At 30.6% G+C, this 134745-nt stretch overlaps 11 protein-coding genes and 1 pseudogene across 16 annotated transcripts; 8 read left to right on the top strand and 4 right to left on the bottom strand.

Moving 5' to 3' along the window:
- The first annotated feature begins 2997 nt into the window (after nt 1-2997).
- Nucleotides 2998-6857, top strand: LOC114387039 (annotated as a pseudogene). The gene is made up of 12 exons (XR_003661219.1): nt 2998-3085; nt 3212-3463; nt 3878-4073; nt 4207-4381; nt 4471-4588; nt 4680-4792; nt 4911-5033; nt 5204-5308; nt 5452-5538; nt 5961-6068; nt 6182-6254; nt 6395-6857. The product of XR_003661219.1 is annotated as a serine hydroxymethyltransferase 3, chloroplastic-like (transcript).
- A 2086-nt stretch (nt 6858-8943) lies between these two features.
- Nucleotides 8944-11022, top strand: LOC114388748 (eukaryotic translation initiation factor 4E-1-like). The gene is made up of 5 exons (XM_028349402.1): nt 8944-9339; nt 9465-9630; nt 10119-10244; nt 10581-10646; nt 10752-11022. The coding sequence occupies exons 1-5, from the start codon at nt 9047-9049 to the stop codon at nt 10800-10802; spliced, it is 702 nt and encodes a 233-aa protein (XP_028205203.1). The 5' UTR covers nt 8944-9046; the 3' UTR covers nt 10803-11022.
- Nucleotides 11023-11835: 813 nt separating this feature from the next.
- On the bottom strand, nt 11836-15657 carry LOC114388746 (transcription factor GTE12-like). Its single transcript, XM_028349401.1, has 11 exons — nt 15504-15657; nt 14147-14999; nt 13888-13948; nt 13671-13817; nt 13528-13592; nt 13388-13445; nt 13213-13296; nt 12994-13115; nt 12837-12903; nt 12485-12606; nt 11836-12404 (listed from the first exon to the last, which is right to left on the bottom strand). The coding sequence occupies exons 2-11, from the start codon at nt 14864-14866 to the stop codon at nt 12153-12155; spliced, it is 1698 nt and encodes a 565-aa protein (XP_028205202.1). The 5' UTR covers nt 14867-14999; nt 15504-15657; the 3' UTR covers nt 11836-12152.
- A 10233-nt stretch (nt 15658-25890) lies between these two features.
- On the bottom strand, nt 25891-26539 carry LOC114387391. Its single transcript, XM_028347573.1, has one exon. The coding sequence runs from the start codon at nt 26465-26467 to the stop codon at nt 26114-26116; it is 354 nt and encodes a 117-aa protein (XP_028203374.1). The 5' UTR covers nt 26468-26539; the 3' UTR covers nt 25891-26113.
- Nucleotides 26540-35491: 8952 nt separating this feature from the next.
- On the top strand, nt 35492-39417 carry LOC114385773 (pentatricopeptide repeat-containing protein At4g18975, chloroplastic-like). Of its 3 annotated transcripts, none has more exons than XM_028345840.1 (8): nt 35492-35732; nt 36415-36539; nt 36630-36704; nt 36790-36857; nt 36936-37032; nt 37594-37737; nt 38475-38687; nt 38794-38959. In XM_028345840.1, exons 2-8 carry the CDS (start codon nt 36477-36479, stop codon nt 38827-38829), a joined length of 696 nt encoding a protein of 231 aa, XP_028201641.1. In that variant the 5' UTR covers nt 35492-35732; nt 36415-36476; the 3' UTR covers nt 38830-38959. The 3 variants fall into 3 exon arrangements, with proteins under 3 accessions (XP_028201641.1, XP_028201639.1, XP_028201638.1); XM_028345838.1 differs by having other exon boundaries at nt 35497-35732; nt 36410-36539; nt 38799-39417; XM_028345837.1 differs by having other exon boundaries at nt 35498-35732; nt 38799-39417.
- Nucleotides 39418-49740: 10323 nt separating this feature from the next.
- Nucleotides 49741-52786, top strand: LOC114386588 (GDSL esterase/lipase At1g29670-like). The gene is made up of 5 exons (XM_028346609.1): nt 49741-50057; nt 51287-51411; nt 51524-51769; nt 51961-52216; nt 52321-52786. The coding sequence occupies exons 1-5, from the start codon at nt 49814-49816 to the stop codon at nt 52542-52544; spliced, it is 1095 nt and encodes a 364-aa protein (XP_028202410.1). The 5' UTR covers nt 49741-49813; the 3' UTR covers nt 52545-52786.
- Nucleotides 52787-59563: 6777 nt separating this feature from the next.
- Nucleotides 59564-63127, top strand: LOC114386587 (GDSL esterase/lipase At1g29670-like). The gene is made up of 5 exons (XM_028346608.1): nt 59564-59826; nt 59997-60121; nt 60250-60498; nt 62110-62353; nt 62623-63127. Exons 1-5 carry the CDS (start codon nt 59568-59570, stop codon nt 62859-62861), a joined length of 1116 nt encoding a protein of 371 aa, XP_028202409.1. The 5' UTR covers nt 59564-59567; the 3' UTR covers nt 62862-63127.
- A 4075-nt stretch (nt 63128-67202) lies between these two features.
- On the top strand, nt 67203-71072 carry LOC114387560 (GDSL esterase/lipase At1g29660-like). Its single transcript, XM_028347759.1, has 5 exons — nt 67203-67541; nt 67704-67828; nt 68080-68325; nt 70315-70555; nt 70684-71072. Exons 1-5 carry the CDS (start codon nt 67292-67294, stop codon nt 70866-70868), a joined length of 1047 nt encoding a protein of 348 aa, XP_028203560.1. The 5' UTR covers nt 67203-67291; the 3' UTR covers nt 70869-71072.
- A 6703-nt stretch (nt 71073-77775) lies between these two features.
- Nucleotides 77776-80062, top strand: LOC114385718 (GDSL esterase/lipase At1g29670-like). Its single transcript, XM_028345763.1, has 5 exons — nt 77776-78069; nt 78332-78456; nt 78566-78811; nt 79180-79429; nt 79628-80062. Exons 1-5 carry the CDS (start codon nt 77820-77822, stop codon nt 79903-79905), a joined length of 1149 nt encoding a protein of 382 aa, XP_028201564.1. The 5' UTR covers nt 77776-77819; the 3' UTR covers nt 79906-80062.
- Nucleotides 80063-80858: 796 nt separating this feature from the next.
- On the top strand, nt 80859-84025 carry LOC114385717 (GDSL esterase/lipase At1g29670-like). 2 transcript variants are annotated; one of them, XM_028345762.1, is made up of 6 exons: nt 80859-80968; nt 81937-82061; nt 82334-82579; nt 82989-83229; nt 83373-83744; nt 83836-84025. In XM_028345762.1, the coding sequence occupies exons 1-5, from the start codon at nt 80935-80937 to the stop codon at nt 83636-83638; spliced, it is 912 nt and encodes a 303-aa protein (XP_028201563.1). In that variant the 5' UTR covers nt 80859-80934; the 3' UTR covers nt 83639-83744; nt 83836-84025. The 2 variants fall into 2 exon arrangements, with proteins under 2 accessions (XP_028201563.1, XP_028201562.1); XM_028345761.1 differs by lacking the exon at nt 80859-80968 and adding an exon at nt 80998-81650.
- Nucleotides 84026-88843: 4818 nt separating this feature from the next.
- On the bottom strand, nt 88844-99044 carry LOC114386904 (floral homeotic protein AGAMOUS-like). Of its 2 annotated transcripts, XM_028346972.1 has the most exons (9): nt 98781-99044; nt 98129-98364; nt 93792-93873; nt 93552-93613; nt 93304-93403; nt 93114-93155; nt 90450-90491; nt 90156-90328; nt 88844-89197 (listed from the first exon to the last, which is right to left on the bottom strand). In XM_028346972.1, the coding sequence occupies exons 2-9, from the start codon at nt 98353-98355 to the stop codon at nt 89194-89196; spliced, it is 732 nt and encodes a 243-aa protein (XP_028202773.1). In that variant the 5' UTR covers nt 98356-98364; nt 98781-99044; the 3' UTR covers nt 88844-89193. The 2 variants fall into 2 exon arrangements, with proteins under 2 accessions (XP_028202773.1, XP_028202774.1); XM_028346973.1 differs by lacking the exon at nt 88844-89197 and having other exon boundaries at nt 90152-90328.
- A 19770-nt stretch (nt 99045-118814) lies between these two features.
- Nucleotides 118815-124786, bottom strand: LOC114388301 (integrin-linked protein kinase 1-like). The gene is made up of 12 exons (XM_028348719.1): nt 124275-124786; nt 123264-123338; nt 123045-123140; nt 122030-122115; nt 121825-121945; nt 121615-121694; nt 121407-121469; nt 121167-121273; nt 120886-120971; nt 120326-120447; nt 119919-120030; nt 118815-119238 (listed from the first exon to the last, which is right to left on the bottom strand). The coding sequence occupies exons 1-12, from the start codon at nt 124587-124589 to the stop codon at nt 119131-119133; spliced, it is 1371 nt and encodes a 456-aa protein (XP_028204520.1). The 5' UTR covers nt 124590-124786; the 3' UTR covers nt 118815-119130.
- Between the last annotated feature and the right edge of the window lie 9959 nt (nt 124787-134745).

Genomic DNA, 134745 nt, shown 5'->3' with positions numbered 1-134745 from the left:
ATAAAATATTATGTTATTATTTGATTTTCAGGAAACTTACTTTGTTCATAATCATAACGCTCAGAATTTATAATTTTCGAATATGAAAAAACTTTTCTTGTACTAAACACCTCCATAAGAAAAGCGCTGTTCATTTTACCTTTTTAACATAGAAAGAAAAATAAAGGATAAAATGAATGGAATATCTTCCGAGTTAAAAGTAACTTATGCACATCAGCTTTGGAGAAAATTAGAAAGGAGAACTTTTATAAAAAAAAAAAATTAAATGCATTAGTTTATTTAACTTATTATTAGAGAGAAATTTGATTTATTTTATTTTCTTCTTTGGTAAAGATTCGGAGAGAAATTTATCTAATGGTAAATGTTAATTAGTGATAGGAAAAAAAGTATTAGGATGTAAAAATGTATTTTTCTATGGTTTTTAAATATGTTCTTACATAATTAAAAAAAAAATTAATTTTTAATCAGTGTCCTAATGACACTATTTAGCAAGACTCTTATCTAAATATAGGGCCACAATTTCTTTTCTTATAAACACGTATTAAAAGTAATTATTAAAAAGTTTATCCAAACAACAAATTAAATTAAAAAAAAAAACATTGAACATAGTTTCAATATTTGAAGAATTACATGCAAACAAAATAGTTATTATATTTAATGAATTCGTTTAATTAAACTAAAAGAAGAACACATTATATCTAGTAGTGGTTGTGTGTAATTAAAAAAAGCTCAAAGTGTGCAAGCATAATTTTCTCTTAAAAGAATTTATATATTGTTCAGAAAATTTTAGACAAACTAATTTTCTTTTGTTGTTAATATAATTTTAAATTTCATATTAAAATAGGGCAAGATGGTGTCTAATCATTTGCAAAATTTGACCTTATTTAATTTAGTCATTTGCATGGCCTCGGCAACCCATTCTATGGAAGCACTAACATTTATTTTACATCCTATGATTCACTAATATGGAGAGCTACCAATGAAGCATAAACTCCACCATCAATCTTCATCAACTTCACACTCACTCTATCTAGAGCCTCTTGAACCACACACTCTGATTCTGCATCAAGTGCAATGGTTGCAATGGTTATGCGCTGCTTTTGTCCTCCTGACAATTGTGTGCCTCGTTCTCCAACAGAGGTGTCATAACCATGTGGAAGAGAACTTATGAACTTGTGTCCATTGGCTGCTTGTGCTGCTGCAATAATTATCTCTTCCTCTGTGGCACCTCCCTCTTTACTATAAGCTATGTTGACACGAATGCTATCATTGAAGAGAATAGGCTCTTGAAACAACTACAAAAGTCTTATCCTAATTTATTTAAAGTCTAAACTAGACTTCATGCAAAGCTAAATCATAGATCTTTATCGAAGAACTTGGCATATTCTCATATCCATTAAATTGGAGATTTAGGAAGAAACTTTTTTAAAAAAAAACTTAAGCTTTTAGATAACTATAATTTTAACTGTTGCATTTGCATATATAGGATAAATCATTTTTATATATAATTATTTAACTATATAAATTAAATTTAATTTATTATATTCTTTTAATGAATCAAATTAATTAATATGAAAATATAAAAAAATATATTTAGTTTGATTAGAAATTAAAACGATAACATTTTTAAGACAACAGGATTTTTTAAAACAAAATAAAATATGGTGTCAATTAAATTTGAATTTGAAGCTAATAACATACATACTCGTATTATAATAACAACCATTTTAAATTTTAAGAAAGTTGCAAAAAAAAAAAAAAGAAACAATGTCACTCTCACAAGTTGTGTTTAGTTAATTGAGACAGTAGAAATAGTGAAAGTTTCATTCTCCAAAACAAGTACTTAAATTTACAGTATAGGAGTTACTTTTGTATGTTAAATTATAATTTGTTTGGATAATTATAAAACATGCATTATATTATTTATATTTTATGTTCTAATTTTAAGAAATTATTAAATAATAATTATAGTGAGTTAAATAATTTCTCTTTTCGTTTTCCTAATCTCACTATAATTATAAAAAAAATCTTATATTGTTTTAACTTTGTTCTATCTTTTTAAAATTTTATGCAAAAAAATACTAAAAACAACAAATGTACAATTCTTGGTGAAAACGTATAACTAAATGAAAACATGAAACAAACTAAACAAGGTTTCTAGTTTTACCCATTATCTCTTCTTAAAACAAACCTGTGAACTGTGATGGTTCTCCATGCAAAATTTCCTTATAAGTTGTAATTAAATTTCTCCTTTATTATATATTTGGTTTGCCGTTGAAAATACTCTGTAGTACACATTCCAATATAAATCCAACAGATTAAAAATAAAATAAACATAAAGAAGTCCAGTGGAATTACACTGAAACACACACCCCAACAATTTTAACAATAAATCAAACATGTCCTTAGATGTTGTAATCTATACATAAAGACCCGTGTTGGTGTGTTAAACCAAATCGAAGAGAATCGAGTGATTTTGATTTGCGTTGTTGTTGCGAGTGAGTGAAGATGGCGTGCTTGCACGACCACAGTTGCGAAGACCATGACTGTTCCTCTAACTGGCCTCTCTACAAGCACATCGACCTCTCCAAGGTTTCTCTCTCGTCATTCACATCAATTCATACCAAAACCACGTTTAATTGCATCATGGTTGAATATGAACCTGCCTCTATGAGTTTGATTACTTATCAAATGCAGTTTCTGTATTCTATAGAATTTTTAATTAAAAAGGAAAAAAATAATTATAAAAATTATAGATTTTTAAGAATGTATAGATAATTTTTAAAATCTATAGGTAGTTTTTAAAGAATGTATAGATTTTAAAAATTATAGATTTTTTAAGAATTTAAAATCTATACATTCTTATAATTTTTTAAAAAATTATCTTTAAAGAATGTATAGATTTTAAAGATAATTTTTTTTGTTTATTTTATTTTGTTTCCGCCTTTTAAGCTCAGTCATCTCAAACTTTGAAATTATTAAAACTCCTTACTGGTCTGAGTCAAGGAACTGGTCTGAGTCAAGGAGCCACCTTGCAATTGTTCTCCCTCACCTTCTCTCCCGGTTTTGGTTTCAGCTTTATTTGGTACTGTGCCAATATCTATTCAAAACAACATGTATCCATGTTTTTATCATATTTATTCTCTCAATTCTTATTTGGCACTAATATCAATCTGTCACTCTTTTTTGTTCTTACTGTGCTATTATGCAGGGCGGGGCTGTGACGCTGACGTGTAAGTTCTGAAGACAAAGATGCAGGCTTGTACAATGATGAGTTCTTTGCAACAACAACCTATTTGGACCAAAGGGTTGAATTTCCCTGCAAAAGGGTATGGCAGCAATAACGGCTTTGTAACTCAGTTGAGGTTCTGCAATATTAAGCCATCCAAAGCTTCTCATGTTGAAGCAAGTTTGGTCGCTGGGAAGCCATCATCTGTGTCTTTCTCTGTGCCTGAAATTGGAGGTAATTGTAATCGTCAGCCATCTGCTTTAGAAATTGTCTTGTGTGAATGACCAGTATGTTTTTCCCCTTTTGAAAGATTAAGGGTGATTCCGAGCTAGATAGATTCCTTTTCTTTTTATCTGTGATTGCGAGTGTTTTATCTTCTGTGTCCTTTGTTCTTCCTTCTGTCTTTATTGTAGATATTTGGCAGTGTTTTAAAAATGGCACTCAGTTTGGTGTGAACATCAAGTAATATACGTATGAAAATATTAACATCTGTGTATGATGTATTTGATTTGTGGTTGGCAATAACAAAGTAGCTTTGGAGTTATTGATTTTTCTGTTTTGCTGTTTAGTATTTTTATCTGTTATTTGAATTTATGACTAAGAATGATCTATTTTGTCCATGGAATCACATGCAATTGCAAATACTAGGTGATGGAAGTAGCTTCCTGGACTATGGCTTGAGTGAAGCTGATCCTGAGGTTCGTGCAATTATTGACAAGGAAAAGGATCGGCAATTTAAAAGTCTTGAGCTTATTGCTTCTGAGAATTTTACATCCAGAGCAGTGATGGAAGCAGTTGGTTCGTGTCTCACAAACAAGTACTCAGAAGGATTGCCGGGTAGAAGGTAAAGGTCTCTTTGATTTAAGAAAATGTTTTTCATTTTCATTTTTTCAAGATTTAGAAAACATGTTTTTCATATTAAAAATGTTTTTGATTTATTCATTTTCAAAGAATTAAAATTTCATTGTACATGTAAGGTACTATGGTGGCAATGAGTACATTGATGAGCTTGAAACCCTATGTCAACAAAGGGCTTTGGCTGCATTTCATGTAGATGGAAACAAGTGGGGTGTTAATGTTCAAACTTTATCTGGTTCCCCAGCTAATTTTGCAGTATTCACTGCTGTTCTTAAACCACATGACCGAATAATGTTAAGTTATTTTGGCCGCACTTGATTTTGACTATTCCAATTGGCAGCCCATTATTGCAACTGTTCTAATATACAATGGAATGTTACCAGGGTTTGGACTTGCCTCACGGAGGACATTTGTCTCATGGATTCATGACACCTAAAAAACGTGTATTGGCCACATCAATTTATTTTGAACCTATGCCTTATTGACTTGATGAATCAACAGGTGTTTTTTGTTTTCTCTTTAAAATTATTACAAATATATTGGCTCCTTTGTGAGATAAATTATTCTTTAACCCACATCCGAATCACAATAGGTCTTATTGATTATGATATGCTGGAGAAAACTGCTACTCTCTTTCGACCAAAACTCATTATTGCTGGTGCTAGTGCTTATCCTCGAGACATTGACTACCCTCGCATGAGAAAAGTATGTTTTGTACTTATGCATTTTCTGGAATTATAAATTGCTCTTGATCTAATATGTCTCTGCATTATATGGTTTTATTCTTGGCAAAAAGTTAATTACATCTTATACGCATGGAAAGATTGCAGATGAAGTAGGTGCTTTTCTTATGATGGATATGGCTCATATAAGTGGGCTTGTTGCTGCATCTGTACTTGCTAATCCCTTTGAGTATTGTGATATTGTGACCACCACAACCCACAAGGTTTGCCTTGAGATATATGTCACACTTTGTACTTTTGCATTCAGAGTGAAAGAGAGGAGAAATCAGATTTATTTGTTACAAACTTCAGGCTATATTTACTTGAAACTCTGAAGTAAATACTTTTGCTTGCTATACTTAACACCCCCGTGACTTAGTCTGTTTTCTTCCAGTCTTTAAGAGGTCCAAGAGGTGGTATGATATTCTTCAAGAAAGATACCGTGCATGGGGTTGATCTGGAGCCTGCCATTAACAATGCTGTTTTTCCCGGTCTACAGGTAAATTGGGAATGCCCCTCTATTAGTTCTCTTGTAACTATTCTAATTGAGGTGCATGGATCCTATGCACCCATGGATTTAATATGCATATGTCTTCTTTACCTTCCTACTTTTGTGATTTTGATAGTGTTAGAATTGTCCAGGGAGGTCCTCATAACCACACAATTGGAGGACTAGCAGTTTGCTTGAAGTATGCCCAGTCTCCAGAATTTAAAAATTACCAAAATCAGGTATTCCAGTAGCCCTTTTTTCATCATTGGAGGTAGGGATAGTAAATAGTATATGAATGCAACCAATGCACAGTTTGTATTGACATTCTTTTAGAAACTAATTTGAGTTTAACAGGCATTGTGAATGCTTCTTAATTTGTGCACATGGTGTACATTTTATGAGGAGACCCTCTTGAATCAGAGGGTATTGAAGCTAGTTTACTTTATCACTGAACTTGAAGTGGGCAAAGATACATTTTGAAAAACCACATTTGGAAACAACTGGTTTAAAAACAGTTTGAAACTGGTTCAGTTTTCAGAACTGGTTCATTCAAGTGATTCGATTTGGTTCAATTTTTTTTAAAAAGACTAAACCATGTGTAGCGCTAGTTAGAGTCTGGCATAAGGCACTTACTTACACTCATTAAACTACCATCCTGCAGGTGGTTGCTAACTGTAAAGCTCTTGCTCAGCAGTTAATTGAGCACGGATATAAACTAGTTTCTGGTGGTAGTGACAATCACCTGGTTCTTGTTGATCTAAGGCCATCTGTAAGCTTATTGCTCCTTTTTTTTTGTCACAAAAAATATTTTCCCTCTTTTCTTCCCCTCATTTTGTATGATCCTTGGATGTGTTTCATATTAATTAACACCACATCCTTTAGGGTCTTGATGGTGCTCGGGTGGAGAAAATTCTTGACATGGCCTCCATAACCCTCAACAAAAATTCAGTGCCTGGTGAGATCCTATTGTTTTTTTTTTTTGGTTAGCAGTGAGATCCTATTGTTTTTCTGTTTGTGTGCTTCAGTTTGACATTTATACTTATTCACCGTGATATTTTTTGCCCCATTGTTACTGACATGTGCTAATTATAAAAGGTGATAAGAGTGCCCTAGTTCCGGGAGGCATTCGAATTGGGACACCGGCAATGACAACAAGAGGACTTGGTGAGAAAGAGTTTTCACTAATTGCAGATTTCATTCATGAGGGTGTGCAAATATGTCTTGAAGCCAAAAGTTTGGTCTCAGGAACGAAGCTCCAAGATTTTTTGAAGTTTGTATCATCTTTTGAATTTCCTTTGGGAGAGAAGATATCAGAGTTGCGTAGGAAAGTTGAAGCTCTTACTACTCAATATCCAATACCCGGAGTCTAAGTGTACCTGCTTAATGAGCACTTTAAACTAAGACGCTGTCGAAAAATTTTGTATAATTAGCATGCTTCGATGTGTGTTGCTAATAATATGTCGTAACATTTTCTGGCAAAATGTGTCTGCTGCTAAAGCAGCAGCTTTATGGTTATCCCATTTCTAATCGGATGAAAACCTATCCTTGATTCTTCAAATATTCTTTATGGTCATGGATTGTTTAAAAACAAACCTTTACTAGGCGTAGCTGGATTTTGCTTTAGTAGTAATTAATGTTTTGGATAAATGGAAAGTAAATTGGTAAGGAGTAGGCCAACTTCGTGTCTTGTGGTTCAAAAACTTTGTATTTGTATTACAATACCACTTCTAGACTTTAGATCCTTCAAAGATTTGCTATCAATTTTTTTTTTTAAAAAAAGTGTAAAATGTTATAGCATTTTTCATTATGAAGAATTAAAGTAGTTACATAAGGCGTATTCACTTGTAATTTTGAAATTTTAATTTAGTCATAAAAAATTTCAAAATATTAACATGGTGATATGAAAACTTTTAAAGGATGAATTTGAATGTTACTATTGAAACTTTCATTATAATCTTCCATCGGAAAGGGCAAAAGGGAATTCCAAACAAATCTAAGGATATAAAATAGAGAAAGTAAGAAAACGGAGATTTTAGCTTCTATCCTGAGATCGGTCATTGATGATGGCTTTGTTAGTTTGTTTAGAAGATAATACCATAAAAATATAATTTGTTCTTTTGAAAGAGTCTTACTGTAACTTAAAAAAAAAAGGATTTTGACTAATTTAGAGTGAAGAGCTTTATACTATGGTTGATTTAAGGTGTATCTCTAGTTGATTTAACTAAAATAATGGAAAGTAAACTCTTACTAACACTTTCTCTGTTTACTCAATCAATTCTATAAAATATATTAAAATGCCATTCTTCATCTTTCTTTTAAAAACAAAATAGTTTACACAATTTAAATATAAATACAAATATTAAACTACGTGCTTATACTTAAATTAAGATTGCATACAAATCTAATTGTTAAGTTTCGAATAAATTCATTTGTTATATTCTATAAAATTATATGTATAATTTATTTATTTAATTAAAATTTTACCACTTTTGTTAAAAAGTTTTTTAGTATATTTCATTTAAAAATTCAGTTTAAACATATGTATCAAATATTTAATAAATGTATTTAAAACCTTAATATATAAAGCTTAAACTAGCTTGTAATCAATTAAAAGAACCCTATTATTAGCTTAGAAATGCTAACAATAATTTTTTATAACATAAATGCTAGCAATACTGTACTCTGACAATTTTTGTTAAAATTTTTTATTATTGACTAATTTACTTTGCTTATAAATTCCAATCCATATTAAAGTAGGTCAGAAAGTGTGTGTTAGTGATTTCCTGGTTGGTATTGCTATTAGCACTATTACTTTTACTAATGACACAACCTATGTGAGTGCATTTTGCTCATATTTCAAAACTATATCCTGAAAAATTGCACAATAGAATCATATTTTCATGTTTTCATTTGGGGGTGAAAAAAATACACCACAAAAGTATGTTTCCATTGCACAAGTGCATAAGAAATTGTGTTTCCATTGTGTATTTTTCACCCCCCCCCCCCCTCCCCCTACATGGTTTAATTTTTCATCATCCCCAGATAACACAACAGAATTATGATTTTGTTGTGAATTTTACTTTCTCCTCCACTGTACAATAAAATCATAATTTTATTTTGTTAATCAATGAAATAAAAGTATGATTTCATTATGTTATTCATCTGATAACACAATAAAAATGCACTTTTGTTGTGTTGTTTTTCAAAACAACAAAATAACACAACGAAAGTATAATTTTGTTGTGTTTTAGGATGAAAACTACAACAAAATCATAATTCTATTATGGTGTTTTCCAAAAAAAAATGTCAATGGAATTACGATTTCATTGTGATTCTTAATCCAAAATACAACAAAATCGTACTTTCATTATGTATTAAAAAATGAAAATAAAAATGCAAGGGAAGGAGGTGGTGAGAAGAACGGGGGAAGAGGGAAGGAGAAGGGGTGAGAAAAATGTGTAGAGGGACACTTTTGTCTATTCCCACTACTCTTCAAAAAGTGGCTATAGAAATATCAACTCTCGTGATTCCCTCAACCTCAATTACAAAGATGGGCCTGAACCCAATCCTTGTGAGTGACAGCCCAGCCCACGAGTGTCTTTTCTTCTCTCTTATTTGTTTGTTTGTGTTTAAAAACGCCGTATCAGTGAAATACTAACCAACGCGTCTATACTATTTGCATCTCATAAAACACAGAGCTGAGAAAGGAAGAAAAAAAGCGTTTGTGAGTGTGAGAGAGTCATAACAATGGTTGTGGAAGATGCCCAAAAATCAGCCATCACGGAGGACCAAAACCCTAGCAGGGTCGCCAACGACAACAACGACGACGAAGATCTCGAAGAGGGGGAGATCCTCGACGACGGTGACGACGGCGCCTCCGCCACATCAAAGCCTCCGTCCGCCCTCGTCCGCAACCCCCACCCTCTCGAGAATTCCTGGACCTTCTGGTTCGACAACCCTTCCGCCAAGTCCAAACAAGCCGCATGGGGCAGCTCCATCCGACCCATCTACACTTTCGCCACCGTCGAAGAGTTTTGGAGGTCAAGCTTCGATCTTTTCCCTTCCTTTTCCCCCAATTTTCCCTCTTCTGGGTCTTAACCTAATTGCTTCTTTCTTGATTCTTGGAAGTTCTGACCCTTGTTTTTTTGTTTTAAAATTTGTTCAGCATTTACAATAACATTCACCACCCGAGCAAGTTGGGTGTGGGGGCGGACTTTCATTGCTTCAAGCACAAGATTGAGCCCAAGTGGGAGGATCCTATCTGCGCTAATGGGGGAAAGTGGACTATGACCTTCCAAAGGGGAAAATCTGATACCAGTTGGTTATATACGGTATCGTTTTACATTAACACCTGCTTTTGATGCAAAAGAATTCAATTATCTGTGGAGTTTTATTTATCAATTTAATTAGAATGCACTAATGTTGTCACATATTGTTGATTTTTAATGATTACTTTTAAAGTCATGTCTGAATTTGTTGATAGTGTATAAAAAATTATAGTAATAGGGCATGGAAGTTGGACTCTGTTAGTTAATTGGAAGATTTAGTAAGATGATAAATCCTATAGGATGTTTGTGTGAGTGCATATAGATACTCATTTCTTTGTCTAGTTTAACTTATGAATGCAAGGTTTTAAAAATTGATCCGTTTTTTTAGTGTCTGAAACTGCAATTGTGGCCACTAGTGAATTGGATTGTGTAGGAAAGTTATCATATCCTATATGATGTTTGTGTGAGAAAAATTTACACAAGTGCATATGATTAAATTCATTCTATCAAGCTAATAATACTATTTTTTTTCTCTTTTTTGTCCCTTCAAGTTGTTGGCAATGATTGGAGAACAGTTTGATCACGGAGATGAAATATGCGGAGCTGTTGTGAATGTCAGAAGTAGGCAGGAAAAAATTGCTATTTGGACTAAGAACGCTTCAAATGAAGCTGCTCAGGTAACATTCCTATTTATTCAGTTAGTTTTGGTTTGTTTCTTTTTTTCCCTTTGTTTACTATTGTGCTGCAGGTGGGAGGGAGTGAGGGAGATTTATCTAGCCTCTTCAATAATGTTGTGAGAAATATTGAGGAATGTGTACTAGGCATACCCCATCTAGTTTGCTCTTAAACCTGCCAAAATTGTCTTTCTGTGGTTACACTGAATAATAACATTAAGACAACTCCATTATATGTTATATTTTGTACTCAACTCATGATAAATCTTGCTGTAGTTGTACTCTAAAGATGTGTTTGGGTGATCAACATGAGGAATATCTAAACTATTCTTCTCGCAGGTGAGCATTGGAAAGCAGTGGAAGGAGTTTCTTGATTACAATGACACAATTGGCTTTATATTTCATGTGAGCAGAATTACTATCTGTGTGCTTATGCATTTGTATAATAATGGTTTATCTTGAGTCGGGCTAACTTTTGGTTTGTTTTTGTGTGTTGCTATATATCTTCAGGAGGATGCAAAGAAGCTTGACAGAGGTGCTAAAAATAAATACGTTGTATGAAGTTTATAGCGTTCTTAACTGGAAGCAAATGAAGGAATGCAGTACATTCCTTGAATGAAGTCGCATTTTGATGCCTGGTCTTTCCTCTCCTACATGTAGCTGAGCTTCTTAGCCCTTTTGACCTCATCTTATTAGTACTTTCATATTCGATGTGGACGGAGAATATTTCATACTGAGATGTTTCATCAATAATATAGAGTGATTTAGCTAATTGCTTCTACCATTCGATTGAAAAAAAAAACTTTCGTCGTATCATCTGATATTGCTAATCCAATATTTCACCGTTAAATCCAATGACTGCAAAGTACCGGGTTGTGATCATGGCAAAGTTGCTGAGTCAAATTAAACAAGCTAACACAGCCACCTCTCGTGTACAAAGACTGGAGTACCAAAAAAACATAGCACTTGATAACTGACCGCCTCTCGATAATAAAAAAAGTCATCATAATTTGTTGCCAACACTGCCACATCAGTTACTGAAATCTTTGTCAAATCATAATTTTTGTATCAAGTAGTACACTAGAAAAAAGGGGACCAAGATAGGGATGTTATGATAATTTATTGCATGTGAACGCGTACACGATGTATGCCTTGCGCTGGACATCAGTTTCATCTGGACTGCCATGCCATACTCTCATAAGGCTATTGACTGAATTGGATATAGAGAGTCCTCGATCATAAGTTTCTTATTCTTATACGCAAATGAGATCGAAAAGATGTTTATTGTTTTCCATTTGAAGGTGAACATTTGTGTCAATCATGATATTTCACAGGCTTCTCCCTCTCCATACTAAAGTCAAGTTCTATCTTATGTGTGAAGCATGTAGTCATAAAATATATAAATTATCACTAATTTTAATCCATGTAGGAGTTTGTATGTTCCACCACATGTGGCATGTCTATAATATACAAATAAATAAATACAAGTTAAAAGTACACGGAACCTCTAACGTTGATTCTCTTTCTGAACTCTCCCTACAATAGTTCACTGCTCGAAGCACTCGCTTGTACCTACTCAAGTAACACTAACATGTGGTATAAACAAAATATTTTGGTAACTAAATAAAAAAAATTCCTGTTTTTTGAGACATTTATCTTAACCTATTTACATCGAGACAAAGACACATCACGTCTATTAAAGAGTTTTCTACGTTTGCTCGAAGGAATGCTATAATATTGTAAAACAAAATTGCAAGCGTGTAGTTACCTAATTCCCAGACAAGAGGTAATTAAGGCAGATATAGTCAAAAGACTAGATTCCAAACAATATGTGCATTTACAATAATTGTCTGTTTCCCTGTCTAAAAGGATATAAACAGTTAGCGCTGGCAGAACTGCATGAAGGTGTATTCAGTTAAAAATTTCCCCTTCTTCAAAGCCTCCGTTCAAAACCTCCTCATCTTCATCTGCGGTAAAGTCTTCCTTGATAAATAAACCAAGCCGCTCCAATGGGTTCTCAAACTGAGGTTTATCCAATGTCTCCAATGCAACTTTGTAGCCATTTCTACAGCCCACGGCTTTATAAGATAGCGTGCATCCACTCAAACTTTCAAGTTCTTTAATAATCTCCACATTATGTTCTATATCAACGGTTCTTTTCATCTACAAAAGACATCAAATTAAAAACTCATTTTAATAACTATACAAAAAGTTACAGAAAACACATGACTTAGGAATCAAACCTTTTCTATAGCTGCTCGAGCAGCTTCTCTTTCCTTTTCTCTCCGCTGCCTTGACTCTTCCTCGGCCCTCATTCTAGCAGCAGCTTCAGCAATTTTAATTTGGGCTTCGATCCTAGCTCTTTCTGTAAAGCAAGCAGCATATCATGAACAAGGGTTGCCAATCAATAAATTACACAAAGCACCTTTGTATTTAGAAATTAATAAGTTACACATAGAGAACATTCGGAAAACAGAACAGAGACAAATAAAGTTACTGATGAGCATTCAAAATTCAAAACAAGTACATAAATATGCTTCTACCAAAGAGTTTCTACAAAGTCCCAAGTAATAAATACTAATATACTATATTCACCTTCACGCTGAATCCTTTCCAACCTCTCCTTTTCCTGCTGCATTTTTTGAGGATTACCTTTATCACCCTAATAAACAGAGCAATGATAATTAGGAAACCACAATGCATTCAAAAGTACCCTTAATGCAAATCAAGACACCCTTCAAATAAGGCTTACATGATCAAGAAGGGTCTTTTGCTGTGCTTTCAAAATGGTATCTGCAAAGCGGCTTTTAAGCATAGCAGCACGAAGAGCCTTTTTAGGAGAAAGCTGGACAGGCAAAACAGGTGTGCTCCATACTAAAACAACAAACAACATAGAAATTAAAGTCATTAAAATCCACATACAAGAGGTACCAGCAGCTAACTGAAGCATAATAGGCAGAGAGAAGCTGACCTTCCCCAGAAGAGGCATCAGTAGTAGGAGTTACATGCTGAGAACTAGGACAAACATGTTCACTGTCCAAAGAACTTACAGCCCCTTTGCATAATATCAACATCAAATATACAAAATCAGCATGAGAGCCAGAGGTAGAACAAAACTTATCATCACAAGTCTAAACTCTTCTCACCATCAGAATCAGGATCAGATTTCTTCTCAATAGGTGAAGTACATTTAGTCGGGCAATTCTGGAAGTAGACATATAGTTTCTTAGATTTGTAGGCTACAGCTAATTTGGCTAGTGACATTTGATAATACTATGGTTAATACCTGTCTCAAAGAATCAGCACCACGTGTAATTACATCCCCTCCTTCAGATCCTTCAGATGATATATCTAAATCAGGGCACAGATACAAGTCAATAAAGAAACAAATGGCACATCAGACAAGCAACCATAAGATTGTCTAACTACCTGATGACACCTGTATTGAATTGCTAGGAATTACACAATGGCATGTGGTATCCCCACAAATTCTACACTTGGATGTGACAAAGCATACTGAAGAACATGCCTTTAGAGAGCCAGCAGGCTGTTCCACATCATGATTACCTTTGCTGCCTATAGAATACACAGTTATTAGCTCCTTTAAGAGCCAAAAACCTGCACAGTACTCTTAATGCATTCATACCTTTGTGCATGTCTTTCTCAATCAACTTGCAAGGAATCTGTGATAATTTAGATGGCTCCACCTACAAGTGAAACATTGCCAATATAATGACATTTTTTTAAAAAATACACCAGAAAACAAAATAAACATGTGGCCATACTATGGTGCAACAGAGAAGAAAGTAGGTAGATACCAATTTTATTTCATCAATTCCAGTAATTATATTGTATTCTTTAGTATTACAATAAGACTTTTCTCCCTCACATACAACAACACTTACTCTAGCATCTTTTGTTGCCAATGATCTAATCTTGGGCATTCCTTTGTGTTCAGATACTTGTGTCTTTTTGGGCAAGGAATCTCTATGCCGGGACAGCATGTCAAGACTTTTTCTCCCAGTTTCCTTAATTGTTTCAGATTCGCTTTTATCATGCTCATCTTCACACTTCCATTTCCTACCTAAGTCTTTCCATTTTCTGTCAAATATTTTGCTGAGTTCCTTTGCCATCAAATGAACATCATTACTGGGAGGATTATATTTCATAGCATTTGAGAAGGTCAGTCTGACATCAGCTGCAAACTCCTCAGTGCCAGAATAAATATTTTTCTCCAGCTTAGATTTAATTGTGCCCAAATCCATTGGATGAGATATGATTGTAAAATAATCTGGAATACTCAACGCTATAGGGTCCACTGGCTTACTAAACACCCAACTATATGTGTGAGACATTAGACTCTTAAGTATTGTAGCACACTGCATCGACCCTTTCCGATCAATCCTCTGCCTTTTCTCCTTTTGGCCCTCAATACTTGTGGGTGGTCCCCTCTTGTTGGAATTCAGTGCAGAGGATTTTCCATTCAAATTAAAGCTCCTGTTTTCGTCAGTGTGAGACACTTTCTGTCCAAATTCATATTTTGGCCCAGACTCAACCTCCATTCTTTTGGTTGAAAACTTGATCTTCAATTTTGTACTCGGCACTATAGTTTCAGTGGCAATCATGGTGATGAAATAAAACAGGGAGTGCAGGGGCACTCTCTAAATCTCCAATCCCACAAAAACCCAGAAAACTCCAACTCCTTTGAGACAAAGGAGTCCCTCAAGCAAGCAATGTTTCCATGTGAAGACAAATCACCTGGATACCACAACAAAAATAAATAAATAAAAGTTGCCTGCAATCTCAGCACAAATAACATACGTATTTCGATACCATCAGGAAAAAAAAACACTGCATACAAATATAAGATAAAAATTCCTTACCATTGAAATTAAAGTCTGTTAATTGATAAACTACAAATACAAATAGATCATGCACACTATACGATATTGAAAGTGAAAAAACTGTCACGGTAAATTAAACATTCCCCCAAAACCAGAATTTAATAGAATTGCACCCAGACTACTGTAATTCACCAAAAAGAGAAGAGAAAACCAACAAAGAAATCCCAACGCGAATAATAACCGACGCCATTCACATCGAACAGTTATCATACAAATATAACGAGCTGCGAAACACGAAACATACTATCCGGCTCTTCAAATCAACACAGAGAGCAAAAGACTTCGCCGCAAAAACAACACAAAGCAAAGCGTGGAATTTCAGCATTAAAATCGAGTTAGGGTTTGGAAACGAACGAACCTGAATTGCAGCAGAGAGAGAGAGGGAGGGCTAGGAAGCCCCTCTCGCAGATCGAGCCGAGTCTAAGGAACGAAGACGAGTTGCGCTGCCAAAGCCACAATGTGTGTGAGAGTATCAGTGTGGTTTCTAGGGTTTTTACTTATCGACGCGTCATCTTGACTTTTTGTTTTTATTTTTTTATAGATACGGCTTTTTTTGTTTTATTTCTTGGGCTCTACTTCACGTTTATTTATTTAAGGGCGAAAATATAGTTATTGTTGTGATTGTGATATGATGAATGAGAGTCCAAATATCTAGGTCTGATATGATTTAATGAGATTAGATTAGATTACCCTAAAAAATTATATTAGATGTGTAAAATATCTGATAATAATTAATGATTAATGAGATCTGGAATTACGGCTACTTGGGCTTGCTGCGGCCCGTTTGAAATTCTTGCTGCCAGCCTGGCAAATTGCCAACTGAATAAGATATGCGCTATCTTTATAGGCTTTTTGCATTTATGGCCATGTTACGAAATTGAAATGTTATTCACCACTGGGTCTCGGGTTAATCACGTAAAATCCAATATAGATTTTTAATAAATTGGACATTTACTCCTCATTGATTCTCATTTTGCGTAAAAATTCTTTAAATCAGCACTAATTATATGTATTTCAAGCGGAATTAACCTTCAGTGACTTAAAAAACACTTATAATCTCTAATTCAAAACAAAAAAATATTCTTATATACAAAAAATAACAAAAGCATTTTCGAAGAATTATTCTTTATGTTGTGAAGGATTTGATACCTAATCATATGAACGTAAATGAGTTGTAGAGGATCCCAGATGTCTGTATATCTAAGAATTTATCTAATATTTTAGTAGATACCAACATGTATTTATTTGATATTTTAGAGGCACCTACATGTATTTATAAAAGTGTAATAGAAACTAAGTTCTGCCAATTGACTGATTCAAGTACCACAACTTCTACCAATCTTCTTCGAGTTGTTGGTGATCGTTAAAATCACCATTAACAACTTAAAAAACAATTTTACTCACTAAAACAATGGTTCATTTAAATCATTTGAAATTGAAACAAATGGCAATGAGATGTAAATACAAATGCTTGTGACAATCATCCCATTTAGTTTTTGCTTTCTAAGCTCAACCTTCCACTAGGTTTTCCATCAGTCATCTTTGTTATGTGGTCTTTATCTTTTTCAATAGTTAACCTACTTGTGTTTGTATTGCAATGCATCAAGATGTTCTTGAATAACTTTAAATGGAGACAAATTGAACATGTGTTCCTGTAACTAGATTGAATCTAGGGTTTAGCATGCCTAGTCCATAACGATTCAACTAAGACACATGTAATATGCGTTCTCAACTTTCTCTTAGGGGTTCTTATTCACAGGTCTCCCCCTAATGCCTAGTAACAATTATCCTCGCCTTTAACTCTCCCATGGGCATCATGTAACAATATACCCCTGGATAATCATTACGACTTCAAAGGGAAGTGGGAGGTTACACAAATGGTGTAACACTAATTGGAGTGACAATGATCGACATCCAATAGATAATGGAATTAAAGGTAGAAGTCACTGGCCGGTTTGGAAGGATACATAATCCTCCAATCTTAAGTGTGTGAGCATGACGAGTCTTAAGGCCTAATCGGTTGGCGGAAAGCTAGGAAGGGTACAAAACCACAAAGAATTGTGTTATATGAATTAGAAAATAGAATAAGCAAAATGATTGAGTAATAGCATTGTTGCTTAGTACTTTTGTTTTGTAATACCACACATCATAAAAACTCAAAGAACATGAAAAGGAGTGACATAGAAACACTTCATTTTATTGATTAATAAAGATGATTATACAAGAGAGTTACATGTCTTTACAATAGTGTATTAAAAGTTATTTATATTCAATTGACCAACTAACTAATAATATGGATGTTCATAAACCAATCCAAAAAATCAATAACCAAATAAATTAAAAAAACAAAACATATCAAAAATTGAAAAATCAATTTTTTTTATTGGATTGGATCAAATTCCTAATTTGAATTTAAAAATCAATTTAATCCTATTTGCGAACACCCCTAACATATAACATGATATTTCTGCATGAGTTATACCTTTATTATATATATACTTCCTTCGATCTTGATTATCAACAAAAAAAAAGACATACTTTACACTTATTAAGAAAAATAGTCAATTAAATTCATTACATCATACCATTTCCAATTAAAAATAATAAATTCTTCCTAAATTATCATTCACTGCAACTTGATATCAAATATAAAAAAGTTATTGAACTTAATAAATAAAGATTATTTTAAAGTTAATCTAAATAAATATATAATTGAGATTTGTTTATATTTGAGAAAAAAATAAAGAAATTTTTATCACTTATATTCGGAAAAATTACTTACATTTAATGAGGTTGCTAAATCATTTAATGAATCTCTCATTTATATCACATATTAATTATAATTATCTTTTGAGAATATTTATTTGATGTTGAAAGAAGAATTAATACTCACTCAAAAACTGAAGTAGGCAGTCATACCTTAAACCATCATTATCTAAACTCTAAGCAAATAATATTAACCATGAAAACAACATTAGAATGCATGTTTGTCACAAACATTTTTAAAAATAAGCCAACGGTTGGGTTAAGTTCATTCCCAATATTAATTTAGATTTATAGTACGTAGGAGTATAAAGACAAAAAATATAGAGGCTGGCTGGCAATCTTTTCTGCGAGGTAAATTTAAATTTAAGTTTTAGTTATCTTCTAATGATCTAGTAATAAGATAGTAGTATTACAATATCAAAATATATAACGTATATATTTCCTCTAAATATGCTTGAATTCAACATCAAAAAAGAATGATGACTTGATTCCTAAGAGTCCATGTCTAACATGCAAGGTAACAAATAACTAGAAAGAGTCACCCCTGCCCCTACACGAGACAAATACAAGCCTCCAACTCCAAGTATGACAAAATGAAACAATGTGGTGGACTATCACTGGCCATTGAAAGTATATAAACCATATCACAATGTAAAGGCCCGAAAGCCAAATCCATTGACTCTAATGACTTTATATATGTGTAATGTGTCACAATCATTTTCTTCCCTAACTTTTTAAAATGACTTTTACACTACTTTCCAATCTACCTTCCCAATAATACCAAGTAGCCCGAGCCATTAGTACACTTTTTCCCGCACGAAACTTCCTCTCTTTCTATCTATATAGCGTCTTAATTTGCTGCTATCGTGTTATGCATGTGTTTTAATTGCTGTGAAGAGGGAAGGAATAGTCCAAATGGATAATGCCAAAGAATTATTCCAATGATTTTTAGGCGTTCGTTGATGGGTCTTTTTCTGCACTTTCTATATTAGAGATTCACAAAATTAGTGTAAGCTGTGGAGAGTATTGAACTTGTCTTTTATTGGAAGGATAATGACATTATATTTTTTATAAAGCCAGAGCAATCCGCAATTCCTATTTTCCACATAGTTCAGAATCTAATTTCACTCTTAGGATACCTTTGTGACACTTTGAATGACTTAAATTAATAGATTGTTACTGATAGAGAATGGAAGTTTTGTATGACTCGTTCACGTTTATTAAAAGAAAAACAAATTTAAATTTCGTTCATTTTTTAAACTTTTGTAAAATAAGTTTCATTTATTAATTTTTTTATTTAATATCATGATATGATATTGATACAAAATATTCATTAATTTTACTAAAGACTAATCTTCAATAAAAAACTTAACCTAGTGCTTTTGCTTGGATTTTTTCTAAGAATCACGTTTTTACATACAACTCGAATCTAAAATCTTATTTAAGAAGATAAATCTATAATTACTTGAATCAATTTGTGTTTTAATTAGATTAACTTTTTGAATTCTGATACTTATTAAAACGTCCGTTTAAATATAAGAATAATGTTTTTTTTTACTGCAAATATAAGAATAATGTTAGTAATATGTAAATTTAAGCAAATGTATCATCCATGTATTATCTATATAAGCTAAATATATAGAATCACTGCTAATTAATGCTGAATTATTTATTTGCCAACATTTGCCCCCAAAATATCCAACAAGTAAAATTATCAATCATATATAAACGTAATAATAATCAATGATTTAAAGAAAATATCTGAAAAATGATTTATCAACATGAAGAAACGTTGTCTTCGTTGCAATATTGGCTACCTAATTATTATGTGGTAAATATTGCTTGAACCGTGACCCACGTCATCGTCTTCGATTCAAACTCTGGAATTGTACGTCAATCACAATTTTAGCAAAAGAAAAATTCAAGGGGGAAAAAGTCTGAATCACATTTATTTCAGTGCCAAAAATCAATGTGTCAAACCACGTCGTAATAGCAAGAAAACAAATAAATAAGGGAATGACAGTCGGATCGTACAGTATATGCATGCCAAGTAAATATGCCTGCACTCATGAATAGAAATTAAAAACTAGTTATGAAGTTAGGAGAAATTTTATTTATATAATTTTTTACTAAATAGAAAATTATAAAATATAGTGAGAAATGAAAAAAAAATCACCAAAAAAAATGTATATTTACCTTTAAAATTACAAATGTAATATATTTTTTGAAATTACTTGTAGAGGATAAGCCAATTTCGTGAAAGTCTATTTTGATTTTGTGTAATTAGAATCTGATACTTGTAAACTCAAGAGTGAGGAATTGGTTTCTGAATTATTTGATTAAAAAATATAAATTGTTATCATTTGTACTAATTATTGTCAATAGAAGGTGTTATTTTTAAACTGTTGTAAAAGTATAAAAAACGTAGTTTGATTCTATAAAACCACAATAAACTTTTAATCCTAGGTTAATTTTTTATTTAAAAATATATTACCTTGGTCATGTTAAAAGCAAAATGTACCATCTTTGTAAAAAGCCCATAATTTAAAATGAAATAGAAAAAATATATTTATATATTATTTGTGAAGTTTTTTTATATTATTATTCAATCAAATAATTAACACTTTAAATATAACTTTGGAAGTATTTATCGAAAAAGTTAATAGTTTTTAATGATATATGATAATTTAAAATCGGTTGACAATATTTTTTTTACTATTAATATAAATTATTTTTGCACTATCAATATATAATAATCTGAATATAACGTTTTTTTTTCATTATTGTATTAATAACTACAACCAATCGAATATGGCAAATCGGTCCATCAGTACGTTCAGACATAATCATACATTGAATGATGAAGTGCTAATATAAGTCCATCATAATTTGATGAGAATCCACAAGTATGTGATTTGCTATGATAGATAAACTGGTTTAGTACGTAGTCGTAATAATTAATACATATAAGCAATCCAGTTGTTTGGTGCAATCAACCAAACTTATCAATATTATAAGAGTTAAGAATGCACAACACGGGGAAAAACTATTTTCGATGCCGGCTAGTTTACACATGTGACGACGGTTATTAATTGTGGTGGTAAACAACACAATAAAAAAAATTATTTTTTATGATAGTTTCATAAAAAATCGTTTTATAAATAAGATGATTTTTAGTTAAAAATCATCTTAAAATGATAAACTTTTTAAGACAGTTTTTCAAAAAATCATCTTAAAATATCTTTTTTTAAAATAAAAAAATTAAAAATTCTAAGACAATTTTTTCAAATGAAAGACATCATATGATTACAAACATGAATTATTATTTTTTATTTGAGGTGATCTAATTTTTGAGCTACTTGAGAATTTTTTATTTGAATATCTCATTAGAATGATAAAATAATAGAATAATTTATTCACTGTCAAATTTTTACTTGCCAATTGAATTACCCTCCATGTGTACATAGATATTGAATATTGATTAATTATAGTTGAATCATTAATATATGGGGAGACAACAAAATTGGCTATTTTTTCTTCTTGTATTTTTTCACAAGGACAATTGAGAGAGGTCAAACCTATATTACAATTAAGACAAATTCTACCGTGCGAAAGTGAAATAACTTTTCCACGGTACGAAAGTTATCTTACTCTATTGAAATTTTTTAATTTTAAATCTAATGTTTCAAATTTTTTTTTCCTTTTTTATTTTTTCTCTTCTGTCCGGATTTTGTCCCTTGAAAACCTTTCTCTTTATCAATCTAACTTCCCCTCAAAGGCCCACCCACGTCAACAACACTGCGTCATTACCACTGCCACTGTCACCAAGAGCCTACCACAGTGGCCACCGATGAAACCACCATCTTCACCACAAGTTGCCACCACTGCTAATCACACTCTTTCACCGCAATCACCTGGTAACAACAACACAATCTCTGCGAACAACAAACCCTCCACTACAAAACTACAACAAACTAGACAAATAATAACCATTGTTTGTTGCGATATTCAAATTAGAATTTCTTCAACATAGTGAAAGAGAGCCTTGAGTTTTTGAAGTTGAATATCACACATTTCTCAAGTCTCGATCAGGGACAAAAACTAAGATCCATAACATGTCTGCACACCATAATGATTCATGCGTTTTTTATCCGACTTGTGGCTCTTTGTGTTGTTGGGTTTTTTATCCTGCTCCAAAATTTTGTATATTTTAATTTTTTTCTTTGGCGATAAACTAATGAAGAGCTTGGTGAAGAGTGTGATTCCAATGGCGACGAAGTACATGGGGATGGTGGCGATGTCGAGGAAGGAGAGGGATTAGAGAACCGTGACGATGAACCAGTCCTTGGTCTTCGAGTGTCTTTCTCTTCTCCAATTCCAACGCTCTTCTCTTCAGTGTTTCCGACGAGCAAAATGGCGGGATAGCGGAGGAGGTAAGGGGTTTGAGGTAGATGAAAGAAAAGACAGAAAATAAGGGGCAAAATAGGGGACAAAATCGGTAAAGAGAAGAAAATAAATAAAATAAAATATGAAAAAAGTAAGAACCCTTAATTTTAAAATAAGTTATCTAATTATTTAAATTTTCACTTTTCCACAAGTAGAATCCATCTATAATGAATACCTCATGTTTTAGCAAATTTAATTGAAAATACTCACTCACACCCCTTACCTTTAATTTGTGAAGCTATATAGTGCTTTAAAATAATGAAGGATTCACTTGACGATAGACCAGACTCATCATATGCATCAATAAAACAAAAAGAATATGCACATTAGTTATATATTTTTACACTAGTTAAAAAAAAATTAAAAAAATTATTAGAAATCATATGAAGTGCATCTAAAAATTATAAGAAGGTATATTTTTTCACATCTAAATAAAATACTCCTTTTTTTTTTCTTTCTGAAATCATGGGCTAAACACTTAGAGGAAAAATAAATACTCCTTCTCTTGCTTCTTTAATTAGTGACTTTAAGACAATTGTTTGCATTTATATGTTTCATAATATATATTTTTAATTATATTACCAATACGGAATATTTATCACTTAATTTCGTTTTTGGTATATCTCTTCCACTCAATTTTAATGTTTATTTTATGTAAACACATTATAAAATGATATATAAATCTATAAGATAAAAAAAATTATACTTACCATATATTCCTTCTGTTAGGAGGAGATGCCTCATAGATGACACTCAAAAATTAATTAAGGGTAAATAATTACTTTTGTTTCTCAATATGTAATTCATTGACAAATGCGTTCCTAAAAGATGAAAATATCAAAAATTTAGTCCTTAAGAGTGTAAAAAGTACGACAAACATGTCTTGTTGTTAACTTCTATCCGTCACCGTTAGTAAAATAGCTTACGTGACACAAAAAGACAAATTTGTTACTGAAATTATTGTTGTCAATGTGGATTGTCAGTATATAGATATATTTGTCATAATATTCTTTTTTTGACTTTTCGTCTTCCTACCCCGCTAACAAATGCGTCCCTGAAAGATGAAAATGCAAATTTTAGTCATTAAAAGTATAAAAAGTGCGACAAATATATTATAGACATTAATAATAGATTGTGACTTATTATTATTATTATTACTATTATTATTATGTGTTTATAATTTACTGTTCCTGTTCGTTTAGTACTTATGCAATATATTTTTAAATTTTCTTTTAATATATATATTTTTATTATTTTTTATTTCCTTATCAAACCTTAATCTTTACTGTTAAAAAAACTTTATCTTATATCTTATAATTTTATCAAATTTCTACTAAATTTTTCAATTTTAATCTTTAAAATTATTTCATATCACAATTCCAACTTAAGTGCCATCATATTTAAATTGAAAATAATATGTCGAGAGTTTTGAATAGAAAAAACGCAATCAGCTACGAGACAAAATTTATTTATTTTAAAAAAAGAATTTAATCAACTATTTTTTTTAAAAAAAATCTCACAAAATTTAAACTAGATAAGGCTAAAGTGAAATTAAAAATCTTTTTCCCTAATCAATAATATATATATATATATATATATATATATACCTCTAATATAAAACTCTTACGTGTTTCCATTCGAAACAATACTTATTATACATAATATGAAAAACAGTTACTAACAAATAAAAAATCCAAGTAAATTTAAATAAAAAATATAATAATGCTTAAATTAATACAGAGGTTAATTTTAAAACAAAAAAAAATTAATATAGAGATTTATTCTTTGTCTTTGGTAGGTAGAGTTGTATCTCTCATTGATTATTTTTGTCCTCTAATTATAAGTGTTTTTCCTTAATCAATAATATATATATATATATATATATATATATATATATATATATATATATATATATATATATATATATATATATATATATACTTTTGGATATATTTGTTAGCGGAGTGGGCAGACAAAAAATTAAAAAAATATTATGACAAATATACTCATATGTTGACAATCATTTCAGTGATAAATTTGTCCCTCCGTGTCATGTAAGATATTTTATTAATAGACGAAAGTTAACGAGAAGATATATTTATCATACTTTTTATATTTTTAGAAACTAAATTTTATATTTTTATCTTTCAATAATATATTTATCAGTAAATTATATATTGGAGGACAAAAATAATTGAGGCTGTACTTGGAATGCCAGATTCCGTCCCCAATCTTTCTATTTTCTCCTCACATTATTATTCTATTAAGACTCTAATATTGTCATGATAGGGAATAGGCGACAACTAATTATTATTTATGCCTGTCCTTTTCCTGCCTATCTACTCATACTTTAAACCCATGTTACCACATTGATTCCCCTTTCAAGAGCCTAGCCAACATAATGTATTTATTATAAATCCAAAGTTTATATTTTTAAAAAAATAAATGTTAACAAGTATCTCAACACACTCGTTAAAGAAGTAGCATAGAAATATTTTTTTTAATGCGATTAATACAAATGCATTTATTTTGTAATTTTTAAATACATTCTTAAATGATTTTCAATAAAATATTTTATCTTTTAATCCTTTAACTAATATTCTAAGTCACTGATTAATAAAATCCTTTAAATAAAATAAACTCATTTCAATTCTTCATTTTTTTAATTTAATCCATTGTCAAAAATAGTTGAGAAACAAGTTAAATGAGAATAGAAAAATAGAGTGACAAAAATAGGTAAAAAGATAAAAAATAGAAGAGAGAATGTATTGAAATATAAAAAAAATAAAAAATGCCGGATAAGTAAAATGATTTTTTTAGCCCCGAAGTTTAAGAAGTGTATTCTTTAATTGACGTTTAAAAAAAGATATTTTAAGAATTAAAATATAAATTTCAACAATTAAGTTTAACAATAAACTGAGTAATTAATTTTTTTATCACTTGTTTTTAATTAAGTAAGATGTTGAAGACTTACCCAAAAACAAATCTAGCTACCAATTGAATAAACTTTTATTACTTCTTCTCTCATTTCAATATAACAATCACATTCACTTTTTATCTTCATCCATTCCTCTTCTGTTCCACCTATTTCTCTACTAAATTATCTGAACCAAAAATAAAAACAAAAGCAACCGATAAAATTTATTACGATAAAAATTACTACTATAAACAAACTTTTTTCCTTTTTCTATTATTCCCTCTCCCGTCCTGCCCCCTTTTTTTCACTAGCCGTCTTTCCATCAGATTGTTCAAACATTTCATTTTAATGACAAAACATGCAGACTATATGACAGTTGAAGTTTAAACTTCAAAACAATCAAAATTCAAAACCCTCTCTTGAATTGAAGAAATGGACATTGCGCACCAGAATATGGTACACTGCGCACACCTTTGGACATTGCACGCACAAGCAAAGCAAACCTTCATGAATAGCCCAACTTGAAAGCTGCTTGCTCCAGCACAAGAAATCAAAGAGAACTATATATATATATACATACATAACCAACATTAAATTTATAAATTAAGCGTATATATATGAAAATCAATAAATTAATTTAATTTTATTTCATTTCATTCCATCTCTAATATTCAAATGTTCCCTTTTACAATGAACGAGACTCCAAAAACGATCTCAATAGCTAGCCCAATTAACCAATCAATTAAATAACAAAGCAAGAAAAATGAAGAAATGGAGACAATTTTTCTTTTTCTTTTTAAATTTTCCATTTTCCCATCTTCCATTGTACGAAACTATTGTCATGCTTCCAGAAACCCAGTTAACCTGAGAATCGAATTCCTGACCTGACTCAAATCACGTCCCTTCAATGTCCTCCCATTCCCCGTGCACACCGAAAACGCCATTTTTGCAGCCACCCTCCTCTTCACGATCTCGTGCGGCGGCGTCATCTCCTCCTCTTCCGCCTCCTCCTCGGCGGAGCCAAAGTGCCGCCGGCCCGTCCTCTCCGGTATACTCACCGGCATCGAATTCGCCGCCCTCCGTCGACAATTCTCCCTCTCCCTCCGCGGCGGGGGCGCCAGCTCCACTACCCAGTCGTGGGCGGCGCGGTGGTCGGGAAAGACAACCTCGGATTCGACGAACTCCTCAGCCATTCGGTTAGGTTAAGGTTTCTATTATTATTGTCGTTGGGGTTAAGGTTTGGGAATGAAACAGTGGAGGGTTGGGGTTTTATTTATAAAAGAACAGGAAAGGGATCGTGAGAAGCGTAGAGAGTAACACTTGGATTGGTTTTGTGTTGTCAGATGACGTCATCGTTGATTGAGTTTGAGTGCGGTCCCTACCCTCTTCTTCTTCTTCTTCATGAGTCGGCTCATTTTGTGAAACAAAACCAGCTCCTAAGTGGGTCCCACTTTTTTGCATTTCCTTTTCTTGTAATTAACTTGTAGCTTCTCTCTCTAGTTAATCACAATTTTAAATTCATGCCACTGGCCTTATCTTAATTACACATGGCTTGTTGCTGCTGAATTGAATTTGAGTTTTGTGTCTCTACGTCTTCTTCTTCTTCACCCTATTCTTACCTTCCTCCTCCATTCGGTGTTTCCGAATCTAATCAAATTAATTCTTTATATTATTGAGGTTCAATGTTTGTCCATTAAAAAACATCAAGGTGAACACATCTTATTGGTCAACCAATTAATTAACCTTCCTGGATTAAGTAAAGACTTCTTTGTTTTTAAATGTTATGCACATGATTTTAATGATTGAATTAATGTAGATAATTCTTTGTTTACGCTACTTTTCTAAAGATAATGAATTCTCCTCTTTAACTATGGTTATTAGTGGTAGTAGTAGTATGGATACATGGTAACAAATTCGTGAATCGTGAACGGTACTACTTACACATCATCTCGTTTACGTAGTGCCATCATTATTAATTATTAATTAACTAATGAATGAAGATCAATGCATGAAAGGGTGATTCACTTAGGTGATTGTTGCAGTTGTACTGGTTCATCGTTATCTAACCGGCGGAGAGTTAAGAATTTTAACGTACCGTGTCAAACGATACTAGATAATATTCTTAAAAGGTGCTGCTGCGAGACAAAGAAGATGAAGCTTTGCCTATATACTAATAAATTGTTCAAACATGTATACGTACGAGCATTTGATATATAACACTTATAACAAGAAATTTATAACACTACGACGTTGTACAAAAAAAAAAAACTCCAAGAAAATATTGACATTAGAGAAGCCGCTTGTTTGTGTTCTGATCAATGTGTTTATTTTTGGTAAATTATTTTAAAATATCTTTCTTCTTTTTAAATCTTTTCTATTTATTTAAATACCAAGAAGGCATTAGTATGAATGATATTGAGTTTGATCCTTTAAGCAATATTTGTATTTTGATCCTTATAAATGAAAAAAATATAGTTGAAAAAAGAGATTCCATCAATGGTGATCAATATTTTTTTCATCAAAAATTAATCAAACAAAACTAATAAATACTTCATATCAATATTATGATAAAAAAAATTCAATTATCATAAAAAATTTGGAAAGATAAAAAAAAAATCCTTTAACCAAATCTCTTAATATTAAACTAAGAAACTGTTAATACATTTATTTTTTTTTAGCATCAATTAATATTTTATTTTATAATTGAAAAGGAGTTTAATAAATCATCGTCATCTCTTATGTATTATATGTTTGCAATTACCTAAAATAATAAATATGATTTTTTTATAATTATAAGATAATAAATATTTTTTAATTTATTTTCTATATGTATTAAATGTTTTTTTATTGTAATGATATATTATAATATTTTACTTTTCATTTTTTGTTTCTTAATTTTATTTTTTAATCACGTCAAACTCGCATAAAAAAGTGTTCTACATAATTTATGAAGTTTAATTTTAGTGTAAAAACAAAATAATACGGTTAACCAATTAAAAAGATGTTTTATATGATTTTTAAAGTAATTATTAAAAAATCAATAAAACTATAAAAAAAATTGTTAGTTTGTTCTAATTAAATTCATTTTTATATGCTAAAATATTTTTCCAATAAGTTTAATTTCGAGTATTGTTGCTAAAGTAATTAGTTTACATTATTTCAAAAGCATCAAGGATAACTATTATGAATAATTATACATATTTCCACACTATTCTGATATATAATTTCGCAATATGAAATGTTCTCATAAATTTCTTTACTCGTTACTTGTTGAAATTAATATAGTTACAGATAATATATAAATGAAAACTTTGACTGTAAATGGTCCATAACGAATTAACAATCTTAAGAAAACAGTGCAGATGTGGTCCCTAATATTCATTAATTGAATTATTTCGGTCCTCTTTTATTTTATAAAAATTGTCAGTCACTTCCCTCCATCAGAAAGAAGAAAAATAAACATCGCATTTACTCACCATGTTTTGAATGTCCATTCATTTACGTTTTGTATAAGTAAAAATGAGTTAATTGGTCCCAAGATCTCTTCTCTCTTTTTTTTTTCCTATTAAAATATTGACAATTCTTTTGATCCTTTCTCCCCGTTTCCTGAAAGTGTATTTGCTTTGGAGTATCTGGTTTTTGTAAATATAATGATGTCATTTTTGTTTGAGTAAAATGACTTTCGATCTGTTCTTGAATTAATGAAACCATGTCACTACTTTGTATCAGAAAATAGTAATAGTGTCATCATAATATAGTATTATATATATAGATTATAGAATAGTCTATAGAACTATACAAAAAAAGAGTATATACACGAATCCACGAGCACACCTTATGCTTATGCAGGAGTCTCTGTTGAGATCGACATGCAGCCTATGGCAGGGAGACACTTGAGTTGAGAATTGAAAAGATTACAATCAAATTGTAAAAAAGAGAAATAGTTTATGATACGATCGAGGGATAAGATCAAAAAGGAATAAAATTTATGATTTAATTTTATACACGTGCAATGTAAAATTTATATTCATTATTCAATTAGGTATAACTAAATAATTGCTGAAAATCAATTTGACCTTTACAAGTGGTATTTGCTTAATTAGTTTTTATAATGATGTGATTAAATAATTATCTTTTTACTGATAATTTATTAAAGAATTTAATAATCATGCATTCATAATATAAAAATTACATTATTTTTCAACCACAAATCACAATTATATGATTTTTAAGTTAATTGTTATAAAAGTAAAAAAAAAACTTACTATATATAATTATAATTAAATAATAATATATAATTTAATCTCTTGTTATGAATAAAACTCTTAACATTTATAACCCATTGCTCAATCAAGACCAATTAAGGTTCCTTAGTGGACAAGGTCAAGCACATATTTACATGTTTTAATCTGTACCAGACTACCAATCGACTTTTCTAAAATTAATTAGTAAAAACTATTTTTTTATATTTTCTAAGTCTATATTTGACGACGCGATAACAATAATCTTCCCCATAATTTTAATATTTGACTTGAAATGTTCAAAAATATTTTAAATAAATGCATAAGCAAACTTAGGGAACTAAACAACGTCCATATTGAAGTCAACCTGAAACTTCGTTAGGAAGTGGCAATAAAAAGTCAAAAAAATCTCCTTCATTACTTGATATTGACGTGTACAATAAGGTTATCTTTTTTTAGAGGAACAATATGGTTATCTTATGAATAACTAAATAATAGAAACATTCTATGAAAGACAAAACTATAAGAGTAAAGATAAAGTGCTACAAAGAATACGTATTGTTTTTTTTAATTATTATATATAAAAACCATGCTGATAAAATAAATAAAAAAAGAAAATTAGTTAAACCAGGCCGTGTTAATTATCAAAGATATGAACTTTGTTGTTAGACATATATACTGTGAGAACAACACTTGTATAAATAGATTAACATCTCATGGGATTAGTTTACAGAAATATTTTGTTTCTTCCTTTGTTACAAGATTTTGTATGGAGAAATTACAAAGTCTTTCTTATTACAGGTTTGGATAGTCCTTATTTTATTTCGTCTGGATTAGACTTTTGATGTTCCCACCAACTTTTATCTTACTTTTATTTATCTATTTAATGAATTAGATTTATAATGATATCAACTTACTTGAGATCATAAGAGTCTTGTCCAAACATAAAGTTTGTTTTATAAAAAAAAAAAACCCAGCTCCATGTCAATATTTTAATTTGCACACAGACCAAACACATTCAACTTCAATTTATGCAAGTGGAAAAAAGAAAATTACGGTAAATGCTAGCTACTGTACGAATACACGCATCATACGTATACGGAAAATTTCTAAAAATACTCCTTTGATTATCAATTTGGAATTATTATACTTCATTCCATCTCAAATATAAGGAATACAAATCTTTTTTTAAAAAATATAAGTACATTTTAATTATTTATATGTTATTTAATGAAATTTTTTTCAAAATATTATTTATTTAATAAGATTAAGAGATTTTTTTAGGTTTAATATCAAATTCCAACAAACTAACTCATGCTAACTTTATTAACACATATTATAGTTAAATATAAAGATGTTCGTAATTTAATTTAATTTTTTTTTATCAAAATTACTTGAACCAAACTTAAAAAATACATGTGATTTGATTTTCATTTAAAATAAAATTTGAATCAAACTTAAATCAATATTTTGTGTTTTATTTTGTGATTTTTGTTAAAATATTATTTCATTAAAAATTATATACTTTATTTTCATCTTTTAAATTTAATTACATTATAAAAATACTAATAATAATCTATGGAACTTATTAATGTGTTAAATTCTTTATTTGTCAAAATTTTATTTATTTCAAACTAAATATATCTTTAAAAAATTGTGAAAAAAAGAAACATATATTATATAAGTTCTTAATACATAACACTATAAAATACTGTCAAACTCAAATGATATATAAATAAAACACATAACATTAAAGTAACATATGTGTTAATATAAGTGTTACGATTTTATCTAGTTTTAAAAATAAGATGTATAACTGAACCAAATTGATTGATTTGACAAAAAATCCAAACAAATTAAAAAAAAAATCATTTTCGTTCAATTTTGTATCTTTATTTTAGATGGGTTGGATTTTAACACCCCTTTAAATATTGTCCATTTTAGTTTTAGCGTTTTATGCCTACTTTGGAAAATAAATAAATAAAAGTGAAAAACAGAAACTACGAACCTAAGCTAGCCGAGCCGAGCTCTGAGCCGCGCGGAATTATTTAGGCTAGCCGGCGCCGCTAATGAAGCTTTGGGAAGCACAAGAATGATTGATAAGGTAAAAAGCGTGGTTATAAAGCTATCTCTCTGTGTTTTACACTTAATACAGCTCGGCGCATCTTTAGGCTCCATTTCCCGAGGCCAAATTCCCCTCAGGGCTAGCAGGGTCCCACTCATTCATATATCTGTCACCCCTGCGTACCAGGATTTCCAACCTCACTGCCCACTCATCACCTCACACGTGTCCATTGGTGATGTCACATCCCCTCTTTTCCTCGTGCTCCCGCGGGTGGGGGTCTCACCATGATAAATCTAATCCTGCTTTGGTGCTACGTTCCCCACGTTGTTTGTTTTGTTTGTTTTCGTGCAAGTCTCCCTCATTAGTATTTTTCTGATCAATAATTTTATCTTACTTTGTTTTGAGTTTTCTTCATGTTTTATGGAATATATAGTCACTTGTCCAAGCAATGTTTGTGTTATAAGTTAATTTCCTCCGCAAGGGTCTTGCTTTTACAATTTGTTTTAGATGATTCTATAACTTAATCGTCCAATCCTTATCTTCTACAACTACAAGTTTCGTAAACTGAAATCTTGAGGAAAAAACATACTAGCGAAGATCTAATGTGTGCATAAAACGCCTGAATGTCAAGCAATTATTTCTTGTTTATAATTTTATATTTGCAGTGTGAGCTGGAGAGGTGGTTTAAGTCTCACATTAATAGGCTAATTAAAAACAAGTAAATAATTGAAAAGGATATTATAGTAAGAGAGTCATAAATTTAAATTGTCAATATATTTCAAATAAACAAGTTATTCAACACACGTTTAAAATTGTCAGCATTTGATTTTTATGTAGGTGGTGACGAATGTATTTACTTTGACATCTTGTTCTTTTTTATTTCACAGCTGGAATGAATAAATAGTTATTAAAAAAAATGTTAGAGCCAAAATTAGTTGTGGGGAGAGAGGAGAGGAAGAGATGATCAAAGAAGAGGTGTAGCCTAATCCAAGTGTGTATATTGAAGTTTTTATCTCTGAGAAAGTGGCCTTAATCAAGAGGGTGCTTGACGTACATGCACTCTATATTAGTGATAACGACAGCACCAATATAATTTAGGCTAATGATCCTGTTACAACTTCGATATGTTATCCTTCATTCTTTGTGTATATCTTTTCCACAATTAACACTGATTGACAATGAAAAGATCCGAATTAATATTGTTTATCCAATTGTATTACAAGTAACGGACCTAGCTATCGTTGTTTAATTAGGCAAACACAGTCATATAAAATAAAACTGTAAGAACTATGTGATGCTAAATTCAGGCCAACGAATAACTAAACTGTAAAGTTGAAGTTCTTTCATTTTAAGCAAAAAAAAATCATTCTTAGCATCGTGGGAACTGGGAATTGAGACGAATAGATAATTGGAACAGAAAGATATATATATATTTTCACCCTTAGCTTTCTTTAATTAGTCAATGATTGATCGAGTGCCAAAGAATTTAATCTTTGGGGGTATCTGATATGCATGATTGTCGCGAAAGGCTTATCTGATTGTGCATGTGATATGGATATATTGAAACTGTGTGATGTCTAACTGTTCAACAAGAATTGGAAATGGTGAACATGTGACAGTGGTGAATGAAATGGATTTTCATTCTCATATCTCTTGGTATTAACTCTTATGAAAACTATATAAATATCAAGAGTTCCTGAATTTTTGTCTTAAGTTTATTTATTTTTTGTATAGGATTAGTTTCTTTTATATTGGAATAAATTACATTCTCCTTCTTTAATCTGAGAATATATTACTTAAATTGCATTCTTCTCCTTCTTGTTTTAAAATATACACAATATAATCTTCCATGATAAATGATTTAACTTAATTTGAAATGGATCAGTTACAGTTTAATTACTTTCAATAAACAAAACTTTTAACATCCACAAATATCTAATTTTTAATTTTTTATTATTGATTTTAGTAATTAAAAAGGCAGAATATTTTATTTTTGGATTTAAAATTTCATTTAAAGCCTTATTTCATTTTCTAATATGAAAAAATAAATAATCGTTATTCATAAAATTAAAGTTACTAATCATATTAAAGTACTAAACTTAAATATAACACATTAATGTTAAAGGAAGAGAAATGTATATTTTAAAAATGAAATGGAATATAATTTAAGTGTCTCTAATGTACTCACCATAGTAGCGTTTAGGAACAGTGAACAAGATTGTTAAGTAACAAAATCAAAATTTTGAGATAAATAAGTAACTAAATTTGTAATTTAATTTATATAGGCTAAATTATAAATTTGATTTCCCTATTTGTCATATTTTGGTTCTCTTATAACTTAATTGATTAATTTAGTCTTTTAGTTTTTTGCAATCCTATTATTTCAGTTTTCAATTCCAAAATTGAACGTTAACTGTTAATTGCTTGTCTTAATCACCACGTGTTGCGATTTTTATTGGATATTGACGTTAATTAGATACACGAAATTAACGTCCAATAAAAACATAACACGTGACGATTAATGTCCAATAAAAAGCACAACACGTGAAGGTTAACGTTGACAATAGTTAAAATCCAATTTTGAGGTTGACGACTAAAATAAAGAAATGATAAAAAATTGAGAACTAAATTCGTAAATTAAATTATAGGGGGACCAAAATCAAATTATAAGACAAATAGGAGGATCAAATTTACAATTTAGTCATATATATATATATTTATTTTTTTTCTAATGAAGATGAAAATAATTTTATCTTTAAAAGTTGTCTTTATAAATTATTTTTAATGAAACCATAATATTATTGCAACATTGTTTTTTATCTTCTTAATGTTAACTTTTAGATTTGAAGTAAAAGAAGACTATGAAAATTATCGAAGAAATTAATGGAGCTTTCAATGCAATTCCTGGCTTTCATTTCATGGAAGATCTATATCCATTAGTCCAACTCAATTTTAAGTTAATTAGACTGAATTTGGTGTAAGAGTTGATATATTAGGTTTAGTGCAAATTATGGTTTTAGTTTGGCCAATCTAACTAATAATGCATAGCATATTAAAATTCATTCTATAAAAAAATTACAAAGTTTTGAAATAAGTCTCTTTTATATTAATTTTTTTTCCATTTTGATCCTATTGTTTAAAAACTAGTAAGACTATTATCTAATTTCTAATGGTTTGACAACTCTACCATTAGTCATGGTGTTACTTGAAAATTTAAGATTAACCTAGTGGATGGAAATGAATGACTTAAGGGTGAAGAAAAAAAAAGAAAAAAATATTAAAAGTTCAAATTTTTTTCACTAATAATTTTTTATAAAATTAATAAACTAACATTTATTGATAAAAAAATTTATGATATCACTTAAAGAAAATTCTTACTTGAAGAACTGAAATAAAATATTTTTTAATAAGAATATAATAAGGAAAAATAATTTTAAGAGAATCAAAACGAAAAATATAATTTCATAGGCACAAATACCCATTTAATGATGATGCGGCTAAATTTCCAAACTTGGGAGTGGCTGAGTGAACTTTAAAAATCAAAATACTTCTAATTAATCTTGTATTAATGAGAGTGATACGAGGCCACTTTTCCTTTTTTGTATTCAATACGACGCCATTAGATAGAGAGTAGATGGGAATTATATGTAGACTATTAAGAAAAACGTCTCATCTTTTATACAAGGTTTCATTGTATTAAATGCTCAGAAAGTTATACTTATATCCATAATTTTTTAGTGAGTATTACTGATACTTATTCGTCCATGTATTTTGACCTGGCCTAATCCATATAAAGGTCTTGTATGTTTATTGAATGATTTCAACACAGATTCTTACAAGTGATGTAATTATGACAAGTGATGTAATAAAAATAATTGATATTTTAAAAGTTTTATATGTCAAACACACTTGGAAATGCAATAGCCTGTAAATTCCTTTTTTATACCCCCAAAAGCCCAAAATGGCGATAACAAACTGAGCCCAAAAGCCTAATCCCAGATGCAGCACTGCAGGTGATTGAAGGCACAAAGTTCACAGAAAATAGCGCGCTGAATAGTGTGCATCGGTTCAGACTTCAGAGCATATGAAATACTGCAAATTTTCCCTCGTCTGTGACGCTAAGGAAAAATCGACCTAGATTTATTTTATTGGGTAAGTGTTAGCCTCAGTATTATTACTCTATCAATTGCGTCCAAGGGAAGTTGTTTCCCTTCTACTATGATTTGTTTCATGCATATTGTTATTGTGCTGTTTCTGTTTCTTCTTTTTTTTTTCTTTTTTTCTTTTTTTATCAATAATTGGGTAACTAGAAGTTGATGTAAGACAGAATGCTAGAACATGTAAAAATTATTTATTTTGTAATAAGTGTTGATTTTCTTGTGCCTATGAAGTGTTCGAAGAAACGCATAAACGAAATGGAAGAGCGAGTTCTCTTTTAATACATTGGTTGTTGAATGCAGGCAATTTAAATTCTTAGGCAAAACCATAACAAGAGAAGATTCTGAATATTACCATTTTACTGGTTTAAATTTAACGTGTTTTGTGTGTGATTATGTACTGAACAGAGTGACTTCTTAATTTTGAAAGGCTATGTATATATATACTCGTTATATCCTTATATGTATGATCAGGTTCGGTACCCTGCTCACACACACACACTTGTCTAAAGGAGTGTAGGCAAGCTTCTCTGATGATCTTAATAAGTTTAGAACCAAAGAATTAGTTTTGGGAGTGAATTCGTTAAACAGAAGTGATACTGATAAATGGCATGGCAAAGTTTTTGCGGTAGGTCTTGTTCAATGAAAAGGAATGACTGAGGTTTGTTGAAGTGCAGGGAATAGAGGGTACATATCCCTTCCACTCTGTCGAAAACACATCTCCCCAAATTTGAAAAGCATGATGCCCATCACATGTGAAAGCTCAATTGTTTCCCCTCTTCTCCTGTCACGAGTATGTCAGGTAAAGCTGTTTTTTTTTTTTTTTTTTTTTTTTCACCAAGAAAGAAGCCGTTGTATTGTTGTAATTGTGTATTCTTCTCTTCTGACTCAGGCTAAGACGGACCCAACAAGAGCCCTTCTGTTAGGGAATAAATTCTCAACAATGGCAGTAACTGCCTTGCCGAAGGTAACAACGGCTCCTGAAAATAGCATAATAATTGCATTTCTTGTATTTGGCTTTGAAATTTTGAAATAATCTGCTTTGATTGCAGACAAGTTGTATCCAATGCACGATTGTCCGATCCAAATTTAGCCACAAAAGTGGTGGTCCCATGGAGAAGTAGGTTATTCATTCTATTTTCATCATCTTCTAATGCATTCTTGGTTATATGAATTATTTGTTTTACCTGGAATGCAGAAAAGGGAAGAAGACAACAGGAAAGAAAGAGCACCACTTGTGGAAAAGTAGAGATTCTGCTCAGTCTGGCCAAAAGGCACTTGCTCTTGTTAGAACTGTATGTTTGCCTACCCTTTGATATCCTTTTCATTCAGAATCGTAGGTTTGGGGTATTACTGGATTCTCCTCCACATTCATCAGCACTGCCATTAATATTTTATCTCCCTGTGTATTCAAAATTGAACTTAGTCTGTCAGTTACATGTTAGTTTGGATTAGTTAGATTCAATTATTTTGTTACTATCTTTAACTGTTACTTACTTTTTATATATAGCATACTGTTATTATCGGTTAATAGATTGAGCACATTCATTTCACTCCAATACAAAGAGTGATTTATCTCTTTTTTCTCATCTTTCTTCTGGTTTCTGGAGTTTTCTCAACTTTCCCTCAATTCCTCCACGGATTCTTGATTTCTTATAAGTTATCAGATTATGGAGGTGCAGATGAATGTGGAGAAGCTGGTAATATCGGGTATGAAATGAGTCATTTATTAAATACTATGAGTTGATTGTAAAAAAGTATCAAGAAAATAATTTAATGAACAAGGGAAGGGTTCTTTTAATCCTAAAGTCTTATGTTGATTTTGATTTTGAGCATTGTGAAACTTGAAATGACAGGTTTATAAACTCCCTAATGAGAAAGAGGCTGTTTATGGGGCGTTAGACAAATGGACAGCTTGGGAAACAGAGTTCCCTGTGATTGCAGTGTCTAAGGCTTTAAAAATCTTAAGGAAAAGGGGTCACTGGGTTCGTGTAATTCAAGTAAGATCATAACTATTCTAAAGAATTCTTGTTATGTATCATACCTAGTGCTTTGTTTGCCTTTATGAACTTTTAAAGAATATTTGACAACAAATATTCTGTTTGTTTGATGACTGAAAAGTCGTGTTTTCATAACAAGCCCCTAGAGTTGATATCCCTTTGTTTAAAGTTCTCTGGGATTTAAAATTGTCATATCCTCATGAAATGAATGATGGATGATGGCTTATTGTAAAAACTTTTGATAAATTAATTTGAGCGTTAACTAATGCTGAAATTGCTTAGATGTGCTTTAAATTTAGCATATGGTTTGAGGTAATACATAAATGAAAATGGTCATTATCTCATCAAAATGTTCCCTCAGCTGTTGAAGTAACAGTATGTATTCTAGTTACAACTTACAAATAGACATGAATCTTGAATATTTTTTTATATATTTCATAAATCCATATGCTTTCATTTATTTCTCTTTTCTTCTTAATAATGTTTAATCCATCAATTCTTGAGAATGCCATCCAGGTTTAGTTTGTATAAATATGTATTAGTTTTAACTTTTAGCTACATTTCTCTGACATCTCAGGATTGGCAAATTATACACATATATGTATGAGTTAAATGAACTTATGGTGCTCTGTGAATGATAACTTTTTCCTTCTTGACCTGATGATCTCATGTTTGGTTACTTAAGAGGAATGGAAAATAATCATACTGATTGATTATTAGTCTTCGGTAATTCTCAGGTAGCTAAGTGGATGTTAAGCAAAGGTCAAGGAGCAACGATGGGAACATATGACACCCTTCTTCTGGCATTTGATATGGACAAGAGGGTAGACGAGGCAGAATCGTTGTGGAATATGATCATACATGCCCACATGCGCTCTGTCTCAAAAAGATTGTTTTCTAGGATGATCTCGTTATATGATCATCATAATATGCCGGATAAGATTATTGATGTATCTTTCTTTGTACCATTAGTCTCACTACACCCTTACATGAATTTATCCTGCAATTCGGAATTTAACTATTCTATGCCCTAACATATTGCTTCTTATCTGTAAGTTCAGGTATTTGCAGACATGGAGGAGTTGCGGCTAAAACCTGATGAAGATACGGTCAGGAGAGTGGCAAGAGCTTTTAGAGAACTAGGTGACGAAGAGAAGCGGAAACTGGTTATAAAACAATATGGGCTTAAATGGAAGTACATTCACTTCAATGGTGAACGGGTGAGAGTTAGAACAGAAGCATGGGAAGATAATAAATCAACAAATTGAAATGGGTAAATGAGTACATGTCAATGAGGACACCACTAGATCTTAATATCTGGGATCTGCCGTTTCGAAGCGATTTATCTTGTTGCGTTCTCCTTCTGGTGCATTAGTGGCTCACCAATTTGATTCATTGTCGTGCATCCCGGTCCAACATAGCTACTGATCAATCAGAGGCACTACATTGAGGGAAATGGGTGCACCCTAAATTGAAAAACGACAATGTTGTAGCGTATAGATACTTAGATAGGCATTTATTTCAGAGCAAAATTTGTTAATGTATAAGATTTGATGTCTACACTCGAAACTAGTTTTCTAGCTAAGTTCTGCCTGTATTAATTATGCGTTTAGGGATATTCCTTATACTGGATCAACCTAATGAGCCTGACAAATTGAATCATGAATTGTTTTGTGTTCAGTGTTGTTGCTTTTCCACACAAACGGGCCCAACTTGTTCTGAACTGATTAAGTTTGATCTCTATTGATTTGGGTTTTGCCTTTTTGGATTCTTACTTTTTAAAAACCAAATAAATGAGAACTAACACCCACGCCAAACCCATGATTAGATTCCTTATGTTGGATTTTCCTTTGGCGTTTAGCTACCAAGTCGAAACTAACACCCATCTTAGTTCTTTCCACATTTTATTATTTCCTTTTATGAATAGTAATATTTTAAAGCGAATGAAAGATCCTCATAAAAATATCGGCGCCTGTTGGAGAGTGCTTAAAGTAAGGCTCAACCATGTCAACAAGCTAGGAAGATTTGCCCAAAATAATAAATAGATTCAAAGAAAATATGCAGAATAATTTCAAGTGAGAGAGAGGGTACAAAAGAAAAGAAGCGGCAGAAAAAACAATGATGTCATTAGTGTTGATCTTGTATTCAATCCTCAAATAACATTACTTTCACATTCTTAAGCATATGGTCCTACCACAACCACTCTAATAATCTGTATCCTATCAGTCTCCTGTCTCTCCAAGATTCTCCAATTTTGGAAAGCACAAGTAAAATGTCAGAAGGAAAAAGCACTTCGATAAATTAATGAAAATAAAAAGACTCAATGTCATTTTATGGAAAAGACACTGCCACCGAGCTTCTTACAACGTGATGTTGGTGAGTCCATGCATACCATCCAAAATAGTACTTATCTGGGCCATGCTTGGTTAGTATCTGGCTCCAATTTGCTGTCACTGTGATGGTGAGGTTCATTTTCTGCTCAACATGATTAAATTTCAGAATGTTTGGAATGGCTGTGATGGAGTATTCCTTAGGTGACACTGCACTAAACTTGTAAACATTCCTGCTCCTACCAACATTGGTTATTCCTCTTAATGGTCTTAGTGTAATAGAGTCTATGGATTTGTATGGATGGATAGTTGAGCTCAAAGGGTTCAAGAAATGACTTTGGACAGTTATATGTAATGTTAAAGTTTTGAGTTACTCCAAGGTTGGAAGTGTAAAGAAGGTAGTCCATGTAGGAGGCATCAAAAACCAGTCCAGCATCTGCTGCTCTTTTGGGGTTTAAGTGGCCAGACCCCATTGCGAAAGGCGTTGCAGGATTTCCAGTTTCATCAGTTAATGGATTGTCAGTGTTGTCTGTTGTCATGGCAACAATAAGAGAAAAGTATTCAGATCAGGCAAATTGAAAATGATGTTGTAATAGACTTGTTACCACGATCAAGTTAGTCTGTATTTGTTTGCACATTAAATACGTGCGTCTAGTAGCATTTTCAGGATGAGGAAACGCAAAAGCTATTATTTGTAGCTTCTGCGTTGATGAGGATCAAATATTGTCAAACGAAGAACTAAACATGCATTTGAATTCTGAATTCTTTTTGTTATATAATATAATTACTACCGGAAACAGCCTTTTTGCATATGCAAGGGTAAGGCTGCGTACAACATCCCTCCCCCATACCTTCGCATAGCGAAGAGCCTCTGGGCAATGGGGTACGAAGTTTTATATAATATAATTACTAAGTATTAATGCCATATAAAACAAAGCAATATATAATTCCCCTTATATATAGAGTTAGTTTATGTTTGTTTGCACGTTTGAATACATGTATCTGGTAGCATTTTCAAGTCAATAGGATGGAAAAACGCAGAAGCTACTAACATGCACTCAAATTTTGAATTCTTTGTTATATAATATAAGATAATTGTTATGGTAGGCAGAGAAATCTAAAATATTTGGTAAGTTGTTTTTTGGATCAACAGCTAAATGAGTTTGGACACATAAAGAGAAAGGATAGGAAGAGATAGTTTTTTTAAACAATAATAGCAAAATTCTTAATTTTTCAGGGCACCGTAGAATTTCTCATAATATAATTGCATAGTATTACTGCCATATAAACAGAACAATAAATCATTCCCCTCGTATAGATGACAAAATGCAGCCAATTATGCTTTGGTTGGTATTACTTTATTTGGTGGTTTTTCAAATTAGATTGGTCTAAATATGATCAGGTCTAGCAGCAAACCATGTTTATTGACTGCCACTATGTTTAGTGACTTAGGAGTGAAGAAGTAGGTGAATCATCTAAGGAAGTGGTACCAAATTAAGAGGGGATGGATCTTGATCTTGAAGTTACCTGTAGTCATGAGAGCAGACCTTATAGCTGCAGTGCTCCAAGTAGGGTGAATGGCTTTGAGAAGAACAGCTGCAGCAGCAACATGAGGGCATGGCATTGAAGTTCCAGAGAAGATGTTGTATTTAACCACTCGTGTCGTTAAATGTCATTCCTGTGGGGCCTTCTTCAGCTGTCCATGTTGCCAATATGTCTACTCCTGGGGATGTAATGTCAGGCTGAAAGTCCAAAATGATAAAAAGAAATTTGATGTTACTTACTTTTGATATATGTACTAGAGAGAAGTCAATTGCATGATGATACAACACAAGGTTTCAACTGTTCTGTTTAGTAAAGTATTTTGAGACAACTGTGGCAAATATCTAGGACAAAATCTGTCTTCTCCAAAAAGGAAAGGACACAGACAGATTAATTATCAAAATATTCTTATAAAGAAAATAGAAAAAGACATTGATTTAGTATATGTTAGTGACAAAATTGATTTTAAATGAAATTGATTTTGATAGAAGTAAAAACTATTTCTAGTTAGTTTAACTCTCATGATTTTTTTTCATCATAAATCTACCATAATTTTGAAAACAATTCAAACATCCAAAATTTGGTCAAAATTAAGATTGACCCACCTCACCATGGTCTATCATGATTTTAGAGGCTATCCAAACACACACTTAGTGATCAAGTAAGTCATATGGAAATTAATTAGTACCTTCAGAATATTGGGGTCAACTATATTTGGACCCCTGCTAGAGAAGGAGGCCATCGAGGGTGCTGGTTTGGCTTCTAACACTGTTGTTCCTGGTAGAATTTGAGCCATTGGGTTTAGAGTAGAATGAACATATTGAATAAGTTTTAAGGCATTCTCATAGGACACACCGGTGGCTGGAATAAAATGAGGATCAGAGGGTACATCTTTCCCATTTAGTTTATTGTTGCCAAGGATGAAACCAACCCCACCAGCCCTTTGAACTTCTAAGCCTTTTTTCAATCTTTCTCCTTGCCCTCTCATGCAGAGAACTATCTTCCCCCATACCTTGTTGGGTTGAAGGGTAGTCCGGGCAAAACCTGCATGATTAATTAAATAAACCTTTTCACTTTATTATTAGTTACATGATCAGAATATATGAAGAGGCAAAAGGCTAGTGTTGAAAAAATACCCAGAATTGTTACTAGGTAAGCCTGGATGTTCAACATCTCTTGCTAGAACCAACGGGTAGAAGTTGTTTCCCATATGGAGTGGAGTAATTGATCGACCCTGATTTTAACATAGACAAAAATAATAATTCAAGCCTGGATGTTCATCATGTAGCAGCCATGAACACTATACTTTTTATATATCTTGTAATTTACAAGAATTGAGCAAGTTGAATCGTGTGATTTTGAGAAATTACTGTACATAGAATTGGCCCAATTGGGTTTCAATTTTCAATATTTGAATTAAACCTTAACCAGTCTTATGAAACTCTTAATTACCAATTATTTTATTGTTTATTGAAAATATAGACACGTAATTTTTCTTAAATGTTTTTTAAATGTAACTTTTGGAGTGAGAAAAAATAACCATTGAGATGTTTTTTAAAGTTAAAGGAGGAATTTGAAGGTGAAAAATGACAGATTCGTTCTTTTTATCAATTCAATTATTAAATTTGAAAGTACATCAACTGTAACTTTTATCTGTAATAATAAATAGTGTTAACTGTATTTATCATCTCCTTACTTTTTTAATTTCACAAATTTTATCTTTTAATTTTATTTTCACGAATTTGATCTACTATCTTAATTAATTGTATAATTCTATTCCATTTTGTATTGACTTGACACTATACTTAATTGTCATGTCTGCATATTTGTATTCACTTTAACATTCTATTGCATTGTCATATTAACTAGAATAATAATGTTAAGAGTTTTTTTTCAATATCTTAGTCATCCGATAAGACAATAAAATTTAATTAATTTAAAGTTTGGTTGAGAGATAAGTAAAGTCTGACTCCAAACATTATTTTTAACAATGATTTAGTTAAGTAGTATATAAATGATTCAACTTAATTTCAACACATTAATCACTTGCGTGCATAAGTTAATAGAATAATTAAAAATTCTTAATTAGTAGAAACAAAACTCAAGGAAATAAAAATACAATTAAGCCTTATACATATAAATAACAAAGAAAGTGATTATTTTACAAGATCGTACGAAGTTGTGCAGGTTAGAAGTACAAGTAAGGTTCACAAATTAAAAGCTTAATTGTTTTGTTACGCTTGCGAGTACAACTACGGGGCAAGGAAAAATGGTGCTATTTGGGATTAGTCCAATAGGTTGCAGCCCTTATGCATTGGCCAAAAGCAGTCCAGATAGTAGAACATGTGTGGAAGGAGTCAATTCTGCAATCCAATTATTCAACAACGGATTGAGATCTCTTGTTGATCAACTCAACAGCTAGCTGCCGAATGCAAGATTCATCAATGTAAACGTTTATGGTATCATGCAAAATATATCATAAGCAACCCATCATCATATCCTTTGGTAATTATTTTCTGCCTAAAACATTTGCTATTTGGTGGAGAGTCAAATTTTGGACATAGTTCGTGCTCATTTTGTTCCCATGTATGTGCTCTTGAATTTTTAGGTCTCAGAGTCACAAATGCTGGGTGCTGTAGGGTAGCAAGGAATAATAATCAAATTACATGTTTTGGGATGCATTTCATCCAACTGAGGCTGCCAATACTATCATTGCTAGGAGAGCTTACAATGCTCAATCTACATCAGATGCTTTTCCTATTGATATCAATCGCTTAGCTCAGATCTAAATAGGGTCTAGTAGTGGCAATAAGCTCTAGTAGTTGCAATAAGCCGTGCCATATAGTAACAGTCACTGTAATGTGTAATTTTTGGAGAAGAAAATGATATTTTTTAATTACTGGTTGATTAGAATTGTATGAGAAAATTATATGTAAGCAGAGTTAATTAGGAGAGACCGTCCGTACTTTGATTACAAAGTAAATATAAGGATACTATAGGGAGAAAATTAGAACGAATCAAATAAATAAGGTCATATTTAAATAATTTAATCTTAATCTTAACCATCTAAATTTTCTAGAATTTTTATTTGAAATTTAAAATAAAAACACATACAACTACTGTTGACACTCCCTTAAGTTGGTGCATAGATATTCAACATGTCCAACTTAATTGCTTAATTCAAACTTAGGTCTATATATAATCTTTTTGTAATGTTTATGTTCACACTTTGACGTTGAACAAACCCTTGCTTCTTAACAAAATTGGGAAAATCTCTCAAACTAACCTCTAGGTGATTGTTTCAATTCATAGAGAGATTTTGAAGCCTATATAATTTTTTTTTTGTTAACATGTGATTCAAAATCCAAGGGTTCATCCATATAGACTTCTTCCTCCAAATCTCCATTTTAAAAGGAATTCTTCACATCTAGCGCTATTGTAATGGCCAATTTGCAAGTAATGATGACGAAAGAACTCTAATGCTATTTAACTTTGTAATATAGGGGTAAATGTTTGTGAGTAAAAATGCCTTTAGTCCAAGTGCAGCTTTTAACAACTAACTTGACTTTGTATCTCTTAATAGCTTCATATGCTTTATACTTAAATGTAAAAATCAATATAAATGCACCGCCACAGTTGTCTTTCCTATAGGCAAGTTTAATTTTTCTTTAGGGCTTTCATGTCCTGTAAGACAAATTCCTTCTGCTCGAGAGTCTTTAGAACAATTTGTATTTCTTTTAATTTAGAATTTCTATTGTTGTCGATTCTAAAGTAAAAGCCCAAAAGGAAGGGGTTGAGTTTTCATGTTGCATAGAAAAAGCAATAGGAAAATAATCAAGAATGGAACACAATTAAACAAAGGATAATTCAATTAAAAATCCATTAATCCATCAAGAGCTAACACCCAATCCTAAAAGAAAAAAGAACTACTCATGGTGTGCATCACGAATAGAACTCAAGATTAAAATAGAAAAAAACATCGATCAAACTCTCTGAGCAAAATCAAGAAGGATAAATGCCACCAATCTTTTATCCGTAACATGCATTAATGTATCAGTTCAGAACCACAAACATGAATTCAGAAAATCTATTTAAGACTAAAACGTAAAAACGTAAAAATGTGGAAACATTGTTAATTAAGACGCATCACGACCGTGATCTCTTTTGCCAAATCACGACTATGATGATTAGAATCATGGCTCGCTTCTGCCATAGTGGATTAAAACACGACTTCTAAGTTCTCATTTCATCCCTCATAGTTCCCAATTTTAGTTCTCCAAAATCGAAAGAATGCATGCTCTTGAAACAAAAATTACCCAACACTGTAGCAAGTTCTAAAAACAAATTAAAAACCAATGACAACAAAAGGAAAAACCAAGTTATATATAAGTACTATTTCGAGCTTATCTCATGAGTCGTTTATTTAATTCAAAGGAAAAAAAAATACTAACAATACATTCTTTTACATAATTTTTTGAGTAACTTTCTATTATTGACAAAATTGATTAAAAGTTATCAAATATGCAATTCTTATTTCTTGGTCAACGAAACTCATTCATAATTTTATTATTTTTAATAAATCTAAAACTAATAATAAAAAATATGTTACTTGCTCCTTGTAAAACAGATAAACATTTGTTAAAAAGTTAATCAAGAACAGAATATTTTTATTAAAAGCTATTATTAATACATTTATATTATAATTTTCAAAACAGTCTACCTTTCATTTTAATTGATTAATAAAAATTAAACTTTGTCAGCCGTGTCATAAATATTGCCCGTATAGAAAAGGAAATAATGATAGTCCTATTAGCTGTAAAGTGCAGAGGATGCTTACTTGCTTATATTGACCTGGAGTGTGGACTGCAGACACGGTAGTAGTGCATTACAATTATCACCGACGCAAAATGTCAACGACAACTTGCTCAAAGCTGCATGGCGAGTTTTTTGACCTAATGTTTTAGACTCTTTTTGCTTTAAATGCACAATAGTGTACTCCAAGCTTGTCACGGTATGACAGCCAAAATCATTGAATTTTACTATCTACTTACAATTATGATTACTTGACAACTTCCAAGCCATCCACCGACCATCTCAAGTGGTATGTATCTCTAATTGTTTTTTTTTTCTTCATCAAATACTACTTTAATTGTTAAAAGAAGTAAGTATAAATATATTTTTTGTAATTATACTCCATTGCACTCATATAAATAAAAATAATTAATTTTACACTAATTAAAGAAGTTAGTTAAAATTATTTAATTTTAAGTAAAAAATTAAATTATTTTTAAAATATTCTTTATTGAAATTTGATATCATGAATAAAAAAATTATTAAAAATAGAATTAGAATTAAATAAAGGATATTTCATGAATAATAAGGTTAAATAGAATAGAATTAGTTAGATTTATTTATATTTAAGTTTAATATATAATATCTTTTTTGTTTGTATATGGGTTCATAGGAAATATCTTAACAAATTATTTCTTTTTTCACTCAAAATGTTATGCTTTTGTGAGTTTGAATTCTTGATATACAGTTGTATATTATTTTTAAGAGAAATTTGTTATGTCTGTAGTTGTCCTGTATGACTTAAAGTCTTTAAATAAAATTGTCTTTATAGTAAAAACTATTGTTTGACCTTGTACCAAAATCTCCTTTAACCTGAACTAATATTTTAAGGATATTTATTCATAAATTTCTCAAAACTTCATAATTGTAGTAAACAAACAAGAGGATAATTTTCGTCCCATTTTTGTAATTGGTGTTTTACTGACTAATACCGGTTAAAGAAATAAAATTTAAAAATTTAAGTAAAAATAATTTCTTTTTGACGGAAAAGTAAAAAAGTAAATATTACTAGTATTTCACTAAGAATACAAAAGAAATATATATTCGTTAATTGTTTTTAAATTATTATACGAATTTAATAAAAAAATATTGAACACTTTAATTATTATCTTTGAATACTTATTAAAAAAATTTAAAAATATAATTATAATTAGTTAAATCTATCATTTTATATTATAGCATTTAAAATATTATTTAACAATTATGTTCACACATTTGATCAGGTAAAATACTTAAAAAATAAATATGAAATTAAAAGAATTAATACATTCTCAATTTCTTAAAATTCAGTATAAAACGAAACAAAAACCATTATTTTGGATAAATATTTTGAAACTGGGAGTAGATGTTCTCCATTGGATTTGTTTCAGTTTCTTGTCAAGTGTCAACTTTGGTCGAATTTCCCCATCTTTCAGATACCGTTGCAAACATTAATTTTCCTTTCGAGAATTCAAATTGTTTTGGTACTCTCTGTTTACTTTTCCATTTTCTACAGAGCACTAACAGCGGAAGAGAAAGTAAACACATGCAGGAAGTGCCAGATAAGAAGGCCATCGAGGATAGATATATATAAATATATACATAAATAGACAGAATTATTAGTTTATCAATTGTGAAATTTTATAAAATGATGTATTCATTAACTTTTATTTGGTTAATTTTCGTCCTTATGATATAATTTTTTTTTTTTAATTTTGGTTCTTAAATTTTTTTTTCAAAATGGACCTTGTAAAATTCATTCCTTTTTGTTTCGATCTTTGCTATTTTGTTTTAATTCTTTAATATATTTATCTTTTATTTGATAAGAACTAAAAATTGATCTACTTATTAAAAGGACAAAAATTAAAATAAATATATTATAAGGACTAAATTAAATAACAAGAACAGAAACAAAATAAAAATTACAAGGACTATTTTAGAAAAATAATTTTATAAGAACTAAAACCAAATAAAAGCATATTACAGAAATAAAAATATATTTAAACCTAAATTTATACTCGTTAAAAAAATTAATAGAAAGTAAAAGAGAGCAGAAGGAAAATGATTTACATCTCAATTTATATCATCTTATATCTTCTATGAACATTAGTATCGATTGAACGCAGCCAATAACTGAGAGATAAGTGTTTAGGCCCTATATTGAATGCCCTTGATTAGGAAAGAGACTGGTTTCATATATAAGGCCTTCTCTTTGGCTAAATTTACTTCTTTCAATCTATCTATCTACACGTACTTTGCAGTCATAATTTGGACCCTCAATAGGGCCTGGTCTAGTGAAGAGTTTACGAGTTCAAACTCAAATGCGATTGTGTCATTTGTATATAAAAAAAATAAAAAAATTACATTCACAGTTTGGAGTTAAATTCTGATAATCATAGTTCACGTATCACGAATGCAGTACTGCAGATGTGATTACAGAAACATTCGTTCAGAAACTATTTGCGCCTAATTTTACTTTATCAGTTGGAATTGAGCTCAAGTTGGATACGTTTTAAATAAAATTAAAATTATGTGAGTAAAGTTGATTTTTAATTTATAAATTAAAAAAAGGTTTTGTACGTAGGAGTATATCTGTAGACAATTGACAGAGAAAAACCTCCACTGCATGTAGGCAGACCAAGTCTATGTTTGGCAACGGAAAAGGATAATTTTCTTTGACACTTTTATTCTTCAATTATTACCATCTCTTGCACTTTCCTTGACACTTAGTCTTCAATTATCATCTCCCCGATTACACTAATAATTGAAATATTATCATAGTACTAACTTAATTTTCCAAGTTTAGAACATAACTCGATCGGGTTATTACTTAACTTCCATTAAAAACTATCATGCTACCACATCATGCCCAATTAATACGATGGTGAGTGATGTTCACCCTATACCAATCATGAACATCTCAACGCAGCTGAAATGTGAAAATAGCAAAATGACAAGTGTCGATATAATTTAATGTGTGCATGCCATTAACTGTGAAAATATCATTCACATATATAGCATTTTCTTTTTTCCTTGTAAAACAATTTTTGCAAAATTTTATGGCGATCTTGTAATGCCCGAATTCCCATCACTGCAAAAAACGCAATTAATTCCACATTAAAGACTAGAAGAAAAGGTGATGGTAGTGGTACACTGCTAATGCCGGGATTGTCGTCATTGATTTTCACATTATGTCCGCGTGAATTTAATGCTCACAACAATAATATCCCAACTGTAAAAGCTTGGTTTTTTCTCTTCCCTCCACTACTATATATAGTTTTGTTCATTTCAAAAGTTCCTCATCCACTCACACTCTAGCTCCCAATTAAAAGCAATATAGTTTGTTTAATTGTTGCTTCATTTCTATTGTGTGAATGGCATTTGGGAAGTTCATTATGAATATAGGGGTAGTGGCAATGGTTCTGGGTTTATGGATTCGGGTTGGATTTGCACAACAAGTACCTTGCTACTTTATTTTTGGAGACTCTTTGGTGGATAATGGGAACAACAACCAGCTTAACTCACTGGCTAAGGCTAATTATCTCCCTTATGGGATTGACTTCGCTGGTGGCCCAACTGGAAGGTTTTCCAATGGAAAAACCACTGTTGATGTAGTCGGTGCGTTTGTTAATTTCTCAAAAAATCATTTTTCTTTTATAGTTTATATAATACCAGTAAGTTGTTAAAATTCAAACATTTTAATTAGCTTACAAAAATTGCATGCTACAAAATATACTCTTCAGCCTTTATCTAACTGTTTAAGATTTTACGTTTACTAGCTAATTGCTTGGCGTGCAACTAAGTAATGTTTTTCATCTGTTTATATTGTTTTCCCGTTTTTCAACTGGTCAGTTATGACAGGTATATGTAAATTAAATGCAACTTATATACATATGTGTGTGTTTGCTTTCGATTGCGCAAAGATCATGGATTACCTTTAATTCCCACCACAACGTATTTGACCTTTTAAGGCACGGCTTTAGACACATAAACTTTCTTTTTTAGCTATCAGTTTCCAATGAAAATGCAAATAAATAAACAAAAAGTAGCACTAAGAAGGTTGCAAAACAAAACTAAAACTCGGTCATTAAAATATCTGTGTGGTCTTACAAAACTCGTTTTAATTTTTGGTTTTGTACGTTATTTATTTTAATTTATTATTATAAACTTATAATTAGAATATGCTGACATTTTTTATATTATTATTGTCATATATATATGATACATTTGTTGATTTTTATTATAATTAGTTAAGAGTCATTAGAAGGATGATTTCTGTTGATTGAGATGTGTTAAATTTTTTACACTAAATTATTTTATTATTATATTTTTCATTTATAAAAAAATTAAAGAGAATAATATTTTAAATGGTCCTAACTTAAAGTGAAAAGTTTCTATAATAAAACACTAAAATGAGTAATTAATAGTTAACTTTAGGGACAAAAATAAAGTTTTTCAAAACTGTGCACATGTTACTACTCCACTTTGACCTTTGTTGTATGTCTAGTGTCTACCCTTCAAATACCAAGCACACATGGGTTTCTCTGGCTGCATTAAATTTGCAATTTAAGACAGTCTGGTTCTGGTATAGTCCTTGGACTAATAAAAGCTAACAGGTGGTAGGAAGCAAGGTAAAGAAAGAAAGAACATCAGCCAGAAAAATATTAACTGGCTCAGAAATGCTGATTTTAGTAATAAAAAGTAAAAACAAACATGGAGAAAGGAAAATAGGAGCTGTATTCTGGAAGTAGACTAAATTGATTCTTTAATAGTTCTATATATATAAGCGTAATTAAGCATATGAAATCTTTTACTCTTTCCTCTAACTTTCTCTTGAAGTTTAACAGCTGAGCTTTTGGGATTCAACGGTTACATTCGTCCATATGCAAGGGCTAGAGGCCGAGATATACTTAGTGGAGTCAATTATGCTTCTGCAGCTGCCGGAATTAGAGAAGAAACTGGACAGCAACTGGTACCTGTTTATTAATTTTGGCCTCTGTGGCACAACTTCTTTTTCTTCATTAATTTGGTAGCCATAATTATTTGCTATAATTTGTTCATTTGTTTTCTACTTTAACTTGTAGGGAGGCCGAATCAGTTTTAGAGGGCAGGTGCAAAATTACCAAAGAACAGTGTCCCAGATGGTAAATTTACTGGGAGATGAGAACACAACTGCAAATTACCTGAGCAAGTGCATTTATTCAATTGGAATGGGTAGCAATGATTACCTTAACAACTATTTCATGCCTCTAATCTATTCCAGCAGCAGGCAATTCACACCACAGCAGTATGCTGACGTGCTTGTTCAAGCATATGCTCAACAACTGAGGGTTAGTCCAGTCCATACCATACCATAACTCCAACTAGTATTTTTTTGTTGCAAAGTAAAACAATAATACTAGTAGTGGTAACAAATATAAACAACAATAAAGAAAAATTAATTGTGCTGATTAGACGCTCAAAATAAGGTTCATATTCATAAATTAAAAATTTAATTGTTCTGTTCTTGCTTGTGATTCAGATTCTTTACAAATATGGGGCAAGGAAAATGGCCTTGTTTGGTGTTGGTCAAATAGGTTGCAGCCCTAATGCACTGGCCCAAAACAGCCCAGATGGTAGAACATGTGTGGCAAGAATCAATTCTGCAAACCAATTATTCAACAACGGGTTGAGATCTCTTGTTGATCAACTCAACAACCAGGTTCCGGATGCAAGATTCATCTATATAAACGTTTATGGTATCTTTCAAGATATCTTAAGCAACCCATCTTCCTATGGTACTTATTTTCTGCCTAGAACCATTTGCCATATATTTTGTTTAGAATCAAAATTTGTACATATTTCATGCTCATTTTGATCCCATGTGGTCTTAAATTTTCAGGATTTAGGGTCACAAATGCTGGGTGCTGTGGGGTAGGAAGGAACAATGGTCAAGTTACATGTCTGCCTCTGCAAACCCCATGCAGGACCAGGGGTGCGTTCCTGTTTTGGGATGCATTTCATCCAACTGAGGCTGCCAATACCATCATTGGTAGGAGAGCTTACAATGCTCAATCTGCATCAGATGCTTACCCTGTTGATATCAATCGCTTAGCTCAGATCTAAAGAGGGTCTTGTAGTAGCCATAAGCTGTGCCGTGATAACTATAATTGTAATGTTTGTGTAGTCTTCGCATCCTTTTCTTGTTCAGGTTTTAAATGTTTGTGTTCAGAAGTCTAAGTGTAATTTGGCATAAAAATTTTGGTTAAGAAATTTGCATATTTTTTAGTGAGTACTACTTGTTGGCTGATGTTATGTATATTTTCATCCAAAGTGAATAAAATGACAAGAAATTGTTTGCTTTCAAACTTCTTAAAATACAGAAGATTAAATATGTTTTTTCCTTAAATGAGACATTTTTTTATTTTGGTCTTCCAATTAAAATTTATTTTTTATTTCCTCAAATTCGTAAAATGTTATTTTCAATCCCAGAGTGAATTTGAAAGATTAAAAAGAATAAATTTTTAATTGAGGAGTCAAAACCAAAAGCGTCCCAAATTTAGAACACTAAAGTAATTGCCTTCAAATTTGGGTTACGGCATAGGTTAAATAACAGTTAATATATATACATACAACCAGAGAAACAGGTACAAAAATGTCCAATACAGAACAAACACCCTCTCACAATTAGCCTACCGAAAACCCAACTACAAAAAAAAGAGTAACAGCTTCATGCAGCAGATTTGAGACAGATAACAGGCTCCTTTTGCCATTCATATAAGGAGAAATGTGCAGAAAAAAAAATTTGGCCTTATTATGAGTGTTTCATTTGTTGGCTGTCTAAACAAAAAATTTCTCATGTCATATTATGGATGTTTTTTTCTTGCATTTGTCTTCGAATCTTTCTCTTCAAGCACAGGAGGTCATAATTTACATTTATAGATTAGGAATTTGTGTGCAGCCTTTAGATACTGGGTGAGATTTGAACCAATCAATGTTGCCATCTTCTTTAAGTTCAGTCAAAAATCCCATTTGGATCCTACAAGATTTGCATCAAGTGGGTGTAAAACAAGAGGTGTTATTGGAGTGCAGAACATCAATTTCATGTTGCATGGCTGCGTGCCAATTTGAGTATCTAAGAGCAGTTTTATAGGCTTTAGATTCCTCAATGGAGATAATAAGGATATCATGGGATGTTGATGGGTTAATGAAGGGTGTTTGTCTTGGCTAGGTCGTGTAAAAAATGGATAGGTGTGAGAAGTGTCACTATGACAAATTTTATTGTTCGGATTCAAATCAGGTATGGATTTGAAGGACGGAGAACAGGGCTAATCCTGAACCTTGATTAGAGGTGCGATAGCCCACAACTCATGGTTAGAAGGGATTCAGAAATTAAAGAAAACTTATGTAACTGTGTAGTAATTTTTTCTATATTATTATGTTATTTTTATAAATAGATGGCAAATATTGTCTTATTTTGTGTTTGAGAAAAACACCTTGTCGGTCTAAAGAAAAATACTTTCCTAAATATTTCTCTTTTTCAAAATTCATTAATACATGATTAAAAGATTAAATATATTTTTATCTCTAATTTTTTTAATTTTGCATTTTCTCCCCATTATTTTTTTAGCTTTTTAATCCCTAATAAATCTTTTATTTTGTATTTGTTCCCTACTGTTATTTTGTCCCAAGGTTGATGTGTTAGTTAAAAACTTAAAATTTTAAAAGTCATTTTTTGACGATTTTATAAACAGCCGCTTTTCATTTACAGTTTAAAATTACAAAAAATGGGCAAGATTTTTGAATTCAAGGTCTCCAGATTCAAGATCTCCATAGTTAATATTAAAGCAAAATAAAACAAGCATAAATCCCTATTAAAATCCAAATTCAATTAAAAAAGCACCCAAAATAGACAAGCCAAGCTTTAGCTCTAGATTCAAGATCTTGTAAACAAAATCTTCCAGTGGTTGCGCACTTGCGCTAAACCAAAAAGGGGAGAAAGATCACAACTTTACCCCCAAAACCCATTTGTTTCTTCTGAGATGATTCATGGTCCTGTGTTTCATGTAAACATTATCGCTGGTGGTCATGTTGATGAGGTACACAAAGACCTAAGAGTAAGCAGTGCCGGTGAAGGTGGAGTTGATGGCTACGTAGTAGATGACACTAACGAGGTTCAATGAGTGATGGATCCAAAAACTTTTCTTAATGGAACAAGAAATAATTAGATTTAGGAAAAATGAAAAAAAAATACAAGTAAATGAGACCACCGTGATTCCATTAACTCGAATAAGTTTAGAAAGTAAATCTAATTAGATTTAAGGAAAATCAATAAAAAATATGAGTAAGAGAGTGATTTTGGAAGGGTAAGAAAAAGAAATGATTCATATTGTAATGTAACACTTTTTACTAAAATAATCAACACTAAAATATCATTAATTCTAATTTCTTTATATTAAGAACACAATAAAAGAAAAATGCTCTTAAAACAATTATATCATGAAAGTTTTGAAAAAATGAGTGTTTTACTTACACTTAAGCAAACAAGTCATTCGAGTTTTTGGTTGTTTTTACTGTAATAGAATTTTCTCATTTTTTTTCCTTCCTTCGTTTCAATCCTTGAGCAACACACTAATGTCATGAGATACGATTTATTTATTTATTTGTATGATTTTAGTGAAAAAAATAGTCTATCCTTATATAGAATTATACTTAATTTAAAATTATATCTTTTAAAATTTGTTTAACCAATCTTTATTTATCTTTTATTTTTATTCAATCTAATATACTGTTATTCTAATATCTTTTTAAAAAGTATAACAATCTAATATATTAAAATAATTTAATCTATGTTTTTCTTTACTAAAAGATATATTTAGATAGTTCTTATCTAAATAATTATTAAATTATTTTTTAGATGTTATATGAAACAATATACTCCATGTAGTGTGAAGTGTGTATTTTTTATTATGCTACTATGATAATAATAAGAATTACAAATGATTTGAGCTTAAGTATGTAGTTTTTATATTGAATATCTTATGTTTTATTTGAACTTTGGATTAAAAAAATCCAATAGAAATAATATATAATTTGTTATGGGAGTAATTTTTTATATGCATTTACAAATAAAAAAAAATCTGATAGGGCAAACAACACATAACATAACGTGCACCCGCCATTGGGTCCAACGAAACAACTAGGTCCAAATACAAAATAATTTTTAGGAATGAAAAGGTAAGAAAAACTTTGAGACCGAAAGCAAATTTCAAATATATTTTAAGGAGTACTGGGTTTAAATATATATTCTAGTGCAAAAAAAAAATGTTTTTCAATTTGAATCCAATATGACAAGTGTGAGTTGAACAGCGTGTAAAAATGGCTCAAGTTTTTCATAATGTGAGTAACTTGATTAGGTTAGAACAATCCGAATCATCAGTTTAATAAGAGTTATGATAGAGTTAGACGGACGAATTGCATTTCCAATCTAAAGATTGAATTAGACGGACTAGTCATAGGATTTTGATTTCTAATTGAATCAGTTTGAGTTTAATAACACTAATTTGAACCAATTAAAAAAAATAAATAATATTTTCATTCAATCTACTCTTATATATTTTTTTCATTTATTATCAACAAAATATTTCCTCTGCCCATAACAATATAGTCTATATCACTTACAAAACATAACAGAAAAATTATTATAAGAAGGCCGGATTTGTTAGAACATTTCAAGATGAAAAATTATTAATGATAACAACAAAATGATCAATACTTTTTCACATATCTTTCTTAGTAAATAAAATTGTCTAACCATGCAACCTTTTTTCAACCGATATAGCCACAAGTACAATCAATAAATTCTACAAGAAATTGATACATGTGGAAAACATGTAGCTTTGACAAACTAAGTTTTTTTAATGGCTAACATTAATTCACTAGGTAAAGTCACTTGTGATACTTTTAATTTAGAGAAAAAACCATCTAATTAAATCAACATCCGATAAAATTATCATAAAAAAGTATAAGTAAAAATTAGCACAACATTTTTTCAATTCATTATCGATCATATACTGGCTTCGACTTTTTTGAATGAAATAAAAATTTAAAAATACTTTTAAATATTTTTATTGCTCTCGGTTCATGAATTTGGAGAAATGGTGGATGATGAATGTGAATAAACATTTAATTTTGGGTAAAATATGTTTAAGATATATGTAAAATTTTAAAAATATTAATTTTGTTATTATAAAAATTTTGTATTAATTTTGTCCTTTTAAAAATAAAGCATATTTTTATTAGATTTTAATAATTTCATATGAAGGTTCTATTACATACTTAATTATTTTTTTTCTTTATATCTTTCCAAATATACTCAAAAGACATTAAAATTCAATGTTATTTCATCTTCTATCCTAATCTCATTAGAAAGTATGAAAAAATCACCTAAAAAGTGATAAAAAAAACTACAATTTTTTGGGGATTTTAGTTGTAGAAAATTGTTTAACTCATTTTACAGATTTTAATCACTTCAAATTATTTAATTTGCTTGTAATCAAATTATATGTTTAAGTTTATTAGTTACGTTAGATTACTTTTTATCAGAATTATTACTGAAAATTAATAAAAATATATTTTATTTTTATCAAGAGGAAATTAATATAAAAAAATTTATGAGAACACTTTTTAAATTTTACACAAACCTTTGAACATATTTTAACCTTTAATTTTTTTAGTGGAAATTGAATTTTTCTTTAAACCTTAATGTTGGGATGAGTTGAGATTTTGGATGGTAGGATGGGTTGAGATTTTGGAATTAAATGATTCTCGAATAAGTCAAAAAGATACGGGTGAAGCGTTACAATTAAAAGAATTGAAAGCTTTTTTTTTTTCCCTTCTCACATTAAATTCTGAACTCTTTTTGGGTCCCCTCCAATTTTAGGCCCTAAGCCCGCCTTTCAAATTAGTCTCAAGGTCCACCGTGAATCCAATCACTTAGTTTATCTGATATTTTGATGGTTAAATATGATTTTTTCCTCAAATATAAACTCATTTATTAATTTTTCTTCCAAAAAAAAATAATTTTTTCTAAGTCTTTTATTTAACTCTGTTAATATGCTATGTTAGAAGTTTACAACACTAATTGTTTAACATTAAATTTTTTATTTCCAGCATTATCATTTATGGTGCCCAGTAAAAATAAGAAAAAAATATTACAGTTCTGTTATTCACAAACAATTACATATAATTAAACTCATTATTTCTATTGTTGATGAATCCTGATTAGGGAACAAACATATTAACGTATGTATTGATTGTAACAGTTTGAGGTTCAACCATATTCTCCACAACAAGTGAATTAATGTAGTTTACATTTAACAAAAAAATGGAATCAAATACAGGACTCAAGGAAAATTTAAAAAACTTCAAGAACCAAATACAATACAAATTATTTTTGGAACACTAAAACCAATACGAATCAATCTTTGGAGGACCAAAATCATATTTAACACATATTTAGATTAAAAGAGTCAAATTCTTAAAAAATTGACATAATAACTAAGGGAAAAATTACTTGATTAACTAATATTAAAAACTAATCATAAATTAATTTAAATATATTTTTAATTTTTTAAATTTGTGAAATGTTAATTTTAGTTCTCTCAAATTCACTTGAAGGAAAGGGAACTAACCCACAACCACGAAAATTTAATGAATATGATAAAATGACATACAACTAACATCTCCAATGAGGAAATGAGAAAGAAATAAGGGAGGAACTAAAGTAAAAGTCTTACAACCATTGTAAGGAAGAAAAGAGGCCAAAGCATCATGCTATGGCTTGTGAGTTTCGTGTCCACTATTGATAACAGACACACTTCTTTTGAATATATAGCAAACCGGAGGCCATATATATATATATATAGGTAATCGCCCACAATTCTGCCAAATTAATCGAACACAAACCTAGCAAGCAAGACAAGCCAAAAATAAATCTCCCATGGCCATCACAATTAAGTTTAAGGATGAGACCCTCTCCGGGGGCCTTGACCAGTCAATGTGCTCGGGAACTGTCACTGAGCATGCATGTGTCACCGTCAAAATTAATTATTATGCATGCAGAAGGATTGGTCCAACAAAAAGTAAGTCCTAATTAAAACAAAAACTGAAAAATATTTTGTATTTTAAAGAAAAGAATAATAAAAAGGGCCTTTTAATTAACGAATATGTGAGGTTTTTTTTTTTTTTTGCTTTTAAAAAAATTAATACTCTTTAAACTTTAATTATTTTATCCTGGTGCAGTGGTGCTGCATTCAGGGTGGCTGCAAATTCAACACCTTGCTCGTAATAGAGAGAGAGAGAGAGAGGCTGCACATGGATTTTCACAAGTGCCACTGTCTAGCTAGCTTACTAGTGAAGATCAAATTATTTCCTTGCCCACCACAAATTGTCAAAAAGATTAAGTCACAGCCAATCATGCAGATATAGATTGCCAACTAGTAGTGGATAAAATGATAGAGCTAGTATCATAAAAGATTAACATAATTCTTATCTTTGAATGCTCGAACTATTTATAAAAACCCTCGTTTGAAAATAATTTAATTTGTATTACAAATTCACAATATAAATTGTTTTTTTAGCAAAATATAAATTTTTTATAATATATTTTATAGCTTTATATGTTTAAAAATATTTACTTGTTAAATTTTAATTTTAATATAATTTATATATTCATGATTATTAAATTATTACAAAGTTTGCTAATATAAAAGGGATTTTTCTATATCATGTACCACCCTGTCCAAACTCCAACCCATAAAGTGATCCACTCTATCATGAACTTAAAAATTAAAGAAAAGAAACTAAAATAGTTAATAAAAAAGAGATAAAAGTATTAATTAATCATTTTAAACTAACAAAAAACTTGCCAAACATGCATGTCATCTTAGCAATGGTGTTAATTACTTTCTTTGGCTGAATTATTATTTTTTTGTCAAACTTTTCGGCCTTCATAATAATTGCTTTATTCTGACTTGGTAGTAAAAAAAATCTTCCGGCTTGGACAATGGACACACAGCTTTGTAAGCTCGCCCTATATATACATGCACCTTTCATGTTGCTATTAGTCACACTCTTATAATTTCCTGGATGGAGATGGAAGCTAAGACTAAGCCTTGGCTGGACCTATCTCTTCTTCTATTGGCTGCATATTGCATGCAACAATGTGTCCATGGACAATCGCAGCAAACACCTTGCATGTTCATCTTTGGAGGCTATTTATCTGACAATGGAAATAACAACAACCTTCGAACATATTCAAAATCCAATTACAGACCATATGGCATCGACTTCCCAGCAGGCACAACTGGTAGATTTACCAATGGACTAACGCAAGCTGACATAATTGGTACGTATGGTAGCATTAATTCTCTCTCTCTCTCTCTCAATCACCATAAAAATAAAGCTTAATTATACTTAGTTGACATGTGTCCTTTCCCTGCTGTATTATCTTATCCTACACTTTTTTTCATTTGTTTAGATCACAAATTAACGTTGTTTAACCATTATTAATTGTAGCTGAGCTTTTGGGATTTACGGAACGCATCCCACCCAATGCAAACACTAGTGGCTCGGACATACTTAAGGGTGCCAACTATGCATCTGGATCAGCAGGGATTCGCCCTGAGACCGGCACGCATCTAGTATATATCCTTCTTTATTTGTTCATCTCTATCTTTAATTGGTTTAATTTGGTATAATTTTACACGTATTTCAATTCAATACTCACCCATGCATGCCACTAAATTAGTGAATTACACGTACAACGCAGGGCGCCAATATCAATTTGGAAAGACAAATCATGAATCACAGAATGAATATATATTACCAAATTGCTCCAAGACTTGGAAGTTTAGAGAAAGCTGGACAACACCTTAACAAGTGCTTGTACTACGTGCATATAGGCAACAGTGATTACATAAATAATTACTTCCTTCCGCTATATTACCGAACAAGCAGAGTGTATGACCTTGAGGGATACGCGAACGATCTTATTAGGCGCTACTCTCGATATATACAGGTATTTTAACAATTTTCTATTTGCTTTTCACTTTGCCTCACAAATTGGCGCTTTTCGCAGCACTCGTAATTATAAAATTCAAATCAAACTATTGGATCAATTATTAATTTACAATACTACGAATTGTTTGGATTCGCGTCGGGTCCTATATGAAGTCACTTTTGACTTATTTTTATTTGAATCTCAATAATTAAATTTTTATAAATAGAAAATTTTGAAAAAGTAATATATTAATCTGAAAACAGATTTAAATTTTAAATAGCGGCCTTGACTTTATTAAATATTAGTTTAAGAAAAATGTTAACATACTCTTTTTCTAAGAGTTTGTTTATGATTGATTAGAATTTTTTAGAAATTATAGTTTTTGATAAGTTTTATTTCTCATATAATTATTTTCTACTGATTTATATTAAATAAAAAAACGAAACTTACCAAAAGTTAATAATTTTCAATAAACTCTAACAATTTATAAAGTCTTTGGGAGAGTATGTGTCCTCTTAATTCAAATTTAAATAAGCATTAATTTAAATTTTGAGTTTTGTCACGGTCATGCCCTCACTTAGTCTTTTTTCATATACTTACTAGTCTAAAAATTATTTTTATAATACATAACATGACAAGAACTTTAATTTTCAGGTTTTTAAATTTATGTTCTTAGAGCGACAATTTACCTAATGAAGCCACTAATAACATTTACTAATAAAGACTTAGCCTAGCTAATAGAAGATGTTAGTTTTTCTCATAAATATGATGAATTAAGATTCAAATTCTTGACAAGGATTTCCTTCCAAAGAGAATACCTATGATTTTACACAAAATTGGTTTAATTAAGTATTAATTTTTATAATTTTGTATTTTTTATTTAATTATATTTTTTAAATTGATTTTTGCATAAAACATTTTTTCGTATTCTTTGTTTCTCATTTAATTTATTTAAATATTATAAGTCCTTTCATCATTCTAAATATCACTCTTTTTATATCTGATCCATCAAAATATTGCAATGAAAAAACTTATAATATTTTAAAAAATTAAACAAGAAAAATGAAAAAAAGGATTTTATTAACAATTTTTTTTATAAAACATTTATTTCAAAAATTAAATTAAACAACTGAAAATTTTTAAGAGTAAAGACTTACAATTAAACTGAAAAAATCATCGTATGGGTTTCAACAAATAATTTTTTTTACAGTCTAATTTTTACAATTGTTTAATATTTTTTTTATCACACATTCGTCACATTTTTTTTATTTCCTCTCTTTCCTTCTTAAGGCATGTCAAATAATCATTTTTTGGGAGTTAATTAAAAACCCTATATAGCACTAGGACCTCGAAAGTTAAAAAAATAGGCTCGTCGTAGTATTTCAATTTTCACAAATTTATGTGAATATATTATATATAAATAGATGCTGAAATTATTTATACTAATTAATCTTGAGTCAATAAAAGCATGTGTCCTTAAAGTTTACTTTGATTATAGATTCCACATATTATTGGCAGTGCATGTTGAATGTGGCTCCAACTTATTAGCCGTCATTTGACAACCCTAGTATGATTTACACCTATATTGAAAACAATTTATAATTATGAAAATATGGTTTTGGAGGGCAGCATCTGCAACGACTTGGGGCAAGAAAATTCGTGTTACAAGGGATGGGTCGTATAGGCTGCTCTCCATATGCCATCACTACGTATAAAACAAATGGATCTTGCTATGAAGTGATGAATAATGCTGCGGGAATATTCAATGGCAAGCTTAGATCTCTAGTGGACCAATACAATAACCGGGCTCCTGATTCCAAATTCATCTTTGTAAACAACACAGCCAGAAACCTTGGCATCGTCAATACCGGTGGTATGTATGCATTTCGATTTTCTTACACTTTTTTTCACATCCAATCATGATTTTAAATTGCGGTGGTTGCCGTGGGATTGTGTGAGTCAGAAAAAATCTTTACATTATGAAAAAATACAACTGATAATGTGATCGTAATTACCATTGTGATGCGATTATAGATTGTCAAAATATCTTAACCTCGTGGACCGTTGTTTAAAACCATGCATCCTATAGATTAAAGCATTTGAATGTCTTACGCAACACAATCTGGTCCATGTGTGTTTCAGGTTTCACTGTAACGAATGCTTCTTGCTGCCCAATAGGGTTGAATGTGCTGTGTGTTCAGAATTCAACAGCATGCCAGAATAGGGCTCAACACGTGTTTTGGGATGGGCTCAGTACCACAGAAGCTTTCAACAGATTCGTTGCAACCCTTGCTTATAATGGTTCTAATCCAGCCTTCACTTACCCAGGGAATATCAAGAGCCTTGTTCAGTCCAATTACAATACGTCCTTAAATAATTAAGAAATCCTAAGAACATATTGTTTCTGTGTTAATTTATTGGAAATCATCAAATTATGTGAGTCTCACTCCTTATTAACCGAGTCTCACCTAATTTTATAGTTTCCAATAAATTTTATAAGATATAATATCAACCTAAATAAGTGCGGAGTAAATAATAGTCTTCGATTTCTTTTATATAAGTGCGGAGATACATATTGTTTATCAAAGTTATAACGTTATTAAATTTCCAAGTAAATTACACTTGTCCAGCCCTTTGAGAAATGTAACTATATATTATCTCCCCTTATATTAAAATATAAAATATAAAGTTTAGTTCATTTAACTTGATACTATAAAAAATACTCTTAAAAAGATTACATCTTTCTTTCCTAAGATTCTGTAAAAAAATCTTTCTTTCCTAAGATATGCTCATATGCAAGTACTGCACTGCACTTTCCTAATATAGGACATTTAACAAATACTGTTAATTAGAGAATATTTATTAAATGATATTGAAAATATATTTTTAATCAAATATATATTAAAATATTTTTAATTTACCGATTAAGTTAGTCTTCACTCACCTGATACCTTATCATTGTTTCCTTTCTATGCCTCAACGTTGCTATATATATATCACAAAACTTTTGATTTGAAAATATATAAGATTGGTTTCATGATTGGAAAATAGGAGTTTAAGGGTGAAGGAAGAAGGGAGAGGAAAAGCTTTTGAGTTTAAAAAAATTTCTAATTCCAAATTTGTCATTAGTAATAAAACTTAAAAGCTAAGAGAGAAAGAATTTATGACTGAAAATATATTATAAAAAACAAATAACTTAGTAACATATTTTTGTAAAAAATGTACAAATATATTAATAAATGGTTTTCTGGTTAAAATATTATATGTTAATTAACAGAAACTATTATTAGAATTTCTATAGAAATATAAAAATGGTTTGTAGTGTAATTTGATCTGAGACAATTAAGACAGACACGCAGCAGGGTTAGCATGCCAATGCTAGAAAGAAAAATTGTGGTATGCTTTTAACCACGACCAACCCAAGAATAATATTTTCTGTAAAATTTGCCCTTTGTCCAGGCTCTTTCCATCAAAGATCACAGCATTTCTCTGATACCAAATGCTCCACGTGAAAGCTCCCCAGAATATTGACCACCATTCCCTAACTTTAAAAGGCATTTGTGATAATCTAATTGAAAATTCATCCAAAATGATGATGAATATTTTTTATGATTTTCGTAATAATTAAATCGGAAGTATATTCAAAGTAATTATTATTGAGGATAAATTTTTTTAAACTTGAAAAAATAAATTTAAAATAAATGCTTCTTATATAAATATATTTTTTTAAAAAAACAGATAAAATTTATTTTTCAAAAAATATAAAATTGTTTATTTTAAGTTAAAAAATAATTTAGACAAACACATCAAAAAATCATAAAATTTTTATTTTATTTAAAAAATACTTGTTTTAAAAATAAACTTAAGCAAACTAGTCCTAATTCTTTAAAAAAATTGCTTATTACTTATTTTGATCAATGAAAGTGATTATTACTAAAGCTTTATATTTTTATTTTTTTAATTTTAAATTTAAATTTAAGGATTAAAATATCAACCAGTTTTTTCATTGGCTATAATAGCTTTTATTTTTATTTTTAGTGCATTTTTTAGAGTTCATTCATTAATTTTTATTTAAATATTTTAGTTTTATTATTATTATTTATCTTTATTTATATCCTTTAAGTAGTTAATCTATTAATAATTGAATCTTATTATTTGAATTAATTCTATTGGATAATTATTGCGTTAAAAAAATCACCTAGCATAGTGCCTTACATAATCATCAAGACAATTAAATGTGGGTTGCCTAATCATATCATTTCCTATACAAAATGAAGCCGAAGACCATTTAGGATTATTTTCTTATTTATTTTTACCTCATCCAATAAAAAATAGATAAATAAATGTTAATGAATGTCCTTAGATATCAATTAAGGAATTAAAAGAATAAAAATATTTATTAACACGTATGAAGTTATGTTTATAATTTTTTCTATACACTAATGATTTTTATTAATAATTTTTTTCTTTTGATTTTTAACCAATTTCTTAAGGAATTAAGATATTGATTAATGCGACCCAAGTGCCTATATCTGGCTTTCTTCCTGAAAAAGCGAGATCTTTTTAGGCATGAGAAAATAACCAAATAACAAATATATAACCAATGCAAACCAATCCCGCAAAGCTCAGGGTTAATTCGAACCAACTACAAACGGATGGAAAACACTAACAGAGTATCAGAAGCGATACATGCATGGAGCATAGCAGCATGCATAGGTAAAGATTAAAATTAACAGAAAAATTAAAGTCCCCCCAAAAAAGACAATACATGCATGCAGTCAATACCGTTGCCAAAACATAATGATAACATTAAAATTATTGAAGCAATCAAATGAAATGAAATCAAATATGAAGTTTTATAATCAAAGTTCAATATATATGAGTTTTTTTTTTCATTTTTTTACATCATGTTTCAAAGATTTTTTTTTTTTTTTTAAAAAGTTGTTTTGGATAGACCGGAAAATTCTGTATATATATCTAAAACCATTAAGCTAATACAATCCGTATCAATATTAATTTACCCAATTCAACGGTCTGAATTATTAATTAGAGCTTCTTTTGTAGACCTTCTGTTGTTATTAATTAGTAACGAAACTTGCCTAACTCGTCATCTTTGCAATAATGTTAGTTACTGCTTCATTAGTTTCATTGTAAGAAAAAAAATCTTCCAACTAGGACACACACTGCCACCCCAACCTTGTAATTTCTGGATCATAATAACCCAACCTACATCGAGATGGAAGCTAAGACTAAGCCATGGTTGGTTCTATCTCTATTTCTATATATTGGCTGCAAATTGCATGCAACAATTTTAACATGAATATTTTATTTTTATTTCAGTCGAAGAATATTGAATTAGATTTCTCCCTTTAATTTTATCGTTAAAACTTGTTCAAAATAATCCAAAATATATAAGTTTAGCATAATTAAAACTCAAATGTAAATATACAAAAAAAGTAAATATTAAAATATTTTCATTATTGAAACTTGCAAGTTTTTAAACTCATATATCATTCATATAAACAAAACTTAAGTTAATGAATATATAAATAAAAAATTAAATAAATATTATTTTTATTAGAACTTGTGACTATAAGAATATAAAAGAATAAGATTAAAAGGTTGTAAATACAAAAGATAAGAAACAATGAAAAATTCATTAAAGTTAAACATAGTAATAAATTAAAATAATATATAAAAATAAAATTTAAGATAAGAAACTAAAAATCTAAAATACTAAACAGTTAAGTAAAGTGCGTAATCAAAATTAAATGAAATTGAATTCAAATTTTAATAATTAAAGTTCAAAAGGAATTTTTTTCTTTAACATATCATATTTTATTTTAAAAGAGACTTTTTATATTAAAAAGAGAAAAATATGATTTTAGTTTCTGCGTTTTATCCCGTTCAAATAGATTAAAATCAATATAATATTAAATATATTAAAACATAAATTATTTGATTATCTTGTTATTGTTTAATTTTAATAAAATTTAACATAAACAATAATTATATAGATATAATCCAATAATTAGTTACATTATATTATATATTAAGTTATAAAAATAATATAATAATTATTAAAATTACATCAATATAATTTAATTTTTTATTTTTTTTCTTAAATTTGGTTTTAATTTTTATACTTTCAAGCATCCTTTAACTTTTAATAATATTAGAATATAATCCTTCTTTTTTGTTTAAACTTCACAAGTGACAGTTTTTTCCTGTCACAAAGTGAAAAATAGAATTAAATTCACATAATTTTTATAGATGACTAAATGGAAAATAAAGAAACTAAAATCAAAGTTTGAATATCAAATCAAGATATATCATGAAACTAAAAAAAAAAGCCGTTGAACGTGCTTGCCTGCTGCTGCTTGGTGTATGTTTACTTTTCAACACAGGAGTTGAGCAAAATGCAAAAACAAGGATATATGGTCGCACGTTCATCAAGGATTTCGTGTTCATCGGTGCAAATTAAATTGAAATATTTATTAGTTTGGACCTTCTTTGCTTTTATTAGTAACAAATTGCCAAATTCGTCATCTTAGCACTAATGTCACCTTAATTTGGTTAACAAACAAGAAAAACATGCCAAACTCGTTGTCCTTCAATATTTCTTTATTCTGACTACTTAATAATAATAATAATAATCTTCCAAATTTTGAACAACTTTGTCACCCCACCCCATATATACATGTACCTTTCATCTTTCACTTGCCACACTCCTTACTTCCTGGATCATATATATATAGTAACCCAAACTCTTTTGTCTCATTAGCTTTTCTACCTAGCTACATCGATCAAGATGGAAGCTAAGACTAAGCCATGGTTGGCTCTATCTCTATTTCTATTGGCTACAAATTGCATGCAACAATGTGTCCATGGAGAATCGCAAGTGCCTTGCATGTTCGTCCTTGGGGACTCTCTATCTGACAATGGAAATAACAACAACCTTCAAACAAATGCAAGTTCCAATTACAGACCATATGGCATCGACTACCCAACAGGCCCCACCGGAAGATTTACCAATGGAAAAAATATAATTGACTTCATTAGTAACCTTCTCTATACTTAATTCACCATTTTTTCCAATCACCAAAAAGATAAATAAAATAAAAAAGCTTATCTTTACTTGATCATCCCATGAGTCCTTAATTAATTTCCCAGTTCTATTTTCTTACTTACCTTCATATAATAACGTTTAACCATTATTGCAGGTGAATATTTGGGATTTACGGAACCCATTCCACCCAATGCAAACACTAGTGGCTCGGACATACTTAAAGGTGCCAACTATGCATCTGGAGCAGCTGGTATTCTCTTTAAGAGCGGCAAGCACCTGGTATTAATCCAGCAAATTACATTCATCTTTTGTTTTTTTAAATTACACATAACATCATTTTTTTTTTAAATTTCTACATCGACTCTTTTATATTTAAAAATGTTATAGTAATACTCCTTATATATCAGTTACACTAGCCCCTTAATGTTTGAAAATATTACACTCTCTAATTGTTTTTTGATGTAATTTTATAGGATTTGTGTTTGAATGCTGACACATGCATGCCACTAAATTAGTGTTAAACAATGCAGGGTGACAATATTCATTTGGGAGAACAGATTAGAAATCACAGAGCAACGATTACCAAAATCGTTAGACGACTTGGAGGAAGTGGCAGAGCTAGAGAATACCTTAAGAAGTGCTTGTATTACGTGAACATAGGTAGCAATGATTACATAAACAATTACTTCCTTCCCCAGTTTTACCCAACAAGCCGCACCTATACCCTTGAGCGATATACGGACATTCTTATAAAGCAGTATTCTGATGATATAAAGGTATTTTACAATTTTCTATTTGTTTTTTTCACTTTCTCTAATTGTCTCACAAATTGACGTGGGGTTACTTTTATAAATAAATTGAAATCAAACTACTGGATCAAGTATTATAATAGTAGGCCTGGATAGTTTTTGGAGGTGTGCTTTCGGGTCTTATAGTTTATAGAGGTCTCCTACGTAATGGTTCATTTACCTATACATTTACATTTCTGCAAAAAAAACTTGTATAAAAAGTTATTAAAAAATTATTTTGCGTGAAAATTGAAAATATGATTAGTTTTGCCTTTTTTTTATTCTAATAGTTGAAAATTTTAATATAGAATGAGTGCAAAAAAATACTATAATTTGATATTAGTGGTCTTGACTTTTTTTCCCTATATTAAAGATATTGAAAGAAATACTAACAATAAAAATTAATGCCTTATTATGAGTATAAATCATACCTCTGACTTATTAAAATATTCAACTAACTAATTTATAAAGATTAAGAACTTTAGTTAAAAATATTATATTTATATTGAATTAATATTTTTTTTCCAAAAATATACCTAAAACTATACCTATAGGAGAAAATAACAAACGGATTATATTTCTCTCGGTATCATGTCATCCTAGAATTGACTTTAATGGATTATATTTCTCTCGTTATCATGCACCTATTTTCAGTTCAGTTCCAGACTTTTTGTCTTTGTATATTTCAGCCGATAGTGTTGGTATATCTTTTTATAGAGGTTTCTAGTTTTGGGGGCTTTTAGCTCTTGTTGATGACTAAAAAGAGGTATTTAAAAAATAAAATTGATATAGGTGGCATTTTACATTGAACCTTATAGAAAGAATCAAGTCACGCTTTAATTTAAACTTTATAATAGGTATTATACTAAAAATCAATTTGTCTAAATGCATGTAATGATTGTACAGTATTTTAATAATACTTGTAGTTATTATCTCTATCAAAAGAAGGTTTTTGAAATTAATTTTTTTTAGATTCAATTTTTGATAAATTTTGTTAAAGATTATGATTATCCTACTCAATTTGAACAAAATTATCTTCAATGAAAAATATATGTAATCTCTACTAAAAAAAAGTGAAATGTTAAAATTACTTAATTATGAAACTTTAATTAAGAATTTACAATTCAAAAAACTATAAAATAAAATGAAATTTGGCGATTATAGTAGAGTATGACTCGAGTATAAAATTTTCCTAAAATACCCATAGTATTAAACCAATGTCTTCAACAAATAAAAAATAAAAAAGGATAACTAATGTCCCGTGTAAATGATTTCTACATGAGTGAAACTTTCAGCACCTCCAAATTTTGCTTCAGGCACCCCATTATATTAGGAAATGGTCAATATGTAATGTAAAATTACATTATAGATTAAACATTACGTAATGTAATGAGATGATAGGGTGGTGCAGGAAGCAACACTCCGTCTACATGGAGTGGGTTGCAATTGATTTTGAACCAAATGCGAGCCAAAACCTGGCCTCCTTAAAACTTTAAGCTGCTTTAAAAATTGAGGAAAATAAATTAACGGAATCATTTTGTAATATATATGTATATATATTAGAAGTTTCACTAGAAAAATTCAAAATAAATAACCAAATTAACAAAAATGTGATTTTTTAGGAGTAAAAAACTTAATTAAGTTAACAAAATTAGAGGGTGGGTTCAAAGTTCAAACAACGACTTTTTCCACACTCTAATTTTCATACTCATGCTATATCCTTTTTTAAAAAATATTTTTACCTTTCTTTTTAATAACATTATTCATCATATCTTTTTCCTTTGCTGATCTCTTTTCTCAAGGCATGTCAAATAATCTTTTCTTTTTAAGATCCTAATAGGACAAGGACTTCAAACGTTCAAAATAGGTTCATTGTCCTCGTATTTCAATTTTCACACATGCATATGTAATTACATAAAGATAATTATTTGTACTAATTATTAACTTTGGGCCACTAATATTAATGGATGAGTACAGAAACTGCATAGGAGTGGGGCAAGAAAATTCGCGATAGTTGGGCTGGGTCTTATAGGATGCACTCCAAATGCCATATCTAGGCGTGGGACAAATGGAGAAGTGTGTGTTGCTGAGCTCAATAATGCTGCGTTCCTATTCAGTAACAAGCTTAAATCCCAAGTGGACCAATTCAAAAACACCTTCCCTGATTCCAAATTCAGCTTTGTAAACAGCACAGCTGGAGCCCTTGATGAATCCCTTGGTACATACACATTTCCATTTTCTTAACACATTCTAGATCAAGATATAAGATGAATTGGATGATTAAGAAATAAAACATAATAAATTCTTTTTACTAACCATGCATTGTCCGTGTGTAACACGTTTCAGGTTTCACCGTTGCGAATGTTCCTTGTTGCCCTACGAGGCCAGATGGACAGTGTGTTGAGAATGGAACACCATGCCAGAATAGAAATGCACACGTGTTTTATGATGAATACCATGTCTCATCAGCTGCCTGCAATTTCATTGCAATGGGTTCAGTAAGCCAATTCCAGAACCTTGTTGAGTCTTGATGATTATTCAGTTCAAACTACATATATATGTATGGTTGTGTCCTTAAAAAAAATTCTTATCATGCATAATATACAACTTGTATTAATCTGAATGTGTGCCGAGTTCAATCCGGCAAAACATGTTATTAAATAGTCTCGTTGTGCCTTTTCTTTATACCCACCTATAAAATAAATATACTACACGACCTTAATGTTTATCATCAATCATATAATGTTTTTATATTTCAGAGTAAATTTTATTCTGTTCCATTGTTTGAAGATGTGAGTATTATATATAGTTATATACTACTCCTTTTATTCTCTTGTGTTGAAATATATAGATAAGGATTGCTGATAACACATTCTCTTGTTGTATTGAAACTTAGTGCATTTAATTTAACATGGTTCATTAGTTGGTTTTGGGCCATGCTGGTGAACAAGTTGTCGTTTTTTAATATTGTACTGATGTTTACTATCTCCACCTTCTTTTAGCGATTGTATCATCAACATTTAAACGAATCATATTACTGTAAAAAAAAAAGTAACTGACAATATAAGCCATCAAGTTGGTTGATATTCTTTTTCTTTTACCCAGACATGATATGGAGTTTATCAACTGTATTGATAATTAAATACCACTCGAATTTGGATTAATAATTTATTGGTATCAAGTATATTATTATAAACATATTAATAAATTATCACTAAATAAAGAAAAAAAACAAGAAAGTAAATAAACTAGTTTTTATATATTAAAATATCAATTTGGTTCATTACGTTTTTAAAAATCTTATTTTAGTATTTTATATTCACAAATTGATCCATTTTAGTATTTTAAATTGGCACAATTTTTATTACATTTAAAAAAAATTATAAACTCAGGATCTCAACTACTACCTCCTCCACTTCAAAAGGAAAACAGAAAAAAGAATAAAAACAAAAACTACCAAGTTATTATCCTAATCCTCCATAACGCAAGAGGAAGGTGTACTACGGTATGTGGATGGTGGGCCCACTGTCGCGTCTGATCGTTTTCCGTCTGAAATGTACAGAAACTTGGTCCTGACATTGAGGTGCCATTTCTTTTGAGTTTTGACAAAAAACAAAAACGACAAAGACATTTCTTACCTATGCTTCTTCTGATTCTGTATTTTAATATAATATATTAAATAATATTTTTTTCGATTTCGATTATAAGAAAAAAAATATTTTACTTTTTATTAAGAAAATTAATTAATTATATTAAATTGTGATAATTTTAATTAAAAAATAAATATTTTTTTCTAAATTATTCTTTATTGAAATTTGATATTAAACATAATTTTTTTTATCTTATTAAATGAAATTTATTTTAGAGAAAATTTTATCAAATAAAATATAAGTAATTAATATTTATTTATATTTGAGATAAAAAAATACTTTTATTGATTATATTGAAGATTGGTTAGAGTAGTAATTTTTTCAATGCACAAATATTTCATCTAAACACATGTTTGATGAATTTAAAATTTTCAATTTAAAACTTTTTTGTGAGACAGAGAGAGAGGGAAAAGCATGCAAGAATCATAACATAAACAATCACAAGTTGATGATAGAATAGAAGTGTGCTTATATAATAACATGTATAATTTTTTGAGCATATTTTAATCTGCGCGCAGAGATCAAAACAGCATGAGATTAGCAGCAAAATTCCAAGAAAAGATTAATTTAGTGACTTAGAGGACACTTGATCATTAAACCAAAATTAATCAAATCCCGAATCCTTAATATAGGATTTCTCTTGAAATTTATTGATGTTGAATTGGTTAATTTCGGGGTCACACTAGAATTGAATCAAGAATTGTGATTAAATCTTTAGAAATTAATAGTAGGCCCGATTAGAAAACTTTACAAGTTGATTAGTCATTTTATTAAATCAAATTCTTTCTTGATTTTAATATGTTTTCTCTCTTAAACATTCAAATCCTCATTTTCTAACGTTCCTAAGTGGTTGACAGCAATTAAAAATCCTTGAGAGATTACCCATGTCATTTGCCTTGTATAGTAAGTTTACTTGTTATTTGACCTGTGTACAATCACATATCACAGGGACGGGAGCTAGTCTTGGATGGCAAGGGTGACCAAATTTAAAAATTAAAAATTTCACCACTAAATATATAAGTATAAGATTTCATACAAAAATATTCATAATTATATGTTTCAAAACATTAATTATATTTATATTCTAGAGAAAAATCTATAAAAGAATACGAAACGTCTCTCCTATATACATGCCACAAAAATAATCTATAAATGAACTTAATTAAATTTTATAAAAAAATTATTTTGAATGTATACTAGTAAACATTCAATAAAAAAATAAAATCATCTTTTAGCTTGTTGCAAAGTATAATCTTAACTATATTTATAACTAAAAAAAATAGCTATAGACTCTTGCCCTTGAGGCCACGAGCACATTGGAGTCTTATACAAAAAATACCTAGAAAAACAAAGATAAGAGCAGTAAAACAAAGAAAATATATATAAAAAAAGTAATAATAGGAAGAAAGAATATTTGTTGATAGGTGTCAAAACTCAATAATCCTTTTGTATATGATAATTTTTTTTTTTACATATATTAAAAGTAAATAATACATGATAATATAAAGGTCTTTTACATTGTCACTAAATCATAAATTACAATATATATGATAATTTTGTTTAATGGTATAATAATTATTATAAAGTTATAATAAAAATAATTTTTAATTTGTTGATAGCCTAAAAAATTATATTTATATCAGCAATAGATGTCTATTAAATTCTTAAACTAGATTGTATTTCCTATATTTTGATTAATTTTTATCTTAAAAAAATATATTTTCTCCTAAAATAATGTCCAGTGTACGACAAAGGAGACAGCCTTCAGCCTCTCCATGTATTATGGGACAAAGTTTTATAAAATATATACTAGCTCGTGCTGCGCACGCATTAATAAATTATTCTGTAATAATATCTATAAATCAAGATGATTAGAAAAGAGAGTAAATAATCACTCTAGTTCTTAAAATTGGAAAGTATTGTCACATTATTAATCTCTGAAACTAAAATTATATTAAATAAGTCTCTAAAATATCAAATTAAATAAGTCCTTAAATTTAATTACTTACTGTGATTTCTTTTCTCCAAACTTATGTTAATAATGCGCCTTCCAATTTTAGGAATTAAACTACTAAAGTAACTATTCATTCATTATAAAAGTTGTGTTTTATTTTGATAGACATTTATTCATTATAAAAGTGACTAATGCATGTAAGTTTAAATAAATATTTGGATAAAATATGTTTTTGGTTTTTCTCAAATTTGTAATTTTTTTCTTTTAGTCTCTCTAATTTTAAAATCTCAAATTTTCATCCTTCTAAATTTAAAATAAATCACCTTTGATCTTCAAAGTACTTAAATAACACTTTATAGAAGGGTAAAAAAAAAAATTAAGATAAAAAAAACACATATTTCAAAATTAGAAAGACTTAAAATCAACGAAAACTTTTCGACATACCAAAAACATATTTTGTTCCTAAATATTTTGAAGAAGATCGACAAATTACAAATGGGTACTTATCAACTTGATCGTCAATATTACACCTTGGTCCTCTCATACTCATAATATATACTGGGGCCCGAAGAACTAAAGCTATAACATTACTATGGTATAAGTTAATTAATACATTTCTTGGCAAATCAAACCAATGTACAGGAGTAATTAATAGTTACCCTCCGTATTAGGGAAAAAAGAGTATCAGAAGTTATATATGCGTACACATAAAATTCTGCATTTTAGAAATTCGGACTGAAATTGCTAATCAGGGATATAGGGAGTAATATAAATATATAAAGATTACTTATCTGAAGACTGAGGATGACGTACGATTTGATACCATATTTTGGGCTTACTCTTTGATTTGGTTGGTAGCTTCAGAAAAGTATTGGATTTATGATTTCGGGAAACTGTCCACATTAAATGGTTTCGGATGATATGAGCTGAGAACACTGTGTTCACTAAGTCACTAAATTAATCTTTTTAAAAAATAAAGTCACTAAATTATTTTTCTAAACTGATTCTTAATTTATCAAACCAATGATTAAGCAATAAGTTAGCATCATAGACCAATGACACAAGTGATAATAATTTGTAATTTTTACTCAAATAATCTAAGATTCAAATTTTTATTAATTTTTAAGTATGAAATAAATTATACATTCATCAGAAATAATTTTATATTAATATCATGTCAAAATAAAAATAAAAATAAAAACTATCATCGTATATGCTATTAATCTCAAAACAGATAGGGGGAATTGTTGTGTATTTTCGGTTGCCAAAAGTCAGAAGACGCTCCCACGTGGTGTAAAGTTGAGAGTAAATTTTAACCCAAAACACACAGTACACTGTACACCCATGCATATAGTCTCACTTTGTAGGGTGTGGATAAAGATTGGTGGACAATTCCACTGCAGTACACCAAGAAAAAAAAAAGAAAAAGAGAGATTGAAAAGTAGGAGAGAAAATGATTTGAGTTGGGTTAAATTTAGTCTTATTTTTAACTTAATTTAATTAAATTTAGGTTTAGTTATTATGGGAATTCTTATATTTTAAATTGGTTTATAAAAATTTAGGTTTAACTAAAAATTTCCAGGATCTAATTAAAATATATAGTAAAAATATGAAAATTTGTGAATCAATTTAAGCTTAAATTTAATTGAGTTGAATTAGGTTGGATAATACTTAAACACACACAAACAATCATTATCAAAATATTGAAAAGTCAAAATAGTAATCATAAAACAATAATTATAAAACTGCTTAGCAACTAACGACTAGTATTCATAAAACATGAAATTGGATAATTAATATTATTTTTATATTTTTGTAACTCACAATCTCACATATGACACATAAAATTAGACAACTGGTATTTTTATTTATATTTATTTTGTAGTTGGGTTGGATCAAATTGATTGAATTTGTAATTCATAAACTTGTTACTCAATCTAATTCTAATTCTAATTGTGTACTAAAAAAATTCAACCAATCCAACTTATACAAAAATGTAATTAGGTAGGACGGATTCACAAATTGGGTGTGATTTGCTTATACCTGTATCAAGAATGAGAAATTTGAAAAATAATGTGCTAATAAGGTGTTTGAAATGATAGATTTACATATAATTACTTTTCCAAAATTTTCTACATTTTTTTCTAGTTTATTTTTTTATGATAAGTATATAATGTGTGTTTTATGTTTTCAGGAAATTAAATATATTCGTTTTTCATTTTTTTTTATAACATTACTCATATATAATAGAGTTGAAGAGATTGATAAGTGTTATAGATTTGGGCTTTAAAGTTTTTTAATCCTATAAAATATTATTGCATTAGTCTTTTATGTAATTAAAGGACTGAATTAATTGCTTTATACAGTGAACATATTTATTTATCATGAGTTCTCATTATATAAAGATATATTTATCACATTCATTAAAAATAAATACTTGTTACAAACATTTTTGAAGCACCAAACAAAAGCCTCTCACGTATTGTTTGTTGGAAGGAGACGTTGTGGGGAGAGGGAATTAGTTGAGGGGCCATCATCTTTTGAACTTTGACACTTTAGACAGTTAGTTGGAGAGGGAATTAATTGAGGGGCCATCATCTTACCATGTCTCCTTATAGTGTCTAAGAAGTTGCCACGTCCATCTTACCATCTCTTGAGATATGATGAACACCTTTACACGTCTTCTCTTTCCCATGGAGTGAAGTTGCATGATTCCATCCTATAATAATGATCTTGTCCATGGATGATTTGCACAACATACATCTACATATATTATGTATGTATGTATGTAGTATTTGTTTTCTGACCAAACTGCAAACTGAAAGTCAATGTCTTATCTGACTGTACTGAAACTATCTTAGCCACATGTTTTATGTCAAAGGGGTTAAATTAAATGTACTATCAATTTTCATGTAGTTCTACAAGCATTCCAATAATGGCGCGTGTCCCACGGGTAATAAACTTAATAAAATACATACCCTCAATACTCAATTCATTGCTCTAGCTCTTTTGTTTTTATTTGCGGTAAGTTAAACATGTCTAACCAATCATTCTTCATGTGTTTTATTTTGATTCACTAAATATAAGATATCAGTGTTTACCGGTACTGGTCATATGTGAATTTGAATGATCTGAATTGGATAATTTGTTTATTTGGATTAATATTAAATCGAATAAATTAAAATCATACGGGTTGAATCGCATATTTAAATTTATAAATCCGATTAAAATTGAACTGAATCGATCAAAAGTTTTAGAGTTATTTGGATTAGTGTTGAAATTTTTAAAGTATTATTGTTAGGTACATTATTATTTGTTTTACATTTTTTATATTAAATTATTGTTATGTTTATAATATTAATAAATTATATTTTATATCAATTAAATTTGATTGTAACAAATTTAGTTATAACGAAGCTTATTACAAGAAATTAGTTGGTAGAAAATAGTCATGATTCATATTATTATAATACATCTCATTGAAAAATATTTTATTTTAATTTATATTAGTCTATTGTAAAATATTATGTTGATGATATTAAATGAATCAATTTTACTACTTTGAGACATTTGATGATATTACATTGAATATTTGGATGTATCATGATGTAAAATAATAGTTCTAAAGAAAAAAGATCTAATTAAGTGAGTAATTTGTTAGCTCGAATCGAATCAAACTGTTCATGAATGAGTTAAGTTTTAAAAAAATTGTGAAAATTAAAGTGAACAAAACCGATCAAATTTGATTAAATTGAATCTTAAATTTAGCTAAAACTAGCCAAAATCGGCCCACGAATACTCTATATAAGGGAGACAAAGCTTCATAACCATTACCACACCACCCTACTACATTCCCACCTTTAGTCTTGTTCTTAGAGATGGCTTGTGAAACCAAGTCATGGTTGGTTATGTTTCTTGTTTTCTTGGTTGCTAATTGCATGCAACATTGTGTCCACGGGGTGTCTCAAGTGCCTTGCCTTTTTATCTTTGGGGACTCTATGTCTGATAGTGGAAACAACAATGAACTTCCAACCACTTCAAAATCTAATTTCAGACCATATGGGATCGACTTTCCATTAGGACCAACTGGGAGATATACCAATGGCCGAACAGAAATTGACATAATCAGTAACATTTCTTTACACTAATTAAGATCCTCTTGTTTTTCCTTAAAGTATATATTTAGCATTCAGTACAGCAATTAAAGATTTTAAATTCAAACCTCATTATGAATTGTTTTGAGTTGTGATGGACTACCTTCTGTTAATTAACTCAGCAATTTTTTAGTAGTGGTGAAAGAATAAAAACTATATTTATTTATAGAGCCAAGTGTCCTTTCTCTTGCTCTATACATTTTGTTCAAGCTCACACTAGAGTTCTACAATTGCAGCTCAATTTCTGGGATTTGAGAAATTTATCCCACCCTTTGCAAACACTAGTGGTTCAGACATACTTAAAGGTGTTAACTATGCATCAGGTGGATCTGGTATACGCAACGAAACTGGCTGGCATTATGTATAAATCAAAGAGTCTTGTTTCTTTCTTTTCTTGATCTTCAATTGGTTTATGGTAGAGCGCTTGTGTTACAATTCTCATGCATGCTACTAAATTAACGCAAATGCAGGGTGCTGCTATCGGCTTGGGATTACAGTTAGCAAATCACAGAGTCATAGTATCTGAAATTGCTACCAAACTTGGAAGTCCTGACTTAGCTCGACAATACCTTGAAAAATGCTTGTATTATGTGAACATAGGCAGCAATGATTACATGGGCAATTACTTCCTTCCCCCGTTCTACCCAACAAGCACCATTTATACCATTGAGGAGTTTACACAAGTTCTGATTGAAGAGTTATCTCTGAATTTACAGGTATCCATTGAAATTTTGTTACACAAATGATTAGAATATGAATAATTTTAAATCCTATCATAATATCTACTAACAGTTTTACTTGTTTTGTACAGAAAGTATTAAACTCCTTTATGTTTCGAAGACATTAAATGCATTAACTTTTTCATTTAATATTTTGTTTATTATAAAATATCTAAAGAATTTGTAGGTGTTTATATTTAATATTTGATCGTGTCTCGAACAACATTATCTCTCAACGAAGAAATCATGAGAAATCAAAAAAGAAAGATTTGTAGGACGATATAATAATAATAATAGCATGTCAAATGAAGTTACACCATATATGATATGATGGTTGAGCAGGAGAATTTGATTTGTATGGGCAGGCTTTACATGACATTGGAGCAAGAAAGTATGCCTTGGCTGGGTTGGGCCTTATAGGATGCACCCCAGGTATGGTGAGTGCTCATGGGACAAATGGATCATGTGCTGAAGAGCAAAATCTCGCTGCATTCAATTTCAATAACAAGCTTAAAGCTCGAGTGGATCAATTCAACAATGATTTCTATTATGCTAATTCCAAATTCATCTTTATAAACACTCAAGCATTGGCCATTGAGCTTCGCGATAAATATGGTAATGAACTTGGTTCTCTTATTCTTCACTCCACATCTCTAAATTAAAAGCAATATAATTGATTGTTTTCCACTGAGGTTTTTTTTATCAATAAATGTTAATTGTTAGTTTTTGTTAACAGGAGGATCAAACTTGCGACCTTTTCAATAATTGAGGTGTGTACAATACATATAACCATACATATTTGATGTGTCTCAGGTTTTCCGGTTCCGGAAACTCCTTGCTGCCTACCGGGATTAACAGGGGAGTGTGTTCCTGATCAAGAGCCGTGCTATAATAGGAATGACTATGTGTTTTTTGATGCTTTCCATCCCACCGAGCAATGGAACCTACTCAATGCATTGACATCTTATAATTCTACCACTAATTCAGCCTTCACTTATCCAATGGATATCAAGCACCTTGTTGATCATGAAATTAAGACGGAATTGGAGCTCACAAATGAGTCCACTTCACAACTTAGTGCCACTGAATAAGTTCTGGTTATCATGTAGTCGTTCATATGGAGTTGAAATAATTGTGAGTTGAATATGTATTAAGTAATGGCCTGCCACTGAATTGAACGACAAAGTGGAATGAATCAAGTGAATAAATTGGCTATCCTGCCTCGAATATGATCCAATTTGTATTGAATTGTTTGATTGGCTATGCCGTGTATGCTGTCATGGAATGCAGGGACAATTGTTGTTATGGAATGCAAATCAAAATCAATGCACCATAATTATTTGGTTCCTACATTCTATCGCTGAAATCAGTTTTTATACTGATCATCCACATTTCTTTGATGAAAAACAGCATCTGCCATTTAGTTAATATATTTATTGTCATATAAGTCATATGTTTTGAAATTAATCTAATAAAACTATAAGAATTAAAAATCAGAAGAAATAAATAATAGAGAGAAGTATTACAGAAGAGATGGAGAACAGATAGTTCTCTTATCATTCCACAAATGAAGTATCCTTTTTTATTGGTATAAAGCTACAACTCAAAAATCGCATGATTTAATGTATAAAGGTGAAATATATATAGTCATAATTTTCAAGGGAATATGGACCACAACTAATAAATATGTACAAGTTGAAATTACTTTCATGGCGAGTTGAAATATATATGTTTTTTGGTACATAAGTTGAAAATGTTCTAATCAAAGTTAAGTTAAAAATATTTTTATAAACAATTAATGGAAAACATATTTAATCAGTCATAATATGTGGGTTAATTTTCCTTGAGTCTTGTTTCAACGATGGGTTGTGTCAGTTAGAAGTTTTTAAATTTCTCATTAAGTCTACCAAAATAACCCGTCTTTTATGGTATGTTAAATAACAATTAAAGATGTGTGGGGCCGTGGTAAACCTGATGGTGTCTAAGAAGCTGCCACGTGTCCATGTCCATGCGGATAAGGCCTCTTGAGATGAACATCTTTATTACGAACTGAACTTCATCTTCTCTACTGCCATGGCCATTTCATCTGCATCCGATTTCATAAATGATTTGCACAGCATATGTTATGCCTTGCAATTTCAAGATGTGATTTGAGTATGTATTTGCATTACAATTCCATCACATTGGTTTTTTAACCAAAATAAAATTCAATATTTTATCTGATTGTCATTGTACTGCTGAAAAATCTTAGCCACATGTTTTATACAAAATAAGAGAAGTATACTGTCAAATTTCATGTACTTTCTACAAACATTGCAATAATGGAGCCAGACTGGTAACTTAATAAAAATATATGCTTTCATTGCCGTAGACCTTTGTTGCTATTTGCAGTACATGTTTAGTTGTTTAGTTGCCATTTGCTAGAGCCAAACCAATCATTCTTCATTTGATCACTGTGTCTTTACTTTGATTCAAAGGCTACAAGACTTCACAACTACCTTTAGTTTTGTTCTTTGCTCTTGTTCCTCATTTCCTGGATCATAACCCAACCTCTTCAATTTGCCTCATCAATTCCTCTTCTAAGAGATGACTTGTGAAACCAAGACATGGTTGGTTATGCTTCTTTTCTTGGTTGCTAACTACATGATGCAACATTGTGTCCATGGGGTATCCCAAGTTCCTTGCCTTTTCATCTTTGGGGACTCTTTATCTGATAGTGGAAACAACAATGAACTTCCAACCTCTGCAAAATCTAATTTCAGACCATATGGGATCGACTTTCCATTAGGACCAACTGGAAGATTTACCAATGGCAGAACAGAAATTGACATAATTAGTAACGTTTCTTTACACTTATTCAGACCTGTATCTATCTCTTGTTTTTTTTCTTCTTAAAATAATTGAGTATTCAGTGCTGCAACCAAAGATTCTAAATTTATGTCTCGTTATGAATTTTAGGGGTCAAATTTATGAGTTGGTGTGGACTACCTTCTGTTATCTGAGCAAATTTTTCGGTAGTGCTGAAAGAATAAAAACAATATTAGTATATTTGTAAAGCTAAGTGTCTTTTCTCTTGCCCGAAATGTTTTGGTCAAGCTCATAGTAAAGTTTTACAATTGCAGCTCAACTTCTGGGATTTGAGAAATTCATTCCACCCTTTGCAAACACTAGTGGTTCAAACATACTTAAAGGTGTTAACTATGCATCAGGTGGAGCTGGAATACGCATTGAAACCGGCTCGGACATGGTATACATCAAAGAGCCTAGTTCTTTCATGTTTTTCTTGATCTTCAATTGGTTTATGGTAGATGACTAGAGGGTCTATGTGACAATTCTCATGAGATTTTAAATCATGAGTAGTTGTAATTTATCGCAATCCTTGTTGTTGAAAGAAATTGTAGACAAATGCAGCCGATGTGACTGCAATTGTGGTAGGGAGTCTCAAAAACCTTAAAGTTGGGGCTGAAATTGTGGTCACTAACTGTTCTTTAAAACCTTGATTAACCCTATGCAATGCAGGGTGCTACTATCAGCTTGGGATTACAGTTAGCAAATCACAGAGTCATAGTTTCTGAAATTGCTACGAAACTTGGAAGTCCTGACTTAGCTCGACAATACCTTGAAAAGTGCTTGTATTATTTGAACATAGGCAACAATGATTACATGGGCAACTACTTCCGTCCCCAGCTCTACCCAGCAAGCCGCATTTATAGCCTTGAGCAGTATGCACAAGCTCTGATTGAAGAGTTATCTCTGAATTTGCAGGTATCCATAGAAATTTTCTGTTTCACATATTATTAGAATATGAATAATTCTAAATCCTGCTATAGCATACTCATGATAATAATCATACTTGTTTTGTATGGTAAGCATTGAATGCTTTTTATGGTTCTAATACATTAAATGCATTAAAAAAATTTATAGAGAAAATGGTCTATGTATTGACAATGTAAGATTTTAAAAGTCATATATTAGCCATGTTACATGTTACAGGTTGATAGTATAGATTTTTACACCAAAACTACATAGAAATTAAACTCTTTCTTATAAAGCATCGTGAAGTTTTGTAAGAAGACATAGATTACTTTTTGGAATAACAGTAGTAGCATCTAAATTGAAGCTACCCCATTTATGATATGATGGTTGAGCCGGACAATTTGATTTATATGGGCAGGCTTTACATGACCTTGGAGCGAGAAAGTATGTGTTGGCTGGGTTGGGCCTTATAGGATGCACACCAGCTGTGATGCATTCTCATGGGACAAATGGATCTTGTGTTGAAGAGCATAATGCTGCTACATACGATTATAATAACAAGCTTAAAGCTCTAGTGGATCAGTTCAATAACAGGTTCTCTGCTAATTCCAAATTCATCCTTATACACAATGGATCAAACGCCCTTGACATTGCACATGGTAATAAGTTTGGCTTTCTTATTCTTCAATCCACATCTCTAACCAAGATGCATACAATATTGTTTTCTTTTTTATCAGCAAATGTTAGTTGTTAGTCTTTTGTATAGCATTATATATAACCATGTATAGTCCATGTGTCTCAGGGTTTTTGGTTTCGGATGCTGCTTGCTGCCCATCAGGGTGTAATCCCAACCAAAAGCCGTGCAATAATAGGAGTGACTATGTGTTTTGGGATGAAGTTCATCCCACCGAGGCATGGAACCTAGTTAATGCAATATCAGCTTATAATTCTACCATTGATCCAGCCTTTACTTATCCAATGAATATCAAGCAACTTGTAGACTGTGAAGTTAAGAGGGAATTGGAGTTCAGGAATGAGTCCACTTCACAGCTCAGTGCCACTGAATAAGTTCTGGCTATCACCTAGTCTTTCATTTGGAGCTAAATTAATTGAGTTGAATATGTACGAAGTAATGGCCTGCTACTGAATTGAACGACAAAGGGGAATGAATCAAGTGAGTATATTGGCTATCCTGCCTCAGATTTGATCCAATTTATATTGGATTACTTGATTAACTATATGGTGTATGCTTTCATGGAATGCAGGCACAGTTGCTGTTATGGAATCCAATTCAAAATCATTAAGCCATAATGATTTGGTTTCAAAATCCTCTCCTGAAATTTGATTTTGTACTGTTTATACTCTTTTCTTTGTTTAGAACCAATATATTGACATGAGTTATACTATTTATGTAATATTTCTTTACAACATTATTATTTCTCTCTTTCTTAATCACATCATTCATCTTATTTCATATTTTTCTCTTGATTATATAAAACAAAGAGTTCAATTTCTATTTACTTGACAATGTAAAACAGAGTTTTATACGGTTATTCAATCACAAAATTATCGTTTAAATTATTTTAAGATAATTATTTTAAAAATCAACAAATATATCATACATGGTGAGATGATATTGGATAACCTTGTAAAACAAATGAAAGAATAGTCAAAATTATCCTTACTCCCATCAATAACTTAACATATTTCTCAAAAGTAATTTAGTTACAAGGAAAACTTTAATTAAATTTATTATATTTCTCATTAAAATTTCAAATCGCACAATGATATGTAAATGTTTTTGTTTTAAAAAAAAATCTACTGTTCTTAATACATGATATTTATTGTTAAGAGAAACATCTACATATGTACTGCTTGATTTAATAACTTGATGGAAAGGATATAAACTATAAAGAACCTAAGTTTCATAGCCAATGTGGTTAATAAATTTCGTTTCATAACCGTAAAAGGTATGGTTGAAACGAGAATGGCAAAAAGAAGCACTGCCATGTAGTGAATAATAATAATAAATAAATCAGAAGTTGTGATGGATTTGGGCGATTGGGCTTATGGGCTACCAATCTGCGTAAGATATGATAGATTCATTAAAGAAATAGAATAGGCCCATTGCTTCCATTGTCTTTTACCCCCTTCTGCACTTACTTTTTAATAAAGTGCATAAAAAAAAGTGGTGATTACATAATTCTTTATTGAAGAGCACTAATTATATTTACATCTTTTTAATAAAAAATAGATTATTTATTGAAGAGAACTAATTATATTTACATATTTGTAATAAAAAAATAGATTATTTATTGAAGAGAACTAATTATATTTACATATTTGTAATAAAAAAATAGGTTAATTTAATAATATTTTTAGTCGTTGAAATTTGAAATAAATCTATTTTGGTTTCCCCAAATTAAATTAAAAAAATACATTTTAGTCCTTCAAATTTAAAAAAAAAAAAATATTTTGGTCCACTTCCGAGGCATTGTCAACATTCGACACACATTCACTTCTGATTGCATCACGTTACTACTTCTATTAACGTTATTTAGCTCTGAAGATTAAAAACGTAATTTTGAAATTTAAGAAACTATATTTTTTTTCAATCTTGAGACTAAAAATGAATTTACAAATTTTATGGATTAAAAACATAATTAAACAAAAAACGCTATGCTTGCATCGCTACGAAATCTTTATTTGTTACTTTACTAAGAGAAGAGAGTAAGAGGTTTTATAGAGGAGGACCTTTTTTCCGTTTATACTAGAATACCTTTTGGTTTATTATCTTCAAACTTCAATAGATGCTTCAGTTGATACCTCACAAATATGAACTACGACATTAGCTAGTAATGATATTTTGCCTCGGCACACTGTTATCGTGAATAATGGTCATCGCCTCATTGGTTTCAAACTTGATTTCAAATATAGCTGAGTTTGTGTTTTCCGAAAGGAACAATGTGTATCTTGCCATGGCAGATTTAATTATGCCAGAAATTAAACATCATAGTTCATAAGCTAACAAAGAAAATTACTAATCAAATAACGTTATCAAATTAAACACAGAACATTGCAGATTAGCCAGAAAAGAGTCCTCGATATGGTTGAGGGTCAAATCATCCAACTCTCCCACCCAGTTCACTGAACCTTAAACGAAAGCAAGGTCAAATGATCTCAGTAGTCTGTCATTCCGGTCAAAATCTGATTAGATAAGATAAAAATTAAATGTTAAAATAATACCTACTACTCACACCGTATCTAATTATAAAATCTTTTTTAATTTTTAGATATATTAATTATTATTTTTTTATATACTTTACTTAATTATTTTTTAAAATATTAATGAAAATTAATTAAGTAAATAAAAAAATAAATTTTTTTTAGAATAATAATATAAATAGTTAATAAATTTAATATGATTATCTAATTTAATTATTTTGTTTGAAATACGTAAATTAATATATATATAGACACAGAAGGAGTGGTGGTCCTCCTAGGAAAACCATTTTGTCTCTGATTCCTTAATTTCATCGAGCCATTGATTGGCTGCGTCAACCATTTCTAGGGCTATTTTTCTCAGCCACTTGGGGGTAACCCATTTCACAATGGTTAATATCCTCAGTCTCATTGATGAACCCACATAAGAGTCTGTGAACCTCAGCCATCCATTTTAGCTTTCAGATTTACGCTTCCCACTGCAAGGAAGAATCCAAATACTCAGAACTCTCCCATTGGCTACCTTAGTTATCGTACATTGTCTCTGCCACCATTTTTTTAACCTCACTCACTCACTTAAAATCTTCAATTTATTGTTCCCTCTCTCTCCTCATTGAGCCTAGGAAAACCCTTTTCTTTTTTTTTTCTCAGACCATTATTTCACAGATATCCCAGTATATGGGGTAGCAACAATTAAGTCACACTCTTATTGGCTCATCACTTCTTTGGCCATTTACTCACCCAGAAATCATTCTTCCTCCCCCAAAACAAAACCCTTCCTTACATGCATGGCTTCTTCAAGAGTTCAAATATGCAGATTCCTAACAGTCTTCCCCTTTCCGGATTGGAGGGAGGCGTGTTAATAGGCTGCATATATATGCTACCTAATGCTTATGTTTTCAGTTTGACATTCATAACTATAGCAGCAGATAGTCCCAATCATATTCATTCATACAAACTCATCACAAGGACTAAATTTTAGGTATATATTGTGTTCAGATCTTCATGACAGGTAAGCATTACTACAGATAAATTTGAATGGATGACAAATGCATATGATTTTGATGCTTTCTCTGAAGCTGAGCAAACTGCTCAGGTATAGTAATATACTTGTATGAACTGTGTTTCAGGGTCAAGATACATTTAGACAGTGTGATGCTTGTGAGTGATTCAACATGGATCCCAGTTGTTCAGGAGCTTATTGATAAGAATCTTACGGGGCGGATCGTTTGATACAGGCTACGAAGGTTTGGATGACGCCACTTCCGGTGAAGGAAGATAAGTTAGGGTAGACGCCACTTCCGGTGAAGGAAGATAAGTCTGGGTAGACGCCACTTCCAGTGAAGGAAGATAAGTCTGGGTAGACGCCACTTCCGGTTAAGGAAGATAAGTCTGGGTAGACGCCACTTCCAATGAAGGAAGATAAGTCTGGGTAGACGCCACTTCCAGTGAAGGAAGATAAGTCAGGGTAGACGCCACAAGGATTACCTTGATAAGTCTGATAATTGGTTCAACAAGGAACCCAGAGAGAAACTCTCACCCAATTTTATGAAAATGCCAAAAGTTTTTTTTTATTCAAAACAAAAACCCATACTTATAGTGTAGCTAAACAAAAAGATAAAAATAGACATGGGCCTTCTAAACAGTTTGGGCCAAAATTACAATAAATAAAAATTATAACTAAATAGAACATATTTATTATGGGCCTTCAAATTAATCTTGGCCTTCAGCATCAATTAATAGTCTTGATAGTGTCTCTGCCTCTGGGCCTTCATCCTTCTCCACTTGGGCCTTCATCCTTCTCCACTCGGGGGCTTTGTCCTTCTCCACTTGGGCCTTCGTCCTTCTCCACTTGGGCCTTTAGACTGTATTTGGCCTGTTTCATGATTCTCATCACTTATAAACAAGGTGAATGGCATGCATCTAAGCTTGACCAAATGGAGACTCAGATGGAGATGAATTACTGACTGATTAATTACTTAGACTAGCTATACTAAGGTCAATTGCTGGCTGTCATGTCTTTGTCATTGTACTTATGTTATTCTCATTGAATATTTCTAGTTGCTTATATATTTCTCAATTTTCTAATACCTTCCTAGCCTGGTTTTAAATTGCGGATGCATTGCGGTGAGTATAAAACCTTTATATTGTGGGCAATTACGAGAAAATGTAGCTGATGCTGCCACAATTGAGGTCACTTGCGGTTGTGGAGAGTCAAAATACATTGACCATGCGGCCCTATTTAAAACCATGCTTCCTAGTATCTTTTACTTATTTGTGTGTTGTTTAGAATGTGATGCAGCTTCTTTCTGAATATATCAAGGTGTTCCTGTCATAAATATTTTTGTTGATTCTTTATTTGGTTTTAATGTACAAGCCTACAAGGTTTTCAATCTTGATCTTTTCAAATAAAGCAGTAGTAGACTATATATTAGGGCGTGGCAAGCCTGCTGAATTTACTTCGATATCTTACTATATATTTAAAAAAGACCAGATTCATCTACAAAATCTTATCTCTTTTTTTTTTTTCCACCTCAAAATAAATTTAAAGAAAAAGAAATAAATGGGATGTGAGGATTATCAGTTAAATGAATTGGTTGTTTTATGCAAATAAAATCCCTTACTAAGAGAGTAAGGTCGTTGATTTTTGGGAACCAAACCAATTGTGGTTGTAGAATATAGAGGACCTTTTCCATTTATACAACACCTTTTTGGTTTATCTTCAATAGATCATTAGTTGATTCCTCACAAATATGAACTACAACACTATGAATGATATTTTGCCTTGCCACGCTTCTGTTATTACTATCCTGATGAATAATGGTCATTGGTTTCAAACTTGATATCAAATATAGCTGAGTTTGTGTATATTGCAATTGCAAATTTACGCCAGAAATTAAATATCAAGACCATTAGTTTTCAGTTAGATGCCAAGCATAACCAATTTTGTTAGCCAGGGGAATTAAGCTGGTACTGGTCTATTAAGACTTAATTGGACTCTAGAATATTAGCAACTTGCAAGTACAAGACCAAGAGTTATAATTGTGAATGAAGAGGCATAATTTTGTATATACTGTTTAGTTGAAAAATAAAATTCATGAATGGATGTTCAAACCTATGATATTGAAGGGGAACAAAGACTGAAAAACATGCCAAGCTAGGTGTCTTCTTCATACTATTAATTAGGACACATGCTAACATATCAGAGAGCGTTTCACAATAGATACAGGATAGTCTTAAGAAAGTCTACAAAGCCATTACATATATAATACTGAGGGGATGTATGCTTAAATCCCCTATACACATGATTCTGCTTACATTACCCTTTGCATTCATCTGCTATCATACTAGAAGGCAAACTACAAGGTAGCAGAACATCTCAAGTCTCAATACTAACCACATCATCTGCAAAGAAAAAACAAACTCTAGTTAGATTAATAGTTTGTATGCTTAGTATGAACATTGTGAATCAAATGTCCATAGATTCAGTCAGTAGCTAGAAGTGGAATATAGACACATGTACATAAAGAATCCGGACAAATCGTGATCTTCAAGAAAATATAAATGGAATGAATATACTCACTCAGTTGTTCTTTAAATCGAAATTTCAGTTTTTGAAAAATATTCAATTAAGCTAACAAAGGGAAACTTATTGATCGAAAAATCATATCATATTCTCTTTGTACGTGTAAACCAGAATTTCTTTCTCAGATCATTTAATTCTAAAGGCTCAAATCCCTTAATGTTACTTTTCTTCAATTTACATTTCTATGAACATTTGGAGAAATTATAATTGTATTTGACTTGTAATTTGCAAGTGAAAAAAATTGAAAATTTCTAAATAGTATGAAAGGAAGTTTTACAAAAATTACACTAACAACGCCACCTGATATCTTCCAATTCTCTATTTTTCTTTTTAATTTATTATTTCAATAAAATAATTACACCTTGATTTGTCATTTTTTCATAGGATAAAATATCGTACCACTAAGCAATGTTGTTAACAATTATACAAACAAAAATTTATGTATGCGTCAAAAACTTATTTCGAAAAGTAATTACTTATTTCAGTTTCTATTTAAACATTTAGTCTCAAATTCAAACACATCTTAAAACTTATAGTAGGGCAACTTGTTATTATCCAAACTGATGGTGGGACAAATTAATGTTAATGCATAAAACCAATTTATTGGAGGCTCTCACTATCACTACTCGTCATCTGCCTTTGTTATGAAAATAAGAATAACATGTAAACTATATGCAATTTGTTTGTAGGTAATAGCTAGTGATTTAATAGTTAGAGGGGAAACAACTATTAATTTATAGCTAGTATGAGTGTGAAATTTGTAATGGAAAAGCTTACACTAATTGAAGCGACATCTGATCTTGCCGTGCATACTGATTATTGGGTTGTAATCCAGTGACTTGGAAGTAGCCACGAGAATCAAATTGCTGCTGAGAAGTCTGCAAAGAATCATAGTTTGAGCCGCCAGGCAACACGGCCAAGTTATGGTGGTTCCTCTCACCTTCAGCTATCTACACCCCATAAACAAAAGCATAGTTATTAAATAAACATAAACATAACATACAACCAAACAATTATTGCAAATAGAAAGCATGTGAAGAAAGGACAGAAAGAGATAGAATAGAAACAAACCTTTGCTCGAAGAAGCTGGTTGTTGTTGTGCAAGTCTATCTCCTGCAATGTACCATTTTAGTTATGATAACGACACCAAGTAGTCAAAACTAGTTTTTGGGACATGGTTAGAAGTTAGGGCATTGCAAATAGTTCTATTATTTGAGATTGTTGTGAAATAGACTAAAAGCGTCTAGAATATTGTTGTGCATGAAGATCTATATGGGAAGAGTAATTATATTTTGACAACAAAAAAATTTTAAACACTCAATCAACAATTCTTTTTTTTTTTCTATCTCTCTTTCTATCAGACTACATCACCAACTAAATCAATCATTTATCTTTGTTCTCTTCCTTTCTTTCTCAAGTTGTAGGCAATTCAAAGTTGTTCAAGAAACATTTTTTTATGAGAATTCTAGACTTTCTAAGTTCTAATAAAATATCTTAATATTGGAGGGGAATAAGTAAATAAGCCTTGATTTTATCTTCTTCTTTGTTAGGTAGTTTTGCTTAAGAGAAAGTGAAACAAGAAACTATGCCCCAAAATCATTTCTTTCCTTTCCTTCCATCTGTCGTGTTCCCTTCCAACAACATGGGATCTATAGGACTCAAACACATTAACCTGGGTTCTGTTTTCATATTGGAGTTTGTAAATAAGTTATTCTCTTCTATCCCCATCGTAGGGCTATACCATACTACAAACATGCACCCTTTTTAAATCTTAAGCAATAAAACAAAAATTAATTGCTTCTTTTGTACATGCCAAAATTGAGAAAGGTAATGTATGTGCTTTCAGAGCTCAAACAAAATAGTATTATTATTTCTTGGTACTGTGCAAGCAGAACAAACATGTCTTTGCAAATGACACCATTAATAAAACCAAAGAAAAAGTGATGGGAGAAAACAGATTTAGAGTCAATTAGCATAACTTCTGATCAAATACTTATAAGAGAACAAAAATAAGATTAATAAGGAAGTAAAAATGAATCAAACTTCATCTATAAATTTAAATTAGCTTATGCATCTTAAGTTATGAAAATGATAAATGAATTAACTTATGAAATAATTGAGATGTATAAATTAGTTTAATTTATAAGAGAAATTTGATTCATATTACCTTATTAATTAATTTTTTTTCTATTTATCAAGAATTTTATTTAAACTTACTCTTAGAAGAAACCAGAAAATAAAGACACTCAAACTCTCTTAAATAGTCATTTGATTTAATTTGTGACTTAAACCAAAATATTGAATTGCATCTAGTACTTAAATAGAAACATAGATAAATTCTTATACAAATATATGAACATATTAACATTAATACTAATTAATTAATTTATCAAATTGTATCAGGTTTAAATTTTCAACAGTATGGTGGAAGACAGAAGAGATAACAAATCCGAGATAAATGTAAAAATGACAGACATTATTTTTTTCTCAGAAAAATAGAACGTATCAGATTCAAAAGAGGTGGCAAACGTGAGGTAAATACAAATATGGAAGAGTACATTCTTTTTGTTCACAATATTACACCAAATTAGATGCTTGCTTACAAAATTGACTGAAGGGAACTGCATACCTATGGAAATTTAATAAGGCTCAAGAAACACATACAACTATAAATATTTTGTTAGAATCTAATTTGTCTCTATACACACCTAACAACACATCATTGCAATTCTAGGTGCCCTTAAAAGTTAAGAAATGAGTGAAAATCTCAAGTTCTATGTTTCTAATGTACATATCAATTATATATGTCAGCATTTCTAATCATAACTTCATTCACAGCAGTATGGTTTATGTAGTCTTAGTAACTACATTGTGTTATGATGTCTTTCATCAATAATTTTTGTGTTTTTTTCCTGTAATTGGCATAATCATCACGTGACCATAGGTTCAACCATAGCCATAGTTAGAATTATTTTTATGATATAGAGATAAACAAAACTTTTCTAAGAACTAGATATTTTCAATTCAAGTTATTAAAAAGAAAAAAAAATGTTTCCTACTTTTCTTTAGTTTTATATGATGTAAAAGATAGCTGACTGAGGTCTTACAGATGGCTTAAAGAAGAGATTTTATCTACCAAGTTATAGTAAGATCTTCTTAAAATAATTGATCATCTGAATAAAATCATTCCCGAAACCTTCACATTTAGATTCCTGTCAAATCGTATGATGAATCAAATTAATATATAGTTGACACAGGTCATATTTTGTTCCTTCCTTTTTCCCCTTGGCGGCAGTATGAGTTTGTTCTTTTTTCATTTCTCTAAAAATGGAACAATCACATTAGTATTATTCAATATCTTTTATCATGGATTAATTTAACTTGTACAAAGTATTCATTGATGAATAGTATAAACTTGATCCAGGATGTTGAACGGATTTCTCGTTTAGTGTGTAAGACTGAAAAATAAAAGTCACAATAATTGCAATCCCATGAACGGTTATGTTTAAAAACCTAAAGACTTGACCAAAAGGAAAGGGAGCACAGAAGAAGTCCAGTGAGAATAATCAGATACTTAATTGTAATATGCTGAGCCACTTAGAACATAATCACATGCTAAATTCATATATTATTTACCTTTCAAAACCATTTACTCAGGACCAATCAAGTGCCAGCTGCTGACAAGACATATGCAAATATAACTATAAAAAACATAAATATAGGAAAAATACTTACCCTTTTCTGCATGTACTCAATTTCAGCAAATAGCAGCTCATTCTGATGTTTATGGTTGGAAAGTAGCACAAGCAAAAAGAGAAGCGAAAAGTTAGAAAAATGCAGGTTTTATAGGCTAATAAATCTAAATCAAATCATCTATCCTTTCAGAAATTATAGAAAGCATCAATATGTTCATTACAAGACATACCTTTTTTGAACGAATCCTACTAATTCCTTTTTCTAATTTAGTCTCCAGGTTTTTGAGTTCCTTGGCAGTCAGAGGGCCCAAAGACTCACCCATCATTTGCCTGCAATTTAATTAATTTTTTTCATCAAGGATCATGAAATAATTGCAATTGCAAACAACTCTACATGGTTTTTTATTTATTTATTATGTGAATTTTTGTGAATGAGATTTTTCTTGTCCTAGTGCATGAAAAAGACGATTCAACTTGCCTGTTGTTATTCTGCAGGCTACTAATTTGTGCACGAAGTTTATCCGCTTCTTGCTGGTAAAACTGGAAAACATATATGAAATCATGCTTAGTTATAAAAATGTTAGTTTCATAATAAAATTTCAATGTATATAATTATCTAATTAATTAGATGCTAAAAGACACTGACAGATGCCAAATTGATAGATTCAATATTTTTCTCACACCAAAAAAAATAAATAAATAAAGGATCAAGCAATACCTGTGCATTAGCCTCAGAAGCAGATCCAGCACCGGACGAATCTGAACATGCTTTTTTGTACCTCTCGATGGTTGCTTTGACACTGCAATGATTAATAGTAACATTGAAAATCCATGTTCTTATTATATATTAACAAGCTACATAGATAAGCATTTTATAAAGGGTTTGTAAGTTGTCTCAATTCCAAGGAATCATGGAGAGTGGATTTGGTAGAGAAGAAATAGGGTGAAAAGGAAATTTTTATAAAAAAAAATCAGTGTAGGTCTCACACCTTTATAACTATACTTTAATTGAAATTTATTTTCTCTTTCTTTTTTTCTTTTTTTTTTTCCACTCTACCAAACTCACCCTAAAAGAACAATTAATTGTTAAATTCATTAGCATACTGACAAAAAGGGAAAAAATGGTTTTATAATATTAATGTCTGTAAAATCTTCAAGATCTAGGCAACCCATTTGATAAAATTCTTATTTTTAGGAAGTATATATCATCACAAGTTGTATGCCACAAGTTGTTGTGTCAGAAGCTTATGTATGACCCAAAATCATCACATTGGATATGAGCTACAGCCTATTATCAATTAATTACTGGCATGTCTCAGCTTCTCCATTGAGGTTTTCTTGAATGATTATATTCATATATCTAATCTCTTCTATCGTACTTTCATTTTTTTCCCTTTGTCTTTCTCATCACATCACTTCTCAAACCTATTACTTTAACTCTCTATTTTTCTTTTTCTTTTTTCTTCTTATCTATCTCTTCCCCTCATCCCAATCCACCCCAAAAAATTTCTGATTTTCCTTTCAATTTTTCATGTTTAAACTTATTGTCTAATGTCTATACTAACCCTTTTAATTATCTGCATCTGAGAATGCCTACTGCCTACATATATTAGACAGAGAGAGACAGATAGAGTTTAAGAGGAAACCTAATTATGAATATGCTACTTTAATTCAACCCACAAACTTAGGGCAATAATACTAATGTTATAAGAATCAAATGAAAAATGCAACGGAATGTCCAATTAATTAAAGTTTTATGTGATCAATAACCAATGCCTTTGTGTTGTCAGAATTATAATAGAACTTATTTAAAACCTAAATCAAACAGTACATAAAAATAGAGTTAAAGTGTTGCAGTTTCCTTTATTTATTCTAACTAATTCAATATCTACTTACTGATTTGGAACAGTTGGTTATGTTTTATATATATGGATCCGGTTTTAGTTAATATTGTAACTTGTTATCAATAACCCTATGATTGAAAAAAAAACGTTGGAAACTTGAGATTTTCCCTTTTTCAGATAAAGAAAGGGTAATAAAAAAAAATAAAAATTCCAAACCTATTTCTTAGGGAATCTTTGTTTTAAATTTTCATCTCATTTTTCAGAGCTATTGGATTACTGGATTAGCATTTAGTTCAGCAGTTATTTAAAATTCCAGGAAGATAATGTAATAAACTGAACTAGAGATGTATATGTAACAAAAATAAATAAAATTAAAGTTCTGGTGTCAGTACGTCTGCTCTAGCATCTTTCCAAAATCCAATGTTTCATTTGCAAAAGCATATTACTCAGTATTGAACATAATTGGGGAATGAGGTCAGTTTAAAACTCCCAATGTTTCAAAATTACTCCCATCAACCAAGTAAAACTAATTAATATTCGACATAATCATGTATCCAGTTGTCGTATAATTCAAGATTTGGAATATTCATCATAAATCAAAGACGTTATTAATTTCATATACTGTGCTTTATCTTTCACCATTTTTTACGGTTAGTTGTCAGTGCTTAAATAAGCAAGAAAACCATCCTTCCATCTTTCAATCCCGTTTGAATGGAAAGAGGACTAATCCTATTTTCTTGTTTTGGACACATAAATAGAAAGAAGGAGCAAGTAGGGGTGAACGTGTCATATCAATCTCATCTAAGTAGTCAATTTAATATGAAATTAAACATAGAAAATTGGAGATTAACCAGAAAAGAGAGCCCTCTGGTTGAGGGTCAAATCATCCAACTCTTACAGTTAACCGAACCTTAAACGCAACTCTTTAAATATTGCAACGTCAAATGATCTCATTACTCTGTCATTCCGGTCTAAATCTGATTAGATGTGATAAAAATAAAACCTTAAAATAATAAAATAATCACTTTTGAATATCTATAAAAATAAATATAAGAAAATCATTTTCTTTCTGATACCTTAATTTCCTCGAGCCATTGATTGGCTGCCTCTTCCACGCTGGCACAGTATCCTACTATATGATTGGTTCAACCATTTCTAGGACTATTTTTTTCTGCCACTTGGGGGTAACCCGTTTCACAATGGTTAATACCCTCAGCCCCATTGAAATATCCAAATCCATGAACACATAAGACTCAAATATGAAACAATCCATATATATTATATTATATTATATTATATGACACAAACTTTATTAAAATCTGAATTGAATAAATTGTATAAAATTTGATTATATTATTACTCAGTCTTTTCTGTCTGAAAGTCTGTGAATACAGCCGTCCATTTCAGCTTCTGCTGTAGCAGCAGCGGCAATAGTTTTACGCTTCCCACAAGCCAAATACTCAGAACTCTCCCATTGGCTACCTTAATTGTCGTACATTGTCGCTGCCACCATTTACCTCACTCACTTGAAATCTTTAATTTTTCGTTCCCCCCCTCCCCCCCCTTTCATTTTTCTTTTCTGAAACCATTACTTTCATAGATATATGTATGCAAGATATATTGAGCAAATGCAAATCCCAGTCTGGGGTACCAACAGTGGTGAAATACATTATGATAAGCCAGTTGAGTCACTCTTATTGGCTAATCACTTCTTTCACTGTCTTTTGCTGTGCAAAGTAAAAAGAATTTTTACTCTTTGAATAAATAGGAGAGAAGGGGAAACAAGGGAAAGAAAGAAATTTTTTCCCAGAGAAGGGTGTTTCCAATATAGAAGATAAAACTTAGGGCTCAGATGGAAGAGGGAAAGAGAGCCCAGAATGGGAATCATGACATAAACTCTTTTGTCAGAGGGTCAAGAACTGAAAAATCATGTGTGACGTGACCAAAGATTCTTTCAACCAAGACAAATCCTAGACTAGTCCTTTAAACCCTAACCAGATTCACCAAACCTCATTTCCTAAAAGGAGGGGAAAATCAACTAAACAAATTTAAACTTTCAGACCGTTTTAGCCACTCGGGAATTTCAATTAACAAAAAAATAGTTTTCTAACCCTTACTTTCACCTGATTAAGTGTAATTATCCAAGTCATGTTATTGCTAATAAAAAACCCTAATTAGGGTTATATTTGACCAAGGTTAGATCTCACACGTGGGTGCAAGTGACATTTGGGGAAAACCTCAGTTCAAGTATTTGGACTGGAATATCTCAACATGGGTATGAGCCTTAAAAAGCTGATTTGGTTGCAATGGTTTAAAAAAGAGATTTTTCTGCATAGTATGAAATAAACCAGTGTTGGTCTTTTACAAACCCTAAAATTACTTTATTTTATTTTTTCCTTGTATACTTATTTCAATTTGACATATTGACAAAATTCTTGGAATAGTACTGTGCTTTGTTGATGTCTAACTGACGTGTTATTAAGGAAGTGCCAAGGAGATGGAAAGATTGGGCTAATTGAGCATGACAGCTTTAGCTTTAGGCCTTCTTAGCTTAGCCCCATAGATGTGTAAGAGAGAGAGAAGTTGAGAATAATGGAAGGGGAAAGAGGGAAAGGGAAACAGAAAATTAACAAGAATGGAGGGTGAGTTGGGGGAAGTGGCTGATCTCACAGACCTGCATAACTTCCCAAATCCTTACCTGATGCTACTTACAACCATAGTGCTTCTATTTCTATCTATTGCACCAGATCTATGTATCCAACAAACCAAAAACTAGGAAAATTATCATAAGCAGAAAATAAAAGAAAAAAAATATTAAAGGGAAGAGAAAGAACAGGAAATAAAAAAATAAAAAAAGCTCATACAAGGAAAAGGAAAAAATAGAAGTAAAGAAATACAAGTGATCCTTGGTTGCAGGAAACAGAGATAAAAAGAGGAAAACCTCTATATCTCAACTGCATCACAAAAATGATTATGTTCTTTGTGCTCAAATCCTTCAAAAGATCTATTTACAGAAGCAAAAATCTAAACCCAAAGAGAAACAAAAATGATCATATTTCTAATCACCTTCACAAAACCAAAAACTGGGGGGGAGAGGAGGGGGGGGGGGGGGGGGACACAAAATTAAGCTCAAAGGGACTTGTGAGAAGGGAAGAAAATATGAAGAGAACTTAAGAAGAAAATTCATAAAACTGAGCATATATATATATACCTGTTATTAGCATATTCATAGAGGCGTCCACGGCTAGAGAAGACAATTAGAGCAACCTCTGCATCACAAAGCACAGATAATTCATATGCTTTCTTGAGCAAGCCGTTTCTGCGCTTGCAGAAGGTGACTTGGCGATTGGTGGTGTTCTCAATCCTCTTGATCTCAATCTTCCCCCTTCCCATCTTCTTCTGTGGAGAAACTGACATGGATGGGTTTGGAAAAGCCATGCTTGCAACCTGAATCAAGTGAGAAAAAAAACATAATCAGTATTTCATAATTCAACTCACAAAATAAGGAGTATATATATATATATATATATATATATATATATATATATATATATATATATATATGTTAGATAAGTATATGTTATAACTTAGAAGAGTAAAAAAACATAAGCAAACTCAGGTCTTTTCAACTAGTTTTGTCTAATTAGGGAGATTATGAAAAAGGAAACTTGCAATCTCATTACACCTGACTGGTTCACTGGCTAACATTTATACATCATTAGTTTAAAAAATTTCATTTGAGCTGGTAATATAGTGTGCAATCTAGCAAGGCTTGTGTTGCCAAATCTGGGGTTAGATTGAGCCAAAAGATTGAAGCATTGAGGATGAATTTCAAATGATGTTTCAATGTTTTGCAAACTGACCTTGTGAGGAAACAAAGGGAGGATACAATTAAAGATAGATGTTTCAGCCCTTGAAATTTTCTTTCTTTCTTTCCACTTAGCAGAACAAGGAAGGAGATATATCAGAAAATAAAAGCAAAGTGGCCGAAGAATTGGGTATTTATAAAGTGAAAAAACGACCTTTCATCCATCGTGGTTTATGCATCAGAAACTATATTCATCTGCCATCTTTATATTTTATTTACTTTTCTTTGTCCTTTTTTCTTCTTTTTTCTTATTTTTTTTATCCCTCTACCCCCCACTGTTTTAGTGGCGTATATTGGCGATGAATCAAATAGAAAGGATAAACCTGGAATAACAATTAGAATTAATCTCCATTAACTTTACAGAAAAAAAAACAAAAGAAATTTCACAAATGAAATGAAGTAGGGCATATGAGAGAGAGACAAAGACGAAGTTCTGATAACGATATTAATGGGGTGAAAAGGACATTGGGCTAAGATGCAAGGAAAATATATACTAAATGTCAAAGAGGGAAAATAAAGTTTTATATTCTTTTTTCAGAATATCAATTTTTATTTTATATTCAGACAATTAATGAGACAATAAAAAGTTTTGTTTTTAGAGAGAGAAGTGAAATGAGAAAATATTGGTCATGATTATTCACAAATGATAATATTGTTTTAAATTAATTTTTAATATTCTATTTCAATTACAAAGTTGAGATTGGTTCCTATTACATTTTTATTTCTTACTTGATATGGTTATAATATATGTGTATGTATTATAAAATTAATGATGAAAAATAAATAATAATATAGATAATTATATGTGTAAATTTATTCACTTAGTTTCTGTAATTTTTCTCATTTGAATTGTTAGGTTTTATTCAACAAAATGGTAAGTTTGAGTTCCTATACACAAAAGTTAGGTTTTGGTCATGATGGTTAACACCAGAGCAAACTTATAGTAGTATGAAATCGCTAAAAAAAAAAAACCTTTTCAGTGATGACACTCTGCTAAAAAAAACTATATAGAAACTAAAAATTATAAATTTCTACATAAAGATTAAAATTTAGAATAGAGAAATTATAAAGGCTTAAAGTAAATAATTTAAACTTATAAATAGTATATGGCTAAATAATATATCATTATTTTTTTATATTAAAATAATAAAGCTTCCTTCCATGCCAGCAAATGGTAGTGATTAGGGCACTTACTGGACCTCATTAAAATTGGTCCACAGGTGCACCATCCAGACCAAGTCATTGATATAATAATTACAAATAATTCAATGACTGGTATTGGTTGACCAAAATAAAATGACTAATATTGGAGTTTCGTAATCTATTAGGAAGGTAATCAACACTAGAAAGCCTCGGTATAGTTATATATAAAGAAGAAGAAATTTCGTTCTTTAGTCATATATATATGAAAAAGGTTTAATTAGAAAAAGTTGTATCGTAATTTTTTCCTCAAAATTAATTAATATTTAATAGTTAATTAGAAAATAATTTTAACGTGAAAAAAGATTAATCAACTGTTTTTATTTATACAAATAAAAACCTTTTTGCTGAAGGGAAACACCAATATCTTTTCCATCTCTATCAAGTTTAATAAGTATGATATTGTCGATATAAAGGTTTTTATCATATCAATTAATTTAAAATAATTGATAAATGATCTTTTTAGTCCTTAATTTTTTTAATTTCTATTTTTAGTTCTTAAATTTTTTATGTTCTTAATCTTTTAATTTTTTTATTCTTATTTTTAATTCTTTTAAAGAACTAAAAATAAGGATAAAAAATATTAAGAAATTAAAAGTCAAGATTGAAAAGAAATTCAAAGAGTAAAACAAAAATAATTAAAAAGTTCAAGAACTAAAAAGAACATATTTTTAATTGGATGATCAAAATAAAAAGTGCCCGATATATTTAATTCACATAAAAATAAACATATTTAATCTTTCTAAAATTAAACCCGTTGAAAAATGACTATATATATTGACAATTCCCTGAACTTAGTGCCAACCACCATAAATTACCTCACAAAAGTCACAAGCATCAATGTAAGCTACTCTTTTTTTTCTTCTTGAACTCATAATTTTCTTGGTTAGAAGAGAATAATTTCAAAATACTGAAATGTACTTAAAGAAACTTTATTTTGGAAGGCGAAATAATGTACTAAAAGAATTGATTGAGATCTCCTAATATATATTATTTCATACATATGAGTGAAGATCAAACCTCTAACTGTATATATACTTAAAAAATACCGTTATCTATCAACTGCATGGTAAGCCACCTCTCTTTTAATCTAGCCATCCATGCATCTATCATGAAAATTTCCTAAATACTTGTCCAAATAGACATCAAATCCCATAATAATAATCAGTGATGTCGCAAATAAAGCCATTGTTGTCAGCATATTTTCTACCGACACAAATGCGTTTATCTTCAATATAATCATGGCTAATGCATTGACATGATACGGTGAATGAGACTAGCACCGGCGGGCTCTAGAACAATATTGTTGTTATGGCTTGGGTCAAGCATGGAGATTGGATCATCAGTTGCAGGGGCAACTATGAAGGTCAACGGCTCATAAATCATAATGGCTGCTAACTTTTACTGTTGTTGTAGAGTGGAATTTACGTTCAAAAACTATTTTAAAACAAATTATGATGAAAGTGATTATAATTTAAATATATAATTTTTTATTTTTTTTATTTTAAAATGCATTACGGTTTATAAATAAAATGGCAATAAATATTCTCACTGAATAAACACCATTTTGCCTTGAAAAAAACTAATTATTATTATTATTATTATTATTATATCTTTCAGAGATCAAGTATATGATTTAATCATTTCAAAATATACCAACTTATTTAGTGTACTTCGTATAAAGACAGCAAAAACTATTTTCATGAAGAAATTAACATTTAACACATTGATAAACATAATATTTGACAGTGGTATTTATACAAATTTATATTTTTTTTTATAGGATCTCATATTTTATATTCAATACATTTTACTATATTTTATAGATTATATCTGACAATTTGTATTATAACTTAATTAGTTAATTACCTTTTTTATTAAATAATGATTGGTATTATCATTAAAATAACTTTGGTTCAAATTGATTTATATCTCGATAACTAATAAGTATACTCAGATCATATTCTAATTATTTTATATTAGTATTTAAATATTGATTATTAATTAAAATTATAATATTTTTATGATAATTTTACAATAAATTGTTTCACTGTAATATTAGATATATATTTCTATAAATTTTTATATTTTATGTTAGATAGTATTATTTACTAAATTTTAAAATATTTTTCATAATTTTTTTTGTTTCCCATAAAATCCCTCTTTTCTACTTCTCTTCTTAATAAGGTAAAAGTTTATTATTTTCATCCCATCTCTCTTCTCTTTATGTTATTTATCTTTAATTAATTACACTCAAACAAGGATAAAGTTTTTTCTAGTTCTAGTTTTAAATTTTTAGAAGTTGTCTCATTTTTTTAATAGTTTTCTTCACCCTTCACCTCTTGTCTAGTCTTCTTCATCTCTCATTTAATCTTCACTAAATGTAGAAAAATAGACCAAACTAACTAAATTAACCTAAATTTATTCAATAATTTATTAGACTCATACTTTAAATTTAATTTGAACATAAATTAAATTTGATCAATTTTTGTCTGATTTCATCATGTTTCAACTAGGGCTTAGCTCATGTTAGGTTTTCATCAAGCTCAAGCCTTATTTTAAAAGTTCAAACTGAACTTGGATTTGTTTGCCCAACCTGTGATTAGCCTCTGTTGCATACCAATTCAACCTATATGCTTGATGAAATGTAGGGTTTGACTTTTAATTTTTGAGCTCCAACTAAATTTAAGTCTAATATAATTATGGTTCAATCTTGGCTTAGTATATAAAAAGCTCATATGAGCCATGTTTTCACTTAATTCGAGTATTATTTTAGAAGTCTCAATTGAATATGAATATTTTGGATCCACCCAATATAGCTTAGAACCAACTTGATCCCACTCAACCAAATGTTGGGCTTGGGTTTTAAATTTTTATTATCCATTAAATTTTGGTCGGTTTAGCTTGATTTAGGCTTGGCATAAATTAGCCTATACAAAATCAGGCTTGGACTAATTTCAAAAGTCCAAATTGAATTTAGATTTTTTGACTTGATGGCTATAACCTATAACTAGGGGTGGGAATAGGATAGACTGGCCTACAAGGGCCTACAACTTGGCCTACATAAAGCCTGGCCTGACTTGACCTATTTAATTAAAAGGTTAGGCTCAGACTTTTTTAAAAGTCTATTAAATTAAATAGATCAGACTTAGATTTATTAAAAAGCCTTATAAGCCTGATAGGCCGACCTATATATATATACTTATATTATTTTTTTGGATACAATTAATATTATTTTTTAAAAAACTAGCAGATTCCATCCCTATAATTAAGTAAAATTTCAATTATAAAGTGTGAGTCAGGTGTTCCTTTATATTTCTCATTTTTTTATATTAGTTTTCCTATTTCTGTTAACAGTTCCTTTTTCTATTCCTATTAGGTTTCCTTGTTCTTTTATTAGGTTCCTTTATTCTAGAGCAAATAAAAATCATATCCTATCATATCTTACTACGTTCCTATACAAAAATCATATCCTATTATATCCTATTACGTTCCTCTACAAAAATCATATCCTTTTTTTATCAGGTTTTTCTTTTTAACTTTCCTATTACGCTCCTAACCAAACAAAAATCATATCTTATCATATCCTATTACGTTCTAATACAAAAATCATATCTTATCATATCCTATTAAGTTCCTATACAAAAATCATATCCTTTTTTTTAGCAGGTTTCTTTTTTTTTAACTTTTCTATTACGTTGCTAACCAAACAAAAATTATATCCTTTTCACTTCAAACTTTTAGATAGAGGTAATTAACATTCTGTGTTTAGTCTATTATAGAAGGTGTGTTATTTATTTATTTTTTTAGTAAAAACAACTAGGAATATTAAAAATTTAATGTGAAGAAGACTTTTAAATAGGCTACCAGACCAGGCTAGACTTTTAAAAAGGCCAGGCCGAGTCAAAATAAAAGCTTTTGATAGACTATAGGCCAGACTCAGACTTCAAAAATTAATCGTAGGCTAGGCTCACGCCTTTTAAAGCCTGGTCTGACCTATTCTCACCCCTACTTATAACCAATCAAATCCAAGCTTGCTCTATAAATGTTGGCCTTGGACTTTAAATTTTGAAAATGAATATAATATGGATCTTTTCAACTCGATATGGGCTTAACATGAAAAATCTCATACAAATTAGGCAAAAAAAATCTTATCTTAGAAGAACAAATTAAATCTGAATTTATTTTACCGATTTGATATAATCATCTACCTGTACCAAGTTTGCAACTTGCCTAGCTTGGACTTACTTGCTGAAATATTGGCCTTATGCTTTAAATTTTGAAACAAACTAAATTTGGACTTTTTAATCCGATCCAATCATGATCTAATCTAGGCATAATTTGCAAAAACTTGTATAAATTGTGTTTTGACTAGGTTTGACCCTAATTATATAGGCCAAAATTTAATTTGATTTTTTTATGTCATACTATAGCTTACAATCCATTGAGCTAGTCACAACTATATTAATACAAGTCCACCTATTGCATATAGAGCTTGAGTTTTAAATTCTATGTACTAATTAAATTTAGACCCTTTAGTCCAATTTGATCATTGTTCGATCTGAATTAAACCCACATAAACTCATAAAAAACTTAAATATTTTTGTTTTGTTTTAATATTCTATAATCACATCTCCATGTGAAAAGTCTCATCTTTTTAATAAATTCAAGCAATTCGCATTCTTGTATTGTCGTATGAACTTTTCTTACAAACTGACAAATAGGGCTTTGTTTGGGATTAATTATTTTAGATATATTTTTAGGAAAAGAAAATACAAAGAAAAAAAATAAAATATACTTTTTCATAAATTAAAATTAACTTATACATAAACTAATTTATAAAAAATTTCTCGTGCTAACTTTTTTAAGTGATGATTTTTAATGTATATATAAGTAAATAGTTTATGAAAAATTTTATTTCATTTTTTTTCTTAAAAATATTTATGAAGAAGTTTATTTAATAATGCAAAATGCAGTTTGTTGTCCAATGTTTTCTGAAGGTTCTAATTTCAATATTTTTACAATGAAACTGAAATAACGATATTGTTTATTCTCCATTGATCCCTCTGGGACATTGTATTTCTTTTTAACTCTTGCCATTTTGTTTTTTTCGGGGACTGTATCACTGTGGGGACTTGAATTGCATTATGCACTGCATGTATCTCTAAGTGGTGACCAAAATTGAAAGCCACTGACATGTGACAGCCAGCCCTTCATCTTCTTAGCGCACTTCATTCACAATAACAACAGAAGATGGCCTCAGCGTTATATAGAAATCAAATTGCATAATTTGCATACCTACGTCCTGTGATGGTTCCGTCAGGATACCATGCAATTTTGCTCGATTTCCCCCTTATAAATATTTATTTATTATGAAAAGTTAATTGTTGATTAAATTCATATTAGTAATTTGATTTGGTTTTCTTTTTGTTGCCTGTGTCGTCTATTTATTCTTTGGGTCAAATATTATGAATTATGACCTTTTTATGATTTGAAAGTTACTTTGAAGATAATTCAAGAAGTTTGTTAAGTGTAGTAAGATAGAATTCATATATATAACAAGTTGCAGGTTTCTCCACTCATCTTTTTGGGTAAAGTAAATATAAGTACATTCTTTGAGCTTAAAAGTTATTTCTACCTTAAACAGGAGTGTCGTCTTCTTCTCTTAAGATACTTTAAATTTAAAATTTAAATATGGATTATTTAAGAATGAGATGAAAAAAGAGATTTAGGCATATACCTTATTTTTAAAAACTACTTTCGTTTTTTCCTTTTAAAAAAAAAACTACTTTCCCTATTTTTCATATAAAAAAGTAATAAACTTTTTAATAAAACTACCTTATTTTCTCTAAATGTCTTTAACTCGATTTTTTTTAATGAAATGATGAAAAACTAGATAAAAAAAATGCACTGAACACATTACCTTAATTACCATGTACGTCCAACTATATGTAACTCCCATTTATTTCAGTTGATTGGACTTGGCAAGGAAAATTGTCCAGTGGGTACAATTTGTTCTATTCGTGGATTGTGGCTCATCACTCATAGTGGCTTTAGGACATGTCAACTATCCATGCCTACCTTAGCAATACATGTTAAGCACAGCGTTGACAGGTCGTTCTATAGCAAGCAATAGTTAGATATATTGCCCATGGACATGGGGAAAACACCATCCACGTTCTTCACCTTAGTACACACAAGTGGTCAAATTTGATTATATATTTATCCTTTGGTGTGCTGTTGCTACTTTGCTGTTTTAGGTCTACTTAAATTGTTGTGCGGGCTTGAGCAATTTGGTCTTGCTTTGGCATTGTTGAAGACTTTAATAACGCCATACGAGTTTATTAATGATCATGTAGCCATTTTTGTTATTGAAGATGTAGGGATTATTACTGAACGGATTGTATTAAACATCACAATTATGGAAATTTAACTAACGTCATGCTCCATGTGTGAATTAATTGAATTTTGAAGGTTTTCTTAATATTAATTACTTGGTCATCATTAATACTGTAGAGTTATAAAACCCAGTTAGAAGATTTTAGATTATTTTGCTGAATTTTTTTAGATAATATTTTATTTTATTTTATGACTAAAACACATGCATACATAAACCACTATATCATCGAAGTCTATAGTCAATATATTGTAAATCGGACTCAAATTTCAATGAAAAATAACATTTCTTTATAAAATGTCAAATGTTTAAAGTTCAAGCGTGTAAATTGTCAAAATCAAAATTTTAGAGCCACTTAGCCAAAAAAATAATTAAAGTTGTAATTTATAGTCCAAATTAATATCGACTTGTTTTCCAATTTTTTGTCATAATATGATGAAGGGAGTATAATGTAAGTCGTTTAAGATAGTGATTACCAAAATAAATTATACCAATTAAAAGAGTAAAAATAAATTTGCAGAGTCAAATTAATTAGTTGAAGGCTTTTATATTAGAAAAAAAACATTTCTAACATTTTATTAAAATAGATAATTAGCTAGCATTGATAAATGATGCAACTGGATAATTTCTATCCTCCTATTTTACATGCCTTCTTTGCAATCAGGTAAAAGATCTTTCCACTTTTTTCTTCTTTTTATTTCTTCCTTTAATAAACTTTTTTGGACAAATACATTGTGTGCATCACTAAAAAGACAACATAAAAAAAATGCATGAAGACTTTTGGTCACTAGGCCTTTTTCAATGCCCCGTCAAAACACATAAATTTTTATACTTTAGTGTGTCTACCACTAAAATTATGTTCAGTTATTGTTTAATCATCAAATTCTATTATATCTTGATCACAAGATATAAACTATTCTTTTCCAAGTCATTTCTAACTTCTCAACCTAAGTAGTTTTTGCACTTATCTCATCAAATAAACATTCCAAGTATTCTTTCACTTTCAGGCTTTAACTAATCATAAAGAGTTAGTTTAAGGGTAAGATCACAATCCTAATTGTCTTAACATACAAATGCGCAGGTTGGTCCTAGGATTTTACCAAGGCACTGAGATTACAAGAGTGTTTCAAAAACACAAATACAAGTACTGTTCATTAATTTTTCTAACAATGCTTCATAAACTTATGGCATATAGCTAGTCATGAAAATCTTGTTGTCATCTCTCTTATGCATTCTTCATGGAATCATGGTCCAATCTTTCTTTATCAAAGTCTTTTGAGAGAGAGAAATGGGAGTTGAGTGCATTAAATGTCTTTCACCCATTAGTTACATTTTGTTATGATAAAGCATATACACAATTTATCTCCATTTTCTCGTATAGAATCTCTTGTTGCATTGACCATAATTTCTTTTGTGTAGGCATGTATGCTAACAGTCTCTTTCTACTAATTAAGCATGTATGCCTTTTGAAGGATTATGTGAGCACTTTTTTGTTGACCTCTTGTTTGAGACTTTTAAGGCATACTTTCAAGAATGATAAGTGTGTAGTCTGATATCCCTATTAGCATTCAAACTCAAGAAACAAAGATGAGATCAATAATAAACTCATATCATCTAATCAGATGATGTATCACCGCCTTTCATCTTGCTGATAAATTTACCATTTGTTTGTTATAATCAAAACCAATTGAGGTTACTAATTTGTCCCAAGACTTAACATTTATCTTGTTGCATCTATTTTTTTTTTAGCACAATTACATTGACGTGGATCACCATTTTTATGTTTTTTTTTCTCTCTCCCTTTTTCATGTCTTTTTGTGTCTTTTCCATGCTTTTTCAATCAGTGTTGTGAATAAATTAAAAATTTAAATACTGAAGTTCTACTTAAAAATAATGTTATAAAATGCAAACTACAAAATCTTAATTATAAAAGTCTTTTAAAAACTTTTATAAATCATTATGTTCGTACGTAGTTTAATTTTAAATATTACAAGACTGTTTTTTATGCTAGCTAATCTTTTAAGAATCTCAATCCTAAAAATATTCATTAGTTTGGATCAATTTGAGAATCCAAACTAAACTAACTAAATTGGTCAGATTAGCCTTTAATTGGATACAACCCGGAACAAATCAATGTTTTAGTATTGGATTTATAATTTACAAACCCAATGAATCTGGACAAAACCAATTATGTGAACTTTTTATTAGTATAAAATTAATTTTAATTTCTTCTACAATATCAAAGTTAATTTTTCTTATAAAGAAAGTTTTGCGGTTCAAAATATTTCTAGTTATTTCAATTAAATTATTAAATTTCTAATATAATATTCATACATCAAGGCCCTGATAAAATGTTGATCTTAGCTCTAGCTCGTTACTTATTCATGCAATCATATGATTGATAGGCAACAGGCTAGGATTTATATATCTGGTAAGCCCAAATTAGCTTTGACATGTCTTTTCCTAATTTAAACATTTAACTAAAAAAATTAGACCGTAATAATTTGATGTCACCCCACAAGATTTGTATTATAATATCACTTCCAAATATAATTTTTACCTCTATAACATTGACTACCATTATTGCAGACCAACAGCGTAAATACAACTGCATGATGGGAAGCGATGGCATGGTACTCGCAGTATTTTCATGTGGGCTGAAATGTTATTGCATTATTCCATCGACTTCTTTTTTTGTTGCCTTTTCCCTCCGGGACTTATACTGTGAAACATTATTTGAAGAGAAACATGGAAGAAGTTTTCGTTGTTGCAATCCTGCTTTTAACATTTTTGTGACAAAGAATAACTGTAGCTTTCGAAAGTAATTTTCAGTAGCTGGCTAGTCCTATTTTATCCTCCTAATGATGCATACTTGTATATTTTCTCCTCCCCTCACTATGGATCATATATCAAGTAGAATAAAATAAAATAAAATAAATCAGACACTAGTCTTCAAAGCAAGGTTCCCACCATTTGCTATCTTTTCCTTACCCATTATGAAAAGGTTGTACGAATAATTAAGTAGGTAAACTCTATCTTTCACGGCCTCAAAATCAATATTTGGGCCCATTCTTACTCACTTAGAAGCATTGGAAATTAACCGAACAAACCGGAAAGAAAAAAACTATAGATTATTAAAAAACAGAAAAAAAAACTTAGCTACAATTCCTTAGGTACTCTTGGTACTTCTCTAATTAGAATTAAAATTTTACCTAAATAATCAGCATAATAAATGTTTGTGTTAAAGATTTTCGTAGATTATCTAGTTAAAGCTCCAATTCTAATTGAAAAACAGTATTAAAAATACTTAAAGAACTGCATCGAAGTTTATCTTTAAAAAAATTATAGCATTATCTTTAGACATGGCAAATTAAACCGAGCATAATAGCGAGATTAATATATCCATCACCTTAATTACATTACCTACTCTTCCCTTTTTGGTTATTTAAACAGTTTCTATGCCATCATCATATTCTTACCTCATGTTCTCTAGTTTATACTTTAGTACACACAGCTAACAAATGTTGACGGTATTGGCAGAATGTTGCATGGATGGTCTCTATTTGCAGGTTCCAAGGAATTGTAGGTATATCACACCATGGTGACACCACTATAAGGGCCAATCCTTGTCAATATTTCCGTCTTGGCGACGCTATGGTATTGCTAAGGACAAGGCATTCCCATGTTTTTTTCCAAAGCTTCCAACTCACCTTCTGCTCATAGCTTGAATTGTAGTTCCATTTAGCTCAGAAATGGAAAGGGCTAAAGAGAGATAACCCATTTTTTGTCATGGGTCAAACTCGTTATGTTATGTTTTGACAACAAGAAAATCTTGCCCATATCTGCCACGAGGACCACAAGTTGATGACAGGGTTAGTGGTACCACATGCCTCTTGCTTCAGCCATCCAAATGCTACGAGTTAAACTCATGTGTCACCACTGAGCATATATGTAGACTTCTCAATTATTGGTTATGCATGGTTTTCAATGTGAACCAATTATGCAAAAAGAAGTGGTGTGGTGGAATACATGAAAAATAATTTTTGTGAAATTAGAGCCTTGATGCCTGATGAAAAGTCTTTGATTAAGTGCCTGTTTGAGAGGAAGGGGAAAGAGTGGAGAAAGGGAAGACAAGGGATGAAGAGGCCCCCTTATAATTGTTTGGAAATTTGGGAGAACCCTCTTGCCCCCTCTCTTCTTTTTATCTAATAAAACAACTAACCAAGAGTAGGTAAATTAGTTACCTTATCTTTCTTTAAAATACCTCTCTTTTGGCTTAGGGTAGTACTTGTTCTAATAGTTAAATTCTTGCATGTACTTAAACTTGGTATTGTTGAATTTCAAATAACTGTCTCAACAAATAGAGGAAAGTTATAATTATCTTTTCTGCCATTATTTACACTCATTAAATGCATAATTGAACTTCAAAACCAATGCCATTATGGAATGATAAATTTGTGAGTGACTATTAGAAGAGAATGTCATTCACTCATTCTTTACTGTAAAGTTAAGAGCAAAGTACAAGCTGCAGTTCCTTTGAGGGGTAATATATTCTTTCCACAAGGGGACCACAATGCAATTACATGATTCTACATAGGGCTTTCAAATGATGCTATGCGTTGCTGTTCTTCAATGCAAAACCTAATCTCATAAATGCATCGTATGTAGGTTGTCACAATCTCACCTTTGTTGTCAAGCTATTGTATGATTTCAGCCGATTCAAGTACTGGCTTTCACTTCTACAAGCTTAAATAGAAAGTTTAGCTCAAATGAGAACTAAATTCAATTCAAAGAATTGGGTGTGGGGGCTGCAAGGATTTTGCTCTTGTTTAAGCACCTCTATCACAACTTGTTCATGAACTATATATCCGGTATTAACGGCCTTAATAACTCCTAGGCCACATTTAAAGCTACCATTACCATCCTCCAAAACAAGTCAACTGTTTTAGGTTTTGTCAATGTCATACCACCTATAATGCTTCAAGTATAAGGTTTTGAGTTTTGAATTATTTTTTTCAGGACCAATTGAGTTTCAGATATCAAGAATGAATTGGTTAATTTAGCACCACAAAAAACCCTTTGTGTTTCTAGTGTTGGCAACTTTTGCAGCTTGTAATATGTCAAAATATAATATGGTCTGGGTACCAGAATTCCTTAGGCTCAATCTGGATATGTTTTCATTTCTTTATTTTGTGTGTTTTAGATGTTGCAATTTTTTTAATAAAAAAATTCAGGATTTTCCTCTCTTCCCATAAAATTTCCCCCCTGCTTATGGTGGATGCTGAAAATGTTTGTCATAACTCATAAATAGGTTTGTTAATTTGTTATGGATTATTGGAGGAACAGTTAGACTTTCAATTAAAGTGAATTAGATTGGATTTTTGTAACAAATGACCATTATAGTTTGTTCAACTACCTGATAGGAATGTCATGAAATATTTCTCCTAATCGAAAGTAAGCATTAGTGTCCTTGGTCCCTCAATAGAAGTCAGTGGAACTTTTTTCTACCAAAGCTTAAGAATATTGAAGATCAACAAAAATACTCAATCTATATTGGGCAATATCTTTCTGCTCTCATCTCACTCCACTTCAGGGTGACTGATGCTTGGTCCCATCCCTTCCTTTTGCTAAAGAGAACCAACCCACCATGGTAAATGGTAGATGCTTGTAGTTGTAATTCCCAATTGCAGTATAAATCTGTTGTCTATTTTCCTCCTCTTGTTTCTTTGTTACCTTAGGCCTTTTGCTCTATAAGCCTATGAATTTTAGTTGATGGGTCCAAATCCAACTACCCAAAAAGATGTACAAGATAAAATTGAGGGTCCTCTGCCATCACTGCCTAGTTGGATCAACAGAACTAGAAAAAATTTAGTACTTCTTTCTCTCACGAATGAAAAGTTCATGTCAAATTTTGTAATGTGATATTTACCTATGAGTATGATGCTTCTCTGTAAAGTTTCCCCAAGTGGTGTCAAGCTTTAGCCGAAGAAGAAGTTTACTGCAAGTTACATAAAATGGAGTATGAGGATCAATGAATTTACCCTGTTTAAAAATTTAAAGGGGAAAAAAAAGTGACCAATGCTTATGTATAATGTTGATTGCTCTTTTGGATTTGGAATGTATAAAGTGCAACTTTATGTTAAAGGCTCCGCTCATTCAAAAAAACCATTCTCATGCTTCAGCCTCCTTTTTTTAACTGCTGCATTGGGGTGTAGGCATGATTTGAACCAAACTTTTGGTCTTGGCAGTCACATGGAGCTGAATATAAATTTTGTTACTTATGTGACTTCCTATCACTCTTTTTTCACACTCTAGAGGGTAATGATGTCCTTAGAAAAGCACAAAAGCAGTTGGAAGTTGGTACCTGTTATAACCTTCTTTTTTTTTTTTTTTACTTGTAGAATCACTATTAGTAGGAATCCTCACCCACCCCCATCCCCAAATAAAATCTCCTATGTTGAAAAGCTTCAACCTGGGAAAGGGAAAAAAAATGGAAATAAAATAATTAACAAGGTCAATTTCTTGCTGACATAAAATCATTATTATGTTTTTTGCTGGCATGTTTCATGTTTGCATCTCAACCAAGAAAGCATAGCAAATAATGTTTTTTCATAGTCCCCGTTTTCCATTGCCCAGTGTTGCCAAGCATGAAGGTTTATTTTAGAGACAAAGTCCCCACCCACAAACACGCACACAAAGGGTAGGGCAATCTTATTATGAGCATTTTAACAGGTAGTTGGGTCCAAAAATACAAAATCATATGAGGTGCATTAATTCTCTAATATTAAAAGACCATCTTCTAGCTAGCGTTGCCCGTGACATCCCCGCGTGAAGAATCACAGGAAATCGTTCCAATTGTATATTGGCTCTATTGCCATGTGGCTGCATCTAGCCCTAAGCTTTCAATATGTGAGTTGTGACTTTTGAGATATTAAAAGATAAGCTGTGACATGATAAAAGTGACATTTATGTGATCACACTAACTTTAAAATAAAATCTGAATTATAGAGTATCATTCTGAAAATATGCAAGTATGTAAATAATTTAATGTCAGACTGTGCTTGTCTCCCAAAAGATTATTTATTACAGAAGTTATATGCATGTGGGAGGTATATGTTACTTAGTAAATGAAAAAAATAAACCATTAACGAGTGTCACATCTAGAGAAGGGGTTGGTTTTTTGTAAGACGATGAATCATAATTCAATTTCTTTATATTGGGAGAGATGACATTTTTAGTGTCTAACTAGGTTTGGAGTAAGATTGTGCGGAATAATAGATACGGGTGGTAATAATATTAATAATTCGTTAAGAATGATAATAATAATTCATAATTCATTAATAATAACATGCTTATCATACGCAAGGTTATTTTTAAATTTTATCTTGAAGTTTATTAAAATAATTTAAGAGCAACTTATTTTGATAAGTTTTTAAATTAAAATAAGTTGATAAAAAACTTACAAAAGAAGTAGTAAATCAATTTTATTAATTCAAATTAAATAAATTATGCATAAGATTTTCTAACTTAATAAGATATAATATATAACTAGTTCATATATTTTGATCATTGTTAAAGAGATAAATAAGTACTTTCGGTGAGGTCATCAAAGTGCCGGTATAGAATTGAAAAGAAAAAAAAAAAAAAATCAACTTTACACGAGGCCGTAACTTCATCGCCAACATCAATTTATAGCTGTCTTCGGTTTGATGCCAGCGTTAGAGGAAAACTGAATTCAAGTTTGACAAGGAACTTAAATTTACCAACGACAGAAATTAATTGGAAATTTGATTCACTCGAGCACACGATTTCAGCCCCAATTTGAAGGAGTACGTACAAGATACGATTATATTAAGAGTTTTCCACGTTCAGCAACCTTGGATTTGCCCCATCTCGATTTTCAGAAAAAATGTTACGTACGAAGACTAGAAAATCATGAGTGATGTCAAAATAGAAGCTGAAATAACACTGTAGTTGAAGTGAAGCTTATGCGTCTATTACGTTCAAAGCTTTCTCAAAATAATAGGGTTGAGTTGGACTCTATGGTTCATATGGTTCCCCACTAATTGGCAAATTCATGTTAGCAGATTCTTTATTATGCTAAAGTTGGGCAACAATTGTGTGCTATATAGATTATAGATTAGTCTTATTCACATTCACAACTGTTAATTAATTAATTATTTTGTATTTTGAGCCCTTTGCCTTACGGCACACGGTCTGTGCTGAAACAAGAAAAAGGTAAAGGTAGCAGATTTGCTTGCACATTTGAAACTGTCCAAATGGGGAAACGCTGCTTCCATACAGTGTGAGATATTCAGTGGGAAATTTTGCTATCTCTTCACAATTGGGTAAGCATACCTGCAATTTGGATTGGCTACTTTGGGTTTAGACTTTAACCCATTTTCAGCAACGAAATTAATCTTTTTGATCTGAACATGCACCCCAAAGACACTTCTTAAATATGCTTCATAGAGTAATTCTTTGGTTCCATATGGGGAAAACATGAATCCTGCTAAATGTTACTGTAAATATTTCCTATTAAGTCATGCCAACGACGGTGACAAAATCTATCATTTAATAGGTTGAGCAAGTTTTTTTTCTTTCTTCTTAAAAAGGTAAAGGTAGCAGATTTGCTTGCACATTTGAAACTGTCCAAATGGGGAAACGCTGCTTCCATACAGTGTGAGATATTCAGTGGGAAATTTTGCTATCTCTTCACAATTGGGTAAGCATACCTGCAATTTGGATTGGCTACTTTGGGTTTAGACTTTAACCCATTTTCAGCAACGAAATTAATCTTTTTGATCTGAACATGCACCCCAAAGACACTTCTTAAATATGCTTCATAGAGTAATTCTTTGGTTCCATATGGGGAAAACATGAATCCTGCTAAATGTTACTGTAAATATTTCCTATTAAGTCATGCCAACGACGGTGACAAAATCTATCATTTAATAGGTTGAGCAAGTTTTTTTTCTTTCTTCCCCCCCCCCCCCCCCCCCCCCCCCTTTTTGCCAAATACTTAATGATTAACATGACTAAAGATTTCTAAAAAAAAAAAAAAAAAACAGGACTAAAGATTAGTTTTGTAGTCAACAGATTAAATGATCAAACTTGTAAAAACATCTGAGTCTTACAGAAAATCAAATTTCTAATAACGGTAGTAATAAATGTGGATATATTGAGGCATCAGCATCCAATAAAATTTAAAAAAAAAAAGACTGAAAATTGACTTCTACAAGTTCGAAATATTCTTTATGTCCAATAGTATTTGACTTTCTATCGAATTTGTTTCATTAGTACAACATTAATATACATGCTTTTAATAGTTAGAATTAATGATAAGAAATTCTATATATAAAATATTAATGATAAGAAACTTATTTTTTCTTAAATAAGATGTTATTAGAATCTAATAAATAAATTAAGAATTGTGTTGTGAATGTTTTGCTGAAGAAGCCTCAGACAAGGGAGAGAGAGAGAGACATTAATATTAATCGTACCACTAACTGAATGGCTTAAGAATACATTTTGAGGGAAGACCATACATCATATATCCGTTGTAAAAAATAATCTCAATCTTAATATATATATATTTTTAGAAGAATCTCAATCTTAATATTAAATGTGTGTCTTGTAAGAATAATATTAAAAAAACTACAATTCATTCTTCATGAATTAAGTAAAAAAATACATTTTCTTCTCGAAGCATATAAATCAAATTAAATAAAATATCAAAGGGGGTTTAACTTAATTAGATAAACAAGAGTGTGTTGTAAATCTTCTAACACCATCTTAGAAATTAAAAAAAAAAAAAAGATCAAACGCATTTGTAAAAATTATTAAAAATGAGTGAATTAATGTACATATCAGCAGGAGTGATAGGTAATGGTAAAGGGAAAGAAAAAAAAAACCTAAAACAAGGTAAGCCATTTTACTAAAATCAAATCTTCCTTTTCTCGTTAGGTATTAAATTTGCTATAAGCTTTCTACTCTTGTAAGCCTGTTTATTTAGGAAGTCCTTCAAAGGAAATAAACCTGTTCATTTAATTTCTCCTACAGTTTCTAAGAGGATCCGCTTTTACAACTCAGAACAGGGGCTACCAAAAAAGATAATTGCTATAATGATCCATGTCAAAGAATTTTGGGTACTAGATCTTACTGTTGTTAGCCACATATTTGGATAAAGACTTGGTTCTGATGAAGGAATTCTGGTTGAGTTTTTGGTTTCTACTATAGCTAATTGATCAAATGACACACATGTGAACTATAGTGTATTTGGTTTCTCATCCTCTCAAATTCTCAAAAATCTAAACTGATCATGAAAATTAATAATTAATTACTTCTTAAAAGCATACACTGGATTTTTTTCAACAGAAAACTTATCCATCATATTGACAACTTAATAGTTCTTTGGAGGCTTCTTAACAACTTTAAACTGAAAATTGATAACTAGTTACTTGACAACATACGTTAACTGGACTCTTTTCAACACAACTTATCCATCATATTGACAACTTTGTAGTTCTTTGTCATCACCAGGATGTTTCTCAATTAACAAGTTTAAACTGAATTAATAACTAGCTACTTCTTAACAACATACTTGGATTCTTTTCAACAAAAAATCTATCCATCGTATTGGCAACTTCATAGTTTTTTTGGCATAATCAGGATGCTTCTTTTCTTATTCAAAATAATAATTGTTTGAAGTTTTTCAACCAGGACATGGCACATATGTAGGATTGTAGGACAGATATTATAATTTAATTCCTTTTTCATTTATAATAAATTTTCTTCTTTCTTTTTTCTGAAGTGTATATTGTATGTAAATAACATTGCTCTGATACCATAATTATCAGAACTCAAAGTGTATAGAAAGAGGAAAATCAAATTGTATTATTAGGTGTTTCACACACACACGATCACAAGATAAAGGGGACCATTTATATAGAAAGAAACCCTTGAGAAAACATATAAAAGATAGCTAACTAAGTAAAAGACCAAGTCAAACTAATTTTACAATAGAAAATAACTACTTCTTTAACTCTAGAAGGGTGTTCTTCCTGCTAAGTTAATTAAAGGTTAATTAACAATAATATATAAATTTATATTGTTTTCAAGTAATTTTTTTATAGACTACTAGAAGCATTATGTAAACTAATTTAAGTAAGCTAAGACCACTACGCATATCAATATTTGTTAAAAAAAATTCACATAATTCAATTTTTGTAAGAACTTATATTTGAGAAGTCTAGTCTAGTTACAAGTCTCGTTAAGTAATGATAATGTAAGTTGTTCGTGAATTAAAATTAGCTTCAATTTGAGAGTTTCATTTCTTGATGTTCAAGGACAAAGTTTTATGTTATTTTTTCTTCTATTGATATCTATTATAAAAAAATTGCTAATTTTCTTACAGTCAGGTACGACTGCGTCTAATTTCTTATTGTTAAATACTTAACAATGAATAGTATTTTCTTTTTCGTGAATATGCATAGTGAACGTGAAAGGGTAGGAAAAAGAAGTTGATGTTTGAGGCTAGTGTCTTGTAATAACATAACAATACGTTATACATAATTAGATAACATGTTAAAAATTTAGAGTAAATTAAAATTAACTTATTAGTGACACGTTACTAGTAAATTAACAAAAATGTTCGTATATATGATATAATTTCATGACATTCCCTTTTTTATTTTTTTGTCAACCTCCCAAAAATGGACTTCAAGTCAAAAGGCCCATGTCCTCATTTTTAAAACGATTAGTTCCGTCGATCACTTATAAAATTGAACCCCCCCAAAAAAATAGGCTGATGCACCTAGCATTATTCCTGATGCACCCAGCATTTTTTTAAAATGTCAAAATTGTCCCTGCATTTTTTTCACATTTGTGTTGGGTGTGCGTAAGGGTGATCCGTAAATCGTATAGATCAAGTTGATCCATAAACTTGATACGGATCAAGTTGATATTAAGCATACAGATCAAGTTGATTTGTAAAGCTTCTACGAATCAACTTGATCTGTAAGTCTTTTAAGTTTGTAAGTCTTTTACAGATCAACTTAAAAGACTTACGAATCAGGAATATTTCAATCTTTTCTCCTTAAATGCTGGATGCATCAACAATAATACTGAATACACCTAGTATCAGCCAAAAAAATAATAGACTCAAATACACTTAAAAGAGTGATGTTATTTTCTTGTGTTCGGACATGACCATCCTTCCAAATAGGCAACTGCTGGTGCTTGTATATAGACTGGCCGTAAATGCTTCTATTTTTTCTCCATTTTTTTTTTTTTGCTGAATTCTATTTTTTCTCCATAATCTCTTATTCGCGTAATATATTTTATTATTTATTAATCATCTTAATTCTGTTGCTTAATGGTAATGTATATACGCTAGCTGACTTTCAAATTTCGATTTAATTGGTGAAGTTCTTCAGCTAAAAATCTATTGCATGATATATACCCAACAAAAATGTCTTGTTACATAATAATGTACATGACAGGGAGCAAATTCCTTAGAATACGTGTATATGTTACATACAAATACTAATTCTGTCACCAGACATAAATGTAATTGGAAATAAATCATCGAGTATAAAGAATCTTGAAAGACGAAAACAACCATGAACCTGTGAATGAATACACACGAGAAAACGTTGCAAAGCTCCAACTCAAGAAGTCAAATTTGGTTGCTATCTTTTATCTTTATACCAATATTTTAGTTACAGGATAAGACCAATGTTCTCCTTCATATTCTGCTTGATGTGGAGCGAGATGAACCGCCACGACTACTTCCATTTGAATGATCTCTCTTCAACAAGGCCTCCAGATTTTGGAAGCATTTCAATGGCCTAACCTGCACGTTACAAACAGCAAGGAGCAAAAATTGTTAATGTTACAATTCCTCCACATGTTCTGTAATAAGCCAAATCTGTTCAGATAAATGAAATATAGTGCCACCTATTGTTTAATGCTGGAAAAAAAATGACAACTGCTTATATTTGAATACAACCAAAGATCAACTGATTAAACAGCTAAACAGCCAAAGAAACATTGCATTTTCTACCAAAGAAGCCAGTACAGAAACCAAAGAAATAAAGCATTTCTCTGGCACATATGTAAGCCTGTGTCAGAAAAATGTCAATTTATGCAAGGGTTTACATTTCATTGAGATTCAAGAGATGTCATCCCATAATTACTTACTCCCCAATTACTTGTATACCAGTGTTGCCCGTGGAGTGGTGAGTTTTCACTTTTGTTTCTCAAGAATACAATTCCTGAGCTGGAAAATTCAAAAAGATCATACAGTTCTCTGTTATAACCCTAATTGCCGCATGTCATTCTATTCTTTCATACAAGCTCTCTCCTAGGTTATATCATTTTATTATTTTTCTTTGTTTTATTAAACCAGAAACATGTTTCAAATATTTATAAACAGAGATTAAGCATTCAGTCCAGTCTACACAATTTTGAACAAGCATATGCAAGCAAAAATATCTGATGCAGGGGAGGGGGGAATGTAAGAGAGATGACAACCTTCCAATGTCTTTTGTGACCAATTGTGTTGTAGATGGACTCCAGCTTTGTTATTATTTGCCTAAATGTTGGCCGCTTTGCTGGATTCTCATTCCAGCACTCTTCAATCAATCTATAATCATTAGAGAGATCAGCGAAACATAAAAAAAAAAAAATTAAAATTGTATCATTATCAAATGAGAAAAGGCAAAACTTGGCAAAGATATTATGTTAAATCAGAAGTATTGTTTGTAATTTCACACTCAGACAAAACAAACAATAGCAATGTGAGTCATGCATAGCCTAATAACGACATTTGCTTAATTGAAATTACCATGACTTGTGTTTGTGTAGACTGTAGAGTGTATTTGGCAAATCGTTTCACTTGCTGGATAGGAAAAATAACCCAAGAAACATAGAAGACTTACTCTCGAATTCCATGGGAGTAACGCTTGGCTGGTGCTTGGAAAGGTGGACGCTCTTTTGCAGCATATACCTTGGGAACTTCATCGTCTTGCTTTGCAGAAAAAGGAGGGCAGCCTTCAATCATCTAAAAGATAGCACATAAGAAACATCAATAATGACTACGGCAAGGTAGGATCTTAACATTCACACAAAAGCTACAATAATTCCATAAAACCAATAAACATTGTTAAAAACACAATAGCAGAAAATCATGCTATCATATTGTTGAAATTATTGGGTTTTGAGGGGAAAGAGAAGTAAATAATCAAATTAAAAGGATATTAAAATTCTGCATAGCCGATTTTCAAGGATAAACGATGTAGTTTAAATATCACTTAGGAACATGGTTTACTATGGACCATGTAGAGGTCAATTCAAGTGGCAGTCAAAACAGGTTTCATACAGCATATGGATACAGGAAAATAAATGGATCAACAATAACAACGATAATATTTCCATAAAATACTTTATAATGTATAGCTTTTATCTTTCCATTTAGAGATGAAACATTAAAAATAGTTACCTCTTGCAGAATTAGTGCAAATGAAAATACATCCACTTTAGTGTCATATTCTTCTTGTCTGAAAACTTCAGGAGCCACATAGCGGCCTATAAACAAAAACAAAAAATTTCCCAGTTTCAGAAAATAAAACCATGAATCAGCATGCAAAAGTCCAGCACATGGAAAATGTCACAATAATGACAATATTCTCTTATGCCCAACGAATAAGAAAATACAGCATTTCAGATATTTAGGTATTTCAAGTGTGCATAATGATAGTTCTGAAGAAAAGCAGCACCCACAGGAAGTATCTTGGCAAGTTAGAGGCTTGTCTTCTTTAACTGCCAGCAACTTGCTAACCCCAAAGTCTGCAACTTTTAGGTGCCCAGAATCATCCCGCAATATATTACTGTTAGCTTACTCATAAGCAACATTGATAAAAAAAGTGTAGACTGTATCAGACTATTAAACAGACGCATGGACTTCACATAAAAGAATAAGAATAGAGGAAAACACAATAATTGAAAAAAAGAAAAACTTACGAAGGCTCGAGATCACGGTGAATAATGGGCGATGGCTTATTTTCATGCAAATAACCCACTCCCCTGCATAATTTCACATAGAATGGTATTAACATTTTAATAGACAAAAAAAGAAAGGAGGAGACATCATTTTCCATTAACCAGAACCCAATAGATGCTTCATCTAAACATAATTCAAATAAAATCAAGGCATGAGAGTGTCAAATACCTAGCAATGTCAAGTGCAAATCTCACAGCTGTTGATGGTTTCAAAGCTCCTTTTCTTTTCATGAAATCACGAAGATCTCCCTGCACAACATGGGGATAAGATTAAGAACGGAATATTTTCTATCACATTACTGTTAAACTTCAAACAAACATCAAAATTCCCAAGCAAAGCCCAAGAAATAATGTTCCATGTAACTGTAGGACAAAATACCTTGGGAAGATATTCTGTCACAATCATCATTGGACTACTCTGGGTCACAGCACCCAGAAATTGGACGACATTTGGATGCCGGATCTTCTGGAACAGAGCAAGCTCATCTCTGAAAGCCTTCCTGTGAAAAGTCAAGTATATTAATTATCATGAAAGTATACAACAAAATGTAACAATCATTGCACAAGGTTTATAAGCAACTCACACTTTCTCCTCATCACTAATTACATCCTCCCCAAGCTTTTTTACTGCAACCTTTGTTCCACGCCACAATGCACTACAGAAAGTCCCCTGCAAATCAAGACAAGATTATGACATACAAGAATCATTTAGAAGCAATAAAATTGAAGATGATTCATGAACTTGAGTAATTATGTACACACAAACATGACATTTTAAGTGAATCTGCAAACTGGGTCTAGATATGAAATAGTTTTTTTGGCCAAAAAAGGAGGAATGTAAGGGGAGTTGAAAGAAGGCATCCCAGCTATGTTGACACCCCAACTTCAACTCCCCTGAAGCCACACCCCTCAAATATCATTGCAAAAAGGGAACTGTACCTAAGGAACCACACCAAGCCCAAGGAACCAAACTATAAGAATCTGTACCTAAGGAGCTCCTGAGAAATAAAGCTGGGGGGAGAGTCCCACCACCAAAAACATATATTATCAGCACCAAAAGCGGCAAGCTTGTCTGCACAAGCATTACCCTCTCTATAAATATGAGAGATCCTAAAATTCAAAGGTTGAGTTAATTTTATACAATTCTTCCAGCAATTCAAAATGCGACAGAAGAAGGATCAGAATAAGCATGAATTAAAAGCTTGGAATCAGTTTCTAGCCATAACCAGTTCCAATCCTCAACCGCTTTTTCAATGGCAATGATGGCAGCCATGATCTCAGCCATAAAAGCAAGTTTCACAGCAATTGTGTTCCCAAGACAAGGCAATAAAAAAAAGTTTATCATAAAAATTCAATACTGTACATCACAGCTATTAATAAAACTTTTAAAAGTTATTACCTAAAACTCGGCATATTAATTGAAAGGGGGAAATAAAGAAACCCAAAAGAAAACACAATGTGTTATAAATCTAATGATGGACGATGCAATTATAGAATTTCTTATTAAGTCCTCAAGGTTTATAAAATAAAATAATCTGAGGACAGACCAAATTGACCATAAAAAATAATAAAAACAATAAATCAGAATGAAGTTTTTACCTTCGTTATCTCCACACTGTTGGTAAAATCAAGCTCTTTAGGATTGATTTCATACTCTGGGACTTCACGCGCATGATTAACATGCATAGGGGCCATCTGAAACAGTATAATCACAATATATATTGGTAATCACCAGCAGAATACAAAAGCTAAAACTGATACGACAAGACCAATAAATAAAACAACTTAATAAAATTAAAATCCTAAATTCACACGCACCAAAGGCTTTGCTCCATGCTTCTCCAATAGTTTGATCACGTCATTCTTTTTATAAAAAATAGCATCTGCAAGTGGCTGTTTAAGAGATAGAAGATTAATAATCAGTCCTGTAATTACAATTTACATATCTAATAGTAGTATTTTATTTTCAAAGGTAGCCAATACAGAAGACCCTGGAACAGTCATTACAGAATACAGAGAAAGGAAAAGGGAGAACATGAAGACAAGACTACAAAGAACGTTCAGCAGAAACATGATACAGCATGAGCCTTTTTATATTGGGAATTAAACTAAGGATAAGCACAACCACAATTTTGGAGAAGCCTAGTACAATTTCCAGCACAAGATCCACCATATTTTCCAAGTTTCACATTACTTATATCCTCTTGATGTTTAATCCCATCATAAAAAAAATTTAAACAGATAAGAGCTAAGCCAACGTGCAACAGAAGTGTCTACTTCCAAATATTAGATGAAAACACTCTGCCGAATAAATGCTAATGAACACTCCCTGCTCCACTTTTAGTTCAAAACGAATAACGATAACCAAATGTAAAGATAAGATCAAGCTCCTTTTGGTAAGAGGAGAACCCAACTTAAATTCACTTCAAGAAACTCACACCTAAGCAATTAGTCAACCACCCTGTGCAAAGTGTAACAATAATTATGTGCACAAAATGCCTCCAAAGTTAATCTCCAACTCGATGTGCAATCAATTATTGGGGCATTACAATGCACAGAATGAATCCACATGACAAGATAAAGCATTTGCCTAGTCAAACAACATTAAAACAAGATACAATACAACAACCCTGAAGACCGAAGCCTAACCTTGGCCTTTTCTAAATTACATCTATGGTAAATTGGTAATGTTACCCGCTTTGCCACACTAAAAGCAGGAAATAACAACAACACCAAACCATGCCAATTATCAAATCACAATTACTCATGGTACTAAACCCAATCAGGAATTGAAAAAAGAAAAAGAAAAAAAAAAAAAAGCTTAGTTACCGTGCTCCCCCATCGATCTTTGGGGTCAACTTCAGCACCTTTTTGGAGCAATAAATCAACAACATCAGTGAAGCCCTCACACGCCGCAACATGAAGAGCAGTGCGATTATCAATATCCTTGTAATTCACACTCACACCAGACTCCAACGCCTCGCGAATTCCACCCACATCGCCTTCGAATGCCGAATACATCAACCTCACACCCTGATCAACAGCTTCCCCATCTTTTTGGAGCTCTGCTTCTTTGTTATGGCGTTCTGGGGCAAGCGACGACTGCTTCCCCAGCGTAAACCTCGCAGGGTTTTTCGATTCCATAGCGAAAACAAAAGAAGAAGAAGAAGAAGAAAAAAAAGCAACCCAGAAGGTGAAGATCGAGAAAAATGTGATTTTGAAGATTGAACAGTGGAAAATTCAACAGCAAGAAAATTGGGTAAAGCTCGTATTTGCTTGGCTTTGAAAACTTTCCTAGTCCGACCAAGCAAGCCACTTGTGAACGATGTTTCGCTGTTTTTGTTCGGCCCAACGTGGAACAATTGTTTGAATTTCGGACTTTTCGGAGGATGCCGTGGGTTATACGCGTTGTGCTAAGCGCGTGACCCGTCTGCGGAAATGCCAGCGCAACGCGCCAACGCGGCGCATGACTGCATATCTGACTAACCTGCGCCGTGAACTGCGTATGAATCTATGATGCAATTGCCGACGTTGTTTTAAGAAGATCTTGACCGTTGTTTTTGTTGAACGTAGAGTGGAATGATGGCATTTGATGCATTTTTTTTTTCACCAGCAGCAGTGACGTTGAAATTTGAGAACTCCGTTTAGAAAATGAGATTACCAAAAGAGAAAAAGAAGGGAACTGATTGGATATTTATTTTAATGGAGAATTTTTCTGGATAACGACTGGTTGTTATTTTATTTGATGATTAGTATATATTTTATTTTAATTATCAGTGTATTTTCAACATAATTCAAAATTTTATATATTAATGGTATCTAATTCAGTTGATAAAGATGTGTGTAATGTTAAAAATTTCTGTGTTTTTTTATTCTCACCCAAAAAAAAATATTACAACTACCAAAATAAAACACTTTATATGTCGTGTAGATCAAGCAAGATATTATATGCAAACTTTTTTTTAGGGGTATTATATGCAAACTTTGTGAATAGAACAAGGTAATTGCTATTTACACCAATCCTAAATACTAAATATATTCCTCATTCTTTTTCCTTATTGATATCCAAAATATCCTTTTTATATAATACCCTATTATTTGCGCTCTATTAGAAACTCTTCAAATTAATATTTGGTAAATTAATAAACTCTCTAAAATAATAAATTTGTCTGGTCCCGATTTGGGCCAATGTAAAAAATTAAAAAACTCGATAAAATAATAAGATAATAATTTTTCGTAAGATCCCTTTATAATTTTCAATCCTAAAAAAATCATAAATTAATAATTCATAGAAATTGAAAAAAAAATATTACACTTTATTGAAATATAATTCAATAGTTGTCTGTTTTCCTTTAAAGTTTAAGTCTATTTGAAACTCATCTCTAACTTTTCTGATTGCATCCAAGTATTTTTGTATTATATCATAAAGTTGTGAAGAGTGTTTGATGTCATAAGTATTTTTTCAGTATTTATTATACTTCAAAAGTCATTATTGATTTCCAATGCATATGAACACAGTAGTTACTAATTTACCTTGAGTCTTAAGGTTTGCTGTAACATAATTCTAAGAGGTATAAACTAATTTGTCTTTTTGTTTGGTATCTCCAATATAATTACTTAAAAACTCTTTAAATTAATAATTATTAATTTATCGATAAATTAATAACTATCTAAATTAATAAATTTTTCTGATGTTACATTATTGATTTATAGAGTTTTAAGCGTAGGTTGTTTTCTAAATTTTTCCTAACTTTTTTTCCGTTACTCTTCTCTCTGTCAAAGATTACAATCTTATATTTATAGGATCATTTACCTTTTTTTTATTGAATTCTTAATATTGTGTGTGCCTATGCAAGGTGCGTTTTCATTTTTTATCCTTTCAAACGAGATATAATTTATATCCGTAAGGTAATTTCCAAAGTACAGAATCATAAAAAATTACTCAAATTTAAGCTCTGTCAATTTTATGTTTTTTTTTTTTAAAAAAAAGAAACTGATTAAGAATTCGAACATCTAGTCACTCTACTCTGGACAATTGGAGCTTTAGAGCAGAACATAATTACTTAGTTAATTACCATATTTCTGAATTCTGAATTCTTAGCTCAGAAATTAGTTCACAAACACATTCCACTATCTTTGACCTCTTTTATAAGATTAATATGTCTCAGATTCCTTACTGAACCTCACACCACTTAAGGCTGATAAGTGAAGATCGTAAGCACTAATCAAATAATTTCTTATTTTCTGTTCATTAAATTGAAATATTCAGCAACCCTTAATATGAAGGGGGGGGGGGGGGGGCGGGGGGGGGGGGGGGGGATTTGGCTACATTTCTCAAATGTCAAAAGACGCAAACTGAAACTGTTCTATTCATCCAATAGGGGCACTTAATAATCCTTACTTTAACAATAAAATAGTTAGTGTCCGTTAAATTGCATTGATTAGAAAAGATTAAAAAAAAAGACAAAATGAAAAAAAAATCATTTTAAATCCTACAATGACATTTTCTTTTAAAGAACTACTAGTAAAAATATTTGAAGAGAGTTTGTAAGAAAATAGTATCTCCAGTCTTTTTAAATGAATACATTTTTATCCTAATTTTAAGAAACACACTTGAAGAAAAACTTTTTTAAAATAAGGAGCTTAACTTTTATCAAAGAAAACGGAAACAATAACAGCATTTAAAAAAGTTAACTAAAGTGTTTTTTTAAAATAAATTGTATACCCTAGTTACTTCACCAAAGGATTTAGATAAGTTGATTGACCCAAATGTTTGGGTTATTATAAATTTTTTATACTTGAATTTGTTTCCTACTAATAATTTTTTTTAATAATCTACTCTTGTCTTATCTTTAATTAATTGTTGTTGAACGAAAACAGAGCAAAAAATTCAATTTTTTCTTTTGTTTTCTGTGTTTCATTTTCTGTTTTTATATTTTAATTACAAACTTTTCGTCTTGTTTTTAATTTATTTTCTGTTTTGAAAGATTTATACAAGAAACAGAGAAAGAAAGAAAAAAGGTGAGAGTTTCATAATTAAAAAGTGAAAACAAAAAATGAAACAGAAAACATAAATGCATGTAAGTAAACGACCCTTAGTTTTTTTATTTTAAATTTTAACTTTAAAACAGTTTTAATGTTTTACAGCAACTTTAAAATAAAAGAGAACGTACCAAAGATATGATAATACTATAACACGACGGTGGAAGAACTGATGTAAATAGATTTTTCCTCAATTTATTTTACATAAAATTTATTTTAGTTTTACTATTTCAACTCAAATACTACTTAATGACCCTGAATTTGAGACCTGAATAGTTTGAACTCATTTAGTTTCTTGACTCAAAAGTCAAAAAGCAAAAAATCAACATCAAATAATGTTATATTCATTCATTCAATTCAAATATTCAACCATTCTTCAATAACTGCAAGTTTGCATAGCATGGTCTTCTTCGTATCCCAGTCAAATTGGCGCGACGAAGAAAACTCAAGAACAAAAGTCCCTATCAGATACTTGAAGGAAAAAAATTCGAGAAAGAATGGCGAATGCTTCACTTCATCAATTAGCGCTAATACTATAAATTGTTAGAATGTGAGCTCAATTGAACAAGGCCGGGAACATAAATTTTCAAAAAGCAATTAAGACTATGGAGAAGCATTCTAGCTTTCTTGTTGACTTAGATGTTATTATTACTGTTCCTGCTTGTTGTAGGAAGGCCTCTATGCAACACTAGAAGTACTTGTTGTCATTGCCAAAAATTTGCAATTTACTAACTAATTCTACTAAGATTTAACTATGTGATGTTGCTTCTTCTTACCTATAATAAAAATTTATTGCAATAATTGCTTTATTTCTTTGATTTGTAGAGCTGCCTATTTTTCGTAGACCATGTGGTTCACAAGCTTCCGATCAACTAGGCTGATTCTAAGTATTTGATCTTCGCAATTCCATTTTGCCAACCGCTGATTTATTTCTTTCAAATTGGAGTATAAACTTTCTAGTAGCTTATAGAAATAAGCAAGTTAAACAATAATATTAGAGGACTGTTATAATATAGCATGAAATGAAAATAAAAAAATATATTTAATATCTTTAAATACTCAGTAGTTAAAGTTTACCGCTCATAGTCGTTCTACAAATCTCAAGCAAGAATGTTTTTTATGAAATGCAGTTTAGATAAAAATATTAAAAAAAATAATTAAGACGTAAATGGAATGTTTAAAATGATGAGAAATATTCGTGTATTATTAGTCATTTTTAAAATAACGCATTTCTTAGATAAAGTGACCAAAATGAATTGTCATAAAATTTACTACTTTCTTTGGATTCAATTAAAAGTAAAACTACCTAATTCTATATATGCTATTTTCTCCAAATTTAAATACAAGGAGAAAAATAATTTTGTACTAACTAAAAAAATTGGTTAATCCTTGACACATTTTTTTTACTTATATTCAAAATTAGAGTAATAATTAAAATTAAAAATACTAGTTAACTTCATATACTATAAAAACAGTCAAATACATATTTAATGACCCTGAATTTGAGACCTGAATAGTTTGAATTCATCGAGTTTCTTTACGCAAGAGTCAAATAGGCAAAAAAATTAAAACAGATATATATTCATTAATTAAATTCAAAAGATTCAACCATTCATGATTAAAAAAAAGTGAGAATGAAAGAGATTAGAGAATCAAATCAATGGTTCTCTTAAGCTGAAACTAGTGATGAAACTAATAAGATGTAACTATGTGATGTTGGTTCTTATTACTTATAATAAAAATTTATTGGAATACTTTCTTTGTTTCTTTGATTTGTGGAGCTGCTTAATTTTTATAGACCATAGTTCACAATCTCCTGATCAACAAGGCTGATTCAAAGTATTTGGTCTTTGCAATTCGATTTTGCAAATTATGCAAACCCTTGATTTTTCTTTCAATTTTTGGGGTATAAATTTCCTAGTAAGGTATGAGAGCAAATTAAACAATAATATATTAATATATATACGTAATATATTTAATATCTTTAAATATTTATAATTTACACTTATTTCTCTTATATCTTTTCTCATTTAATTTTTTTCATTTTTTTTCTTCAATTATATATCTATAATTTTTATTAGAATAATTTAAGTCTTACATCACTTAAAGATAAGATTAAGATAAAATGTATCAGAATTGAATTAAGTCCCTTATCAACTCAATTACAAATTAGTTGGAATAATTGTTTTAAAAAATATTTAAATTTATTTTTTATTTAGAATTTAACGAATATGTATGATGAATGTAAAAGTTTTTAATGTCAACCAGTTAATTTTTTTTTTACGGGAACTAATTAAAAATCACGTTTGGTATGTTTTTTTTATGGTTATTATCAAAGTAAAAAACTTATCACATTATAGTATGTGATTAAATAATACTATAAGTAAAAACACTTTACATTGTAAGTGCTAACCATAAATATCTTATTTTTTATTTTATTATAATTTTTAACATGACGTAACATAGTAATTATCAAAATCAATAAATATAAAATGGTTTGTGATTAGATTATACAATGCATATCTTATTTTCGCTTTATTTTATAATAATAATTCTTAACATGGAGTATATTTCTTCCCTTAAAAAAAAACATGGAGTATTCCTTTGGTGTGTTGGTTTTTTGCTTTAATTTTAATTTTAGTTTTTATTTTTCAGGTGATTGTAACCGTTTTCAAAATATAATTCACCTTCAACCGTTTCTATCCAGAAAGTTAATATTAAAATTTATTACATTAATTGATAGTCAATATTTTCATTTACTGAATTTGAATTCTTATTTAATGACCCGGGGGTCTAAAGGTTGCATGGAGACATGGGAAAGATGGCAAAAGCTTGTGAGACAGCTTTGAAAGTGGTTGTTGTTGTGTGTCATTGCTCTAGGCTCAGCCCTTGCTTCTTCTGCAAGAAATTACCATGGATCTTTTTCTTCTCCACCACCACCTCAACATGAATTAAGTTCATCATCTGGTGTTCAATCTTTTGGATCTTTTTATTCGGGGTCTTATCATGGCCCTCCACTCTATGAGATGTCACCGCCACCACCGTTTGTGTTCTTCATCTTTTGGATCGTTTTACTCAGGACGCTATGAGACTTCACCGCCACCTCCTCCTCCACATCGATATCGTTTCAAGTCTTCTTTTGGATCGTTTTCTTCGGGGCCTTATCGTGTGCCTCCCCGCTATCAAAGTTCACCTCCACCACCTGCTGCATGAGGAATGATTTTATGATCTTTAACGTTTAAACCCATTAATGTGCTGTCGGGTTCCAAAGTTATGTTATAAAAATCATCTTTATAGCAAAGTGATTATATTATATTTACTGCTTTTTCTATACTGTCTTTACAATATTTTGTTAGATGAGTTTGGTAGAATACAACAAGACTGAACATTACGTCATTGTTTCATTTGGAACTGGGTTAGGTTTCTCCTTAGGCAAGGTAAAGTTTTAGATTTATGTGAATAAAATAAAATATAATTGAAGGAAAAGATCTTATTAAAAGTAATTAGCTAAATTTTTTTATAGAAATTAATCAGATAGGTTGATTTAGCTAGTAAATGACGAACTTGTATTTCAAAAGAATTTGCTTTCTGCTGCCGAAGGACTTGATGAGTTCTTGGTATACAACTCGCTTAAACTTTGTCCATTATCGGGAAAAAATAAATTAATAGCATCACATTAAATAAAAAAATGAGTTTGGTATATAAAAATAAAGATAAAAATTTTACGGATTAATTTAGCATGAAGTTTGTTTTTTCTTCCCCAAAAAGAGTTGGTTATTTTTATTTTGTTCCTTATAAAAATATTTTATTCTTAATTTTATGAAAGTACTTTTTTAGTTTGGAGAGGAATCAAATTACACGTAACTTACAAAAACTATTACAATATTAATAATTTTAAGTGAATATAGATTTTATTGATTTAATTGTTGAAATATAACTATACGTTTCCTGCTGTCAAAAAAAAAAAAACTATGCGTTACCTTAATTATTTATTTGTGTCTCAACATTTTTCGTAAATATATATTAAATAGAAAAAAAAAACAAATTGTACATTTCATTAATGTTATTCTATTCTATTAGGTTTATTTCATTATTTTTTTTAATCAATTTGCGGGAATTTTGGTGAAAACAAAATGAAATTAAAAAATCTGACGTTATTTCAATTCAAAATATGCGAATCTTCATAGCTATCCCGGTGGTTGTGAGAACGTAAGAATCTACAAATGTTACTCATATTTTCTTTATTTTGACCTTTTGTGAGGATAATTCAACTTTAATCCATTATGTTGAATCACTTGATTAAAATGTTACTCATATGCAAATAATTCTCCAATCCCATGCATATTTATCACAATCACATAAATATACGTTATCAAGAGGGAGGATGTACCGAGTGAGATGAATATTTTAATAAGAAAATGAGAAAACTAAGTCTAAATCATACTATAACTATCCATAAATGGTTAGAGTTAAAAGTTATTTAATATTCACATAACCATTTTAAAAAAGTCACATAACTAGATAATTTAATTTTAACTATTAAAGTTTCTAAAAAAAACTTCTACATGCAGACTTAATAAATAACCTGTTATTTGATATGTCCTGTAAAACTTTAACAGAGATGGTGTTGAGGTTGCTAATATTGAACAGCCATGAAGGTGTTGAGGAATTAAAAGGATTCCACAATAGATCAAGCACCGAAAGTGATGTAATCTTTTGAAATGCAAGAGATGGAGGGAGAGTATCAAGATGAAAGAGGACAAATGTAACTCTAACAGAGATGAGAGATGACATCATACTCACAGCTCCAAACAACTCATCAGTAGACATGACAATGGGGTAGGTCGGGTACGGGTATTGTTTCCCCAATCCCTTATCCCGACTCCTCAACATATTCACATATCATACCCGTACTCGATACCCAACCCGACGGGTTTGAGTTTATTGTCCCATTCCCGTACCCGTCGGGTATCGGGTATCGGGTATCTCCAACCCTGTTTCACACACCATTTAGAAAAATATTTCTTTTTTTTGTAAAAAAATATTAAAAATTTGATTTTAGAAAAAAATAAATTGATTGTTAAACATTTATTTTTAACTACTTATATATCAATAAATTTATTATAACGCGTGTGCCTACATAAATAGTTAAGAAAATAATATTAAATTATGTAAAAATTTTAAAATAAAATTAACTAGTAATAAAAATTATATGTCTTTTGATTAAATTATGTAAAAATTCTAAAGATTTTAAGTGGCGGGGCGGGTTCGGGGTCGGGACGGGTCTAGTAATCCCATACCCGTACCAGTACCTGACTTTTGGTTATCGGGAAAAACCCAAACCCAAACCCATACCCGGTCAACTCGGGTATTACCCGTCAAAGTCGGGACGGATTCGGACGGGTACCTACGAGTACGGGTTTTCTTGTCATGTCTACTCATTAGATGTGCAGGTAATTGTGACAAAATCCACGTGAAGATACTGAAGCGAAGACAGCAGAAAGCCAGCTTACATCTCTTACCCAAGTGATGGTGCAGAGATATCAAGGTAATGCAAATTTGAAACATTTTCAAGATGAGCCGGAATCATTCCAGAGAAATTTGTACGAGACAGGTCAAGGTAACGCAGCTTATTGAGAGAACCTAAAAGTTCTGGAATGGCGATTCCTTCAAAGTCATTGTCACTCTGGTCCAAGTGACTCAGATGTTTCAAGTCTGTCAATGCACCATTTAGCTCACCGCCTACGGGAGGCCATCATGAAGACTTTCGATATAAGGGATTCTCATGTTAAGGATTCATTTACTAATTTGACACCATACTTTAACCTAAAATCTGAAGGTTTAGATTTATGGATCTTTTCGTCACCTTTATGGTATTTAACTTTTTCACTTTTATTCGATGTAAAATTTCACCTGACATTTGTACTCCAACAATTCTATACCTATCCAATTACAACAATCTTTCCCAATCCTTGAAGAAAGGGAATTGCCAGGATCATTGAGATCTTTTTTTATTTCAAAGAGGGTGATTCTCTCTTCCTTAATGCACAGATTAATGCTAACATTAAGGCTTGTAACTTCATAGAGAGTTGATACAAAAAGAACGAGGATAGGAATAACAGAATATCCTAAGGAGAGTTTTGTGCCTGCCATCCTTCCCCAGTGGATGTCAGAGTCGGAGGGTTTCAAATTTATATGTATGCCTCTTGACTGGGAAGTTTCTGTTGTATCTTTCCTTTTTAACTTTCTTTCTTTCTTCTTAATTCATTTGCTTTAAACATATTTTTCATGTTGACAAACAAAATATTGTGAAACCATCTGTGTGGATATGGACCATCTTCTGCCAAGTTCACTAAGTCAGACCAGGATGCTGCATAGTACTGTTAAGATACACAACTGAAACAAGTTATCTAGATACAAAATAATGAAATAAAAACCCTGACAATAATTTATAGAATCAAAATGTTCATTTTGTAAATTAAAATTAGACGTAGACTATATTCATGCCCCTTTCTGAAGACTCATGGCAGTGCCATAAAATATGTTGAGCTATATAAAGTATTTGTCTTGAATTATATATACATATTTTATAAGTGTCCTTTACGCACTTCTTGACATGCCGTCCTTGCAAATGCTTTATGCGTACCCAATTGTTGTGACTCTCTTGAAAGCAAGCAGCTCGATCAAGATGTTGATGGAGGTTTTGAATGAGTAAGCATGTTGTCCATGGATTTTGTGGGTGTACCGCTTGTTAGATTTAGATATTAGTTGTTGTTATTTTCTGTTTAATTTCATTATTTCTTTTTGTACTGTAGTAAAAAAAGACATACTGTTATATTATTTCTTTTTATATTATTTACTTGTATTTTAGTATGTGAATTGTGCATGATAAATATTTATTTTTGTATAATTATAATTATTAATAAATTACTATTTTAAATATTATTTTATGATTAATAATAAAATATATAAATTATAGTTCAACTTTATATTGAATAATTCAAATTTCGATATTAAGTTATTTTAACTATTCACATTCTCTTTTTAAAAAAGATATTCAAGTTCAATTTAGAGATAGAGATTAAAGATGATAGATTAATTAAAAATGATAATCGAGCGAAATGATAGATGAAATATAGTTTGAGATGGTTGAGAATTTTTTTATTTAATTGAGAGAGTAGTATGTGAAATCTAATTGATAAAAAGTAAAAATTTCACTCTCCAGATTATATATTATTATTTATAATAGAAGGAAAAA

The sequence above is a fragment of the Glycine soja genome, chromosome 15 (genome assembly GCF_004193775.1).
Source record: "Glycine soja cultivar W05 chromosome 15, ASM419377v2, whole genome shotgun sequence".
NCBI classification, from domain to species: domain Eukaryota; kingdom Viridiplantae; phylum Streptophyta; class Magnoliopsida; order Fabales; family Fabaceae; genus Glycine; species Glycine soja.
This window is presented reverse-complemented; position numbering and strand designations above follow the sequence as displayed.

Coding starts and splice junctions, on each gene's coding strand:
- LOC114387560 (XM_028347759.1), top strand. CDS start 67,292: ATGGAAGCTAAGACTAAGCCATGGTTGGCTCTATCTCTATTTCTATTG. Junction 67,829..68,079: donor TTAAGAGCGGCAAGCACCTG/GTATTAATCCAG, acceptor TAAACAATGCAG/GGTGACAATATTCATTTGGG. Junction 68,326..70,314: donor AGTATTCTGATGATATAAAG/GTATTTTACAAT, acceptor GGATGAGTACAG/AAACTGCATAGGAGTGGGGC.
- LOC114388301 (XM_028348719.1), bottom strand. CDS start 124,589: ATGGAATCGAAAAACCCTGCGAGGTTTACGCTGGGGAAGCAGTCGTCG. Junction 122,116..123,044: donor ACAGTGTGGAGATAACGAAG/GTAAAAACTTCA, acceptor CTTGATTTGCAG/GGGACTTTCTGTAGTGCATT. Junction 121,274..121,406: donor CACCGTGATCTCGAGCCTTC/GTAAGTTTTTCT, acceptor GTAAGCTAACAG/TAATATATTGCGGGATGATT.
- LOC114385773 (XM_028345838.1), top strand. CDS start 36,477: ATGATGCCCATCACATGTGAAAGCTCAATTGTTTCCCCTCTTCTCCTG. Junction 36,540..36,629: donor TCCTGTCACGAGTATGTCAG/GTAAAGCTGTTT, acceptor CTTCTGACTCAG/GCTAAGACGGACCCAACAAG. Junction 37,033..37,593: donor CACTTGCTCTTGTTAGAACT/GTATGTTTGCCT, acceptor TTGAAATGACAG/GTTTATAAACTCCCTAATGA.
- LOC114388748 (XM_028349402.1), top strand. CDS start 9,047: ATGGTTGTGGAAGATGCCCAAAAATCAGCCATCACGGAGGACCAAAAC. Junction 9,631..10,118: donor ATACCAGTTGGTTATATACG/GTATCGTTTTAC, acceptor TGTCCCTTCAAG/TTGTTGGCAATGATTGGAGA. Junction 10,647..10,751: donor CAATTGGCTTTATATTTCAT/GTGAGCAGAATT, acceptor ATATATCTTCAG/GAGGATGCAAAGAAGCTTGA.
- LOC114385717 (XM_028345761.1), top strand. CDS start 81,401: ATGACTTGTGAAACCAAGACATGGTTGGTTATGCTTCTTTTCTTGGTT. Junction 82,062..82,333: donor TTGAAACCGGCTCGGACATG/GTATACATCAAA, acceptor TATGCAATGCAG/GGTGCTACTATCAGCTTGGG. Junction 83,230..83,372: donor CGCCCTTGACATTGCACATG/GTAATAAGTTTG, acceptor CATGTGTCTCAG/GGTTTTTGGTTTCGGATGCT.
- LOC114386588 (XM_028346609.1), top strand. CDS start 49,814: ATGGCATTTGGGAAGTTCATTATGAATATAGGGGTAGTGGCAATGGTT. Junction 50,058..51,286: donor AACCACTGTTGATGTAGTCG/GTGCGTTTGTTA, acceptor GAAGTTTAACAG/CTGAGCTTTTGGGATTCAAC. Junction 51,770..51,960: donor CATATGCTCAACAACTGAGG/GTTAGTCCAGTC, acceptor CTTGTGATTCAG/ATTCTTTACAAATATGGGGC.
- LOC114387391 (XM_028347573.1), bottom strand. CDS start 26,467: ATGGCTGAGGAGTTCGTCGAATCCGAGGTTGTCTTTCCCGACCACCGC.
- LOC114385718 (XM_028345763.1), top strand. CDS start 77,820: ATGGCTTGTGAAACCAAGTCATGGTTGGTTATGTTTCTTGTTTTCTTG. Junction 78,457..78,565: donor ACGAAACTGGCTGGCATTAT/GTATAAATCAAA, acceptor ACGCAAATGCAG/GGTGCTGCTATCGGCTTGGG. Junction 78,812..79,179: donor AGTTATCTCTGAATTTACAG/GTATCCATTGAA, acceptor TTGTATGGGCAG/GCTTTACATGACATTGGAGC.
- LOC114388746 (XM_028349401.1), bottom strand. CDS start 14,866: ATGATTGCCACTGAAACTATAGTGCCGAGTACAAAATTGAAGATCAAG. Junction 12,607..12,836: donor GGAAAGGATTCAGCGTGAAG/GTGAATATAGTA, acceptor CTTGCTTTACAG/AAAGAGCTAGGATCGAAGCC. Junction 12,405..12,484: donor CTCGAGCAGCTATAGAAAAG/GTTTGATTCCTA, acceptor TGTCTTTTGTAG/ATGAAAAGAACCGTTGATAT.
- LOC114386587 (XM_028346608.1), top strand. CDS start 59,568: ATGGAGATGGAAGCTAAGACTAAGCCTTGGCTGGACCTATCTCTTCTT. Junction 59,827..59,996: donor AACGCAAGCTGACATAATTG/GTACGTATGGTA, acceptor TATTAATTGTAG/CTGAGCTTTTGGGATTTACG. Junction 60,122..60,249: donor CTGAGACCGGCACGCATCTA/GTATATATCCTT, acceptor CGTACAACGCAG/GGCGCCAATATCAATTTGGA.
- LOC114386904 (XM_028346972.1), bottom strand. CDS start 98,355: ATGGCTTTTCCAAACCCATCCATGTCAGTTTCTCCACAGAAGAAGATG. Junction 93,874..98,128: donor TATGAATATGCTAATAACAG/GTATATATATAT, acceptor TAATCATTGCAG/TGTCAAAGCAACCATCGAGA. Junction 93,614..93,791: donor CTTCTGAGGCTAATGCACAG/GTATTGCTTGAT, acceptor TATGTTTTCCAG/TTTTACCAGCAAGAAGCGGA.